At 40.3% G+C, this 144,179-nt stretch overlaps 11 protein-coding genes across 13 annotated transcripts in view; 5 read left to right on the top strand and 6 right to left on the bottom strand.

The window, feature by feature from the left end:
* The window catches only part of GCS1 (mannosyl-oligosaccharide glucosidase), a 24,718-nt gene extending 3,892 nt beyond the window's left edge, over positions 1-20,826 (bottom strand). The window contains exons 1-12 of the mRNA XM_088269778.1: positions 20,539-20,826; positions 18,738-18,962; positions 16,498-16,655; positions 14,811-14,982; positions 12,231-12,417; positions 11,127-11,272; positions 9,419-9,615; positions 7,249-7,404; positions 6,344-6,492; positions 3,058-3,230; positions 1,965-2,098; positions 451-656 (exon numbers count right to left, since the gene is read on the bottom strand). Of these exons, the coding sequence (XP_088125904.1) occupies positions 451-656; positions 1,965-2,098; positions 3,058-3,230; positions 6,344-6,492; positions 7,249-7,404; positions 9,419-9,615; positions 11,127-11,272; positions 12,231-12,417; positions 14,811-14,982; positions 16,498-16,655; positions 18,738-18,962 (1,903 nt within the window). The 5' untranslated portion in view covers positions 20,539-20,826. The remainder of the gene's footprint in view (positions 1-450; positions 657-1,964; positions 2,099-3,057; positions 3,231-6,343; positions 6,493-7,248; positions 7,405-9,418; positions 9,616-11,126; positions 11,273-12,230; positions 12,418-14,810; positions 14,983-16,497; positions 16,656-18,737; positions 18,963-20,538) is intronic.
* A 6,799-nt stretch (positions 20,827-27,625) lies between these two features.
* On the top strand, positions 27,626-44,351 carry LOC148303543 (uncharacterized). Its single transcript, XM_088269785.1, has 6 exons — positions 27,626-27,770; positions 34,856-36,921; positions 37,435-37,546; positions 39,136-39,379; positions 41,267-41,413; positions 42,028-44,351. Exons 1-6 carry the CDS (start codon positions 27,747-27,749, stop codon positions 44,202-44,204), a joined length of 4,770 nt encoding a protein of 1,589 aa, XP_088125911.1. The 5' UTR covers positions 27,626-27,746; the 3' UTR covers positions 44,205-44,351.
* Positions 44,352-49,349: 4,998 nt separating this feature from the next.
* LOC148303542 (cytoplasmic dynein 2 intermediate chain 2) lies at positions 49,350-70,029 on the bottom strand. 2 transcript variants are annotated; one of them, XM_088269811.1, is made up of 14 exons: positions 69,865-70,029; positions 69,214-69,298; positions 67,921-68,057; positions 65,136-65,274; positions 64,465-64,583; positions 63,285-63,397; positions 62,042-62,211; positions 60,651-60,733; positions 58,723-58,821; positions 57,828-57,901; positions 55,736-55,881; positions 52,859-52,984; positions 51,576-51,688; positions 49,350-49,595 (listed from the first exon to the last, which is right to left on the bottom strand). In XM_088269811.1, exons 1-14 carry the CDS (start codon positions 69,921-69,923, stop codon positions 49,508-49,510), a joined length of 1,551 nt encoding a protein of 516 aa, XP_088125937.1. In that variant the 5' UTR covers positions 69,924-70,029; the 3' UTR covers positions 49,350-49,507. The 2 variants fall into 2 exon arrangements, with proteins under 2 accessions (XP_088125937.1, XP_088125938.1); XM_088269812.1 differs by lacking the exon at positions 58,723-58,821.
* A 6,780-nt stretch (positions 70,030-76,809) lies between these two features.
* Positions 76,810-77,557, bottom strand: eIF1 (eukaryotic translation initiation factor eIF1). Its single transcript, XM_088269810.1, has one exon. The coding sequence runs from the start codon at positions 77,409-77,411 to the stop codon at positions 77,079-77,081; it is 333 nt and encodes a 110-aa protein (XP_088125936.1). The 5' UTR covers positions 77,412-77,557; the 3' UTR covers positions 76,810-77,078.
* A 2,468-nt stretch (positions 77,558-80,025) lies between these two features.
* LOC148303540 (histone H4-like) lies at positions 80,026-81,557 on the top strand. Its single transcript, XM_088269777.1, has one exon. The coding sequence runs from the start codon at positions 81,246-81,248 to the stop codon at positions 81,555-81,557; it is 312 nt and encodes a 103-aa protein (XP_088125903.1). The 5' UTR covers positions 80,026-81,245.
* Positions 81,558-87,701: 6,144 nt separating this feature from the next.
* On the bottom strand, positions 87,702-95,571 carry LOC148303539 (uncharacterized). Its single transcript, XM_088269792.1, has 5 exons — positions 95,242-95,571; positions 93,249-93,378; positions 92,073-92,238; positions 89,139-89,246; positions 87,702-88,359 (listed from the first exon to the last, which is right to left on the bottom strand). The coding sequence occupies exons 1-5, from the start codon at positions 95,482-95,484 to the stop codon at positions 87,840-87,842; spliced, it is 1,167 nt and encodes a 388-aa protein (XP_088125918.1). The 5' UTR covers positions 95,485-95,571; the 3' UTR covers positions 87,702-87,839.
* A 1,028-nt stretch (positions 95,572-96,599) lies between these two features.
* On the top strand, positions 96,600-108,115 carry LOC148303538 (uncharacterized). The gene is made up of 7 exons (XM_088269784.1): positions 96,600-96,910; positions 98,193-98,322; positions 99,236-99,437; positions 100,723-100,842; positions 103,516-103,758; positions 104,778-105,231; positions 107,597-108,115. Exons 1-6 carry the CDS (start codon positions 96,704-96,706, stop codon positions 105,226-105,228), a joined length of 1,353 nt encoding a protein of 450 aa, XP_088125910.1. The 5' UTR covers positions 96,600-96,703; the 3' UTR covers positions 105,229-105,231; positions 107,597-108,115.
* Positions 108,116-116,857: 8,742 nt separating this feature from the next.
* LOC148303537 (uncharacterized) lies at positions 116,858-122,275 on the top strand. Its single transcript, XM_088269776.1, has 2 exons — positions 116,858-117,058; positions 117,722-122,275. Exons 1-2 carry the CDS (start codon positions 116,858-116,860, stop codon positions 122,273-122,275), a joined length of 4,755 nt encoding a protein of 1,584 aa, XP_088125902.1.
* Positions 122,276-125,725: 3,450 nt separating this feature from the next.
* On the top strand, positions 125,726-129,415 carry LOC148303536 (tubulin alpha-1 chain). The gene is made up of 2 exons (XM_088269789.1): positions 125,726-125,826; positions 128,021-129,415. The coding sequence occupies exons 1-2, from the start codon at positions 125,824-125,826 to the stop codon at positions 129,368-129,370; spliced, it is 1,353 nt and encodes a 450-aa protein (XP_088125915.1). The 5' UTR covers positions 125,726-125,823; the 3' UTR covers positions 129,371-129,415.
* A 2,364-nt stretch (positions 129,416-131,779) lies between these two features.
* On the bottom strand, positions 131,780-135,436 carry LOC148303535 (peroxynitrite isomerase THAP4-like). 2 transcript variants are annotated; one of them, XM_088269791.1, is made up of 4 exons: positions 135,316-135,436; positions 134,761-134,890; positions 133,067-133,219; positions 131,780-132,484 (listed from the first exon to the last, which is right to left on the bottom strand). In XM_088269791.1, the coding sequence occupies exons 2-4, from the start codon at positions 134,888-134,890 to the stop codon at positions 132,285-132,287; spliced, it is 483 nt and encodes a 160-aa protein (XP_088125917.1). In that variant the 5' UTR covers positions 135,316-135,436; the 3' UTR covers positions 131,780-132,284. The 2 variants fall into 2 exon arrangements, with proteins under 2 accessions (XP_088125917.1, XP_088125916.1); XM_088269790.1 differs by having other exon boundaries at positions 135,399-135,426.
* A 903-nt stretch (positions 135,437-136,339) lies between these two features.
* On the bottom strand, positions 136,340-142,633 carry LOC148303534 (uncharacterized). Its single transcript, XM_088269788.1, has 2 exons — positions 142,514-142,633; positions 136,340-142,083 (listed from the first exon to the last, which is right to left on the bottom strand). The coding sequence occupies exon 2, from the start codon at positions 142,062-142,064 to the stop codon at positions 136,911-136,913; it is 5,154 nt and encodes a 1,717-aa protein (XP_088125914.1). The 5' UTR covers positions 142,065-142,083; positions 142,514-142,633; the 3' UTR covers positions 136,340-136,910.
* Positions 142,634-144,179: the final 1,546 nt, after the last annotated feature.

The following is a 144,179-nucleotide window of genomic DNA, read 5'->3' as shown; positions in this document are numbered from 1 at the left end:
TTGAATAAATATTATAGTGAAAAAATCACTTATACTTATTTTACCCCCCTTGGGAATCGAACCCGGGACCTCCAGAACGGTATTTAGTATAGAATTGCATTTATTTCAATAAAGGAACCAACTGTAGGTACATCATTTTGTTTTCATTCTGTGCACTTCTCCCTTACATTACCAAACACGATCGCCAACATTTGATCACTAAATGCGGCAACACGCCGCTCCCAAAATAGCTGTAGAAGTTGGCCAGCCATATTAGTATAGTCACCGTAGTCTGCGCTAAACAGCCATATTAGTATAGTCACCGTAGTCTGCGTTAAACAGCCATATTAGTATAGTCACCGTACTCTGCGTTAAACAGCCATATTAGTATAGTCACCGTAGTCTGCGTTTAACAGCCATATTAGTATAGTCACCGTAGTCTGCGTTAAACAGCCATATTAGTATAGTCACCGTAGTCTGCGAAGGAGTTGGTGTCCTCGGACCAGTGCAGCTCCGCGAGCGTCGCGGGGTCCTCGAGGACGGCAGCCGCGGCCTCGTAGCGCAGCTGCGAGTCGCCCCGGCCCAGCACGAGTGCCAGCCCGGCCATGGCCCGCGCGCCGAGCAGCATCCAGCAGCGGAGGTCCACGTGCCGCTCTATGGAGCTCGGGTGACTCGCCCTGGTATTAAATTTTTTAATAATATCAATACATTTTTAATTTGTTGCCGACGGATGTTACCGGTCAAAATAAAATATGGAACAAAGGCAAAATAAAGGAATGGGGAAATGATCAAGAGTTAATTCTATACTACTACTACCATCACGCCGTTTCCCCGCAGGGGTAAGCAGAGAGGATGGAACGCCACACTCTTCTGTCCTGACCCTCGCCTCCTTCACATCCATACATCTAGTCATACATGCCCTCCGATTACGCAGACTTTTGACACCGCCAGATATTAGGTTCTGATTGATCTGATCGTGCCAAGTCTTTTTCGGTCGTCCTCGTACTGTTTTCCCTCTCACATTCGCCACACATATATTTTCTTAGTCATTCTCTCGTTATCCATTCGCTCCACATGTCCATACCACCGCCAAGTTAATTTTATGAAAATTATAAAATTACATTCTTAATTTTTTTCTCTTTTTTTGTGTGTATATTAGGTTAAAATCGTTAAAAACAATAAAAAATGTATTAAAAAAGAACTCCACCGACAAGACATACAAGGTGGCTTGGTGGGTCTCTGCAAAAAAAAAAGTTCTAAATATGTATAAAATGTGATTTGAATAAATGTATACAAATAAAAAAATTAAATAAAATAAACATTGCTTGCTGGAAACGCTTTAAAGGGTCTTTTACATACAACATTTTGAGTGCGTCCAAATACTTGTTCACAAATCTGGATTATCTCCAATTAGGAGGTATTTTATATTGGTTGGAAATAGGAGTAAAGGAAGACCGAGTAAAACTTGGAGTGAGAACAATCGGCGGGTATGTATGAGGAGATGCGTGAATATGGAATGGGCGAAGGTTGTTTGCAAAGACTGAGTGGTGTGGCATTTCATCCTCTCTGCCTACCCCTGCGAAGAAATGGAGTTGTAGTAGTAGTAGTAGTATTAAGAGAAATCGCGGTAGGACTGATTGAATATTTGGCTGAAAAAAAGCAGGATCAGGTAAGGAGTTGAGGGGGCCGATATGCTTTTAACCGACTGCTATGCTGGTTGTTAATCAAAGGTAGAATTGGTGAATGCTACACGTGTGTAAAGTGATCACTTAAACCAGCCTATGAAGATCGTGAGTCTTTTACATCGGGAGTTGGAATAATCGGCGAGTATGTATGAGGATATATATGAGTGGTGTGGCGTTCTATCCTTATATGATAGCAGTAGTAGTATTTAGAGAAATCGCAGTAGGACTGATTGAATATTTGGCTGAAAAAAAGGCAGGATCAGGTAAGGAGTTGAGGGGGCCGATATGCTTTTAACCGACCTCGGATAGTCGTCCAGTCCGGAAGTGAGAGTCTTGGGGTTGAGTTCGGTGGCGATGTCGTCTCTGCGTCCTCGCCATCGGTACGACGTCGGTAGCTCTCCGGCTTGCGTCGTGTTGAACCAGTTATACCAGGCCTGGACAGACAAATTTATAACATGCAGGTTCATTCAAACAAAAAGGTTTAGGGCCATATTCAAGGCTTAGGACCATATTCAAGGCTTAGGACCATATTCAAGGCTTAGGACCATATTCAAGGTTTAGGACCATTTTCAAGGCTTAGGACCATATTCAAGGCTTAGGACCATATTCAAGGCTTAGGACCATATTCAAGGCCTAGGACCATATTCAAGGCTTAAGACCATATTCAAGGCTTAGGACCATATTCAAGGCTTATGACCATATTCAAGGCTTAGGACCATATTCAAGGCTTAGGACCATACTCAAGGCTTAGGACCATATTCAAGGCTTAGGACCATTTTCAAGGCTTAGGACCATATTCAAGGCTTAGGACCATATTCAAGGCTTAGGACCATATTGAAGGTTAAGGACCATATTCGAGGGTTAGGGCAATAGAAGATTAGTTGAGACTAGAGACTATGGTCAAGGCTTGTGATAATACATAAGGCTTAAGACCATAGTAAAGGCATAGGACCGTAGTGGAGGCTTAGAACTATAGTGCAGGCTGAGGACTATAGTTAGACCACAGTCAATGTTTATGATGATAAAAAAAGATTAAGACCATAGTCAAGGCTTAGGACCATAATCAAGGCTTATGGCCAAAGTTGAGACTTATTTAGAACCATAATCGAAACGACTATAGTTGAGGTAAAGGACTATAATCGAGGCTTTTGACCATAAGGCTTAGCACCATAAACGAGGCTTAAGACCATCTCTTTCTCGCTAGGACCATAGTTGAAGCTTAGACCATAGTTGAGGATTAGGACCAATGTCAAGGCTCGGCACTATTTGACTGATTCAATGACCACACACAAATTGTAATCGTATTGACCTGCAGACGCAAGCGGTAATAACTCGACATTGGCTAGAACACTCAAGAAGGATGAAAAGCCATTAAAAAGAAGAAGAAGAAGACCTGCAGGCGCGGGAACATCCTGTTCAAGATGTCGAACTCCTCGGAGTCCGGATCCATCTCCTCGGGGAACTCTCCGACCAGCTGCAGCAGCGTCAGGAAAAAGGTGGGCGGGTTGGCGTTGGTGTTCCACTGCGTCACAAACTCCTCGGGCACCCTGGCCTGCGCCTCCACGCCTGGAACGTCAGCTCCGTTAGGTTAGATTAGGCGCCGGTCTTAGAGGCGTTTGCGCCCGACTGCATCCAGTCCACTCTCATCCTTCTATACTTCACTTCCATACATTACGGTTGAATCTTTCCTGTACTGCCAGTTTAGTTAAGCTATACTAATAAAGAATCTTGATTTTTTACTCTTATAACACTGGCCTACAATTCACAACTTTCATTTTGTAACTGGCATGATAAGGAGATTGGCGGGAACAGTATGAAGCCGAGTGCGCGCGTACGCAAAGCACGGCACACACTAAAAAACGTTTGTGTATTGGTGATTCTATCCCCAACATTTTAAAAATTCATTTATTTTAACTAACTAACTAACCATCACGCCGCTTCCCCGCAGGGGTAGGCAGAGAGAATAGAGCGCCACACCACTCTGTCCTTGCAAACATTCTTCGCCTCTTCCACGTTCATGCATCTCCTCATACATACCCGCCGATTGTTACGACTCGTAACCTGACCACTTTCAAGTATTTGGCATACCTGATCGTGCCATGTTTTTCTCGGTCTTCCTCTGCATCTTTTCCCACTAACATTCGCCTCATAAATTTGTTTTACCGTTCTTTCCTCACTCATTCGTTCTACATGTCCAAACCATCTCAACACACCTTTCTTAATTTTATCGATAATGCTTTTCTCAGCTTTGCATTCCTTCCTTATTTTACTATTCGCACATCTATCATACATTGTTTTGTTGCACATTCTTCTGAGAGATCGCATTTCGACTGCATTCAGTCTACTTTCATCCTTCTTTTGCCATCTCCGTGTTTCACTTCCATACATTAGAGTCGGATCCGGGACTCCGTTGTGCACTGCCAGTTTAGCTTCCGCTGATAGGTTTTTATTTGCTATAACTATCATTTAGTTCCGTCGCTGCAAATGAATAACTTTATATTACAATACTTTCATGTATTACGTGATTATATTACGGAGGAATACTAAAATTGTGAGCCCGTATCTAACATATTTTATATTGATATTCCCATTCGAAAAGTGGAGTTGTAGTAAATACATATCAATATAAACACACAGAAGCTCTAAAGCTTAGCAAAAAACAAATAAGGACCCTAACCAGGACCTTGACAGGACACTGCAGACTGAGGAAACACATCGCTCACTCCTTTCAAGAACGTCATAAATCAAAAAACTTAATTTTTCAGGAGAACGTTGTCCGCCTCCGTAGTGTAATGGTGAGCACGCTCGGCTACCGTACTGGAGGTCCCGGGTTCGATTCCCAGGGAGGGTCAAATAAATATAAGCGATTTTTTTCACTCTAATATTTATTCAATATTACCCTGGACTGGTAGCTGAAGCGGAGGGCTGATCACCTTTCCTTCATGTGTTAATGATTAAGATAACACTGCGTTTATATGATGCAGTGCCCTATGCACCATTGGGGTGCGGATAAGGGTTTGATATATGATAAACATAAACGTTTTTAATGTTTAAAAATATAACACAATGTACTAAAAATAAATATCAAGCTACTTATTGAACTTGGACTGTGCAACAGATCTTTTTAGGTAAAACCTGAAGGTTTTTTCTCCATTTGAAAAATATTTAGTATATTTAAAAAAAATAATTATATCATACATTTTCTTCAAAATGCAAAAACAACACTTTCTGCCCTGTAGCGGGTAAATGTAAAGTTAAAAACATGACTCTTTTGCTGGGATAAAGTACATTTTCTGGGCATTCCGAAAACATGCACAACTGGAAATTGACGATTTTTGATTTATGACGTTCTTGAAAGGAGTGAGCGACATGACAAACTCTCACTTCACGACTCCCCAGTACGCAGATTTTGTATGTAGAATAGCGAAACGCCAAACCACATTCTTTGCAATTGTGACGCACTCGCTCGCAAACCAAGTCACATCTTTGGGGGACCTCTGCTGGACTCCGAGAAGGTGAAGCTCCTACCACCAAGACAGGTCGCGAGTTACATGACGCATTTATGTATTAATTTTAAATCAAACACAGATTTTTTGAGTCTACTAAGTTGTATTTTATTAACAAAATATAATAAAATAAAACCCTCATCCGCACCCAATGGTGCATAGGGCACTGCGTCATATAGACGCAGTGTTATCTTGATCGTTTACACATGAAGGAAAGGTGATCAGCCCTCCGCTTCAGGTACCAGTCCAGGGTAATATTAAATAAATATTACAGTGAAAAAATCACTTATATTTATTTTACCCCCCTTGGGAATCGAACCCGGGACCTCCAGAACGGTAGCCGAGCGCGCTGACCATTACACTACGGAGGTGGACAAAAAAGGTGGTTATTAACAAAAACACATAAAAAATTATACTGTGACAATTGTTTCGCCTTGTTAGGGCATTATCAAACGAATGTGAAGATCAAATGGACTACGGTCCTTATGTAGCTATACAATTCTAAGTGACAGTTTTTAACACGTGCAGCAATAATTTATGGGAGACAACAGTAGCTAATATAAGGCTACATACCTACATCCCCCATTAGCTAATATAAGGCTACATACCTACATCCCCCATTAGCTACTGTTGTCTCTCATAAATTATTGCTGCACGTGTTAAAAACTGTCACTTAGAATTGTATAGCTACATAAGGACCGTAGTCCATTTGATCTTCACATTCGTTTGATAATGCCCTAACAAGGCGAAACAATTGTCACAGTATAATTTTTTATGTGTTTTTGTTAATAAAATACAACTTAGTAGACTCAAAAAATCTGTGTTTGATTTAAAATTAATACATAAATTAAAATGGAGTTCTACAAATTAAACGCCAAATCAATAAATAAAAATAAAAAAAATACATGACTCATGTAGGTCTTGGCAGTGAGCTGTAATACACAGGGAAGTCACAATAGACCTGATATGGTCGCAGCGACAGAAGGGATGCAAGATCCCTTGACCCCCAAAGGAAAAAAATAAAATACATATCTCCACGAAGCTTAAAGCCTGGGTTTCTGATCACCCTTGACATTCCTTTCATATTTAACTCTGTCACACACGGAGGACCCATACATAAGACGTTGTTAGCGCTAGCGCTCTGCAGATGCCAGATTGGCAAGATGCGGTCACCTAGGATCTGCTCGCGAGGGATCCAGCCCTCCACGTTCATGAGGTCGAACCAGTGCGCCATGATGTCCAGGGCTATGGACCTGTCCCAGCGGGCTATCAGCAGGCAGTGGAAGCCCTCGTCCCACAGGAAGCCGCGCGGGAAGTGAGACCTGGAACACAGACACGTATACGCCGTCACTACGGCACACTGGCTATCCGGACCCATATATGTACAGGTGTATGTAGTAAGATACAACGTTTTGAGTGTGTCCAAATACTTGTTCACAAAATCTGGATTATCTCCAATTACAGGAGTATCTTTCATATTATTTTTTGACATCTCATCAAAGGTGAAGAGGAATATGGAAGTCTGGGCATTTACGGGGCTGATGACTTCTCCAGATTTGTGAACAAGTATTTAGACACACTCAAAATGTAAATAAAATATCTGGTCAAATTATAAGCTTACATGATAAAAATTAAAATTTTATTTTCTGGCGTTTCTCATGTGTGTGATTATAATCCAGGATTCGGACCTCACATACTAATAAAAGAGTTTCTGCTCAATAAAAAGCTTCTTTTCATCTCACCAATAGATGTCTCTAGTGAAGTTCTAGTGATTCAAGAACAATGTTTAAAAATTGGTTCATATATATATAGAACTTCCAAGAATTTGAGTAGTGTGGTTGTCAATAATGGGTAGAATTAGTGAATGTTACACGTGTGTAAAGTGATCACTTAAACTAGAAACTAGCCTATGACGGTCGTCAGCCCCGTAAACGCCAGACTTCCATATTCTTCTTCATCATTGATGAGATGTCAAAAAATAATATGAAAATAACTCCTGTAATTGGAGATAATCCAGTTTTGAGAACAAGTATCTGGACCAAAAACTTAGGCTGGAAGTATTTTGAGTGATTTTTTACCTCGACGGTACGGCCGTGTAGAGCGGCGCCTTCCAGTAGGGCACGGGTTCGCGAGTGTACGAGGAAAGTACCCTACTGGAACCGTGGAAGTATCCTATCCCCCCGATCAGGTTGCTGAAGGTGGCCCGCGCGAACTCCACGGCTGTAGTGTTGTACCTGGTAAAAACAAATCATATAGCCGCTTGTGCAATACCCGGCAGACCGGTTTTGAATATTAAATAAATATTAAGTTAAAAATATGCCGCTTTTGCTGGGATATAGTACATTTTCTGGGCATTCCGAAACGCAATTCCATGCACAACTGGAAATTGACGATTTTTTATATATCGTTGTTGAAAAGAGTGAAGCAAAGGAGCTGGCATCAACATCAACATTAACCGGATCCACGCGGCTCGCATAACCGTATGTGTTTTCATAAAACATGCCCCATACGCGGCTGACATAAGCGTATGTGTTTTTACTTTGCTCCAAGTTTCCAACCTCAGTTCAACTTGGAGGGATTTTTTCATGGTGTGGAACTTTGGATAAAATAATACGTCAGTCCTCGGCCTTATGACATCTGTTGAAATATCTGACTAATAATTTGTAACATCACAAGGATAAATAAAAGAACAGATCCGCGATTTTTCTTGCGGTCGGTAATTAGTCCGCGCCATAATCACGCCCTATATCTGTCTCACTCTCGACGCTACGCATCGCCAGTGGGTAAGAGTGACACACGATGCGTGCTTTGATTTATTTATGTTACGATCTTATTTGTTTATATTGCGATATATTTCAAGAATAATGTGACACACGTGTAAAATAGAGTACTAAAAAGGTACAATGAATCCCACTGAACGTTTTTGTTTAGGAAAATAAATCGTTTCTTAACTAAATACATGAAAAAGTCATCATTTAAAAAACGGCGAAATACCGCCGCGCACGGGCGTTTCTCAGGAACATAGTTGACGCGGTTAAAAGGTTAAGAAAACTAAGACCATGGTCATGGTAAAGCTAGATGGCAAAAACATTGAACGATGCACTTGCTACAAATACCTGGGATGTATAGTCAACGAAAAGTGGGACATGAGTCAAGAAGTCAGAAGCAGATGCAGAGGTACACCGACACAGATGATAAATAATAATAATAATAAAACCCTTATCCGCACATCAATGTTGCATAGGGCACTGCTTCATATAAACGCAGTGTTATCTTGATCGTTTACACATGAAGGAAAGGTGATCAGCCCTCCGCTTCAGGTACCAGTCCAGGGTAATATTGAATAAATATTACAGTGAAAAAATCACTTATATTTATTTGAACCCCCCTGGGAATCGAACCCGGGACCTCCAGAACCGTAGCCGAGCGTGCTGACCATTACACTACGGAGGCGGACAAAATATATATTATGTATTATATATTGTTGTATAAAATGTGAAATCAGTAAGTGGCCTCATTATCGGCTCATTACATTGTATATTTATACTATTTTTATAATGGCTGTTGATTTCCTATAAATAAATTAAATTAAATTAAACTATTCATCGCACTGTGAAGGGCAGAGTGAGCAAGTACTCGGTGCATCATATCGAGTGAACATTCTAATGAGTGCTCATCGAGTGAACATTCTAATGAGTGCTCATCGAGTGAACATTCTAATGAGTGCTCATCGAGTGAACATTCTAATGAGTGCTCATCGAGTGAACATTCTAATGAGTGCTCATCGAGTGAACATTCTAATGAGTGCTCATCGAGTGAACATTCTAATGAGTGCTCATCGAGCGAACATTCTAATGAGTGCTCATCGAGCGAACATTCTAATGAGTGCTCATCGAGTGAACATTCTAATGAGTGCTCATCGAGCGAACATTCTAATGAGTGCTCATCGAGCGAACATTCTAATGAGTGCTCATCGAGTAAACATTCTAATGAGTGCTCATCGAGTGAACATTCTAATGAGTGCTCATCGAGTGAACATTCTAATGAGTGCTCATCGAGCGAACATTCTAATGAGTGCTCATCGAGCGAACATTCTAATGAGTGCTCATCGAGTGAACATTCTAATGAGTGCTCATCGAGTGAACATTCTAGTGATTGCTCATCGAGTGAACATTCTAATGAGTGCTCATCGAGCGAACATTCTATTGAGTGCTCAGCGCATTACGATGCTTGCTCCGAGCTACGCACCCTCTATCCTTGAGCCGGAAGGTCTCCTCGAATCTCTGGTCGAACGTCTTCCTGCTCTCTTCCAGCTGCTCCGTATACGTGTCCCCGGAGAGCTCTTCGTCCCTCCGGGTGGAGGTGCTGGCCGACTCAAACACGACGTCGATCGTGCACGGCACCGACATCGTCAGCTGGGTCGCTATGAAGTTGGGCTCGGTCATCTGGGAAACAAACGAGGTTCCGCTGATTTTACTAATTTATTTACGGTGTAAAAACGATGAAAAACATATTACAGCAGACGAAATACAGTGCAATACGAATAGTTTTGATGTTTTGTATTTCATTTCAATTAGATGGGAACGCGACAAGCTTTCAGACCTCTTCTGCCGTATCTATCACACTAGATTTTGATAGTCTGTATTTCACACATAGGAATGTTGTCGTTGAATGTAACAAAATCTGGATTATCTCCAATTACAGGAGTTATTTTCATATTATTTTTTGACATCTCACCAAAGATGAAGAAGGATACGGAAGTCTAGGCATTTACGGGGCTGACGACCGTCTTAGGCTGGTTTAAGTGATCACTTTATATTTTATTTGCCTATGCATATTTATTTAATACTACCCTAAACTGGTTCCTGAAGCGCAAGAGCGATCACCTTGTCTTCGTGTAAGTAATGATCAAGATGACACTGCGTCGATCCAATGCAGTGCCCTATGCACCATTGGGCGCGGATAAGGGTTATAAGAAATAAGTAAGTGGTTGTCAATAATGGGTAGAATTGGTGAATGCTACACATGTGTAAAGTGATCACTTAAACCAGCCTATGACGGTCGTCAGCCCCGTAAATGCCCAGACATCCATATTCTTCTTCATCTTTGATGAGATGTCAAAAAATAATATGAAAATAACTCCTGTAATTGGAAATAATCCAGATTTTGTGAACAAGTATTTGGACACACTCAAAATGTTGTAAATTAATTATCTGGTCAAATTATAAGCTTAATAATAAAAATGAAAATTATATTTTCTGGCGTTTCTCATGTGTGTGATTATAATCCAGGATTCGGACCTCACATACTAATATAAGAGTTTATACTTAGTAAAAAGCTTCTTTACATCTCACCAATAGATGTCTCTAGTGAAGTTCTAGTGATTCAAGAACAAGGTTTCTGAATTGGTTCATATATATAGAACTTCCAAGAATTTGAGTGGTTGTCAATAATGGGTAGAATTGGTGAATGTTACACGTGTGTAAAGTGATCACTTAAACCAGCCTATGACGGTCGTCAGCCCCGTAAATGCCCAGACTTCCATATTCTTCTTCATCTTTGATGAGATGTCAAAAAATAATATGAATGTAACAAAATTGAGAATTTTTTTAAAAAATATAAATATGTCAAATATATATGGCATATGTCAAATATGTAGCATAATTCAAACGATGAATACGGTAAAATGGTGGACAGAAACGATCGATGCGATCTATTTTTGTATGAAATTAATTCGGGGTAGAAGAAATAAACGACACATCCGGGAAAATGATCATTCCAGGAACGATAGATAAATTTCACTGTGAATAAAATAAATAAATAATAAAAATAAATTGGCGAATAAGGATTCAGAAACACCTAAAATATCGGGAATTAATAAAAAAAATCTTAAAGCTTTCCCAAGCCGACCACAGGTGGCCGTCTTGAACTCGATCGTACAGAGAGAGCGGCCCACCTTGTCGGTGAGGTGTCCGGCCAGGCCTATCCACTGGCGGGGACTCTTGGAGTCCTGGATCAGCCGCAGGGAAGACACGACCGTCTCCCGGAAGAGGTGGGAGCCGAGAGCGGCCGTGCTGAGGAACGATTCATGGAGCACTTTACCTGAAAACATTAAAAAAACCATCAAACAACGGGACTTGTAAAGAATCTGGGTATGTTGGTGACTTGGCGGCGATGCGACATCCCAACTCCCAAGGAAGACGGCCGAAAAAGACGAAAAAGGCACGATCAGATCAATCAGAACCTAAAATCTGGCGTCAAAAGTCTGCGTAATCGGAGGACATGTATGACTATTATCCTCGGCTCTACCCGACCGAGTTCCTCCAGGGTATGCTCGGCTACAACAGTCTAGAGACTAGAAGGAATGTGTATTTGATTACGCATTTTTATCTATTTCGCAGTATGATGGATAATCCTGACACTATCCGGAGCATTGGTCTGTATGTTCCCGATAGTTACCTAAGACAGCGTCGGCATAGATTGTTTCACATTCCTATTCACAGGACCAACCTGCCGATGGTTATGCCTGTAGGAAGAGCTACCGCTATGTTGAACAATATCTCATTGGATATGGATCTGTTCCATGTGTCTGAAAGAGTTTCCCGAAGTTGGATTCTTCTACACCTTTAGCAATAGTATCCTTTCTATTTTTGTTAATGTATACTATTTAAATTTAAGTTTGTAATGTGTATATTATCTATAAATAAATTGAATTTGTCCGCCTCCATAGTGTAATGGTCAGCACGCTCGGCTACCATTCTGGAGGTCCCGGGTTCGATTCCCAGAAGGGGTCAAATAAATACAAGTGCTATTTCTGCTTGCTTATGCTTTTCACTCTAATATTTATTCAATATCACCCTGGACTGGTACCTACCTAAGGGGAGGGCTGATCACCTTTCCTTCATGTGTTAGCGATCAAGATAACACTGTTTATATGCAGTGCCCTATGCACCATTGGGTGCGGATAAGGGTTTTATTATTATTATTTTATATGTTTGCGCTACTAATATGGATAGTACCCATACCTACAATATCGTTGCGACAAGTTAAAGCTGCCTACCTTTGTGCGGGAGAATGTTGAGCTTGAAGTCTCCGAGGGTGGGGGTGAAGCCCCGGACCCCCGTGGCCCCCCGAGAGGCCTGGAAGGCCCGGATGTCCAGGCCGGGAACGCCCTCTCCGCTGGTGTACCATATAAGCGACACGGTGTCATCTACGGTAGAATTGGCACGCGAATTCTCTCGCTGCGTCTGTAATCATAAATTGTTGGGTAATATGTATACCCAAAATCAAACACGGTTATTGGATTGAATTCTACTTTTATTTACATATATCGCTCACTCCTTTCAACAACGTCATATTTCAAAAAACTAGATTTTTCAGGAGATCGTTTTTTAAGTTTAAAAATATAATAAAATTTATTCAAAATAAATATCAAGCCACTTATTGAACTTTTTACTGTGCAACAGATCTTTTTAGGTAAAACCTGAAGGTTTTTTCTCCATTTGAAAAATATTGAGTGTATTTAAAAAAACAATTAAACATTTTCTTCAAAATGCAAAAACCACACTTTCTGCCCTGTAGCGGGTAAATATTAAGTTAAAAATATGCCGCTTTTGCTGGGATATAGTACATTTTCTGGGCGTTCCGAAAAAATGCACAACTGAAAATTGACGATTTTCGATATTTGACATTGTTGAAAGGAGTGAGCAATATATATATGATAATATGTGACGCGTTTCCTCTTACGAAATTATCAAACACTGATGAAAAATATCATTTTCATTTTTAATATTTAAGCTTATAATTTGACCAGCTATCTATAAATCCTTGTTCATAATAGGCAAGGAGAAAGGCAACTAATAAATATATTTTTTTTGAAATCCTAGTTAAAAAAGAAGAGTTAAAGGTAAAAGAGGAAAAGTTACATTGAAAGCTGTCCCACCGCATTCCCAGACCTGATACAGAAGCATCTAGGCTTCCTGACAGACCTTCTCTATAATAATAAGCGAGGTACATTGAGAGCTGTCCCACCGCATTCCCAGACCTGATACAGAAGCATCTAGGCTTCCTGACAGACCTTCTCTATAATAATAAGCGAGGTACATTGAGAGCTGTCCCACCGCATTCCCAGACCTGATACAGAAGCATCTAGGCTTCCTGACAGACCTTCTCTATAATAATAAGCGAGGTACATTGAGAGCTGTCCCACCGCATTCCCAGACCTGATACAGAAGCATCTAGGCTTCCTGACAGACCTTCTCTATAATAATAAGCGAGGTACATTGAGAGCTGTCCCACCGCATTCCCAGACCTGATACAGAAGCATCTAGGCTTCCTGACAGACCTTCTCTATAATAATAAGCGAGGTACATTGAGAGCTGTCCCACCGCATTCCCAGACCTGATACAGAAGCATCTAGGCTTCCTGACAGACCTTCTCTATAATAATAAGCGAGGTACATTGAGAGCTGTCCCACCGCATTCCCAGACCTGATACAGAAGCATCTAGGCTTCCTGACAGACCTTCTCTATAATAATAAGCGAGGTACATTGAGAGCTGTCCCACCGCATTCCCAGACCTGATACAGAAGCATCTAGGCTTCCTGACAGACCTTCTCTATAATAATAAGCGAGGTACATTGAGAGCTGTCCCACCGCATTCCCAGACCTGATACAGAAGCATCTAGGCTTCCTGACAGACCTTCTCTATAATAATAAGCGAGGTACATTGAGAGCTGTCCCACCGCATTCCCAGACCTGATACAGAAGCATCTAGGCTTCCTGACAGACCTTCTCTATAATAATAAGCGAGGTACATTGAGAGCTGTCCCACCGCATTCCCAGACCTGATACAGAAGCATCTAGGCTTCCTGACAGACCTTCTCTATAATAATAAGCGAGGTACATTGAGAGCTGTCCCACCGCATTCCCAGACCTGATACAGAAGCATCTAGGCTTCCTGACAGACCTTCTCTATAATAATAAGCGAGGTACATTGAGAGCTGTCCCACCGCATTCCCAGACCTGATACAGAAGCATCTAGGCTTCCCGGCAGATCTGCTCTTGCTAAGCAATTTTTTTTTTTTGAACTAAGTTGCGAAATTTTTGTGAAACAATATAAAATTGTATCCCGATTTTACTGTGAATTTACATTTAAAAGCTTTCAATATACCTGTCACTGCCAATCTAAATAAATACAAGATTGTAAGTCCATCGCCAAATTTTCTACAAGTACCACAGTGTGGTCTCCGTTCTGGAGGTCTCGGGATCGATTCCCAAAAGGGGTAAAATAAATACAGGTGATTTTTTCACTGTAATATTTATTCAATATTACCATGGGCTGGTACCTGAAGCGGAGGGCTGATCGCCTTTCTTTCATGTGTAAACGATCAAGATAACACTGCGTTTATATGACACAGTGCCCTATGCACCATTCGGGTGCGGATAAGGGTTATTAAATTTATTCAATATTACCCTGGACTGGTACCTGAAGCTGATCGCCTTTCCTTCATGTGTAATCGATCAAGATAACACTGCGTTTATATGACACAGTGCCCTTTGCACCATTGGGGTGCGGATAAGGGTTTTATTATTATTATTTATTAGCCAAGTGTGAGGGGAAAAGTTACAGACGTCCTCACCACTTGGATCCTGGCGGTCCAGTCGCCGCCCTTGCCGCCATAGAGCGCCCCCTTCAGGAAGGAGGTTTGCAGCAGCCAGGGTCCGTCCAGGATCTCCTGCTCCCCGAACCCGACTCCGTCGTGGCGGATCCATCCGTAGCGGTCCAGCTCGTCAGACTGCGAGCACCAGTGCCTGGGTGAAGAGACTCAATCAGCATCCATCGTCCGCAAAGTCAATTAAATATTGTTGGGTAATATATCCAAAATAAAACAAGGCTTTTGTTGGATTGAATTCTATATTTATTTATGTATATCTTAATACGTGACGCTTTTCCTCTTCTTAGGACATTATCAAACACTGTTTGATAATGTCTAAGAACTGTATGTATCTAAGTGTGATAACTAACTAACTAACCATCACGCCGCTTCCCCGCAGGGGTAGGCAGAGAGAATAGAGCGCCACACCACTCTGTCCTTGCAAAAATTCTTCGCCTCTTCCGCGTTCATGCATCTCCTCATACACACCCGCCGATTGTTACGACTCCTAACCTGACTGAAGTATTTGGCATACCTGATCGTGCCATGTTTTTCTCGGTCTTCCTCTGCTTCTTTTCCCGCTAACATTCGCCTCATAAATTTGTTTTACCGTTCTTTCCTCACTCATTCGTTCTACATGTCCAAACCATCTCAACACACTTTTCTTAATTTTATCGATAATGCTTGTCTCAGCTTTGCATTCCTTTCTTATTTCACTATTCGAACATCTATCATACATCATTTTGTCGCACATTCTTCTGAGAGATCGCATTTCGACTGCATTCAGTCTACTTTCATCCTTCTTTTGCCAACTCCATGTTTCACTTCCATATATTAGAGTTGGAACCAGGACTCCGTTGTGCACTGCCAGTTTAGCTTCCGCTGATAGGTTTTTATTTGCTATAACTGATTTCAGTGCACCATTCACTTTGTTCCCAGCATTCACTCTCCTTTCTATGTCTTTATCAATCTTTCCATCCCTAGAAAACATACTACCCAAACTGTGATAACTGTGTTTAGTACCCAAACTATCCAAACTGTGATAACTGTGTTTAATAATGTTTTATTTGCTTTGATACTTTATTGGCCAATATTATTTTATCATATCAAGGACAGAGTGGTGTGGCGCTCTATTCTCTCTGCCTACCCCTGCGGGGAAGCGGCGTGATGGTTAGTTAGTTAGTTAGTTTTACTGGCCGGAAGATCGGGTGAAGTGTAACAGCAATAACTAATTTTAATTTTCTCGACTCCGCCTCCGTAGTGCAATGATCAGCACGCTCGGCTACCGTTCTGGAGGTACCGGGTTCGATTCCCAAGGGGTGTAAAATAAATATAAGTGATTTTTTCACTGTCATATTTATTCAATATTACCCTGGACTGGTACCTGAAGCGGAGGGCTGATCACCTTTCCTTCATGTGTAAAACGATCAATATAACACTGCGTTCATATGACGCAGTGCCCTATGCACCATTGGGGTGCGGATAAGGGTTTTTATTTATTTTATTATTTCATAAGAGTAAGTATAATATAGCGATAAAATAAATTTTAAATGCGTCATATTCTATACATCCAGTATAACAAATTTTCAGTATGGCGACATATTTTTTTGGTCCCGTGAAGTTCGTTACACCGAGATTTGACCTGTATTGTGAAATGCAAAAGAAGTCCTACCGGATTCCTTCGCCCCCCGGCCGGAGTCGCTGCGGGGAATACCACATGAGCCCCATCAGGAGGGAGTGGGCCTCCCGGGTCCTCATCCCGAAGTAGTTTCCGGGGCGATACGAGCCCCAGAATCTCTCCGGGATATCGAGCCCCGCCTTGGTGACGATCTGCAAAACACTACACATTAATCCTAACTAACTAACTAACCACCACGCCGCTTCCCCGCAGGGGAAGGCAGAGAGGATCCAACGCCACACCACTGTCTTTGCGAGCATTGTTTGCCTATTTATATAAATTATATTTATTTGCCTACGCATATTTATTTAATATTACCCTAAACTGGTTCCTGAAGCGCAAGAGCGATCACCTTGTCTTCGTGTAAGTAATGATCAAGATGACACTGCGTCGATCCAATGCAGTGCCCTATGCACCATTGGGTGCGGATAAGGGTTATAAGAAATAAGTGAGTGGTTGTCAATAATGGGTGGAATTGGTGAATGCTACACATGTGTAAAGCGATCACTTAAACCAGCCTATGGCGGTCGTCAGCCCCGTAAATGCCCAGACTTCCATATTCTTCTTCATCTTTGATGAGATGTCAAAAAATAATAAGAAAATAACTCCTGTAATTGGAGATAATCCAGATTTTGTGAACAAGTATTTGGACACACTCAAAATGTTGTATACAAATATTTGATTTTAACAGAAAATAAAGAATTACTACTCAAACTCTTGGAAGTTCTATATATATGAACCGATTTAGAAACATTGTTCTTGAATCACTAGAGCTTCACTAGAGACATCTATTGGTGAGATGAAAAGAAGCTTTTTACTGAGCAGAAACTCTTATATTAGTATGTGAGGTCCGAATCCTGGATTATAATAACATACATGAGAAACACCCCGTAAAAGTCCAGCCTTCCATATTCTTCTTCATCTTTGATGAGATGTCAAAAAATAATATGAAAATAACTCCTGTATTTGGAGATAATCCAGATTTTGTGAACAAGTATTTGGACTCAAAATGTTGTGAAGCTATATATCGGCCGTCCAAATTTAAAACACAGTAAGGGACATTTTTTTGAAGTAGGTTTTTTTGCATTTATGGACTAAGTAGAGTTTACTTAGTCCATAAATGCAAAAAAATTCTACTACGAAAAAAATTTCCCTTACTGTGTTTTAAATTTGGACAGCCGATATGGCATCAAACGTTTCGACCAATATATCACTATCATCCATATCACCAATGTCCGCCTCCATGGAGCAACGATCAGCGTGTTTAGCTACTGTGCTGGAGGTCCCGGATTCGATTCCCAGGGGGGGTGAAAATAAATATTACTGATTTAACACTGTAATATTTATTTAATATTACCCTGGACTGGTTCCTGAAGCGCAAGAGTGATCACCTTAGCGTCATGTAAGTAATGATCAAGATAACACTGCATTTATATGAAGCAGTGCCCTATGCACCATTGGGGTGCGGATAAGGGTTTTATTATTATTATTATTATTACATGAGAATCGCCAGGAAATATCATTTTTATTCTTATTATTTTAGCTTATAATTTGACTGGATAATTTATTTACGACATTTTGAGTGTGTCCAAATACTTGTTCACAAATCTGGAGATGTCATCAGCCCCGTAAATGCCCAGACTACCATATTCTTCTTCATCTTTGATGAGATGTCAAAAATAATATTTGCTATTTTATTATGATTTTATGTTATAAGACTTTTTGTTTCTCTATTAGTGTATTTTTATATAAGATACTGTATATATCGTTCACTCCTTTCAAGAACGTCATAAATCAAAAAACTTGATTTTTCAGGAGAACGTTTTTAAAGTTTAAAAATATAATACAATGTATTAAAAATAAATATCAAGTCACTTACTGAACTTTTTACTGTGCAACAGATCTTTTTAGGTAAAACCTGAAGTTTTTTTCTCCATTTGAAAAATATTTAGTATATTTAAAAAAATAATTAAACAATACCTTTTCTTCAAAATGCAAAAACAACACTTTCTGCCCTGTAGCGGGTAAATATTAAGTTAAAAATATGCCGCTTTTGCTGGGATATAGTAGATTTTCTGAGCATTCCGAAAACATGCACAACTGAAAATTGTCAATTTTTGATTTATGACGTTCTTGAAAGGAGTGAACGATATGTATTATCTTAAAAGCTTCAGCCGTTCAATAAATAAAAAAGATGATTATTTGCGTGATGACTATCTGTAAAATAGACTAGCCGTGTTCTTGTCGAATGGCGTGTTGACTCTGGTCTCCAGGTAGCCGAGGAAGCTGAAGTAGACGGCCAGCAGCAGACAGGCGCTGCCCAGCACCGTCATCCAGTACCGGGCCAGGGCGGAGCGGGGCGCCGCGGGCGGGGAGGTCTTGGAGCCCCCGCAGGCGCCCGCCTCCTTCTTGCCGCGGCCCGCGTCGGCGTGCGAGGCCAGCTTGCGCGGCCGCACCATCTGCAACCAATGGAATCTTAATGTCAGAAAAATAATATGATGACTCTAAGAAGCATAATTTTTTGTCCGCCTCAGTAGTGTAATAGTCAGCATGCTCGGCTACCGTTCTGGAGGTCCCGGGTTCGATTCCCAGGGGGGGTTAAATAAATATAAGTGATTTTTTCACTGTAATATTTATTCAATATTACCCTGGACTGGTACCTGAAGCGGAGGGCTGATCACCTTTCCTTCATGTGTAAACGATCGAGATAACACTGCGTTTATACGAAGCAGTGCCCTATGCACCATTGGGGTGCGGATAAGGGTTTTATTATTATTATTATTTAAGAAGCATATCAGGCTTTGAGATGGAATAGAATAAGAAAGGACAAAGAAAGATGTGGGGGAGTCTGGATGGTTCCATTCTCCTCGCACGCGCATACCATTGTCTCCTTCGTTGCCTTCCCCACCAAACGACATCTTCCATCTCGCATATTTCCCTGATCCTGGCGTTCCTTATTCTATCTCGAAGACTCTTGCCAGATATGCTTCTTAGATTCATATTAACTTCCTTTATCCAATTTTGATGTATTTCAACGCACTCTACATCATTATATAATTGCCGTAATAATGATCGAAACGCATGTAAATTTATTTATATATATATATATATATATATATATATATATATATATATATATATATATATATATATGTATATACATACCGTCCTGGAGGTCCCGGGTTCGATTTCCAGGGTATTAAATAAATAAAAGTGATTTTTTCACTCTAATATTTATTCAATATTACCCTAACTGAAGCGGAGAGCTGATCACCTTTCCTTCGTGTGTAAACGATCAAGATAACACTGCGTTTATAAGATGCAGGGTCCTATGCACCATTAGGATGCGGATAAAGGTTTGAAGAAGAAGAAGAAGAATATATATATATATATATATATATATATATATATATATATATATATATATATATATATATATATATATATATATATATATATATATATATATATACACATATATATATATATATATATATATATATATATATATATATATATATATATATATATATATATATATCTTCTTCTCTTCTCCGTCTTATTCCTCATTGCTGAGGGTTGTGACCCTTGCAGAAGCAATGACTCTTCTCCAGTTATCCCTTGACTGCGCTGCACGTAGCGCTCCAACCACCGAGGTGCCTGCTGCTGCCTTAATTTGATCGGTCCATCGTGTGGGGGATCTCCCTCTCCCTCTCTTTCACTCCAGGCTACCGATCACAACTAGTCGTTCCAGGCTATCCTCGTTGCCGCGCGCAACGTGTCCAAAGAACTGGAGAATCCGTCAAGTACAGATATTGGCCAGAGTCAAGCCATTTAAGCGTAGTTCCTGGCGAATGGACCCAATTTCGATAGCTGTTGTGAATAAACGTATGAGGAGACAAACAAAGAAGAGTTTTCTTGGCGGAATTGCATTTTGATTAACCCCAAAACTATAAACAATACATAATTTTAAACGGTAACCGAATTACACTATGTTGTGAAATAAGTAAAACAAGCATTAAAATTAAACTCTACCTTTTGGCGGTTAAAATCCAACTTGAAAATATTAGCCGGCTAAAGAATTCACTTAAAAAATCGCTTTAGAAATTCACACATCTTCATCACATGTAATATGTATAAAATTAATTTTAAACAGACTAGCAATGGTAATTTTATATCGACTGCTCATGTAAATTGAATACTTTTATTAGTGTTATTTATATATATATTTTTTTAATAATGTACAAACGGCTTATTGAATTATCGAATCGATAAAAATTTAAAATCGCTTTTGACGTATGCAAGAATGACGTTTAAAGTCATAGATGTCACATTTTTCTATGGCTTGTGAAATTGTTCAAACTTATTTTGAGGTAGGTACTGTATTTTTTTATATTTATTAGTTGCCTGAGAAAATTTTCCTTGCCTATTATGTACGAGGATTCATAGCATATTTAGTTCATATGTATCAAAATTGAAAGTGGATGTGTGTACTTCAAAATAAATTAATAAGGTTCATCCAATGATGACATTCAAAAATTTTAAGAACTGGTTCGCCCTTTAAGTATTACCCCAACCCCTCTCCTATAAAAAAATAGTTTTTAATTGTTTTTTACTCTGAACATAAACAGAACATTCAAATAACTACTGAGATTGATCCCATTATAATAGTACGTACAGATTTAAAAGTCAATTAAAAGTAATGGAACAATGTTGTAAAACTTTTATCATAATATATATAATATATATATATATATATATATATATATATATATATATATATATATATATATATATATATATATATATATATATATATATATATATATATATATATATATATATATATATATATATATATACATATATATATATATATATATATATATATATATATATATATATATATATATATATATATATATATATATATATATATATATATATATATATATATATATATTTATATATATATATATATATATATATATATATATATATATAACGTGGTAATATTTTCCTTTTGAAAATTAAGTGTAAATAATATGTAAAGTGGGTGTATAATAATAAAATAAACAATGTGTTGCTTTTTAATTAAAGTTTATAATTAAATTCTTAATTTATCTTTATAATATGTTTCTATCTATCTATCTATCTGATTCTGACAGTTAATAATATTATCGGAAGTCTTTTGTTTTCTTCTGAGTGACGCATGCGACATCTGTTGGTAGAACTGTTTTATGTAGGTACTGTTTGTAGGTACTTAATAAAATGTATAGGTAGGTACCTAGTTATTTTATTACATATATATATATATATATATATATATATATATATATATATATATATATATATATATATATATATTTATATATATATATATATATATATATATATATATATATATATATATATATATATATATATATATATATATATATATATATATATATATATATATATATATATATATATATATATATATTTATATATATATATATATATATATATATATATATATATATATATATATATATATATATATATATATATATATATATATATATATATATATATATATATATATATATACAAGCTCTGTAACAAAAATAGGTATCCAAATCCTTAATGGAATAATTTAAAAATTATTATGAACAGAAAACATAAAAGAAAATAACTAAAAAAAAAACAATTCAGTAATTTTTTAAAGACGTACTTTCAAATTGTCTTTTGGTTGTCGTCTACACGCTTTGATTTTGCTTTTTTAATCCTAGTGTCATCAGCTGTGTGGTCACAATTCCTTAACCAAGTTAATACTGATGGAACTGGGTCCCAGGTATCTAATGGGAGACCTATCAAATCAATCGTGATCCGGTACACGATATCAATTGGAATATTGTGTGACAACAAAGGGCTAAGGACCGGATCGATGAATTCTAAAAAATTTAAGCACCGGTTCTAGCGAACCGGTGTGAACCTGCTGAATGCTACCACTGGGTTCATTCCTAAAAACAATACAAAAGATAAAATCCCGATTATTAAAACTCGCAACCTTAGCACTTTATTCACTCAAATATTTTAAAATGCTAAGTTTTCGTCGGTCAAAAATTTGTTTTGTATTCTTTCTTCACCCATTCTTTCTTTAAGAAAATTTTCTTTTTCATATTTTAATCACCTAATGGTGCATTGGACACTGCATCGCATCGACATCTTGATCGTTTATTGCATAAAGGCAATCCTACTAATAATTAATATGGCCAATTTATATAGCACCGTTTTTATGAAAAATTACCTCAAGGGCTTTTTTTTCATCCGCCTCCGTAGTGTAATGGTCAGCACGCTCGGCTACCGTTCTGGAGGTCCCGGGTTCGATTCCCAGTGGGGGGTCTAATAAAAACAAAAAAAAAATTCACTCTAATATTTATAATATTACCCTGGTCTGGTCCTTGCAGCGGAAGGCTGATCACCTTTCCTTTGTGTGTTAACGATCAAGATAAGACTGCGTTTATATGATGCAGTGCCCTATGCACCATTGGGGTGCGGATAAGGGTTCGAAAAAATTAGTTTTCACTGAATTTATATTTAATAGTTCCTGATGGGACACGACTTTACACTTTGGAGTAACTGCGCTAAGCGCATCGACTCCATTTAGAAAATTGAATTTACTTAGATTCACTAACACTGTATGGAGAAAAGACATATCAAACACTCTTGAAGGGAAAGTGGCAAATTAAAAACCCTTCCGCGAAATCTAAAGGTGGAGACTGACTGAAGCATTTCGTCGTAACGTAACACGTTACGATGCGAGCATTCAGACAGTCAGTACAGCGAGCCGAGCGCTCCATCCATAGTTTCGGATGCCCGGGGGTGCTCGTTGCGAGCGATGTTACGACGTTATGTTACGACGAAATGCTACGGTTAGTACCTTAAGAGGAAAAACACTACGCGAAGTTAAGTTTTTCACACTTCACTATTATTATGCACTGCACTACACAAGGGCTTTGCATTCATGCGATTAGGTACATCGCTGGTTAAATGCCAAAGGACCAATTGTGGTCCTTTGGCATTTAAAATAAAGAGATTTTTTGTATTGACAAAAAATCTCTTTATTTTAACAGCCCCATAATTCTAGCGTTAAAATTTACATTTTATTTAGAATCAGTTATAGCAAATAAAAACCTATCAGCGGAAGCTAAACTGGCAGTGCACAACGGAGTCCTGGTTCCAACTCTAATGTATGGAAGTGAAACATGGAGTTGGCAAAAGAAGGATGAAAGTAGACTGAATGCAGTCGAAATGCGATCTCTCAGAAGAATGTGCGACAAAACGACGTAAGATAGATGTGCGAATAGTTAAATAAGGAAGGAATGCAAAGCTGAGATAAGCATTATCGATAAAATTAAGAAAGGTGTGTTAAGATGGTTTGGACATGTAGAACGAATGAGTGAGGAAAGAACGGTAAAACAAATTTATGAGGCGAATGTAAGTGGAAAAAAGAGCAGAGGAAGACCGAGAAAAACATGGCACGATCAGGTATGCCAAATACTTGAATGTGGTCAGGTTAGGAGTCGTAACAATCGGCGGTTATGTATGAGGAGATGCATGAACGTGGAAGAGGTGAAGAATGTTTGCAAAGACAGAGTGATGGTGGCGTTCTATTCTCTCTGCCTACCCCTGCAGGGAAGGCGCGTGATGGTTAGTTAGTTATTTAGAATCATGGGTGACTTTTTCGAATATTAAACGTTCACGATTTAGATACCATTTTTGGAATACAGAGTTTTTTGCGTTGTGGCCCTTTGGCATTTAACCAGCGATGTGTTATATTTTATTTTATTTTTGATGGGATTTGTATTTATTATTTACTTTGCTTATTTTGTAAAAGGTTGATCGAAGAGGATACATAGGTATTTTTATGTTTCTTCTATCTAAGAACATATTTTATTTTAATCTGTGTTGGGAACAAGAGGGATAATCTAGTGTGGGCCAATCGGGAATGCAATTAGAGATTCATATAAAGATAGATATTTTATTTATTGTTTCGGCATTAACTTTGTGGTAAGACATGTTACAATGATTAAAGAAAACACTTGTTTTTTACCACTTGAGTTTTATTATAGACTACATGTTTCAGAAGTTAAACTTCCATCATTCAGGTCTGTATAATAACTAAAAAATAAAATATAAAATTGTTCTATAAATAAGGAGAGGGGAAAGTAAGGGGAAGGGGTTAGTCAAGGGGCGGAGTTTGAAAATGAAATTTATGAAATTTCGTGTGGAGATTGTGATAAAAAATATACTGGCCAAACTGCGAGAAATTTAAAAATTAGAATTAAAGAACATCATAGCGGTCTTGTTAGTAATTATTTTTCGGAATTCGAAAATCACATAATAGATACTAATCACTCATTTCACTCTCATAAATTAAAATTATTACACCTTGTTCCATATAAAGGCCAAATTGTGAATTATCTTGAAAATTTAGAAATCCAAAAAAACCTAAATTCTAATTATAATTTATTAAATAATATATTGTTTCAAAATTTTTCACCTTTGCATTCCATTTTTCCTTTGTTTTCAAACTCCGCCCCTTGACTAACCCCTTCTCCTTACTTTCCCCTCTCCTTATTTATAGAACAATTTTATATTTTATTTTTTAGTTATTATACAGACCTGAATGATGGAAGTTTAACTTCTGAAACATGTAGTCTATAATAAAACTCAAGTGGTAAAAAACAAGTGTTTTCTTTAATCATTATAGATAGATAGTTACGCGATGCAATAAGTGTAAAATGTAAAAGTGAAAGTGAAAATTTATATTTACATCATATGGTAACCATGGATGAAAGATACGGAAAAGGTGGGACTCGAGTTTGTGTTGAAGGTCAGCAGAAATTAGCATAGATCCCAGATTCGAGGGTAAGTTGTTCCAAGCCGCAAAGGCCCTGTCGTATTGGGACAACGTTTGCGCTTGTTAATGGAAGGGTTGCCTGTCTTCCGTTGATTGTCTCATGATAGCAGAGCTCCGAGATATATTCCGGTGCCATTCCGTGAATCGCCCTTTACACTGCAAAGCTTGAAAGTTATTCTTTCTGAACACTTCAACCAGTGAAGTTTTGTCAGGTGTTCTAAGATGTATAAATATGTTGGTGTTCTGGCTATCAATCGTGATGCGGCATTGAAAGCTGATCATATCCGTCTGAAGAGTTTTTTTTTAAACAGGCATCGCCATGGATCTTCCTCGAAAGACATCTAGAGGAAGACCAAAAAATTCATGGACGCTACATAAAGTTAACATGATTCGAAGGCATGGCCTAGGTGACGTTGCCCAAGACAGAAGGACCTACAACCTGAGGATGAGGAGAGCTGGCCCCAACAGTCTATAAAGACGATAAGCTTGGATGGAGCCAGGAAGAAAAAGTCTAAAGAGTTTTTAGAACAGTCCGGGGTGATAGAAACCAATTAAGGCATCCAACATTCACGACACACTGACCACCCTTATCGATCACCGCTGCTGAATCATGCTGCGACTACAGGTATGCAACCCGGATTGCTTTATTCATTGCTGCTATTTCCCTCTTCCCTCGCAAACGATCTATTGTCCTTACATTCCTTTCTCAAACACCAGTAATGCCCTTCACCCTAAGATCTTTCTCGTACGTCATCTGCATCCCATCGAACAAATTCCACCGTAATATCCATGAATCTACTTAATAAAATGTAAATTTTGGCTGGTTCAAAATTTGAAATCTTCTTAAGTATTCACCGATTGCTTAGAAATTTTGACATAACCTGCGAAAGTAGTTTTTTCCTGAGACAAGTAAAAACTTGATAAACGTAACCTCAACACATGCAATACTAAATATTGCTCAGGCGGAGAGCGTGTTTCTTGACAGCTGCTTCAATTATTCCATACCTACCACCATTATGAAATTTAACATATTTGAAACGTGTGCTATCTCATATCCCTCTTTTCCATTCAACTATATTGAGCCAAGCTAAGCATAGCCGGGTACAGCTAGTTTGAAATAAATTCATAATCTAAAATGGCGTCCGACACGCGTTGAATATAGTTTAGTAATAATTTACATCTTTATCTTTATTCACATCTCGAATAAATAAAAAAATCCAAAAAATAAAAAGGCAGGAAAAAGTCAACAAAACCCCTGTATTTTTCACCGCGTCATATATATTATCTCTGAAATATTAGCTGAAGAGTACTACTAATCCCCTTGCCTTCGTGAGGATTATTGACCACCGATAAAACATTCAGAATTGTATAATGTAGTGCCCTATGCACCATTGAGTTTTGTATGCAACGTAAATATGAAAGATAGATTGACTTAAGCTACTATTTAGTACCTAAGGCGCAACCCTCAACGAGATTAATGATCAAGTTAACACCACATCATCTGGATGCTATGCCATATGAACCATTGGGTGCATGTAACGGTCAGAAGAAGAAAAATACCCTCCATACAATTAAAAATGTACAATATTTCTTAAAAACGAATTATAATGTTTAAAAATGGGAGTAATAAGTGAAAACCATTTTTTGTTCTGATTGTATTTCTTTTTAATAATTTCTTTTTTTATTAATTTTCTATCGACTACTTTCGTATTTATTCTTAACTTATAGCTTTAAATACAGTTTTAGATAATAAATGTAAAACTATAAATTATGTTTAACTATGACTACAGTTCGAGCGATGCTCAAAAAATAAATATTTTTAGATATACTTACAAAATCTTAGAAAGCGACGTTTAGAAATCTCTCTAGAAAGTCCCAGGTAATGATTAAACTTTGTAACATATATCGGAAAGGTTAATAGTTATTTTCGATTATAGCGAATTGCATGTACGTGCACATTGTGAACAAGTGTGCATTACAAGACAAAATGGCGTTTAACTTCAGGCTGTGCGTTATCTACTGTCGCTTGTTTTTAAATACGTTAAAATAAATCATTCAATATAATTTACAAATGCCAAAACCAAATTCTACCTTTTTTCACCCTTTTATTTAAAAAATTTAAATATAAAAAAGTACCTACCCGTAATATTTAATTACCCGAATTTTTCATGCTGGCATCCTTTTCATAATGCTATAGAACGTCATTTTTACTAGCTTCTCTGATTTTTACAGTATGTGCGCCATTTTGTAAGCGATCCCGAATTAGATTGATTTTTTATGTAATTTACCAATGGAACGTTTTTGATTTCGTGTTTTGATGTGATTTTATGTTTTGATGTGGAATTCAAACGGATCGAGGGTAAGTTTTAACGAAATTACAAACGTTTTTATCGAGTGACATGACGGTTTGATGACACGGGCAATCATTGACATGTGGAAATTTCAAACAATTTGATAACAAACGTATCAAATTTAACGTGCATTGAATTTTAAGAAAATTCTACGTATATTATTATACAATTCCTCTTGTATTTCTTATTTTTATAGTGAGAATAATGGATCTAAACGAATGTCTAAATGGCTGGTCAAAATTCTGAACGCATTTCTTCGTTTTCCGCTATAATTATGCACTAATTGATAATTTTATTGTCTTTTGTTTATACAATAGTGATGATTAATTGTATTTAATTCTTTAAATAACCATTTTATGTCGTATTTAAGTTGTATTTTAGAAAATTTCGATGTTGAAATCGATGCGTCTAAAAGTTCGGAGGAAGCCTTCCAGAAATTGGTCGCTAACTTCCTTCCAATAAATTTGATTTATTTTCAATTTCATATGAGAAGCTTCTCTTTGTACTCAACTGGGTTTTTTAAGCTTTTATTTTTACATATACGTTTTTCTCGACTGTCCATTTAGTACAATGATTAATGCGTTTGACAACAACGCAGCGCAACGCAAGCTTGGTTCAAATCTTACTGAAAAATCAACGCTTTAAGAAGTGTTTACATATCCATCAATAATTTCAAAGAAGTTTGACATTGATTTCGTATTATAAATGTAATTTACGTTCAATACAACACTGAATCAACCAGATGCAGTGCCCTACGCACCATTTAATACAAATAATAATAATAATAACCATATCCGCTCCCTAGGTGGAGCATATGGAGTCCACAAACTGTCTCCAGGCTTTTCTGTCGGCTGCCAGCTCCCTTGCATTCTCCCAAGTCAGATCCGCGTCCCGAAGTTCTGACGAGAACTGCCGACGAATTGTCAGCAGTGGTCGTCCTGGGCGGCGCGAACCTGATGCCTTGTAAAAGAGGCAAGCTTGATGGCGGCTCTCAGGAGGCATGCGGAGTACATGGCCAAGCCAACTGAATCGCCTTTTCTTGACGACAGTTGTGACCAAGATTAATACAAATAAAAATAATAATTAATACAAATAAAAATTAATACAAATAAAAAGAAAAAAATTGAATCAAATTTCATAACAATAAAAAAACTATATATTTTTATTATTATTTTATGTAACGTTAAAAATTTTGCCGCGTTAATTATTTTTGATGGATACTAATTTTCATCGTTAGCTTAAGTTTTTAACACCTGTACTGTGTTAAAACTGCAAAACTTTTTTGTAAGTTAGAGCATATGTATGCCTTTAATAAAATCAATATATATAAATATACATATATCGTATATGCATGACAATGTGATGTCTCGACGCATTTATTTGATCATTTGCTTTTATTTTGTTTTTGTATTTATAATATTATCAACAATCACAACACCCGATCCACTTCAAATCCACAGATATTCTAACCACAAAAGAAATTCTTTCTTCTATGGTCAAAATAAATCTTTGGTTATGTTTGGGTATTGTATATTTACCATCAGATGTTACAACCGCCGTGTATCTCGCTCTCGGGTCCGTGGCAATTACTCTTCAAGAATGGGCAGTGATGTAAATGCGTTATTGCATAGCTTAGTCAATGTTATCGCTCTGACTAATGACCGCGGGGAGCCGAGCTGTGAGGCTCTATTTTTGAGGGATTTTTGATAGTATGTTTGTGGCTTCCCTCCAATACGATTTAAATGGAAGTCTACGTTTTGTCCTTGAATTTTTTTCTATACTAGAAATCAGCATATTGAAATGAGTCTAATTAAAAAAAAGGATCTAAGCGACGGTGATAACCTGCTACTGTTTCTAAAAAATAATTAGGACGAAGATACGTTTATTTTTTTCATACAGTTTCGTTAAGTTAATTTTTTAATACGTATATTTTTATAGAAATGGACAAAAAACATTTTAAATTTTCATTTTGGACTATTAATAGTTTTTAGGGGATACAACGCCACACACAATTTTATCATCGGCTGACCGCCGTAGAGGTAACACGTCTTTCCACGCTCGATTTTTTTAAAGAATTTATATTGGATATAGTTTATAGAACATTTACATAAAAATAAAAATAAATTTAAGCTCTTAACCTTTCAATAACTCTTTTCTTTTGAAAACCAAGTAAATATTTTTAAGAAAAAACGCTGTTTTAAGACAAAAATATTATGTTTTATTTTACGACTTGCCTGTAATACTGTGCCTCAAGGTACACATGCTGCTAATTAAGCATGCTTAAGACAAGCATGCCCTCTAGCTGTATACATTTGCTTTAGATAAGCATGCTCGTTTGCATACATCGATACTAGCATGCTCATAAGCATACCCAATCAGACGAGCTCAAAGCACACCCCTCCCACCCGCGCACATGTAACATGCTTAAAAATGAAACGACTGTCTATTTTGAGCATGCTAATAAGTAGCAATGATTAAAGAAAACACTTCGTTTTTTACCACTTGAGTTTTATTATAGACTACATGTTTCAGAAGTTAAACTTCCATCATTCAGGTCTGTATAATAACTAAAATATAAAATATAAAATTGTTCTATAAATAAGGAGAGGGGAAAGTAAGGGGAAGGGGTTAGTCAAGGAACGGAGTTTGAAAACAATGGAAAAATGGAAAGCAATGGCGAAGAATTTTGAAACAATATATTATTTAATAAATTATTATTAGAATTCAGGTTTTTTTGTATTTCTAAATTTTCAAGATAATTCATAATTTGGCCTTTATATGGAACAAGGTGTAATAATTTTAATTTATGAGAGTGAAATGAGTGATTAGTATCTTTTATATGATTTGCAATTGCAAATTAGTATCTATTATAAGTAGCAATTGCTCAATAATATAATGTTTTTGTGCCAATAATGAGCATATGTATCAAGATCTGGGTTTGGGGTTGTACGCGGTACCAGATCATAGATAATACAAAATCATTCGTGTGACCATAGATGTTACGTGGATGTACCCCTCGATTCGTCGATGCACTGAACTTGATTATTAATATTTTTTACTTAGGACTTTTGAGGTTTCAGCTGCTACATTGACAAGATTAGTAACTATTGAATAAGCGAGTGTTTTTGCCTAGAATTGTCACTTATGAATTACATGAAATTATAGTCACTTCAAACATAAAGAGTATATCCACTCACGAGTAGGCGTAGGCTTGAAACTTAAAAAGTTGAAGCCTGAGTAGGGCCATGATAAGAGGTGTTGCATAAGCCGTAGCTAGATTTCAGAGTCACTTGGACGTTAGGTAATTTAAAATAAACTATTGAATAACTGTCAGTTTTCCCCTCTAGAACGCCCAACATACTGATAGAGTATGTTTGTCGTTTCGATTTGAAATCAGTCAAATATAAACTTTTTTAAAAGGAATAACTCGACTAGCCTTTACTTTTAGAGACTTATCTGCAGGTAGAATAGTAATGATAGGGAAGGAAAATGCAAAAATATAGAGAGAAATATTTGTGTTTTTATTATTTACAAAAATACCTTAATTTCATGCCATTTCTGTGAGGCTAAGGGGCCCATTATTAAAAATAGGTATCAAAAGATATTATTTGCATCTGGTTGAGGTTGTGTTTATACCGTCAACAACGATTATCAGCTTAGACCTAGTTCTCATTTTTCGTCTAATCCTTATCTGTACTCAATGGTGCACAGGGCACTGCATCTTGTAGAAGCAGTGCCCTTGATCGTTAGATACACGAAGGAAAGGTGATCAGCCTTCCGCTTCAGGTACCAGTCCAGGGTCATATTAAATAAATATAAGACTGAAAAATCCCATTCAGATCCAGTTACCTTTCTTAAACTATCACGCCGCTTGCCGCAGGGGTAGGCAGAGAGAATGGAACGCCACACCAATCTGTCTTTAATTTATTATTAGATTAAAACCAATATTTTTAGCATTTAATAATAAAGCTTTTAATAATAAATTAAAAATGCAATTCCATCACGAAGTGTCAGTGGATAATATAAATCTATTCAATCTGTCTTTGCCAAAAATTTCGCCTCTTCCACATTCATGCATGTCCTCACACATACCCGCCTATCGTTACGACTTCTGACGTGACCACTTTCATGTTGAATTTGAAAAACTCATCATGCCAAGTTTTCAAGCTCAAATTGAATAATAAAGGAAATACCCTTGCATTTCAATTAATTGGCGGTCATGTTGACGCTGCATCGATTCGGTGTAGCGCTCTGTATACCATTGGGGGAAGGAAGAGCTTCTGACAAGGGAGATAGCGATAAATAATTTTAGCATAACCTTTATTAAAAAGTTATTTGTCAAATTCTGGTAGTGGTATCATATTCGTCAACTAGAAATTGATTTTTTTCTAATGTCTTTTTATGAAGCGAATGTGGCTGTTAATAGAAGCAAAGGAAGACCGAATATAACTTGAAATGATCAAACATTTCAATCACTTGAAAGTGGCCAGGTCAGCAGTCGAAATAATCGGAGGGTATGTATGAAGATATGCGTGAATGTGAAAAGTCTAGGATTGTTGACAAAAACAGATTGGTGTGGCGTTCTATTCTCTCTGCCTACCCCTGCGGGGAAGCGGCGTGATGGTGCCTTTTCTCAAATTGACTGAACGAAATTCATTTTTCAAATTTTTACTATTAAAAAATATATTTTTTCTTTTGCAACCTTGAAATACTGAATAACTAATTTTCATATTCGCATCGTGAAACGTCAATATTTTGAAGTCCATAGAAACACTCGCTTCGCAGATGACGCATCGTGTATTCGATATTTTTCTACGGCTATGACGAAGGAACTTAATTTGTCTGTGGTGAATCCATAGATCACATTCTCCCGTTGGTTACGATTGTCTATAACCGTTGACATGTTTCTATATTGTACTCGTGAATGTATGGCTATTATTATGTAAAGTTTCACCAGGCGATCATAGCAATGCAATAAGATGGATATCCCGTTTTCACGAGATGCGACTGATAAGCTTGCTATTTTCAGTCTTCCTGTATACAGGTCCTATTAAGGCTATTTATTATTCTATCTTGGTTTTTCGTACGAAGTTTTCAGTTTTTCGTCTCTAACGGCTAATTTAACAAACATAAATTAATTCTTTCGTATTCTGCACAAGATTCTTCTCAATTAAATGCTATATAAATTAAAACTATTTCACTACAAAGTTTTTTAAAGTTTATTCTTACAACTAAAATTCGAACAATCTTTTAAAAATAAAAATAAAAGTTGACTCTCATTTTTACAAATATAATTTAATTGATAAAGTGACTTGTTTCACTTATGCTCCGCATCAAATCAGAACTGTCACTATTTAATGGCATGAACCCTGTGGTGCATAGGGCACTGCGTTCGGTTGATCCATCATCATCGTCGTCGTCAAATAAATGAATTATGTCCTCTCTCTGGCACCTATTCCAGTAATCGATTCGGTTATTTAAATAAATCCGTCTTATTTTTATGTAAGCCTGACCCGGTATGGGACCAAATCACTCAAATGCGTTAAACACTGTATTACTAGGAAATAGTATGTATGAAGAGATGCATGGATGTGAGAGGAGCGAAGATTGTTCGTTAAAGACAGATTGATGTGGCGTTTTATTATCTTTGCCTACCCTGCGGAGAAGTGGCGTGATTGTTTGTTAGTAAGTTGGCTTTATTCACGGAAATTTTTCGTTTACTTATTTGTGACTACAGTCTGAACAAGTTATTAGTTTTAACCATAATTTAGTCTCTGTTCAAAAAAAGTACTTTAGTAATATGTTATGTTTATTTTTATTACTTTATCCCGGTTTGAAATTCGAATTAAATTGTGTCGAAAGATTATCAATGTGTTTCAACCTCAACAAGAAATTGGTTTCAATCTGTATTTGGCCTTTAAAAAAGTTACTAACTGAAAAATGACTGTTTGAATGTGAATATGCATATGGATTTGGAAATGTTTATTCTCAATTCTAGCATTGTGTATATTCTTAATTCTAGCATGTTTTGCAAAATTGTGAACTAAAATTTTTTGTTTAATTTTTTTTTTACATTTTCCCGGTATTAAATTCGAATTCAATCACGTCGAAAGATTATCAATGTGTTACAACCTTAACAAGAAATTGGTTTCAACCTGTATTTCGCCTCTAGAAAAGTTACTAACTGCAAAATGGCTGTTTAAATGTGAATATACAGATAGATTTGCAAATGTGTACTCTTCATTCTTGCACTGTTAATTATAGTTTCTCAAAATTATCGACTATAATAATTTGTTTTTTTTTTTATTTTTTTTTTATTACCTTTTCCCGGTTTAAAATACGAATTTTATGACGAAAGATAATTAATTTGTTTCAACATTAACAAGAAATTGGTTTCAACCTGTATTTGGTATCTGTACAAAGAGTTACTAACTACAAAATGGCAGTTAGAGATGAATATACAGAATGAATTCGGAAAAAGGTATTTTTCAATCTGACTTTTGCCATTTATTTATGCAAAATTGTCAACTATAATAATTTATTTTATCAAAATTCATTATACTCTCCCGGTTTGAAATTCAAATTCAACTGTATCGGAAGATCATTAACGTGTTTCAAGCTTAACGAGAAATTGGTTTCAACCTTCGTTTGGTCTCTCGATAATTTCTGGGTTAGAACCCTTTGTATCGCAAGTTGATACTTGTTTTTAATAACGGGCCGCTTAGGCCTGCAAAAATTGCATGAAATTGAAATATTACTGTTTATATTATCGTGGGTGTACTGGCAAAAAACGCTAACTTGAAAATATGCAATTTTGACTTGATGATGCATATTATAAAGTTTTCAACGTTCTACAAACTGGCAAAGTAAACTAAGTAGTTTGAAATGTCATATATATGTGGTTTAAAAGTAAATTTAAACTTTATGTTTAATAATGGGTATTTCATTCAGGCTAAAAACTTTAAATAACAGGGAGTTAACATTTTTTATCAGTAAACCCACGAATAATAAGAACTTGTGGCATGTTATTAAGAGGGGTTTGCCTCCTACGATGTCGATGTATGTTGAAATATCAAAAAAATGTTTGTTTCAGAAAATGGAGTCCAAAGCAATCCAAGCGCAGTCAACTCCACAGCGACCCATCGTTTACAAAATCGTGCAGCCAAAAGACGTCGCCAAGGAAATTGGAAAAATCAACCCGCCCGCCGTACATCGCCCAAAAGGGTCTATCAACGTTCCTCCCAAGGGCTCGATCGACGCACCCGCCAAAGTAGTATCTTTGAGCGTTTCGCCCCTAAAGCCTCTTCATCTCAATCCCGTTCCCATTCCCAAGTTAGGCGGTATCGCCTCTTCAAAGGTGACTGTCAATCCGTCGTCAAAAGTGACTGTAAACTTACCATCCAAAAGCAAAATCAATTTCCCCCAAAAAAATTCTGCAAAAGGGGCTAACAATCTCCAATCCAAAGGCTCGACGAGCCTCCCGAATTTGAGCAACATAACGTGGATGTCGCCGAAGCCTTGGCCGAAGGATGGGCCCACTGTAGTCAAGAACCAGGTCGTTCATTACGATTTCGTGAAGCACAATCCTTCTAACGCGAGCACACCGCCTGCCAGTGAACAGAACAACTTTTCGTCGTGTAATAACTATCAAAGCGCCAGCAAACATGCTCTTAATATAGGCATACAGTATCCAGAGAACTCGATCAATAAGTTTTCCGGTACGTCCAATTGCCAGACGCCCAGTGATGCGCAGTTGAACAAGTCGCCGAAGAAACTGGTGACTGCGCAGCGGAACCATTCTCCGCCCAAAAAGTGCGTGTACGTCGAGCCGACAGAGGCGGCCAGCCGGGCTGAACCCACCCCGAAAACGCTGGGAATCGCGGTCGTGCGCAACCAGCTAGCGCACTACAACATAATAACCCACGGCCATCCCGACATGAAGCTGCCGTCTCTTAACACCCCGTCAACTTCTCAGCCGGCCGACTGCTCCGAGACCTCAGCCTCTGCGAAAAAAGATCAGAAAAACGGCCCGCAGAAGTCGTTTATAGGCTCTTCCGGCGCTGGCGCGTGGCCGAGCAAGCCGTTCGTTGAGACGGTCGATCCGTCGAGAAAGATCATGATGTCGCCGGAAGCGCTGACGACAAAGAACGTGTACGCGACGAATTTCACATCGCCCGATGCGAAAAGGCGGCACATTTTCTCCCCCCGGACGGAAAACGCGACACCGGAGTCGTCTCACTCCAATATGGAGTCAACAGAAGCGGCCAACATCTTGGTGCTGCTCTCAAACATGGACTCCGTGTCCGTGAACAGGCAAACGGTCACCTCCGGAGCATCGCGTACTTCGAACGAGCTGTCTAATTCGATAAACGGAAATTTTACGCCTTGTGGGTCTATTTTACAAGATAGATTAGTTTCTCCGACAGCGAAGGCTCAAGCTAGATCAGACAGCGAAGAGGATGTAGTGGTGGTCCCGCCTAAAGCGAACGAAATAGAGATTTACGAAGAAGACGACAAGGACTTGATAGAAATGTACGATTTGACAGAGTCGGTCAGCACCGCTGATACTCTAAAGAGCCTCATTGGCCCGAGTAATTACAGCATCCTCCTCTCGGCGCTGTGCGGCATCCGAGACCTGGAGACCAAGTCGCACGCCCTCGCCGCCTTCTTCTCGAACAGCAAGGAGTATCGTTCGACGCACACGCAGACAACCAGAGACAACGATTCGTCGCACGAACCACAGACGCAGTCAACGTCCAGCCAGACCCTGGTGTTCCGGAAGAGACGCACCATATTCACGCAGACGCCTGCGTCGGTGATGAGCGCGAAGCAAATAGTGACGCGGTGCACGCAGACCAACAAACTGCCAACTTTGGTCCAGAAACCTCCCACGATCTTCTCCAAGGCTCGGAACAAGGCGGCTAAAACGTCACCCGTTACCAGTCACAGTCCACAAGCCCGAGATCAGATTTCGTCACCGAAGCTGAATCAATCCTTCGATTCCCCATGTCCCGGCGTAAAGAGGATCAAAATCGTGACGGACAATGTTGAATCGGACTCCGAACGAGAAGCTGTCCTCAATGACGTCAACCTGTCTCCTGTGAAATTGCGAACGCCAGATCTAAGCAAGGTCCTCGAATATGACTCCAACGGATTACTGTAAGTGACTACTTTATATGAATTTGGTTAAGCGCATCATTCTCATTTTAGTTTAACACTTTTAAAGGTGTAAAACAGGGATGTGTAATGTCTTTTATATTAGAAAGCATAGAAATGCAAGGCTTCAAAGGAATCTGATTTCTAATAATAGTGAACGCTAGACGCCTCATCAATCATGTTTTTTTTGCTTAAATTTGTTAATTAATGACTTTATGTACGAGATGATACAGTGCCCTATGCGCCATGGGGTGCAGATAAAGATTTGAAAAAGAAAACAATCAAAGGCTGCATTCTAGTGACCCTTTTTAAGATCGCATTCTCTTTAAGTCTACACTCTAGTGGTCCTTTTTAAGACCGCACTCTATTTAAGGCCACACCCCAGTGGTCCTTTTTAAGACTGAACTCCAGTTGTTCTTTTAGGGACCTCGTCTCGAATGAGAGTGTAAATTCTAAACGATTGAATGGTATAATTGATACTGATTTCATTTTGTAAATGGTGTTGCCTTCTCGCAGGGAGATACACAGGGCCGTTCTGCTGCAAGATGTGGAAGCAGTGCGTCACTGCGCCGGAGCCTTGCGCAGCCTAGGACACTCAGTGGACCAGAGGTCGCATCCCGACGGCTATGTAAGTTACCCAACCATTAAAAACCGGAAGATAGAACGCCATATTATTTCATTCTCTTCATTCTATGTATTACAACAGCAACTATATAGCCTTTCCCACTTTTATTTTATTTGACCAGTGACCGGGTTTCGTCGTTACGCACATCATCAGACTGGTGGGAGGCTAAACAAAATTAGACAATAATTTTTCTCAAACTGACTAAAAAAGTTAATTTTTTAAAGATGTAGTATTTTTCGTTACATTTATTTTCTACTACAACCTTGAAATATCGAATAATCTAAATTCCATATTCGTAAACTGAAACGTCAATATTTTTTGAGGTCCATAGACAAACGCATTTTTCTCAAATTGACTTTAAGGGTAGAATTGGTGAATGTTACACGTGTGTAAAGTGATCACTTAAACCAGCCTATGACGGTCGTCAGCCCCTTAAATGCCTAGATTTCCATATTCTTCTTCACCTATGTTAATATTAGGCAATTAAAAGTTGAAACCAATTTCTTGTTAAGCTTGAAACACGCAAATGATGTTACACTTGTATAAAGGTGTCACTCAAAGTACTTAATGATAGGTTGTAAACCCTGTAAATATAATATATACCCAGACTTTCATATCCTTCTTCACCTTTGATAATATTAGACAAATAAAGGTTAAAACCAATTTCTTGTTAAGCTTGAAACACGTTAATGATGTTACACTTGTATAAAGTTATCACTCAAAGTACTTAATGATAGGTTGTAAACCCTGTAAATATAATATATACCCAGACTTTCACATTCTTCTTCACCTTTGATAATATTAGACAAATAAAGGTTGAAACCAATTTCTTGTTAAGCTTGAAACACGCAAATGATGTTACATATGTTTAAAGTTATCAATCAAAGTACTTCATGATAGATTGTAAACCCTGTAAATATAATATATACCCAGACTTTCATATTCTTCTTCACCTTTGATAATATTAGACAAATAAAGGTTGAAACCAATTTCTTGTTAAGCTTGACACACGTAAATGATGTTACGCTTGTATAAAGTTATCACTCAAAGTACTTAATGATAGGTTGTAAAACCTATAAACATAATCTATACCCAGATTTCCATATTCTTCTTCACCTTTGTTAATTTTAGGCAAATAAAGGTTAAAACAAACGGTCTATTATTATCGATATTATCGGTATTATCGATAAAATTAAGAAAGGTGTGTTGAGATGGTTTGGACATGTGGAACGTATGAGTGAGGAAAGAACGGTCAAACAAATTTATGAGGTGAATGCAGTTGGAAAAAGAAGCAGAGGAAGACCGAGGAAAACCTGGCATAATCAGGTATGTCAAATACTTGAAAGCGGCCGGGTCAGGAGTCGTAATAATCGTCGGGTATATATGAGGAGATGCATGAATGTAGAAGAGGCGAAGAATGTTTGCAAAGACAGAGTGGTGTGGCGTTCGATTCTCTCTGCCTACCCCTGCGGGGAAGCGGCGTGATGGTTAGTTAGTTAGTTTTACAGGTTGAAACCAATTTCTTGTCAAGCTTCATATTTGATGAATGTTTTCTATGCTTATAATTGATGAATGATGTTTGCATGTTCCAGACGGCTCTGCACCTGGCGCTCCTGCGAGGCTGCGGCGCCCCCATCCTGCGCGAGCTGCTGCTGCAGGGCGCCAGCGTGCGCACGGCCGACGGGCGCGGCCGGCCGCCGCTGCTGCTGGCCGTGCGCCCGCGCGCGCCCCGCCCGGGCGCCGCGCCCGCGCCGCCCGCCGCGCCGCTGCTGCCCGCGCTGCAGGCCGCGCGCCCCGACCTGCTCGAGCTGGCCTGCCGCCAGACGGACCTGCAAGGTGGGCCGGGCCTTACATACAGAGTCTTCTGTCATTCTGTGTCAACACCAATTCATACAAACATATCGCTCACTCCACTCACTCAAACAACGTCATACATCGAAGATCGTCAATTTTCAGTTGTGCATGTTTTCTGAATGCCCAGAAAATGTACTATATCCGAGCAAAAGCGGCATATTTTTAACTTAACATTTACCCGCTACGGGGAAGAATTTTGCATTTTGCAAAAGTATTGTTTTATTATTTTTTTTAATATACTTAATATTTTTCAAATGGAGAAAAAACATTCAAGTTTTACCTAAAAATATCTTTTGCACAGTAAAATATTCAATAAGTGGCTTTACCTTTAACAATGTCATATATCAAAAATCGTCAATTTTCAGTTGTGCATGTTTTCTGAATGCCCAGAAAATGTTCTATACCCCAGCAAAAGCGGGTATTTTTAATATAACATTTACCCGCTACAGGGCAGAAAGTGTTGTTTTTGCATTTTGAAGAAAACGTATTGTTTAATTATTTTTTTAATATACTAAATATTTTTCAAATGGTGAAAAAACATTCAGGTTTTACCTAAAAAGATCTGTTGCACAGTAAAAAGTTCAATAAGTGGCTTGATATATATTTTTAATCGAAACTTTTGTGCGACCCGTCATGATATATGGGATCCAATGCAAAGCGGACACCGCAGTAACAAAAAAACGCACTAAGAGTGTCAGAAATCAAGGCCCTAAGGAGCATATCTGTCAAGAGTCAATTTTTAATTTGATTTTAAATGTTCAAGTACTATCTACCCTCTGATTGCAATCTCTCAAAATTTTATATACCTCTCAGAACATGGTCTATCACTTGATTCTTCCCAAGAAAGGACACTTTCCATTCCTCGTCATAACACATCATTCTTCAGTAATTCCTTCTCTGTCCAAGCGGCCAGACTATGGAATGAATTACCTCTCCGCGTAAACAAACGCACCTTTTCTAATAACTTTCAAGAAACGTCCGAGACATTACTATCTATCATCAGGATCCTAACTGTCCATCAAACCTCCTCCCTCTACCTCCTTCCCTAAACTCCCTTCTTCCATTGCCCTCCTTATTATCATATTTTGTAATTTATGTTTTTTTTAAATGTTCAAGTACTATCTACCCTCTGATTGCAAACAGCTATATACGGTATCAAACGTTTTGACAAATATCACTAGACTATGTTTTTAGTTGGTTGGAAGATATTGCTTTTTAGCAATAAGCCCGCCAATGTACTTATTTCTTTTCTGTACATGAAGTTTATTTCCGTCCGCCTCCGTAGCGTAATGGTCAGCACGCTCGGCTACCGTACTGGAGGTCCCGGGTTCGATTCCCAGGGGGGGGTCAAATAAATATAAGTGATTTTTTCACTTTTATATTTGTTCAATATTACCTTGGACTGGTACCGGAAGCGGAGGGCTGATCACCTTTCCTTCATGTGTTAACGATCGAGATAACACTGCGTTTATATGATGCAGTGCCCTATGCATCATTGGGGTGCGGATAAGGGTTTGAATGAAAAACATGAAGTTTAACTAACTAACTAACTAACCATTACGCCGCTTCTCCGCAGGGGTAGGCAGAGAGAATAGAACGCCACACCACTCTGTCTTTGCAAACATTCTTCGCCTCTTCCACGTTCATGCATCTCCTCATACATACCCGCCGATTGTTACGACTCCTAACCTGACCACTTTCAAGTATTTGGCATACCTGATCGCGCCATGCTTTTCTCTGTCTTCCTCTGCTCCTCTTTCTACTTACATGAAGTTTAAATAAATAATTAGTGCTCATTTAGCGAGCGCGCCTCAGCCGCTGCGGGCGCGACGGCACAGGTCTCTAATGTGGTTTTTGTCGCCCGGGCAGGTTACACGGCGCTTATGTACTGCGCGCAGAACTGCTGGGCTGAGCAGCTCAAGCTGCTGCTGGAGTTCACCCCCGCCAAGGTGCTGGCCAAGAGGCACCGGGTCTCCGGGAAGACCGCCCTCGCCATGGCCCAGGACGCCTGCGCCGGTGAGTCGAGTATCCCATACTCATCTAGCTTGGTAGCACATCCTGCCGTCCTGAATCAATGTCGAATTAGATTCGGCATTGGACTGGTAAAGGTTAAACTATCCTATGACAGTCGTAAGCCCCGTAAATGCCCTAACTTACATATTCTTCTTCATCCATGTTGAAATGTCACAAAAAAATATGCTATACTTGTTGGGTAATACCATATATCCAAAATAAAACAAGGTTTTTTGGATTGAATTCTACATTTATTTATGTATATGTTAATGCGTGACGCGTTTCGTCTTCTTAGGACATTATCAAACACAAATCAAGAGTGTTTGATAATGTCCTAAGAAGACTCTTGATTTGTGTTTGATAATGTCCTAAGAAGACGAAACGCGTCACGTATTAACATATACATAATTAATGGAGAATTCAATCCAACAAACCTTGTTTTATTTTGGATATATTACCCAACGATTCAATATGGAATTCAACCAACTGTCTGCAGTTATAATAAATATGCTATACTTGTTGGTACCGCGTGCGTGACTGACATGGATCATGATTTCGGGACAATCTATTCCCGTGGTTAGTCAGTCAGTCAGTTTATGTATCTGTGCTTGTTCCAGACCAAGCTGGGCTGGGGGTGTCGGGCGACACGGCGTGGCAGTGCGTGGACATGCTCCGCAGGGCCATGAACCGGGCCGCGACACCTCGCAGGAGAGGCCGCCCGCCCGCGCGGCGGAAGGCAGGACCCCCGGAGCCCGCCCGGCGGCGGCCGGGGCCCCCGGAGCCCGCCCTGGCCAAGGACATCGCCATCGGGGACCAGGTCATGGGCCTGCCCGTCAAGAAGGTCACCCCCTGTAATCTCAAGATCGTGTTCGCCCCTCCTAACTCCAATGAGAAGGTTGAAGAGTGCCCTATCGACACACCCAAGCCTGCCAGGCAAGGGAGAATGTGTAATGCACCGGCTAGGCAAGAAAAAGCATCCAAAGATGACGCGGAGATCCTAAAAGCCACACTGAAATCAAGTAGACAAGCGAAGGTAGAAGAAAAAGCAGCCAAGAATGATGTAGAAACACATAAAGCCACACCGAAACCAGTTAGACAAGCCAAGGTAGAAGAAAAAGCAGCCAAGAATGATGTAGAAACACATAAAGCCACACTGAAACCCGTTAGACAAGCGAAGGCAGAGGAAAAAGCAACCGTAAATGATGTTGAAAATCCAAAAGCCACACCGAAACCCATTAGAGAAACGAAGATAGAAGAAAAACCACCCAAAAAAAAGGCAAAGCCGCCAAAAAAAGGGGCGAAACTGGCTAAACAAGCGGCAACCATCAAAAAAGATAACAGGAGTGCAAAAAAACCCAGCAACGCCATCAAGAAGGTCACGGACGAAGAGTTCAGGAAGGCGGTCGACGGTATGACGAAGGTTGCGACGCTGCAAGAGGTCAACGGGAGCAGAAAGACACCGGCGATTCAGCCGGGGAGAGTTGTCAAAAAGAATGGGCCGAAAGCAAAAGTTCCGGTCAGGAAAAGAACCAAGACCAAGCCCGTCAAGCTGGAGTTTCCGGAATACCAGGGGACCATAGGCATCATCACGCTGGGCGGACACATACAGCTGCCGGACAGCTCTGTCAGCCCGCCCGCGGAGAGAGTCCTGAGGGAAGTCAGCTCCAACAAGAACGACAGCCCGAAGAAAGAGGAGGATGTGAAACCACCGAGATTGGTGGAGAGTTTGGACCGGAACGAAGAACAGACTGGAGACAGCGTCTACGCAAGTCCACAGGCTGACGGCGGCTCTAAGGTCGACACTAAGAAGATCAAAAAAGTCGCAAAGACTATCAGAAAAAGCGGCGCTCCTAAAAGAATTGCAGCAAGTGCGATTAACGACGAAAATGTCGTCCCTAAACTTGCCGCAACCGACAGTAAACCCGCCGCCAAAGCCGACCCCAAGCCAGAGGCCAAAAAGCTGGGTTCGTCATGGGGAGACAAGGACAGCATCATCCACATCCACTTCCAGAACATGTTCTTCGCTAGCACGCTTGGAGAGATCGCAAGGGACAAGTACATACAGCCTAAGGTTGTCATCAGTAGGATGATCAGTCGATCGGTCAAAGACATCTTTCTTGGGCCGGATGAAGAGCCGATAGAAGCGGCGGAACCCTGCGATATCGTGGACCTGACGGAGTGCACCGGACAGTCTACAGACATCTCTTATCAAACGCCGAGCCCGGATTACCAATTCCACCTAGAAGACTCCCCGGTCAAGGTTACAAACTCCTCAGTAGGCGTCAAGAGAAAGAGATCCAAGATGAAGACGCCGAAGATCAAACTGAAGCTGTCGGCGAACGAGGTCAGGAAACTGCACAATAGTCCGTGTAAGATTAGCGCGCGGGGAGAAGCGTCGCATTCAGTAGAATGGGATTCGAACTTGAATTCACCGTTGCAATCTCAGAAAATTGTTCCCTTTGTCAGAGGGTACAATAAGCCGGCTTGTAGTCTTGGTCAATCCGTAACGATGGAAGATACAACAATGTCAAATGTTGCAGTTTCGATTCCCAGTCCCGGTTCGAACGTCCCGGTGGCCACGAGCATCCTGAGGAACTTCGCAGGCCCCGACTTCCCGAAGAGGAGCTCCGCGTCGCCGAGTCTGCCCTCCTCCTCGTCAGGCCGGCCGCGGGGCGCGGTGCGGAGCCGCCGGTATTCGCTGGGCAGCATCGAGCGGGACCTGGAGCTGATCAGCAAGGGTGGCGGGGTGCAGCCGCCTTCGGTCCTGTCGTACCTGTCCCTGTACCAGAACTGAGCCGGATCTGATAAGCGCCAGGCCAAAGAGAGACGAAGAAGACGGGAGAAGATTGTCTGACCCGGGAGCGATTGAAATACATCGGGAAGAAATGAATTGAGATATTAGAAATGTAGAGAATCATGTTATAGTATTAAGGTGGAGACTGACCGGAGCATTTGGTCGTAACGTAACGCGTTACGATGCGAGCATTCAGGCAGTCAGTACAGCGAGCCGAGCGCTCCATCCATAGTTTTGGATGCTCTGTCTTGCTCGCCGCAAGCGATGTTACTACGTTATGTTACGACGAAATGCTCCGGTCAGTCTCCACCTTTAGAGTAATGTGTGAGGGGGTTTGCTGGAATAGTGTGTGGGGGGGGGCGGTGTGCTGGAGTAATGTGTAGGGAGGCGTGTCGAGTGTAATTTGTGGGAAAATGGAGTATTCCAGATAATTCTGGAGTAATGTGCGGGGAAGTGTGTTGGAGTAATGTGTGGGGGATTTGCTGGGAGTCATGTGCGACTATGCAAACGCAATCGGATCCCAGAATGGGCACATTTGCTAGAAATATTCCTAAATAAAAAGCAATACTCCACTAGATGCCTTATTTTTACACGTGACTCGAGGCATGATTTTTCTCTGGACTGCCTATTGGCGCCCAAAATGATTTTTAGTTTATCCTTTGAACTATCCGCAGCTGTGAAAAGTAACTTTTCATACAGTAATATGACCTGATTGGGCTATGCTGACCTCAGACTAGACATATCTACATCTCACGATATTGGCTCGGAAAAAGAGAGAGACGCACAGTTAGTTTGGGAGTAATTACGATCTATAGTAAAAGAAAGTAAAATGAAAATATACAAAACATGTGTTGGACCAATAGCCACTTATGGGATTGAGGCAAGAGCAGATACTTCCAGAACAAAATCTCGGCTTGGAACCTCCAAGATGAAGACTCTCCGATCCATAACCGGAAACACATTGCGAGACCGAGTAAGGAATACCGACATCCGGAGCATGTGTAAGACGGAGGATATCGTGAGGTGGGGACGACAACGAAGCCGATACTGGAAGTAACATATAAACAGAATGTCAGAAGACAGACTTCCACGTATCGCCCTCCAAGGCAACCCTGAAGGACGCAGACCCCCAGACAGACCTCCGAAAAGATGGAAAGACAGCTGGGAGTCGACATCCCAAGAGCGACATGCGGAGACACAAACAGATCCCTAGGATTTGCTAAAAGAAGAAGAAGAAGTATATATATCATCTCCCTCAAAGCAATGGACATTATACTACCTAAATGGTTTATAACTTGCCCACATAACTGTAATCAACAATGAATGCTTCTGGTCAGACTAGTATGTATCAAGACAATGTCATGAGGCACTAAGGAATGCCTGTAGTTGCTGGAAGTCCATCCGACGCCAGCCGGAGAACTTCGAAGAGATCGAGGCCCGGAGAGAAGCTGCTTCTTCAAAATTCCCATAACAATTTTACACTGGGGCGCTGCTCAGAGCGGCTGCAGACTGACACGATGATTGGAGTACTCGGGCCGTTGTATGAGGGGAGAGAAATAGCGAGTAATAGGTATTATATTACAAGGCGGCGTGGAAGGTAAACGCAGCGTAGGAAGAAGGCGTATATCCTGGCTCCGCTGCAGCACTGGGGCGCTGCTCAGAGCGGCTGCAGACTGACACGATGATTGCCAACCTTCAGCGTGGAGTACTCGGGCCGTTGTATGAGGGGAGAGAAATAGCGAGTAATAGGTATTATATTACAAGGCGGCGTGGAAGGTAAACGCAGCGTAGGAAGAAGGCGTATATCCTGGCTCCGCTGCAGCACTGGGGCGCTGCTCAGAGCGGCTGCAGACTGACACGATGATTGCCAACCTTCAGCGTGGAGTACTCGGGCCGTTGTATGAGGGGAGAGAAATAGCGAGTAATAGGTATTATATTACAAGGCGGCGTGGAAGGTAAACGCAGCGTAGGAAGAAGGCGTATATCCTGGCTCCGCTGCAGCACTGGGGCGCTGCTCAGAGCGGCTGCAGACTGACACGATGATTGCCAACCTTCAGCGTGGAGTACTCGGGCCGTTGTATGAGGGGAGAGAAATAGCGAGTAATAGGTATTATATTACAAGGCGGCGTGGAAGGTAAACGCAGCGTAGGAAGAAGGCGTATATCCTGGCTCCGCTGCAGCACTGGGGCGCTGCTCAGAGCGGCTGCAGACTGACACGATGATTGCCAACCTTCAGCGTGGAGTACTCGGGCCGTTGTATGAGGGGAGAGAAATAGCGAGTAATAGGTATTATATTACAAGGCGGCGTGGAAGGTAAACGCAGCGTAGGAAGAAGGCGTATATCCTGGCTCCGCTGCAGCACTGGGGCGCTGCTCAGAGCGGCTGCAGACTGACACGATGATTGCCAACCTTCAGCGTGGAGTACTCGGGCCGTTGTATGAGGGGAGAGAAATAGCGAGTAATAGGTATTATATTACAAGGCGGCGTGGAAGGTAAACGCAGCGTAGGAAGAAGGCGTATATCCTGGCTCCGCTGCAGCACTGGGGCGCTGCTCAGAGCGGCTGCAGACTGACACGATGATTGCCAACCTTCAGCGTGGAGTACTCGGGCCGTTGTATGAGGGGAGAGAAATAGCGAGTAATAGGTATTATATTACAAGGCGGCGTGGAAGGTAAACGCAGCGTAGGAAGAAGGCGTATATCCTGGCTCCGCTGCAGCACTGGGGCGCTGCTCAGAGCGGCTGCAGACTGACACGATGATTGCCAACCTTCAGCGTGGAGTACTCGGGCCGTTGTATGAGGGGAGAGAAATAGCGAGTAATAGGTATTATATTACAAGGCGGCGTGGAAGGTAAACGCAGCGTAGGAAGAAGGCGTATATCCTGGCTCCGCTGCAGCACTGGGGCGCTGCTCAGAGCGGCTGCAGACTGACACGATGATTGCCAACCTTCAGCGTGGAGTACTCGGGCCGTTGTATGAGGGGAGAGAAATAGCGAGTAATAGGTATTATATTACAAGGCGGCGTGGAAGGTAAACGCAGCGTAGGAAGAAGGCGTATATCCTGGCTCCGCTGCAGCACTGGGGCGCTGCTCAGAGCGGCTGCAGACTGACACGATGATTGCCAACCTTCAGCGTGGAGTACTCGGGCCGTTGTATGAGGGGAGAGAAATAGCGAGTAATAGGTATTATATTACAAGGCGGCGTGGAAGGTAAACGCAGCGTAGGAAGAAGGCGTATATCCTGGCTCCGCTGCAGCACTGGGGCGCTGCTCAGAGCGGCTGCAGACTGACACGATGATTGCCAACCTTCAGCGTGGAGTACTCGGGCCGTTGTATGAGGGGAGAGAAATAGCGAGTAATAGGTATTATATTACAAGGCGGCGTGGAAGGTAAACGCAGCGTAGGAAGAAGGCGTATATCCTGGCTCCGCTGCAGCACTGGGGCGCTGCTCAGAGCGGCTGCAGACTGACACGATGATTGCCAACCTTCAGCGTGGAGTACTCGGGCCGTTGTATGAGGGGAGAGAAATAGCGAGTAATAGGTATTATATTACAAGGCGGCGTGGAAGGTAAACGCAGCGTAGGAAGAAGGCGTATATCCTGGCTCCGCTGCAGCACCGGGGCGCTGCTCAGAGCGGCTGCAGACTGACACGATGATTGCCAACCTTCAGCGTGGAGTACTCGGGCCGTTGTATGAGGGGAGAGAAATAGCGAGTGATAGGTATTATATTACAAGGCGGCGTGGAAGGTAAACGCAGCGTAGGAAGAAGGCGTATATCCTGGCTCCGCTGCAGCACCGGGGCGCTGCTCAGAGCGGCTGCAGACTGAGAGGAGACTGCTAGGATTGAAGGACTCCGATTGCGTTCTCAACACCCTGTACATATCTTCAAAATCACGTGCCATCTTCCGTTACCAACTTCAGCTCAGACGAGAATGAAATATTTTATCATGCTTCGAACTATTGTACATATTATAATGTATTAAAAATTTGGAATATTTGTAAAATTATAGTATAGAAATAAATATATTTTTATTTATTACCTCTCAACATATATATATATCTTCTTCCTGGCCCCATCCCAACTTTATCATCTTTGCGGACCATTGAGATCAGCTCTCCTCGGCTGTAGGTCCTTCTATCATGGACAACGTCGCCTAGGCCATGCCTTGGGATCATGTTATCTTTCTGCAGCATCCATGAATTCCTTGGTCTTCCTCTAGATGCCTTTCTATGGCGATTGCCTGGTTCACGATACGATCAGGTTCTCTGCGCCCTATGTGCCCATACCACCTCCAACTGCCTTTCCCCTACCTTACTATTGATGCCTGTTACAGCCAGGCTTCCACGAATCCGTCAACTCTTTATCTTGTCTCCAAGGGACACCCAGCTGAGCATCTGAGCATTCGCATTTCAGCAGTTTCTAGTTGCCTAGAGTAGGTGCTGTACATCGTCCAGCATTCGGAGCCATAGAAGAGTGTGGGGCTGACAATTGTTTGGCAGACTTTCCCTTTAGCTTGGCGGCCATTTTTGGATCACAAAGATTTTGAGTGTGTCCAAATACTTGTTCACAAGTCTGGGTTTCTCTGGGAGCTATTTTTTACATTTTTGGCATCTCAACAAAGATGAAGAATAATATGGAAGTCTGGATATTTACAGGGCCCTGTCGTGGGCTGGTTTAAGTGATCACTTTACACACGTGCAACATTTACCATTCCACCCATGATTGACAACCACACTACTCAAATTTTTTGAACTCCTAACTAACTAACCATCACGTCACTTTCCCGCAGGGGTAGGCAGAGAGAATAGAGCGCCACACCACTCTGTCCTTGCAAACAGTCTTCGCCTCTTCCACGTTCATGCATCTCCTCATACATACCCGCCGATTTTTACGACTCCTAACCTGACCACTTTCAAGTATTTGGAACTCCTACACATATGATTAATCTCATGACACGGTACATAAGTTCATAATAACCATTTATGGTTGGATTGAGGAAAGCTTTTATTTAGTAGAGACCTAACTAGATTATTATACATACAAGATGAAAAAAAAACCCGTTAATACCCAGACTTCCATTATCTTCTTCGTCTATGTTGAGATGTCAAAAATGCAATAAAAAAAAATTTAAATAAAAAAAAAACAATACAAGCATAAGGTTTATTTTTATTTTCACATGTGAGTCTGGGCGTTCTACATGTCATCGGCTGGTTTGAACAATCACCCTCAGCGCTGTAGCACGGGCCGTGCAGCTCATGGCGGGCATCGTTTGCTTGGCGTGGCGGAATGGTGCGTGTGGTTGAGTCAAGAGAGCGAAACTGGCATGTTGTTGAACGGAATGTGCCAAACGTGAATGTCCCCGGCCATATTGCCGCAAGCTACGATGTTGGAGCTGAAAAGAAAAACTATTTTTACGAAGCGGTCAAGTTTTTGATCAAGAGATTTTTCTTATATGTATATTAACTTACAACATTTTGAGTGTGTCCAAATACTTGTTCACAAAATCTGGATTATCTCCAATTACAGGAGTTATTTTCATATTATTTTTTGACATCTCATCAAAGATGAAGAAGAATATAGAAGTCTGGGCATTTACGGGGCTGACGACCGTCATCGGCTGGTTTAAGTGATCACTTTACACACGTGTAACATTCACCAATTCTACCCATTATTGACAACCACACTACTCAAATTCTCGGAAGTTCTATATATATGAACCAATTTAGAAACCTTGATCTTGAATCACTAGAACTTCACTAGAGACATCTATTGGTGAGATGTAAAGAAGCTTTTTATTAAGCAGAAACTCTTATATTAGTATGTGAGGTCCGAATCCTGGATTATAATCACACACATGAGAAACGCCAGAAAATACCATTTTCATTTTAATTATTAAGCTTATAATTTGACCAGATAATTTATTTACAACATTTTGAGTGTGTCCAAATACTTGTTCACAAAATCTGGATTATCTCCAATTACAGGAGTTATTTTCATATTATTATAATCCAGGATTCGGACCTCACATACTAATATAAGAGTTTCTGAACTTCCGATAATTTGAGTAGTGTGGTTGTCAATAATGGGTAGAATTGGTGAATGTTTCACGTGTGTAAAGTGATCACTTAAACCAGCCGATGACGGTCGTCAGCCCCGTAAATGCCCAGACTTCCATATTCTTCTTCATCTTTGATGAGATGTCAAAAAATAATATGTATATTAACTTGCGGGCCTGTGGTTGTGGCCGTCTGTGCCCGGCCAACGTCGAGTCTGAATTGGATCTAGCTGACTAACTGAACTAAACACTAATCCCTTTCACTGCCTACACCGGGGTACTTCTAGAAAATTTGGTGACGGACTTACAATCTTGTATTTATTTAGATTGGCAGTGACAGGTATATTGAAAGCTTTTAAATGTAAATTCACAGTAAAATCGGGATACAATTTTATATTGTTTCACATTTTCAATAAATTTCGCAACTTAGTTCAAAAAAAAAATTGCTTAGCAAGAGCAGATCTGTCAGGAAGCCTAGTTGCTTCTGCATCAGGTCTAGGCATGCGGTGGGACAGCTTTCAATAAAATATGTATACTAACTGGTTCGCTATCTGCAATTCCGTGCTCGCCAGGCTAGCCATACAAAATGAGCGCTCTTCTTTAAGCTTGACGCAAGCCAATATCAAAACCAATTAAAAGTTTAATAATAGAGAGTTATATATATATATATATATATATATATATATATATATATATATATATATATATATATATATATATATATATATATATATATATATATATATATATATATATATATATATATATATATATATATATATATATATATATATATATATTTATATATATTATGTTATACCCGGATGCCTCAGAAACTCGGAGTGGAGGAATAAACACACGAGAATAGAAAGTAAAATGAAAAAATACAAAAGATGTGTTGGACCAATAGCCACTTATGGGATTGAGGCAAGAGCAGATACTTCCAGAACAAAATCTCCACTTGGAACCTCCGAGATGAAGACTCTCCGATCCATAACCGGGACGACAACGAAGGCGATACTGGAAGGAACATATAAACAGAATGTCAGAAGACAGACTTCCGCGTATCGCCCTCCGAGGCAACCCTGAAGGACGCAGACCCCCAGGCAGACCTCCGAAAAGATGGAAAGACAGCTGAGAGTCGACATCCCAAGAGCTACATGCGGAGGCACAAACAGATCCCTATAATCTACAAAAAGAAGAAGAATATATATATATATATATATATATATATATATATATATATATATATATATATATATATATATATATATATATATATATATATAAACCCTTTCGATGTATAAAGGTTGTTACCTTTTGGTATTGAAGGCGAAAGAAGTGGACCCGTACGGGTCTGAATCCATTTCAGACAGCAGTTTGTCCATTCCGTCCAATTTCAGTTCCGCGCCGCTCGCCACGTCTACCACCTGCACAGCGAGTTGAAAAGAGGTAAGCCGAGGTATGAACACGTATCTTAGTTAGTTCGTAGGATGATGAAAAGCCCACAATGTCTTCGTCGATGGGACAAAAGTTCGACAACATGGTAGCCCAAGGTATTTGTAGAGACTCGAAGAGTGAGTGGGTTTTTCATTCATGGCATAGACATAATATATATAAGGACAAAAATATATAATATTTTTTTTTAAAACAATTACTCTATTTTAAACTATTTTCTAAAAGTACTCTTTGTTACAATTTTTATTGTCATACTATTTTCCTAAAATTAATCTATGTTACAATTTATATGGTCATACTATTTTCCTAAAATTACTCTATGTTATAATTGACATGGTCATACTATTTTCCTACAATTGACTTACAACAAGAGTACCTATCATCAAATAACCATCAACTACTACTGAAGTCTGCTATAAAACACATGATTCTGTTTCTTGGACGAAACCCATCAGCACAATACTACAAGGACGGAGGGCCAGGCTAACCACCAATGCAGAACACTCGTTTGCAGAGAGACGGCATGTTTATGCCAAACTACAAAGGCACCTACAAGTCATCCAGCTACAATGGGTAACTCAGTTCAGCGGACACAGAGGAAGGACGACCTACAAGTCATCCAGCTACAATTGGTAACTCAGTCCAGCAGACACAGAGGAAGGACGACCTACATAAGTCACACCAGCGACAACAGAGTCATCCAGCATCAGTTTTAAGAACAATAGTTCTTTAAAACTTAGAGGAGGGCTGTGTAGCCGTCCGGTCACGCTATTTGGTGTTGTCAGGTTGACAACACTGAATTATACTGCTATTGTCAGGTTGACAACACTGAGCGGATTCAACAAAAGCGGCCCACCGAGGCGCGGGAGCGAGAATCGCCTGCCATCGCTTGATAGTTAACGTATATTTTAGCTTCATGTTTCATTCAAAGTTCAATAATCAATTAGATAAATTACAATAAGTTAATATCAAGTCGTGTAAGAATTTTATATCAATAAACAAACTGTAAGTACGTATTTCTTTAAATGTCCTATTCTGGCATCCCGTCAATACTACACACACAGGGTCCACCATAATAGCATCTATGGTCAAATTTGGAATAGGTATGTGTATATGTATGTGTACAAGCAGTGAGTGCGTACCTGCAGCATGGGAGTGTTGGCACGCCTCGCCTCGCCCACGGCCGCCAACACGACAGTGCTGCTTCCCGGCAACCATTCTGCGTGGGACACTATGTGGTCCATGTACACCACTTGCAATGGGAACCCCTGAAATAACATATTTGAATCTATGTAAATTTATTGACGGCCCCTACGTAAAGTACTCTATCTGCAAATCTGTCACTTTATAGGAAAGATGATACCGAGGTAGATGAAAGTAGACTGAATGCAGTCGAAACGCGATCTCTAAGAAGAATGTGCGACAAAACGATGTATGATAGATGTTCGAATAGTGAAATAAGGAAGGAATGCAAAGCTGAGATAAGCATTATCCATAAAATTAAGAAAGGTGTGTTGAGATGGTTTGGACATGTGGAACGTACGAGTGAGGAAAGAACGGTAAAACAAATTTATGAGGCGAATGTAATTGGAAAGAGGAGCAGAGGAAGACCGAGAAACACATGGCACGATCAGGTATGCCAAATACTTGAAAGTGGCCGGGTCAGGAGTCGTAATAATCGTTGGGTATGTATGAGGAGATGCATGAACGTGGAAGAGGCGAAGAATGTTTGCAAAGACAGAGTGGTGTGGCGTTCGATTCTCTCTGCCTACCCCTGCGGAGAATCGGCGTGATGGTTAGTTAGTTAGTTACAACATGTCGGAAAAGAAGACCCTAAGGAGCATATCTGGGCAAGAGTCTTCGAGATAGAATAAGACGCCAGGATTAGGGAAACATACAAGATGGAAGATGTCGTTAGGTGGGGAAGGCAACGAAGGCAACATTCTTTCTTCACTCATACGTTCCACATGTCCAAACCATCTCAACACACCTTTCTTAACCGCTTCTGTGCCAAGAGCGAGAATATCTCGCATTCTCGGCCGTGCCCAGCAGGTCGGCCATAGAAAAATAGCGAGTTTTCTCGCTATTCTCCGAGTTATATTATACATATGTCCCGTTTTTTTATTAATTTCAAATATGGAACACACAGAGACATCTATTGGGATGATTTTGTAGTACTTCACTAAACAGACAAAATTATAGTTTTCTGATATTACCGATTTTACAGAGATCCACCCACGAGCTTCGTTTGACAGACAGCAGAGTCACTAAAATAGGGTTGTCAATTTTCGCGCGTATAATAATAATAATTTTGGATGATTTATATAGCGCGATTTTCGTAAAAAAACTACCTCAAGGGCGCTGATACAGGTATGGATTATGATATGAAAATGATAATGAGAGAAAATTAAAAAAATATATAAGTGAAAAATGACTTCGGCTGAGTCTGAAGGCAGGAAAGTGGAGTCGCCGTATTGTTGCGCTTTCTTCTCGGTCTCCTTGGGCTGGAGCATGACCAAGATGTTGGACAGGACGCCTCACTGTGTAACGGTAATGCCGGAGAGCAGCTTGTTAAGGTCCCGTCATTGTGGATATTCAACTGCAGATGGCGGAGGTAATGCCGGTCTTCTTGTTGGCACTGGAGGCATAGATGGGCATTGCCAACACCTTGGCAGCTAGGTACTCCATGAGGGCGGCAAGGTACGCGGGCGCACAAGCCCCAACTTCTCAACGTAGTAGATGCGAGCTAGCGTGTTTTGGGGTTTTAAAATTGCCTCTGTACTGTTGCCGATATCAGTCACGCGTCAATAATTTTATTATGATTTATTGATTTTTGTTGGTTTTTGATATTTGTGCGGAACAATTATCAATTTTTTAACTCGTTTGCGGTTTTCTGTGTAGTTTGTACATTTCTTTATTGTGTTTTTCGTGTTTCAACTCTGCTCTGAATAAATTTGGTCATTTAAATATCCTTTCGAGGTGTAATGTTTTCAATTTATAAAAATAAGATTCAAAAATGATTTATTTTAGTTAAAAATTCATGGCCCGCTGTGCACAGCTACACTCCTACATACTGGCATTCAAAAGGTTAATTTTATCGATAATGCTTATCTCGGCCTTACATTCTTTCCTTATTTCATCATTCGAACATCTATCAAACATCGTTTTGCCACAAATTGGTCTGAGGGATCGCATTCGCTTGTCTCAGCTTTGCATTCCTTCCTTATTACACTGTTCGAACATCTATCATACGTCGTTTTGTTGCACATTCTTCTGAGAGATGGCATTTTGACCGCATTCAGTCTGCTTTCATCCTTCTTTTGCCGACTCCATGCTTCGCTTCCATACATAAGGGTTGGAACCAGAACTCCATTGTGTACTGCCGGTTTAGCTCTCGCTGATAGATTTTTATTTGCTGAAACCGATTTAAGTGCACCATTCACTCTGTTCTCAGTATTCACTCTCCTTTCTATGTCTTTATCAATGTGACAACAACACTAAGATGAAGCTTGTCAGGAGCTTGGTCCACTCCATTTTTCACCTCTATGGTCCATGTTTCATGCTGCTGAAACATGGACCATAAAAGCAGCAGAAAGGAGAAAAATTGATGCCTTCCAAATGTGGTGTTGGAGGCGCATGCTCCGAATTCCATGGACAGCTAGACGCACCAATGAGTCCATTCGCCAGGAACTAAGCTTGGATGGCTTGACTCTGGCCAATACCTGTACCCGACGGATTCTCCAGTTCTTTGGACACGTTGCGCGTAGCAACGAGGATAGCCCGGAACGACTAGTTGTGATCGGTAGACTGCAGGGAAAAAGAGGGAGAGGAAGATCCCCCACGCGATGGACCGATCAAATTAAGGCAGCAGCAGGCACCTCGGTGGTTGGAGCGCTACGTGCAGCACAGGCAAGGGATAACTGGAGAAGAGTCATTGCTACTGCAAGGGTCACAACCCTCAGCAATGAGGAATAAGACGGAGAATAATCAATCTGACACATTGTTCTGTTATTTATTACCTCTGTTAGGGAATACGTCCTGATCTCCATGTCGGCTCCCAGCGTCAGGAGAGTAGAGCCGGGATCCCGGCTGCTGAAGGACAGGCACAACACCGCCGAATCGTGACCTTCCAGAGACGACACAAACGGGTTGAAGCTGCTAGAACCTGGAAAATATCATAAATATACATACACACGGTAAATCCCGTCTTTGCCCGGATCCTCGACTCCTTTCCTATTCCATGTCCTACTCCCCAAATACACCAAGAAACATCTAAACAGGTCTAAAAGATAATCTGTAATTAACCTGTTGTTATGTTACATGTAATCTATATAACATTTAAGCGATATTACGCATATTATCGATAATACGCGTAATTGATATAATATGTAATCAACATATTATGTCCGCTTCCGTAGTGTACCGTTCTGGAGGTCCCGGGTTCGATTCCCAAGGGGGGTAAAATAAATATATGAGATTTTTTCACTGCCATATTTATTCAATATTACCCCGGACTGGTACCTGAAGCGGAGGGCTGATCACCTTATCTTCATGTGTTAACGATCAAGATAACACTGCGTTTATATGACGCAGTGCCCTATGCACCATTGGGGTGCGGATAAGGGTTTTATTATATTATATACTATGTACTCAATATAAAATGCAGTCCATACAATATGTAATCAATATAACATGTAAGCGATATAATATGTAAACGATAAAACACATAATCGAAATAACCATGTAAACTTTAAAACATGTGAACTATATAACATGTAAACTTTATAACATGTGCACTATATAACATGTAAACTTTATAACATGTGAACTATATAAAATGTAAACTTTATAACATATGAACTATATAAAATGTAAACGTTATAACATGCAAACTTTCTAACATCAAACTTTATAACATGTAAACTTTATAACATGTGCACTATATAACATGTTAACTTTATAACATGTGAACTATATCAAATGTAAACTTTATAACATGTGAACTATATAAAATGTAATCGTTATTACATGCAAACTTTATAACATGTAAACTTTATAACATGTGAAATATATAAAATGTAAACGTTATAACATGCAAACTTTATAACATGTAAACTTTATAACATGTGCACTATATAACATTTAAACTTTATAACATGTGCAATATATAACATGTAAACTTTCTAACATGTGCACTATATAACATGTAAACTTTATAACATGTGAACTATATAAAATGTAAACGTTATAACATGTAAACTTTATAACATGTGCACTATATAACATGTAAACTTTATAACATGTGCACTTTATAACATGTAAACTTTATAACATGTGAACTATATAACACGTGAACTAAAAAAAATGTAAACGTTATAACATGCAAACTTTATAACACGTAAACTTTATAACATGTGCACTATATAACATGTAAACTTTATAACATGTGCACTATATAACATGTAACTTTATAACATGTGCACTATATAACATGTAACTTTATTACATGTGAAATATATAAAATGTAAACGTTATAACATGCAAACTTTATAACATGTTAACTTTATAACATGTGCACTATATAACATGTAACTTTATAACATGTGCACTATATAACATGTAACTTTATTACATGTGAAATATATAAAATGTAAACGTTATAACATGCAAACTTTATAACATGTAAACTTTATAACATGTGCACTATATAACATGTAAACTTTATAACATGTGCACTATATAACATGTAACTTTATAACATGTGAACTATATAAAATGTAAACGTTATAACATGCAAATTTTATAACATGTAAACTTTATAACATGTGAACTATATAACATGTAAACGATAAAACATGTAATCAATATAATGTGTAGTCAATATAACATATAAACCACATTATATGTAATCGATAAAACATGTAAATGATATAACAGGTAATCTATATAACACGTTATTGATAAAACATGCGAACTATATAACATGTAATCAATATAACATGTAATTTATATTACATGTAATCACTATAACATGTAACCAACTTAACATGTATTTGCTATGACTTGTTATCAATATAACCTGTTATTAATACAACATGAACCTAGGATTACCTGTAATTGGTTTGGCTGTGGAAGATCTGCAGATGAATATTTCGCCCGTCTTGCATCCGACAGCAAAGACGTCACTAAAAAACAAATACAACATTTTGAGTGTGTCCAAACACAAAATCTGGATTATCTCCAATTACAGGAGTTATTTTCATATTATTTTTTGACATCTCATCAAAGATGAAGAAGAATATGGAAGTCTGGGCATTTACGGGGCTGACGACCGTCATCGGCTGGTTTAAGTGTTCACTTTACACACGTGTAACATTCACCAATTCTACCCATTATTGACAACCACACTACTCAAATTCTAAGCTTAATAATAAAAATGAAAATGTTATTTTCTGGCGTTTCTCATGTGTGTGATTATAATCCAGGATTCGGACTTCACATACTAATATAAGAGTTTCTGCTAAGTAAAAAGCTTCTTTACATCTCACCAATAGATGTCTCTAGTGAAGTTCTAGTGATTCAAGAACAAGGTTTCTAAATTGGTTCATATATACAGAACTTCCAAGAACTTGAGTAGTGTGGTTGTCAATAATGGGTAGAATTGGTGAATGTCACACGTGTGTAAAGTGATCACTTAAACCAGCCTATGACGGTCGTCAGCCCCGTAAATACCCAGACTTCCATATTCTTCTTCATCTTTGATGAGATGTCAAAAAATAATATGAAAACTCATTAAAGTGGTATATGTATTCAAGTATTCAATTTTAATAAAATAATCATGTCCTTCTACAAAGTTGATGTCGAATTAAGAGTTAAAAAATTGGATCGTTTGCCCAAAAGTGAATTTACGGTTGGTTCGGGGTCTAAAGCAAAAAGTCTAAACATAAAGAAGATGCAGTTGAGTTGTTTGAAATTGTAAAGAAGCATAGCTTGTTCCACCTCTTACCTAGAGTTTTCCTCTTCTTTCTCGCCCCATGTTTTACGAAAGTCCACGCAATTTACGTCCGCGATCGCCGCCTTTCCGACACACGGGCTGACTTCGTAACTGTAATGTGAATGGACTTATCAATCCAAGCTGAATACATCTCTAAATGCTTGGCTACAATAGTTTAGAGACTAGAAGGAATGTGTGTTTGATTACGCATTTTTATCCACTGTTGCGCGGTATGATGGATAATCCTGAAATTATCCGGAGCATCGGTCTGTATGTTCCCGATAGTTACCTAAGACAGCGTCGGCATAGATTGTTTCACATTCCTATATATATATATTTCTGTCCGCCTCCGTAGTGTAATGGTCAGCACGCTCGGCTACCGTTCTGGAGGTCCCGGGTTCGATTCCCAAGGGGGGTAAGAATAAATAAAAGTGATTTTTTCACAGTATATTTATTCAATTTACCATGGACTGGTACCTAAAGCGGAGGGCTAATCACCTTTCCTTCAAAAGTAAAACTATCATGATAACACTGCGTTTATAAGACACAGTGCCCTATGCACCATTGGGGTGCGGATAAGGGTTTTATTATTATTATTATTATTATATACAGGACCAACCTGCCGATGGTTATGCCTGTGGGAAGAGCTACCGCTATGTTGAACAATATCACATTGGATATTGATCTGTTCCATGTGTCCGAAGGAGTTTTCCGAAGCTGGATTCTTCTACACCTTTAAGTCTTATTGCTGACTTTTATTATAATATATACGCCTTGAATATTGTTTGTTATGTATATATTATTTTTTTATTAAATAAATTGAATTGAAAATTGAATTGAAAATTGAATTGAAATTGAATTGAATTGAATCTCGATATAGACAAAGAAAAAAATTGGGTAGTGCGATTGTTTAATTATTTATTCTCAATATTATTAATATAATAGCCTCTACAATGAAGTAAGAGAGCAAGCAAATAAGGCCTCTGCTGCAGCTGGATGCTTAAAAAAATTTGTATGGAGAAACAAATACATGCTGAAAGAGAGTAAGGTGAGGATCTATAAAACCTGCGTAAGACCGATCCTGACATACGGCACGGCAACAAGAGCCGACACCGCGAGAACAAAAAGCCCTCTTAGGGCATCCGAAATGAAGACTCTGCGACCCATTGCAGGCCTGACACTTGGCGACAGAGTAAGAAACTCAGATATAAGACAAATCTGCGATGTTGAAGATGTTGTGCGATGGGGAAGAGAAAGAAGACGTTTCTGGAGAGATGTGAGAAGAGGGAGTTTGGATCGAGTGGTGAGGGTGGCAGCGGACAGCAGCATAGGCGGGATAAGACCCCCAGGAAGACCACCTAAACGATGGAAGGATAGCTGGTCTTCCACCTCCCAGGACCGACCCGAGAATGACAGGACCTAGTCCCAAAAGAAGAAGATGAAGAAGATTATTAATATTTAAATCATTTACTTTGTGGTTAGTCATTTTAACTTTTTTTTTTTTCACAAAAAAGTTAATAAAATTAGTATATAACCACCCACCGAGATTTTTATGTCTACCGGTTACGAGATGTACCCGTCTCTTCGTCAGGACAATCACTACTACTACAGCATGCAAAAAATACCACCCTTCACTACCATAGCACCATTTACACACTTAAAACTACAAAAAATGTTAAACACATGCGATTTTTGGTCGACCCGAAGACCAACATGCACTAAAGTTTTCACTTCAGCACAGACATGCGTTACGAGCCGAGGTTAAACATGCACTAGGATTAAACATATTAATGAAACAGCTTATATACTCGTGGGATGAAAGAAGTGGGCGGGGTTTGAATTGGATATTGACGAATCTTGCTTAGCCGATGTTGAATCAAATAATGGACTATAAGTAAAAATTTTAAAAATATTTTTAATTATAATTTATTAACACATACCAGAGGAGTTGACTGAAAGTGGAGGATGCCAGGTTCGTTTTCCAAACTACGATTCTTCCTTCGTACCCACAACTTATTAATATCTGAAATAAAGTGGAATCTCTTCTTAACACATTGTTTGCGGGAAACGCTTATAAGCGTATTTTCCATACCGTTGGTAGAGAGCGGGAGACGCTTGCGAGCGTTCTATTTGCTTACTTTAGGTAGAGCGCGAGAGACGCCTGCAAACATTGTACAGATGGGAATTGGGTGTTGCGGCTACTTGTGATTAGTATACTGAGGGTCGGGCGGCAGACTGCCAGAGTATAATTAGGGTCCTTTTCCATACTGTCGGTAGAGAGCGGGAGACGCTTGCGAGCGTTCTATTTGCTTACTTTAGGTAGAGCGCGAGAGACGCCTGCAAACATTGTACAGATGGGAATTGGGTGTTGCGGCTACTTGTGATTAGTATACTGAGGGTCGGGCGGCAGACTGCCAGAGTATAATTAGGGTCCTTTTCCATACTGTCGGTAGAGAGCGGGAGACGCTTGCGAGCGTTCTATTTGCTTACTTTAGGTAGAGCGCGAGAGACGCCTGCAAACATTGTACAGATGGGAATTGGGTGTTGCGGCTACTTGTGATTAGTATACTGAGGGTCGGGCGGCAGACTGCCAGAGTATAATTAGGGTCCTTTTCCATACTGTCGGTAGAGAGCGGGAGACGCTTGCGAGCGTTCTATTTGCTTACTTTAGGTAGAGCGCGAGAGACGCCTGCAAACATTGTACAGATGGGAATTGGGTGTTGCGGCTACTTGTGATTAGTATACTGAGGGTCGGGCGGCAGACTGCCAGAGTATAATTAGGGTCCTTTTCCATACTGTCGGTAGAGAGCGGGAGACGCTTGCGAGCGTTCTATTTGCTTACTTTAGGTAGAGCGCGAGAGACGCCTGCAAACATTGTACAGATGGGAATTGGGTGTTGCGGCTACTTGTGATTAGTATACTGAGGGTCGGGCGGCAGACTGCCAGAGTATAATTAGGGTCCTTTTCCATACTGTCGGTAGAGAGCGGGAGACGCTTGCGAGCGTTCTATTTGCTTACTTTAGGTAGAGCGCGAGAGACGCCTGCAAACATTGTACAGATGGGAATTGGGTGTTGCGGCTACTTGTGATTAGTATACTGAGGGTCGGGCGGCAGACTGCCAGAGTATAATTAGGGTCCTTTTCCATACTGTCGGTAGAGAGCGGGAGACGCTTGCGAGCGTTCTATTTGCTTACTTTAGGTAGAGCGCGAGAGACGCCTGCAAACATTGTACAGATGGGAATTGGGTGTTGCGGCTACTTGTGATTAGTATACTGAGGGTCGGGCGGCAGACTGCCAGAGTATAATTAGGGTCAGAGTATAATTTGGTTACCTGGTTTCCTGAGGAGTTCTGGTCTTCCGGCCTGAAGAACTTGTCAGCCTGCCGCTCCGACAGCCACAGCACTGCGGCCACTCTCCTGGAGAGATGCTGCGATGACGAGCTACCCAGTAGAGCGTCGCTTCCATCTCCCAGTCTCTGGAGGTTCCACACCAGAACCTCTCCTGAAAGTTGATTGACCATTGGCGACTTCAGGAGAGAAAGACCTAATTAATTAACTGATTATCACAACGCTGCACCGTAGGGGTAGGTAGAGAGAATAGAACGCCACACCAATCTGTCTTTGAAAATATTCATGCATCTCCTCATACATAAGCTTAGCGTGCGTCAAAGAGGTACTAGGCAAAAATCTGTCTTCTCAGTATTTGTACATAATGCAAACTATGCCATGTTCCTGGAGGAACTGGGTCGGGTAGAGGAGAGGATAATAGATACCAGTACTCTCACATAGTCTGGCAAGGGTATTCTAGAATATAATCTCCCCTTAAAAGCAATCACTCATTTAGAACTACCTAGTAACTTATGTATAGAATAAACCAAAGTCGATGAAGAAGAATATGGAAGTCTGGGCATTTACGGGGCTGACGACCGTCATAGGCTGGTTTAAGTTATCACTTTACACACGTATAACATTCACCAATTCTACCCATTATTGACAACCATAATAATAAAACCCTTATCCGCACCCCAATGGTGCATAGGGCACTGCGTCATATAAACGCAGTGTCATCTTGATGGTTTACACATGAAGGAAAGGTGATCAGCCCTCCGCTTCAGGTACCAGTCCAGGGTAGTATTGAATAAATATGACAGTAAAAAAATCACTTATATTTATTTTACCCCCCTTGGGGATCAAACCCGGGACCTCCAGAACGGTAGCCGAGCGTGCTGACCATTACACTACGGAGGCGGACAACCAAACCACTCAAATTCTTGGAAGTTCTATATATATGAACTAATTTAGAAACCTTGTTCTTGAATCACTAGAACTTCACTAGAGACATCTATTGGTGTGATGTAAAGAAGCTTTTTATTAAGCAGAAACTCTTATATTATTATTATTATATTCTTCTTCATCTTTGATGAGATGTCAAAAAATAATATGATAATAACTCCTGTAATTGGAGATAATCCAGATTTTGTGAACAAGTATTTGGACACACTCAAAATGTTGTAACTAGCAATATTTCACTGATAATCTTCGAAAACTATATCACATAACGAAAAGGCATATTACCAGAGACTGTCCCCACAGCTAGCAAGGCGGGTACGGCCGGGTGGAATGCGATGGCCGACCCACAGGACGCCAACTTTAGCTCCGCGTTGTGCTTCAACATTTCCGTCTGCCCGCTGAAAACCACGCAAACGCGTCAGTTACGCTGCTCAAATTTTCATCTTGAATAACAAACAAACATGGCTGTGGTATTGGAGATTTCCGGTGACATGACACAACCCTGTTTATACCGACGAACTGCTTTATTACTAATCCAAGTGTTGTAATAGTTATTTAACTTTTTTTTAAATACATAATTTTTTTTAAACAAACCAATTTATGAGGCGAATGTTAGTGGGAAAAGAAGCAGAGGAAGACCGAGAAAAATATGGCACGATCAGGCATGCCAAATACTTGAAAGTGGTCAGGTTAGGAGTCGTAAAAATCAGCGGGTATGTATGAGGAGATGCATGAACGTGAAAGAGGCGAAGAATGTTTGCAAGGACAGAGTGGTGTGGCGCTCTATTCTATCTGCCTACCCCTGCGGGGAGGCGGCGTGATGGTTAGTTAGTTTTTTTAAATACATAAACTGCATACATGTATTTTTTTTAAATTATTAAAATATTAAAAATATTAATAAAATATGAGACCCACCAAGCCACCTTGTGTGTCTTGTCGGTGGAGTTCTTTTTACATACATTTTTTTATTGATTTTATCTATTTTAACCTAAAATAATAAAATAAAGTAAAACCCCTATCCGCACCCCAATGATGCATAGGGCACTGCGTCATATAAACGCAGTGTTATCTTTATCGTTTACACATGAAGGAAAGGTGATCAGCCCTCCGCTTCAGGTACCAGTCCAGGGTAATATTGAATAAATATTAGAGTGAAAAAATCACTTGTATTTATTTGACCCCCCCCCCTGGGAATCGAACCCGGGACCTCCAGAACGGTGGACGAGTGTGCTGACCATTACACTACGGATTTTAACCTAAAATACACATAAATAAGTGAGAAAAATTTTTTAAACGAAAACTGTTTACAGTTTTCATAGAATGAACTCTTGATCATTTCCCCATTCCTTTATTTTGCCTTTGTTCCATATTTTATTTTGACCTCTAACCTCCGTCGGTAACTAATTAAAAAACATATTTTAATAGAATAACAAACACAAATACATGAACGTAATAAAATAAGTACCTTTTAATGAATATATCAACTTGGCTGTCGTGCTCACACCAGTCCTCGTGGGATAGCATGCCTCGCACCACGGCCAATGTGTTCCCAGCGCAACTCCACGTCAGTCCAGTCACGGGAAACTGCCAATGTGAGTACAATATTACCAACATTGTCCGTTAAAGCTGCTCAGAGCGGCTGCAGACTGACACGATGACTGCCAACCTTCAGCGTGGAGTACTCGGGCCGTTGTATGAGGGGAGAGAAATAGCGAGTAATAGGTATTATATTACAAGGCGGCGTGGAAGGTAAACGCAGCGTAGGAAGAAGGCGTATATCCTGGCTCCGCTGCAGCACTGGGGCGCTGCTCAGAGCGGCTGCAGACTGACACGATGATTGCCAACCTTCAGCGTGGAGTACTCGGGCCGTTGTATGAGGGGAGAGAAATAGCGAGTAATAGGTATTATATTACAAGGCGGCGTGGAAGGTAAACGCAGCGTAGGAAGAAGGCGTATATCCTGGCTCCGCTGCAGCACTGGGGCGCTGCTCAGAGCGGCTGCAGACTGACACGATGATTGCCAACCTTCAGCGTGGAGTACTCGGGCCGTTGTATGAGGGGAGAGAAATAGCGAGTAATAGGTATTATATTACAAGGCGGCGTGGAGAGACAAGCAACACATTTCAGACTTTGTCACCTTGCTCTGTTGTTCTCCGGCAGTATTCTGCATACTGTCATGTCTGTTAGCGGAATTGGCAGTATCTGCTCCGTACCGCAGTGTCTGCACCAACTTGGCCGTAGGGTCTGGCTTGCTGTCGTCTGAATAAGGGTCGTAACTGCAAAACACGGTAAATAAAAAATTATGTAGCATAAATAAAACATACTGTTGGCATACACCTCGAAATTTACGGAGAGGCGTTGAGTACCGTAGAACGGGGCTACTTGAACTTTGATGTGTTACTTGTACAGCCCAGTACAAAAAAATTAAATCTGTATTTGGTCTACAATGATGAACGTATGGACATGATTCCTCGTTTCCCTGACAGGTGACACTTATTGTTACGATACTTCGATCGATACCACGATCAATTTTTTTTTAGTACTGGGCTCAAGTAACACATCAAATTTCAAGCAGCCCCGTTCTACGGTACTTTTCTAGAAATCGCCAATACTGAAAGAAGAAGTCAGTGACTGGAATTGCCCATAGTTCATTTCACTTCAGAAATAGTAGTAGAGAGATGGCATCCCGACTGCATCCAGCCTCAGCCTTGCACCCTTTCCTTATATCACCATTGGAACATCTACCATACATGGTCTTGCCGCACTGAGAGATGGCATCCCGACTGCATCCAGTCTACTCTCATCCTTCCCAAACCATCCCAAGCCGCCTTCCTTAGTTTGCTGGATAGTGCTCATCTCAGCCTTGCACCCTTTCCTTATATCACCATTGGAACATCTACCATACATGGTCTTGCCGCACTGAGAGATGGCATCCCGACTGCATCCAGTCTACTCTCATCCTTCCCAAACCATCCCAAGCCGCCTTCCTTAGTTTGCTGGATAGTGCTCATCTCAGCCTTGCACCCTTTCCTTATATCACCATTGGAACATCTACCATACATGGTCTTGCCGCACTGAGAGATGGCATCCCGACTGCATCCAGTCTACTCTCATCCTTCCCAAACCATCCCAAGCCGCCTTCCTTAGTTTGCTGGATAGTGCCCATCTCAGCCTTGCACCCTTTCCTTATATCACCATTGGAACATCTACCATACATGGTCTTGCCGCACTGAGAGATGGCATCCCGACTGCATCCAGTCTACTCTCATCCTTCCCAAACCATCCCAAGCCGCCTTCCTTAGTTTGCTGGATAGTGCTCATCTCAGCCTTGCACCCTTTCCTTATATCACCATTGGAACATCTACCATACATGGTCTTGCCGCACTGAGAGATGGCATCCCGACTGCATCCAGTCTACTCTCATCCTTCCCAAACCATCCCAAGCCGCCTTCCTTAGTTTGCTGGATAGTGCTCATCTCAGCCTTGCACCCTTTCCTTATATCACCATTGGAACATCTACCATACATGGTCTTGCCGCACTGAGAGATGGCATCCCGACTGCATCCAGTCTACTCTCATCCTTCCCAAACCATCCCAAGCCGCCTTCCTTAGTTTGCTGGATAGTGCTCATCTCAGCCTTGCACCCTTTCCTTATATCACCATTGGAACATCTACCATACATGGTCTTGCCGCACTGAGAGATGGCATCCCGACTGCATCCAGTCTACTCTCATCCTTCCCAAACCATCCCAAGCCGCCTTCCTTAGTTTGCTGGATAGTGCTCATCTCAGCCTTGCACCCTTTCCTTATATCACCATTGGAACATCTACCATACATGGTCTTGCCGCACTGAGAGATGGCATCCCGACTGCATCCAGTCTACTCTCATCCTTCCCAAACCATCCCAAGCCGCCTTCCTTAGTTTGCTGGATAGTGCTCATCTCAGCCTTGCACCCTTTCCTTATATCACCATTGGAACATCTACCATACATGGTCTTGCCGCACTGAGAGATGGCATCCCGACTGCATCCAGTCTACTCTCATCCTTCCCAAACCATCCCAAGCCGCCTTCCTTAGTTTGCTGGATAGTGCTCATCTCAGCCTTGCACCCTTTCCTTATATCACCATTGGAACATCTACCATACATGGTCTTGCCGCACTGAGAGATGGCATCCCGACTGCATCCAGTCTACTCTCATCCTTCCCAAACCATCCCAAGCCGCCTTCCTTAGTTTGCTGGATAGTGCCCATCTCAGCCTTGCACCCTTTCCTTATATCACCATTGGAACATCTACCATACATGGTCTTGCCGCACTGAGAGATGGCATCCCGACTGCATCCAGTCTACTCTCATCCTTCCCAAACCATCCCAAGCCGCCTTCCTTAGTTTGCTGGATAGTGCTCATCTCAGCCTTGCACCCTTTCCTTATATCACCATTGGAACATCTACCATACATGGTCTTGCCGCACTGAGAGATGGCATCCCGACTGCATCCAGTCTACTCTCATCCTTCCCAAACCATCCCAACCCGCCTTCCTTAGTTTACTGGATAGTGCTCATCTCAGCCTTGCCCTTTCCTTATATCACCATTGGAACATCTACCATACATGGTCTTGCCGCACTGAGAGATGGCATCCCGACTGCATCCAGTCTACTCTCATCCTTCCCAAACCATCCCAAGCCGCCTTCCTTAGTTTGCTGGATAGTGCTCATCTCAGCCTTGCACCCTTTCCTTATATCACCATTGGAACATCTACCATACATGGTCTTGCCGCACTGAGAGACTGCATCCAGTCTACTTCCATCCTTCTATACTTCACTACCATACATCAGGGTTTACTCCGTTGTGAACTACCAGTTTTCACTGATTGGAAATATAGGGAATTAATATAGAAAAATTAGAAATTATGGATTGGATTACTTTTTGAAAACGTTACTGCGTTCATTGAGTCGGAGTTCCTTCAGCACCATGGGGGCTATATTCTCCAACCAGCTAGCCAATCCTGGAGGGGTGGTAGGCCTCCGGAGTACAGGGGCCCTAGGTGGCTCCGTCTGGATCTAAAAAAAATAAAAAAAATAACAAATGGCACCATTTGCATGCGTATGATCAATATTCACGCACCGCAAAAAATCTTCAGCTCATTTTTTTGTCATCTCAACATAGATGAAGAAGAATATGGAAACCTGGGCATTTACGGGGCTTACGACCGTTATTAATGAGGATTTAAGTGATCACTTTACACACGTGTAACATTCACCAATTCTACCCATTATTGACAACCACACTACTCAAATTCTTGGAACTTCTATAAATACATATATTGATCAAACTCGATAAAATAGTGCTTGAATTCACTAGAAACATAAATGTCAATATAAATGGTGGGATGAGAGAAGCAGAAATTCCTTCATTTTTATGTGAGGTCCGAATCCTGGATTATATTCACATACTCAGAAACGCTGGAAAATATCCTTTTCATTTGATTATTTTAGCTCTACATACCTATCCCAAATTTGACCATAGATGCCGCACAATACATCATACATCGGAGGTGTCTCAATCTGACGGTGTCTATTAATTTAACGCATTGTGAAATTAAAAGACACTTCACATTATTTTTTTCATAAAGATGAAGAAGAATATGGAAGTCTGGGCATTTACGGGGCTGACGACCGTCATAGGCTGGTTTAAGTGATCACTTTACACACGTGTAACATTCACCAATTCTACCCATTATTGACAACCACACTAGTCAAATTCTGAGAAGTTCTGTATATATGAACCAATTTAGAAACCTTGTTCTTGAATCACTAGAACTTCACTAGAGACATCTATTGGTGACCCGTAAATGCCCAGACTTCCATATTCTTCTTCATCTTTGATGAAATGTTAAAAAATAATATGAAAATAACTCCTGTAATTGGAGATAATCCAGATTTTGTGAACAAGTATTTGGACACACTCAAAATGTTGTAAAAAGAAAGATGTTTTATTTGAATCTGTGTTGGGAACAGGAGGGATAATCTAGTGTGGGCCAATCGGGAACTTGTCAGCATTTGCTCATTGCTGGGAGGAAACCACGTAGAGCTGCTCAGGAGAAGCCGCTCAGAGTCTGCTGGCTGTCCTCAGCAGGCCTCCCGTTCCACTAGAAGAGGGTTGGGCATTTTGTGTCCTAGCTTGGTTCATGGTAGCAATGTCCTTCAGTAAACTTACTGCCACGTTCTGAGAGGTATTGGACGCAGTGCCCACATCTGTGCTGGAACACTCGGTAGTCTGACTGGCTCCGTCCGTCACTGACCTAAAATAACATAAAAAACCATAGAAAAAAAAAATCAAAAATCGTGACATAAAACTGATTTTTTTTTTCATCAATTGATTTGTCCAAAAATCGTCAATTTTCAGTTGTGCATGTTTTCGGAATGCCCAGAAAATGTACTATATCCCGGCAAAAGCGGCATATTTTAAACTTAATATTTACCCGCTACAGGGCAGAAAGTGTTGTTTTTGCATTTTGAAGAAAATGTATTGTTTAATATTTTTTAAATACACTTATTATTTTTTAAATGGAGAAAAAACCTTCAGGTTTTACCTAAAAAGATCTGTTGCACAGTAAAAAGTTCAATAAGTGGCTTGATATTTATTTTTAATACATTTTATTATATTTTTAAACTCTTAAAACGATCTCCTGAAAAATCAAGTTCTTTTATATATGACGTTGTTAAAAGGAGTTAGCGATATGTGAACAAGTATTTGGACACATTCAAAATGTTTTTAATTAGTGTTGTTTAAGTTTTTATTGATTTTATTGACGCAAAATGCCGGTAAATTGATCAATTGTAAAAACAAGCACATTTAATAACTTACTTTTCCGTTTTCGAAATGGAATTGAATCCAACTACTTCGCTGTCATAATAACTGAACATTTTAACAGTTGGGAATTCAGCTAAAACAATCAGAAATACTAAATCTCGAATTAAAAACAACAAAACGTCAATATGACGTTTCTTCTGTCCTAACAAACTCAATTCCATAGATTTTGCTAGAATTTTGACAGCTGTCAAATTTGAATGCTGCCAGATGTAAAAATATTTCACATTTTATTTAACTACTCACGGCGGTGCATAGGTCACCGCATTTATTTTTTTCCCTGTGTGGTGCTCAAAGAAGAGATATGTCGTCATTCTGTGATGAATCATATATGCTTAAAGAACTCAAGAGACGATTTAAAGAAATATTATAATATTAAATAGGAGTTGGCAAAAGTAGTATGAAAGTAGACTGGATGCAGTGGGATGCCATCTCTCAGTGCGGCAAGACCATGTATTGTAGATGTTCCAATGGTGATATAAGGAAAGAGTGCAAGGCTGAGATGAGCACTGTCCAGCAAACTAAAGAAGGCGGCTTGGGATGGTTTGGGAAGGATGAGAGTAGACTGGATGCAGTCGGGATGCCATCTCTTAGTGCGGCAAGACCATGTATGGGAGATGTTCCAGTGGCGATATAAGGAAAGGATGCAAGGCTGAGATGAGCACTATCCAGCAAACTAAGGAAGGCGGGTTGGGATGGTTCGGGAAGGATGAGAGTAGACTGGATGCAGTCGGGATGCCATCTCTCAGTGCGGCAAGACCATGTATGGTAGATGTTCCAATGGTGATATAAGGAAAGGGTGCAAGGCTGAGATGAGCACTATCCAGCAAACTAAGGAAGGCGGCTTGGGATGGTTTGGGAAGGATGAGAGTAGACTGGATGCAGTCGGGATGCCATCTCTCAGTGCGGCAAGACCACGTATGGTAGATGTTCCAATGGTGATATAAGGAAAGGGTGCAAGGCTGAGATGAGCACTATCCAGCAAACTAAGGAAGGCGGCTTGGGATGGTTTGGGAAGGATGAGAGTAGACTGGATGCAGTCGGGATGCCATCTCTCAGTGCGGCAAGACCATGTATGGTAGATGTTCCAATGGTGATATAAGGAAAGGGTGCAAGGCTGAGATGAGCACTATCCAGCAAACTAAGGAAGGCGGCTTGGGATGGTTTGGGAAGGATGAGAGTAGACTGGATGCAGTCGGGATGCCATCTCTCAGTGCGGCAAGACCATGTATGGTAGATGTTCCAATGGTGATATAAGGAAAGGGTGCAAGGCTGAGATGAGCACTATCCAGCAAACTAAGGAAGGCGGCTTGGGATGGTTTGGGAAGGATGAGAGTAGACTGGATGCAGTCGGGATGCCATCTCTCAGTGCGGCAAGACCATGTATGGTAGATGTTCCAATGGTGATATAAGGAAAGGGTGCAAGGCTGAGATGAGCACTATCCAGCAAACTAAGGAAGGTGGCTTGGGATGATTTGGGCATGTGGATTGGGCACGAGTGAGGAAAGAACAGTAAAAAAAAATTAGGCAAATGTAGTTAAAAAAAGAAGTAGAGGAGGACCAAGGAAATTTTGGCATGACCGAGTATATCAGAGTGGTCAGGTCAGGAGTCAACCGGTGAGGTTTTCCATGTTCATGCATCTCCTCACATATACTTTCCGATCATGCCACCTCACCCAATTATTAGGGGGTTGAATTATATTTCAAGTACTTCACGCAAGTTTACATTTATTTTCCTCTGCTTACTTCTCCAAAAGCTTAATTATTTGCCTGATATATCGCTCACTCCTTTCAACAACGTCATAAATCAAAAAACTCGATTTTTCAGGAGATCGTTTTTAAAGTTTAAAAATATAATGAAATGTATTGAAAATAAATATCAAGCCACTTATTAAACTTTTTACTGTGCAACAGATCTTTTTAGGTAAAACCTGAAGGTTTTTTCTCCATTTAAAAAATATTTAGTATAATTTAAAAAATGACTAAACAATACCTTTTCTTCAAAATGCAAAAACAACACTTTCTCCCCTGTAGCGGGTAAATATAAAGTTAAAAATATGCCGCTTTTGCTGGGATATAGTACATTTTCTGGGCATTCGAAAACATGCACAACTGAAAATTGACAATTTTGATATATGACGTTTTTGAAAGGAGTGAGCGATATGTTCTTTCTTCACTCATAAGTTCTAAATACCCAAACCATTTTAACACACCCTTCTTATTTGATGGTAAAATGCTTATCTTAATCTTCCATTCATTTGTAACTCCACCATCCCAACATCTACCTACATTATTCTCCTAAGAGATAATATTTTTTGCATTGTTACCTATACATTACGGTTGACACTAGGACCCCATTATGCACTGTTAGTTTAGTCCCTTTAATTTGCTACAATTTTGTCCGCCTCCGTAGTGTAATGGTCAGCGAGCTCGCCTACCGTACCGGAGGTCCCGGATTCGATTCCCAGGTGGGGTCAAACACATATGTGATTTTTTCACTTTAATATTTTTTCAATATTACCCTGGACTGGTACCTGAAGCGGAGGGCTGATCACCTTTCCTTTGTGTGTTAACGATCAAGATAACACTGCATTTATATGATGCAGAGCCCTATGCACCATTGAGGTGCGGGATAATGGTTTGGAGAATTTGCTACAACAGGGCTGTGGAATCGGAATAAAAAAACCAGGACTCTGACTCCGATTCCTATGTTTACCAACAACCTGACTCCGAATCACAAAAGCTCAATTTTATCTGGTTGTTTCCTACCGTTGCGTACAGCCATTTTTTGTTATTACAAAGGAAACTTATCTCTGATCACTGCTATTACAAAAATTGATAAAGAAATTAAGAGAATTTTGTTTGTGTAATGCAATGATATCAACACGCAGCCATGACCAGGTGGCTGACAAAAAATGCTTGCAAATTGAGTGCAAACAAATGGTCTTTTTCTTTCAACATGAGAAAGTAGGAGACAAACACATTTTTGTAGACTTTATTCATTAAATTCTTTATTCATTCGTCCGCCTCTGTAGTGTAATGGTCAGCACGCTCGGCTACCGTTCCGGAGGTCCCGGGTTCGATTCCCAGGGGGGTCAAATAAATATAAGTGATTTTTTCACTGTAATATTTATTCAATATTACCCTGGACTGGTACCTGAAGCGGAGGGCTGATCACCTTTCCTTCGTGTGTAAACGATCAAGATAACACTGTGTTCATATGAAGCAGTGCCCTATGCACCATTGGGGTGCGGATAAGGGTTTTATTATTTATTATTATTCATTAAATGGATCTCGGTAATTCACCATATCGGCGCGACTTATTCCTGCAAGGTAAATATTTGTACACAACAGACGTTCATAATCTACTTCTTCTTTCTGTGCCACTTCTAACAAAGATCGGCGATCATCATGGCTATCTTCACTTTTGATGCTGCAGCTCGGTACAGAGATTCGGTGCTTCTGCCAAACCATTGTCGTAGGTTTTGTGCACAACAGACAACAACATTTGTGCACAACAGACGTTCATAATAATAATTTTAAAAATCAGTTGTAGTTAGTTCAAAAAGTAGTTGGAGTCGCTCATTTTTTTACGACTCCCACTTCGACTCCGGCCCAAACACCGCGACTCCGATTCCAACTCCACAGCCCTGGCGTCAACAGATTAAACTTTTTACTCTGTTCCCAGCATCTTCTTTTCAATTTATTTATTTCAATTAATAAATACATTACAAACTATAAAAAATTTTAATCGTATACATTAAAAATAAAATATATGCAAGAACTATTGGGTGTAGAAGAATCCCGCTTCGGAAAACTCCTTCAGACACATGGAACAGAACTATATCCAATGAGATATTGTTCAACATAGCGGTAGCTCTTCCTACAGGCATAACCATCGGCAGGTTGGTCCTGTGTATAGGAATGTGAAACAATCTATGTCGACGCTGTCTTAGGTAACTATCGGAACATACAGACCGATGCTCCGGATAATTTCAGGATTATCCATCATACCACGCAACAATGGATAAAAATGCGTAATCAAATACACATTCCTTCTAGTCTCTAGACTGCTGTAGCCGAGCATACCCTGGAGGAACTGGGTCGGGTAGAGCCGAGGATAATAGCCGTACTCTCTCATGTAGAGATACCTCAGAAACTTTTTATTTAGCCTTCTGTCTTCCACTGCTGGATATGGGCCTCTTCCATATCCTTCCATTTTTTTGTCTTGTTGCTTGCAGCCAATTTCTACCCCTCACAGCGGCCGTCGTCCTCAGATCATCTTTTATTCGGTCTTCCAATGCCTCTTTTATTCTCCCAAGATCTCAATCTAAATATTCCCAACACTCTCCTTTCCACCCCTAGGGAACACACTTCCCAGATATAAAAATCATCAAACCCTTATCCATACCCAATGGTGCATAGGGACTGCATCATACACAGTGTTATCCTGATCTTTAACATATGAAGGAAAGGTGATCAGCCCTCCGCTTCAGGTATCAGTACAGGGTAATTTTGAATAAACATTACAGTGAAAAAACCACTTATATTTAATTGTTGGGGAATATATCCAAAATTAAACAAGGTTTATTGAACTGAATTCTACATTTATTTATGTATATGTTAATACGTGACTCCTTTCGTCTTATTAAGACATTATCAAACACCAACAAGAAACATCATTATCTTACCTTAGAACCCTAACTGTCCATCTCCTCCTCCCCTGACCCCTTCTCTCTTCCTTAAACTTACTACCTGATTCTACCTTTTTATCATTAGAATCCTAGAATACTTTTTTGTTATTTTTTTTTCATTTTCATCTTTTTGTTTTTTAGTTTTTTGATAAAATCTATTACATCAGACAATAATATGTATTAACTTTTAAAAACGTCTGAGACATTACTATCTGTCATTAGAATCCTAACTGCCCATCAAACCTCCTCCCTCTACCTCATTCCCTAAACTCCCTTCTTCCTTTGCCCTCCTTATTATCGTCTTTTGTTAATTGGTAATTGGTATATTAATATGTAATTTATGTTTTTTTTTAAATGTCAATTTGTAATTTATGTTTTTTAAGTGTTCAAGTACTATCTACCCTCTGATTGCAAACGGCTATATATGGTATCAAACATTTTGATCAATATCACTAGTCCGTCTTTGGTCGGTTGGAAGATATTGCTTTTTAGCAATAAGCTGCCAATGTACTTTTTATTTTCTGTACATGAAGTTTAAAATAAATAAAAATAAAATAAAACAAGAGTGTTACTACATATTCATAAATAAATGTAGAATTCAATCCAATAAACCTTGTTTAATTTTGGATATATTACCCAACTATTCAATATGGAATTCTACCAACTGTCTGCAGTTACAATAAACCCTTATATTTATTTGACCCCCCCCCCCTTGGGAAAAGAATCCGGGACCTGTAGAACGGTAGCCGAGCGTGCTGACCATTACACTACGGAGGCAGACTAGAAATCATCTACCTTTTCCAAAATATCCTCATTTACCAATATTTTACATCCAGATCTACATACATATATCTCTTTCAAAAACTATATACTGCGGTTCGTCAAGGTTCTCCAACAAATCACTTTCCTTGCACACATTATACACCTACGGCAGGTGCCGTGGTGTGGTTGGGTAGACGCTCGACTGCGAAACTGGCTACGCGGGTTCGATTCCTGCCAATCGCAAAATAAATTCAAGAAAGATTTATTTTCAATTGGTCTGGTTACTAAGTAAAACTTAAATAAAAAATAAATAAAATTAGAATACATGTTTTTAATGTAAATATATATAATGATTAAAGAAAACACTTCGTTTTTTACCACTTGAGTTTTATTATGGACTACATGTTTCAGAAGTTAAACTTCCATCATTCAGGTCTGTATAATAACTTAATTGTTTTCTTTAATCATTGTAACATGTCTTACCACAAAGTTAATGCCGAAACAATAAATAAAATAAATATATATAGTTATTTTTTTTTAAAAGTACATAACTTAAGTGAACCAAAAGACAATTAAGTTAATTGCACTGTACACCGATACGATATATATATATATATATATATATATATATATATATATATATATATATATATATATATATATATATATATATATATATATATACATATATATATATATATATATACATATATATATATATATGTATATATGTATATATTGTCTGCCTCCGTAGTGAAATGGTCAGCACGCTCGGCTACCATTCTGGAGGTCCCGGGTTCGATTCCCAAGGGGGGTAAAATAAATATAAGTGATTTTTTCACTGTAATATTTATTCAATATTACCATGGACTGGTACCTGAAGCGGAGGACTGATCACCTTTCCTCCATGTGTAAACGATCAAGATAACACTGCGTTTATATGACACAGTGCCCTATGCATCATTGGGCTGCGGATAAGGGTTTTATTATATTTTTTTATTATTATAACTCATATAGATCGAATAGTTTATTTTATATTTTTCTTAATATCAGTAAATTACTGTAATTGTTTTTTTCTCCTATATCAATCCCCTCTTATATTCTTCATTTTTCATATATTGTTACTATAATGTATTTTGTTTGTTAAAGCCATAAAGAAATAATAATAAAAATGGGCATACTGGAAAACCACAGTATGAAGTTCACGCGAATACAAGTTTCGCAGGGATAAGCTTATAGCGTCACAAATTCCCCGCGTACGCTAGCATTGTGACAGCTCCCAAAATATCGTTCCCGACACTTTGGTATTTAAAAATAATAATAATAAAAATGCAAGCATTCGCATTGCGAAAAAACAACACATAGTTGCACTCTTATCCAAACAACGAATGGAAAACTTCCAAAGAATGTCAGATGATTCATCTGTCACCCGAACAAGATGGCGGACGCCCTCAATATGATGGTAGAATGTAAATAAAACAAGAACCAAGTTAAAAAACGATTTAATTTATTTTAAATACAGCAGGATGAGACATTTAACTGCGAGAGATTATCGTATATTAAAATTAAATTATATTTGTTCAGTAATCCGACGAGACGGAGCGCTCTGCTCGGGCGGTGGCGAGTAACGTCAAAGAATGTTTATGTATTTTGGTTTTTTTAATTTGAAAATCTCTCTGTACGCGTCGATGGATTCCAAATACATGGTTAGCGGAATGGATTCCCCGAGGACGGTAGTGTGATGGCGACATGCAGCTAGAACCCGTGGACTTTCAGCTGGTCCGACTTGGCCAGGCCGGACTTCGTCAGCCATTGGCAAATGTTCTCCCGCTGGTCCCCCTGGAGCTGCAAGACCTCTCCATACTCCGGGTGCTCCACGACGGTCCCGTTGCAAGCGAATTCCTTCTTGCACGCCCTGACTATCTTCTTCAGATCATAGTCCGCCGACAGGCCCTGCACCGTGGTGAGGGTCTTCCGCCCATTCCGCTGCTGGATCCTGATATGAACTAGTCCATCCTGAACGTCGTCGTCCGAGCCCTTGAACGCGTCGGCAAACGGGTCAAACTTGTTTAAATTCTGGATGGACATGCGATAAAAAAAATGGCAACTTCAAACAAAAATACTGCGATACGCAGGGCACTCGCGAATTTGGTGATTCGAACGGATGCGGTTTACGTTTGCTACACAGCGAACGGGCAAAATGGCGGCGGACACCACTAGACACCAGTTATGTCAAAACGCGTCACGCAGGAAACGGAAGTTCTATGGTTTGCGATGTTTTAGTGTGGCCATTGTAAAAAAATACTTAATAAAACGCTGAGTAGGTACCTTAATAATATCTCGCTTGGTTTTCGTAATCTAGTACAGGGGGTTTTATAAAAAAGGTTAAAATGTCGTCAAAACGTGACAAGTACTTTTTTAAATACAATAATGAGTAAAAAAATGGTAAAAACCTCAAAAAATCCGAAAACTTTAATGAAAATCGATAGTATTTTTTTTTATTTCATTTCACAAAAAAATGGTAATGGAAACTAAATGCAGGTATCAAACCCCGATTAATAATTATTATATGTGTTTGTGTGTGAGTGTATGCGTGTTTTATTAGATTGAGTTAAGTTATTATAATAGCCTACGAATTAAAAAGGGTAATTTTCTATCTTGTACTTGTTAAAAGAATTATGTTTAAAAAATAACCTAATTAAATGACCACTTCTTCAATAAAAGTCCTTGCTTAATGCCTTTTTTGGATTCGATCCCTGAAAAATGATCGCGCCAACAGTGCACAAATTTGGTTGCGTATTGGGTATTACTAGCTCCCCGGTACATTTCGCTCACTCCTTTCAAGAACGTCATAAATCAAAATACTTGATTTTTCAGGAGAACGTTTTTAAAGTTTATAAATATAAAACAATTTATTAAAAATAAATATCAAGCCACTCATTGAACTTTTTACTGTGCAACAGATCTTTTTAGGTAAAACCTGAAGGTTTTTTCTCCATTTGAAAAATATTAAGTATATTTAAAAAAATTATTAAACAATACCTTTTCTTCAAAATGTAAAAATAACACTTTCTGTCCTGTAGCGGGTAAATATTAAGTAAAAAATATGCCGCTTTTGCTGGGATATAGTACATTTTTTGGGCATTTAGAAAACACGCTCAACTGAAAATTGTCGATTTTTGATTTATGACGTTCTTGAAAGGAGTGAGCGATTTGACAATTGCCCACCAAAAACATAAACTGGAAACATAAACCGATAAGAGAGAAGAGTTTAGCTGATTAGTTAAACCTCTAGTAAATACTATTAGAAAGAGAGAGAAGTGAACCGAACATAAATGTGTTCGGTTCGCATCTCTCTCCCTTCTACGAACTCTTAACACACCAAACTTCACCCTAACTACAGAACGCACGAGTATTTTTCCCCAGAATGTTCACTCATGAATTACAAGAAATAAAATAAAAATAAAAATCCCTTATCCGCACCCAATGGTGCATAGGGCACTGCGTCATATAAACGCAGTGTTATCTTGATCGTTTACACATGAAGGAAAGGTGATCAACCTTCCGCTTCAGGTACCAGTCCAGGATAATATTGAATAAATATTACAGTGAAAAAATCACTTATATTTATTTTACCCCCCTTGGGAATCGAACCCGAGACCTCCAGAACGGTAGCCGAGCGTGCTGACCATTACACGGAGGTGGACAAGAAATAATGTAGAAATTATGTACAAGAAAATATCAGTTATGCCAAATACTTGAAAGCGGTTAGGTTAGGAGTCGTAATAATCTGTGGGTATGTATGAGGAGATGCATGAACGTGGAAGAGGCGAAGAATGTTTGCAAGGACAGAGTGGTGTGGCGCTCTATTCTCTCTGCCTACCCCTGCGGGGAAGCGGCGTGATGATTAGTTAGTTAGTTTTGATAACCTAGAGAGTGAGAAAAAATAACCCATTCACGAGTAGGTATTGGCTATAAAACGTATATAGTTGAACCCTAATTAGGGGAATGATAAACTGTGTTGCATAAGCCGTAGTTAGATTTCAGAATCACTTGGACGTTAGGTATTTTTTTTAAACTACCCAACTCACAAACAGGTTAAAACGTCTGACTTATACTAATTGACCTTTAAAACCTTTAAAATATAGAAAACACCGTCACGAATATAAATGATTGTAACAATAAACCATATTTTTTGATAAAACTTGATTATTTTTAGTAAGTTAATACTCAACGAACTAAAATTCCAAAAAAATAGTATAGAATAAAATTACTATAAAACTATTATTATTACAATTTTAAGCCATATCTAGCAACTGGCTAGTGCAATATTTTAGCCGCTTGTGCACTATACAGCATTTTATCGTCCGGCAGTCCGGTTTTGAAAATGAAAGCGACTACGACAGTTTAGCGTGATGAAATTTACGCGCAACGTGTTGACGCATCGATCAAGAGCTCCGATCCGAAGAAAGATGGACAAAAGCACAAGCCAATCATCGTTTTAAAATGCTAACTGACGTGCCGGACGGTAAAATTCCGTGTAGTGTACAAACGCCCTTTGGCTACCGTTCTCGAGGTTCCGGGTTAACTAAAAGGTCCTAGTAAAAAGGATCTAGTCCTGGTTATTAATTTTCTCCAACCCTAAAGTAAAGAATTAGCAAAAGAAGGATGGTAGTAGACTGGGTGCAGTCGGAATGCCATCTCTCAGTGCGGCAAGACCATGTATGGTAGATGTTCCAATGATGATATAAGGAAAGGGTGCAAGGCTGAGATGAGCACTATCCAGCAAACTAAGGAAGGCGGCTTGGGATGGTTTGGGAAGGATGAGAGTAGACTGGATGCAGTCGGGATGCCATCTCTCAGTGCGGCAAGACCATGTATGGTAGATGTTCCAATGGTGATATACGGAAAGGGTGCAAGGCTGAGATGAGCACTATCCAGCAAACTAAGGAAGGCGGCTTGGGATGGTTTGGGAAGGATGAGAGTAGACTGGATGCAGTCGGGATGCCATCTCTCAGTGCGGCAAGACCATGTATGGTAGATGTTCCAATGGTGATATAAGGAAAGGGTGCAAGGCTGAGATGAGCACTATCCAGCAAACTGAAGAAGGCGGGTTGGGATGGTTTGGGAAGGATGAGAGTAGACTGGATGCAGTCGGGATGCCATCTCTCAGTTTTGCAAGACCATGTATGGTAGATGTTCCAATGGTGATATAAGGAAAGGGTACAAGGCTGAGATGAGCACTATCCAGCTAACTAAAGAAGGCGGGTTGGGATGGTTTAGTCGTGTGGAACCAATGAGTGAAGAAAAAAATATATGAGGCGAACGTGGTTGGTAATAGAAACAGAGGAAGAGGAAACTTGGCATGATCAAGTGTAGAATACTAGAATGTGGTCAGGTCAAGAGTCGGAATAATCGGCGGGTATGTGTGAGGAGATATACGATGTGGAAGTGACAAAGATGTTTTAGAGAGATAGATTAATGTGGAGTTATACTCTCTCTGCCTACCCCTGCAGTGAAGCGAAGTAGTGGTTAGATATTTGAGGTATACACACTTTATATCGCGGGGAAACATCGTGATGGTTTGTTAGTTTAAAAAAATGTATTTAAGAAAAAAGTCGTTTTAGTACGAGTGCTGCAGTCTATATAAGACTGAAATTTTCAACTCAGTTTGGTGTGGTGTTATACTCTCTCTGCCTACCTCCGTGGAGAAAAGGCGTGATGGTTGGCAAGTTTTTTTTTTAAAGTTTTATTTATGAAGGGAAAATGGCGTTTTAGTTTGTAGCGAAGTCACCAGACGGCCGCAGTCTATATAAGGCTGAAATTTCACGTTTCTTCGCATTAAATTTCACGGAGCTCCATCGTGAGTTACAAGTTAGAAGATCACTGCAGTTCGTTTCTATTCACCCCCGAGACGTCGAGATGACCGGACGCGGCAAGGGAGGAAAAGGTTTGGGGAAAGGAGGCGCCAAGCGCCACAGGAAGGTGCTGCGAGACAACATCCAGGGCATCACCAAGCCGGCCATCCGGCGCCTGGCGCGGCGGGGCGGAGTCAAGCGTCTCTCCGGTCTCATCTACGAGGAGTGCCGCGGGGTTCTGAAGGTCTTCCTGGAGAACGTGATCAGGGACGCGGTCACTTACACGGAGCACGCCAAGAGGAAGACCGTCACGGCCATGGACATCGTGTACGCGCTCAAGCGACAAGGCAGAACGCTCTACGGATTCGGCGGATAGTAAAAATTGTTACATAAAGAGGCGGTGGGCGAGAAGAAGATGTTAGGACTAGTCATCTACAGAGAGTTCAGAGGCATGTGTACGCGCTACACAATTTGGCAGGTAGGATTCTTATTACAATGTTACAAAAAGAGGCGGCCGATGTCGAGAAGACATCACAGTTTATCTACAAAAAGTTCAGAGACGTCTGTACGCGGTAAAATACAATCTGGCTAGTAGGATTGTTACAATTATGTTACAAATAGAGGCGGTCGGTGTGAAGAAGATCTACAAAGAGTGCAGAAGTGCGTGTACGCGTTGAAAAAACATTTTTTCGGTTAGATTTCTACAATAATGCTACAAAAAGAAGCGGTCGGTTTCAAGAGGAGATAAGGCGAATCTGCAAAAAATTGAGAAGTGCGTGTACGCGTTGAAAACACAATTTGGTCGGTTGGATTGTTACAATAATGCTACAAAAAGAGGCGGTCGGTTTCAAGAAGAGATTACGGCGAATCTTCTGAGAATTCAAAGCCATGTGCACGCGTTGAAAATACAATATTGCAACAACAACGTTACAAAAAGAGGCGGTCGGTGCCAAGAAGATATTAGGGCTCATCTAAAAAGAATTCAGTGACGTGTGTGCGTACGCGGTAGAATACGATTTGGCTAGTTGGATTGTTACAATTATGTCACGAAAGAAGCGGTCGGTTTCAAGAAGCACGTGTACTAGCTGAAAACACAATTTGAGGAGTAGGATTCTTACAATAGTGTTACGAAAAGAGGCAGTCAGTGTAAACAAGATATTAGTTTATCTGCAAAGAGTGAAGAAGAGCGCGTACGAGCTGAAAACACAGTTTGGCAGGTGGGATTTTTACAATAATGTTACAAGAAGAGGCGGCAAACTTGAAGAAGATATTAGGGCTAATATTTGAAGAGCGTAGAGCTATATGTATGCGTTGAACAAAACAATATGGTAACAATTATGTTACAAAAAGAGGCGGCACGTGTGAAAGAGATATCAGGGCTCATTTACGAAGAATTGAAAGGCGTGTATACGCGCTAAATCCGATGTGACGGATCGGATAGTTAGTAGAAGGTTACAATACGACGCAGAGACGCGTATACGCGCTAGAACGAGGAAGAACGCTGCACGAATTTCTTCAGATAGACGCAAAATGTAACAATAATGGAACGCCAAATGTAACAAAACGTAGCAAAATGGCGGTCGTCGATTACGCGCAGGATGATGATGATGATGATAACGGTTGTATTTTTGGTGGAGGTGTATAAGCGCAAAGACATTTTTCGAGGAGTTTCGTGTATTTTTAAGTTTTCGACAAGAGTCCTTTTCAGGACTCGCAAATGTCTCATACCAATCGATTACAAGCAGCTCGCTCGAGTATTTTCACCAGTACTGCTACCTTCCCGCTCCTGCGGGGGTAGGCAGAGAGGATGGAACGCCACACTCGTCTGTCCTGAGGCTCGGGACTACACTCCTAGGTTCCTCTACTCCAGTGGTCACCCAACCCGACAAAGATCTAACTGACTAACTAATCAACACTTCGCTTCACAGCAGGGATAGGCAGAGAGAATAGATTCTTCGCCTATTCTAACTCATCCATGTCCTCATACATACTTGCCGATTATTTTGACTCCTAACCTGACCACTTCCAAGTAGTTGACACATACCTGATCGTGCCAAGTTTTCCTCTGTCTTCCTCTGCTCCCTTTTCCAACTATATTCGCCTCATAAATTTGCTTACCGTTCTTTCCCCATTCGTTCGTTCCACACGTCCAAACCGTCTCAACACACCTTTCTTAATTTTATCGATAATGCTCATCTCAGCTTTATATTTTATAAATATTTTTTTTTTAAATTCTTTTGCATTTCACAACATTTGGTAGTCATACAGGAGATAGTGACCAACTAACAAAACGTAGAATGTTCAGGAGGGCCATTTAAGTCACTTTTGCTTGGCAACAAAATAAACATCAATGCAGTTAGTCATTTTTACCAAGTCTACATATTATACTTCCAAGTTTAAAATCCTTTGGGATGTTTTCAGGGCAATATTAAGCTAGTAAGATATCAAATAGTCAATGATCACGTTTTTGTAAAAAATGCACTTGGTCACTTTCTCCTGTATGACTACAATATTATAATTACAATAAATAATAATAATAAAACCCTTATCCGCACCCCAATGGTGCATAGGGCACTGTGTCATATAAACGCAGTGTTATCTTGATCGTTTACACATGAAGGAAAGGTGATCAGCCCTCCGCTTCAGGTACCAGTCCATGGTAATATTGAATAAATATTACAGTGAAAAAAATCACTTAAATTTATTTTACCCCCCCTTGGGAATCGAACCCGGGACCTCCAGAACGGTAGCCGAGCGTGCTGACCATTACACTACGGAGGCGGACAAGTACAAAAAAAGCCATATTAATACTAAAAAATGCCACAAAGGCATGGACTGTGTGTGGATATATATTATGTTTTAGGTCATCATTCCTTCCTTATTTCACCATTCGAACATCTATCGCCAAAGATCTGAGTATAAATAATTCATATCTCCTTCCGGCTCCGTCCCAACTTATCGTCTTTGCAGACCATTGAGATCAGCTCTCCTCGTCCTCAGGCTGTAGGTCCTTCTGTCATATACAACGTCACCTAGGCCATGCCTTGGGATCATGTTACCTTCCTGCAGCATCCATAAATTCTTTGGCCTTCCTCTAGATGCCTTTCTATGGCGATTGCCTGGTTCACAATATGATCAGGTTCTCTGCGCCCTATGTGCCCATACCATCTCTACCTTACAATTCATATGTGATATCGCTCACTCCTTTCAACAACGTCATATATCAAAAACATGATTTTTCAGGAGATCGTTTCTAAAAACTAACTACCTAACTAACCATCACGCCGCTTCTCCGCAGGGGTAGGCAGAGAGAATCGAACGCCACACCACTCTGTCTTTGGAAACATTCTTCGCCTCTTCTACATTCATGCATCTCCTCATACATAACCGACGATTATTACGACTCCTGACTTGGCCGCTTTCAAGTATTTGACATACCTGATTGTGCCAAGTTTTCCTTGGTCGTCCTCTGCTTCTTTTTATAACTACATTCGCCTCATAAATTTGTTTAACCGTTCTTTCTTCACTCATACGCTCCACATGTCCAAACCATCTCAACACACCTTTCTTAATTTTATCGATAATGCTTATCTCAGCCTTACATTCTTTCCTTATTTCATCATTCGAACATCTATCAAACATCGTTTTGCCACACATTCGTCTGAGGGATCGCATTTTGACTGCATTCAGATCGTTTCTAAAGTTTAAAAATATAATAAAATGTATTAAAAATAAATTTCAAGCCACTTATTGAACTTTTTACTGTGCAACAGATCATTTTAGATAAAACCTGAAGGTTTTTTCTCCGTTTGAAAAATATTTAGTATATTTAAAAAAATAATTAAACAATACCTTTTCTTCAAAATGCAAAAACAACACTTTCTGCCCTGTAGCGGGTAAATATTAAGTTAAAAATATGCCGCTTTTGCTGGGATATAGTACATTTACATTGTTAACATCCAGCAAACTGAGGAAGGCAGCCTGGGATGGTTTGGGCATGTGATTCGAATGAGTGAAGAAAGAACAAAAAAAAACATGAGGCGGACGTGGTTGGTAATAGAAGCTGAGGAAAACAGAGGAAAACTTGGCATGATCAAGTATTTCTAATACTTGGGGTCAAGTCATGGTACTTTGATTCCATTAATTTGTTTCGGCGCAATAATTCTAGCAACATGAAGTATGACCCTGTGCGCCCGCTAGGGGCAGGGCGGGGTGTACGCGGGGAATGTGGCAGGGAAGACTGCACACACTAGTCATTGTACTGTCGTGGCGACCTGTTGAATAAACCGATTGCATCCTAATTAAAAACTAACTAACTAACTAACCATCACGCCGCTTCACCGCAGGGGTAGGCAGAGAGAATAGAGCGCCACACCACTCTGTCCTTGCAAACATTCTTCGCCTCTTCCGCGTTCATGCATCTCCTCATACATACCCGCCGATTGTTACGACTCCTAACCTGACCACTTTCAAGTATTTGCCATACCTGATCGTGCCATGTTTTTCTCGGTCTTCCTCTGCTTCTTTTCCCGCTAACATTCGCCTCATAAATTTGTTTTACCGTTCTTTCCTCACTCATTCGTTCTACATGTCCAAACCATCTCAACACACCTTTCTTAATTTTATTCTCAATTCTTAATTTTATCTCAGCATTGCATTCCTTCCTTATTTCACTATTCGTACATCTATCATACATCGTTTTGTCGCACATTCTTCTGAGAGATCGCATTTCGACTGCATTCAGTCTACTTTCATCCTTCTTTTGCCAACTCCATGTTTCACTTCCATACATTAAAGTTGGAACCGGGACTCCGTTGTGCACTGCCAGTTTAGCTTCCGCTGATAGGTTTTTATTTGCTATAACTGATTTCAGTGCACCATTCACTCTGTTCCCAGCATTCACTCTCCTTTCTATGTCTTTATCAATCTTTCCATCCCTAGAAAACATACTCTACCCAAATACACAAAATCATCTACCTGTTCCAAAATCTCTCCGTTTACCAATATTTCACATTCAGATCTGCATTCTTCTCTTTCAAAAACCGTAATCTTGGATTTGCTAACATTCATCAATAAGTCACTTTCCTTGCACACATTATACACTTTTGTCACCAACGCCTGCAGGTCTTCTCTGCTATCGGCAAGAAGAACAGCATCGTCAGCATACAAAAGGCAACAGACAGTCAAATTATTCATTCTAGCTCCAACATTTAAATCTTTCAGTTCTTTCATGCAATTATCTATGTATATATATATATATATATATATATATATATATATATATATATATATATATATATATATATATATATATATATATATATATATATATATATATATATATATATATATATATATATATATATATATATATATATATATATATATATATATATATATATATATATATATATATATATATATATATATATATATATATATATATATATATATATATATATATATATATATATATCTATAATAATCTCTCCGTTTACCAATATTTCACATTCAGATCTGCATTCTTCTCTTTCAAAAACCGTAATCTTGGATTTGCTAGCATTCATCAATAAATCACTTCATCCTAATTACTGAGTTATTATTACCTATACCCGAGCCCCGTAATAAATTTATTATGTTTTATAAAATAAAACAGGCACGTTGATTCCATTCATTTATTATGTACAAAAAACATGGAAATAAAGTTCTTTATACAAAAGTAATTTTCATGAGATTATTTTTAAAATACAGTACATATAAACAGTAAATTTAGAACTTCCAAATACATAATCAGTTTTGATAAAGAAGCGGTTAGCTTGGAAACCGGTAGACATTATAATTAAGTTATAATTAAATATTTATAGTGATTTTAAAACAAAGTTACATTTTACAACATTTTGAGTGTGTCCAAATACTTGTTCACAAAATCTGGATTATCTCCAATTACAGGAGTTATTTTCATATTATTTTTTGTCATCTCATCAAAGATGAAGAAGAATACGGAAGTCTGGGCATTTACGGGGCTGACGACCGTCATAGGCTGGTTTAAGTGATCCAAGATTTAATCCAGGATTCGGATCTCACATACTAATATAAGAGTTTCTGCTTAGTAAAAAGCTTCTTTTCATCTCACTAATAGATGTCTCTAGTGAAGTTCTAGTGATTCAAGAACAAGGTTTCTAAATTGGTTCATATATATGGAACTTCCAAGAATTTAAGTTGTGTGGTTGTCAATAATGGGTAGAATTGGTGAATGCTACACGTTGTGTAAAGTGATCACTTAAACCAGCCTATGACGGTCGTCAGCCCGGTAAATGCCCAGACTTCCATATTCTTCTTCATCTTTGATGAGATGTCAAAAAATAATATGAAAATAACTCCTGTAATTGGAGATAATCCAGATTTTGTGAACAAGTATTTGGACACACTCAAAATGTTGTAAGTAAATTTAGAACTTCCAAATATCGCTCATTACTTTCAACAACGTCATAAATCAAAAATCGTCAATTTTCAGTTGTGCATGTTTTTGTGATAAAGAAGCGGTTAGCTTGGAAACCGGTAGACATTATAATTAATTTATAATAAAATATTTACAGTGATTTTAAAACAAAGTTAAATTTTAATTATATGATACTGGATATGTTTGACGAATGCGTTCTTATCCCAAAATAAAAATGTCCGCATCAGTCTCCGTTGCGGCCATTTGAATATCAAACTTCTCCAAAACGTCGGCAGGGAAGTTGGCCCGCACGAGACTGACGACAGGAACGCGTGCCGAGAAATCGCTCATCTTGGCCCGTTGGTCTCTGGAATACGTCCGCGGGCCGGCCGAGTGAAGAGGGGGCGGGGCCGAAGAGCCGGGCCAGTGCAGAGGGGGCGGAGTCGAGGAGCTGGGCGGGTGGAGAGGGGGCGGGTGAAGAGGCTGCCGAGTGGAGGGGTTGCTGCAGAGGTGGCGCTCCAGCAGCTTGCGGCGGAAGAAGGTGGCGCGGCAGTGCGGGCAGGTGTGCGGGTGGCGCCGCATGTGCAGGTCGCGGACGTGCGCGCTGAGGCGCGGCGCGGCGGAGTAGCTGGAGCCGCACTCCTCGCACATGTACTGGGGCAGGCAGTGGCCGTGCGCGCAGCGCAGGTGCAGGCGCCGCGACTTGATGGATGGGAACGGGGCGAAGCACATCGGGCAGCTGCGGACACACAGAAAGGCATTCAATCAGTTACTTTAACCTTATTGCATAACCGTATGTGTTTTCACAAAACATGCCCCATACGCAGCTGACATAAGCGTATGTGTTTTTACTTTGCTCCAAGTTTCCAACCTCAGTTCAACTTGGAGGGATTTTTTCATGGTGTGGAACTTTGGATAAAATAATACGTCGATCCTTGGCCTTATGACATCTGTTGAAATATCTGACTAATAATTTGTAACATCACAAGGATAAATAAAATAACAGATCCCTGATTCTTCTCACGGTCGGTAATTAGTCCGCGCCATAATCATGCCCTATATCTGTCTCACTCTCGACGCTACGCATCGCCAGTGGGTAAGAGTGACACACGATGCGTGCTTGATTTATTTATGTTACGATCTAATTTGTTTATATTACGATATATTTCAAGAATAATGTGACACAAGTGTATTATAGAGTACCAAAAAGGCACAATGAATCCCATTGAACGTTTTTGTTTAGGAAAATAAATCGTTTCTTAACTAAATACATGATAAAAGTAATCATTTAAAAAATCGTAAAATACCAGTATCTGATATTGGTCCAACACATGTTTTGTATATTTTCATTTCTTTCACCACTCCCCTTCCGAAATTCCGAGGAAATTTATCGGCTCAGTAAACGAATGGGTAACTTCAAAGTGAGAACCTTAACCCAGCCAGTGACAGATCGCAGGCCCCGTAAACACCCAGACTTCCTCATCTATGTCGAGATGCCTAAAAGATAGAAGTACTCACTTGAAGCTCCCATTGGTCGGCTGCAATTCGTCCAAATATTTGCAGTAAGCGTTGTCGTGAATGGCGCTCGTATCAAACATCTTCAAATTCAATTTCCGCGTCAATAACCTGTAAACAAAAACTGAGTAACCATCACGTCGCTTCATTTATTCATTTTATTTGTTTGTTACATTTAAAAAGTATATCGCTCACTCCTTTCAAGAACGTCATAAATCAAAATACTTGATTTTTCAGGAGAATGTTTTTAAAGTTAAAAAATATAGTACAATGTATTAAAAATAAATATCAAGCCACTTACTGAACTTTTTACTGTACAACAGATCTTTTTAGTTAAAACCTGAAGGTTTTTTCTCCATTTGAAAAATATTTAGTATATTTAAAAAAATTATTATACAATACCTTTTCTTCAAAATGCAAAAAATAATACTTTCTGCCCTGTAGCGGGTAAATATTAAGTTAAAAATATGCCGCTTTTGCTGGGATATAGTACATTTTCTGGGCATTCCGAAAACATGCATAACTGAAAATTGACGATTTTTTATTTATGACGTTCTTGAAAGGAGTGAGCGATATATGTAATAAAAGATAGTTACATTAGCAATAGTTATATTAATTTACAACATTTTGAGTGTGTCCAAATACTTGTTCACAAAATCTGGATTATCTCCAATTATCTGGTCAAATTATAAGCTTAATAATAAAAATGAAAATGGTATTTTCTGGCGTTTCTCATGTGTGTGATTATAATCCAGGATTCGGACCTCACATACTAATATAAGAGTTTCTGCTTAGTAAAAAGCTTCTTTACATCTCACCAATAGATGTCTCTAGTGAAGTTCTAGTGATTCATGAACAAGGTTTCTAAATTGGTTCATATATATATAGAACTTCCAAGAATTTGAGTAGTGTGGTTGTCAATAATGGGTAGAATTGGTGAATGTTACACGTGTGTAAAGTGATCACTCAAACCAGCCTATGACGGTCGTAAGCCCCGTAAATGCCCAGACTTCCATATTCTTCTTCATCTTTGATGAGATGTCAAAAAATAATAGTTACATTAATAGTGCGTATAAGCGTAGTATAAGCGTGCTATGGAGAGATCCATACTCGGAGTGTCGCTAAAAGTATCCGAAACGAGGAAATACGCAGGAGAACTCGAGTAGTGGATGCTACCCGACGAATAGGCACACTCGAGTGGCAATGGGCAGGACATATCCGTCGAAGAGACGACGGTCGATGGGGAAGAAAAGTATTGGAATGGCGCCCGAGAACTGGCAAACGAGGCATCGGCCGACCCCCTACAAGATGGTAGAAGAAGAATAGCGGGAGTGACCTGGATGCAGAAGGCGGAGGATCCAAGAGGATGGAGACTCATGCGGGAGGCCTACGTTCAACAGTGGACGGACACAGGTTGATGATGATGATGATGACATTAATAGTTAGTTATTAGTCATATATGTGGCGAATGTGAGAGGGAAAACAGAACGTGGACGACCGAAAAAGACTTGGCACGATCAGATCAATCAGAACCTAAAATCTGGCGGTGTCAAAAGTCTGCGTAATCGGAGGGCATGTATGACTAGATGTATGGATGTGAAGGAGGCGAGGAGTGTATGTCAGGACAGAAGAGTGTGGCGTTCCATCCTGCGGGGAAACGGCGTGATGGTAGTAGTAGTAGTAGTAAATTACATGTTCACTTCCATAGTGCAATGGTCAGCACGCTCGGCTACCGTTCTGCAGGTCCCAGGTTCAATTCCCAAGGGGGGTAAAATAAATGTAAGTGATTTTTTTCACTGTCATATTTATTCAATATTACCCTGGACTGGTACCTGAAGCGGACTGCTGATCACCTTTCCTTCATGTGTTAACGATCAAGATAACACTGCGTTTATACGACACAGTGCCCTATGCACCATTGGGGTGCGGATAGGGGGTTTATATTTTTATAATTAATATAAATTACATTGACACCTCCGTAGCGCAGTGGTCAGCGCGTTTGGCTACAGTGCTGGAGGTCCCGGGTTCGATTCCCAGCGGAGTTGAAAATAAATATTAGTGATTTTACACTCCAATATTTATTCAATATTACCCCGGACTGGTGTCTGAAGCGCAGAAGTGATCACCTTGCCTTCGTGTGAGTAACGATCAAGATAACACTGCGTCAATATGATTTAAATTTTCAATTTTAATTTTTTGAATTTATTCAACAAAAAAATAATATATACATAACAAACAATATTCAAGGCGTATATATTAAAAGTAAGCGAGAAGACTTAAAGGTGTAGAAGAATCCCGCTTCGGAAAACTCCTTCGGACACATGGAACAGATCAATATGATGATGCAGTGCCCTATGCACCACTAAGGGTTAGAAGAAGAGGAAAGTTGAAAAACGACAATGCATGCGATCCGCAGTCAACGGTACTTCTATAAAAAACGACAATAGATGCGATCCGCAGCTTACGGGTTGAAGGTTAAAATTTTCAAGTATTCTTTACCAAATAATTGAAAAATAATTTATACTGTGGGAGTCCAACTGAAATACATATCGCTCACTCCTTTCAAGAACGTCATAAATCAAAAAACTTTATTTTTCAGAACGTTTTTAAAGTTTAAAAATATAACACAATGTATTAAAAATAAATATCAAGCCACTTATTGAACTTTTAACTGTGCAACAGATCTTTTTAGGTAAAACCTGAAGGTTTTTTCTCCATTTGAAAAATATTTAGTTTATTTAAAAAAATAATTAAACAATACCTTTTCTTCAAAATGCAAAAACAACACTTTCTGTCCTGTAGCGGGTAAATATTAAGTTAAAAATATGAATCTTTTGCTGGGATATAGTACATTTTCTGGGCATTCTGAAAACATGCACAACTGAAAATTGACAATTTTTGATTTATGACGTTCTTGAAAGGAGTGAGCGATATTACCTTTTTTGGTTGTTTTTAGAGATAGGTTTATTTCCGTCTTGGCCTTCCTCCACTATGCATACGTCGTCATCTGATGCGGGCTGACTATAATTGGTCGCCGCAAACGTCGGTTGGACTTGGTTGATGGGTCTCGGTTGGTCGGGAGTCTTCGGAGTGGATTCATCGGCTGCAACGAAGAAAAAAAACATCAAATCAGAAACCTGCCAATACTACTACTACTACTACTACCATCACGCTGTTTTCCACAGGGGTAGGCAGAGAGGATGGAATGCCACACTCTTCTGTCCTGACATACACTCCTCGCATCCTTCACATCCATACATCTAGTCATACATGCCCTCCGATTACGCAGACTTTTGACACCGCCAGATTTTAGGTTCTGCTTGATCTGATCGTGCCAAGTCTTTTTCGGCGGCCCTCGTTCTGTTTTCCTTCTCACATTTGCCACATATATTTTCTTAGTCATTCTCTCGTTATCCATTCGCTCCACTTGTCCATACCACTGTAAAGAATTCTTCCTAATCTTTTTAATTATTCCTCGTACAGCCTTACTTTCCTTCCTTATATTTTCGTTTTTAATTCTGTCATACAATGATTTTCCACACATTCGTCTGAGGGAGCGCATTTCAACAGCGTTCACTCTGCTTTCATCCTTTCTTTGCCAGTTCCATGTTTCGCTTCCATACATTAGTGTCGGTACCAGCACACCGTACATACCAATATATTTATTACATATCGCTCACTCCTTTCAACGTCACATATCAAAAAACTTCATTTTTCAAGAGATCGTTTTTAAAGTTTAAAAATATAATAAAATGTATAAAAAATAAATATCAAGCTACTTATTGAACTTTTTACTGTGCAACAGATCTTTTTAGGTAAAACCTGAATGTTTTTTCTACATTTGAAAAATATGTAGTATATTTAAAAAAATAATTAAACAATACCTTTTCTTCAAAATGCAAAAACGACACTTTCTGCCCTGTAGCGGGTAAATATTAAGTTAAAAATATGCCGCTTTTGCCGGGATATAGTACATTTTATGGGCATTCCGAAAACATGCACAGCTGGAAATTGAGGATTCTTGATGTATGACGTTGTTGAAAGGAGTGAGCGGTATACGACCATACTCCTGGACAGGTAGAGAAACAGGCGATATGTCGGCTCGGTACTCACGGAATAGTTTTTCGAAAAATTGTTTGGCAACTTCCAATTGCCTTCTAAATTTAACAGCGTCTTGCAATTTGTGTACGCAATCGGAACATATAAAATACACACGATGGGGTCTACTGTCGTCTGGAGTGACCTAGAAACAAAATTCATATTTCTATTTATTTTTATTTTATTTTATTTTATGTATTCGGGAATCGTACAGCTTACATAAAAAAAATATATATATAATAAACAATAATAATAAGCTTCTTTACATCTCACCAATAGATGTCTCTAGTGAAGTTCTAGTGATTCAAGAACAAAGTTTCTAAATTGGTTCATATATATAGAACTTCCAAGAATTTGAGTAGTGTGGTCGTCAATAATGGGTAGAATTGGTGAATGTTACACGTGTGTAAAGTGATCACTTAAACCAGCCTATGACGGTCGTAAGCCCCGTAAATGCCCAGACTTCCATATTCTTCTTCATCTTTGATGAGATGTCAAAAAATAATATAATAAACAATAGTTACATTAGTAACGTATAGTAGTTTATAATAAACAATAGTTAGTCCGCCTCCGTAGTGTAATGGTCAGCACGCTCGGCTACCGTTCTGGAGGTCCCGAGTTCGATTCCCAGAGGGGGGTCTAATAAATATAAGTGATTTTTTCACTGTAATATTTATTCCATATTACCCTGAACTGGTACCTGAAGCGGAGGGCTGATCACCTTTCCTTCGTGTGTTAACGATCAAGATAACACTGCGTTTATATGATGCAGTGCCCTTTGCACCATTGGGGTGCGGATAAGGGTTAGAAGAACATAATATAAAAATATAGAGAAATATTTTTGTTTTTATTTTTACACAAATATTTAAATTTCATACTATTTCTGTGAGCCTAAGCAACTCATTATTAGAAATAGATGTCAAATTGTGGCAGAGTGGGTTCGAACTGGGAAACTCTGACTCGAGAGTCCGCGACACTAACCACGGGACCACAACCCGACACAAAAAATAAATATACAGGATATTTTTTTTAACATCTCAACATAGATGAAGAAGAATGTCCAAGTCTGGACATTTAAGTGGCTAACGACCGTCATAGGCTGGTTTATGTGATCACTTTACACATGTCACTCACTCCTTTCAAGAACGTCAAAAATCGTCAATTTTAAGTTGTGCATGTTTTCGGAATGCCCAGAAAATGTACTATATCCCAGCAAAAGCGGCATATTTTTAACTTAATATTTACCCGCTACAGGGCAGAAAGTGTTGTTTTTGCATTTTGAAGAAAAGGTATTGTTTGATTATTTTTAAAAATAAATTAAATATTTTTCAAATGTAGAAAAAACTTTCAGGTTTTACCTAAAAAGATCTGTTGCACAGTAAAAAGTTCAATAAGTGGCTTGATATTTATTTTTAATACATTGTATTATATTTTTAAACTTTAAAATCGTTGTCCTGAAAAATCAAGTATTTTGATTTATGACGTTCTTGAAAGGAGTGAGCGATGTGTGACATTCACCAATTCTACCCATTATTGACATCCACACTACTTAAATTCTTAACTTTCAAGAATTAGAATCCTAACTGTCCATCAAACCTCCTCCCTCTACCTCCTTCCCTAAACTCCCTTCTTCCTTTGCCTTCCTTATTATCATCAATTCGTAATGTTTGTTTTTTAAATGTTCAAGTACTATCTACCCTCTGATTGCAAACAGCTATATATGGTATCAAACGTTTTGACCAATATCACTAGTCTGTTTTTAGTTGGTCGGATGATATTACTTTTTAGCAACAAGCCCATTGATATGTACTTATTTACTTTCTGTACATGAAGTTTTAATAGATAAATAATAAATATGTTGGGAGAATGGCAAAAATTTATTTTGTTAGTGCTCGGATAAATGCCTTTTACATTACATTACTTCAGTACTGCATGCAAATTAGTTAGTCTTTGCTGTACTGTATTTCAAAGTCTCACTAGATTGACCGTAACACGCAAGCAAGCTCACCTGTATGGAAAAGCAATAAGTTACAAGGTCGGCGTAAGTGTCGCCGTGCTCATTAAAAGGCACGAACATTTCCTTCAACTCCCCGTCCTCCAGGCAGCCCCAACAAACGCGATCGTTCTCATCCCCGGCCTCTTGGACTGACTTTTCTTCTGCTCTATTTTCGCTCACCGCGTCGCCTTTCGGCACCGGAATGTCGCATCTGTGAAGTCTCAACTCCAATGTCAAGAATTTAATTTCGTCCATCGCGACGCAGATTCAAAAGAAAAATATAAACAAGGAGGCGAACGCGGTGGAGGAAAGGCGATTTTGACAGTTCGAGGAACACGGATATCTGGGCAGAATCATGGCGGCAAAATATCAAAATTCCATAGAAAAAATTGTAAAGTCGAACTAGGATTGGTGGTTGATAAATAAAACATTTTTTGAAAATTGTTCACTATTTTAGTTGTAACGTTTACTATTTTGACCGACATATTTTGAATTTATAGGTAAAATATTTGCAAAAAAGAACTCCTGGCTTAAGGCAGAAATAAATATTTGATTTTTTTGCTAAGCACAATTTAATATTGAAGCTATTTGTCAATCTAGAATAATAACAACGATTACTTCTGAATGTATTCGTCGTTCCTTGATTTTTTCGATTATCAAGACTTTTCCTTATCCGAAATGCTTTCATCTTCAAAATATTATACTGTATTATATATGTATATCACATTCTCTACGTATATCTTCTTCTGTAGTCTCAATATTGTGGATTGATTTGCAGCAACAAATGATACCTCCTTCACCATTCCGGTACACAATGCGTCATCCTCTTCAGCTCGTTGTACGTTGAACAGCCTATATTCTCGTACAAGTCGCAAAGATATTTGCGGCGTAGGAGTCCTCTGGCGTTTGTTCCCTCTATCACCGGGTGCAAAAAACCCTCCTGTCGAAAAACATGACCGATCCTCTTCTTTCTTCAACTGTTCATAGAACCACATCATATTATCTTTCCAGGATATCCCTAGCATTCTCCTATAGGTATCAGCCTATCTTTATATATTTCAGATAAGCACCATGTCTCTCAGCCATACAGTAACACACTCCATACATATGTTTTGACAAGAAGTTTGCGTAATTTCAGATCTATGTTATTAGATTGGAACGTCATTGATTTTCTTTCAAATACAAGTCATAAGTTACGTATTTATGTGTATATAAATATATATTTATTTAATTGACGTCAAAATTTGAAAATTTTCCATTAACCCCATTTTTATGTCAGTACCTACGTGACTAATTTGAAAAATGATCTGTCAAGTGTACACTCTGCAGCCTTAAATATTACATAGAAAAAAAGTAGCTGTCAAAAAAATACAATACGATATTCCGTACGCGTTTTTTGTTACTTTTTACATCTGATTTCAATTTAAATTCCCGATTCATCGCTCTATATGTTCGTTGGATATATCGTCAAAGCATGGAGGTGGAACAGTCGGTCGCCGAGGAAGAGAGAGTGTTGGAGAAGTACGAGGGCGAAAGTGCTATGATCAAGGAAGAGCTGAATTCCGGAACGTGTTGGGCTTGTATGGGAGAGGAGAACCTTAAGGACATGAATGTGACATATTATTTTAAAGGCAAGGCGGAAGTGTACAGTGAATTGATATCCTATTGTTTTTCTATACAGGTATGTTATATATAATAACCAACAAAATTTCGAAAGACTTACCTTAAAAACTAAGCAAATTTGTACTAATAGCAAAAAGTACAAGCAATTAACAAATACGTTCATAATTTCGATACCAATAGTTATATTATTATGATTTTTATTATATTAACTACCGTACTATATCACCATCTATTTCAAATTTTAACTATTAATTTAAAAAGGATATTTACTTTCATTCATGTGTTAACGATCAAGATAACACTGCGTTTATATGATGCAGTGCCCTATGCACCATCGGGGTGCGGTAATGGGGTAATCGGCGGGTATGTACGAGGAGATGCATGAATGTGGATTTTGTTTTTTTTTTTTTTAAACAGAAATATTTGTGTTTTTATTATTTACACAAATATTTCAATTTCATACTATTTCTGTGAGCCTCAGCGGCTCATTATTAGAAATAGGTATCAAATTGTGGTAGAGTGGGTTCCAACCGAGAAACTCTGACTCAAGAGTCCGCGACACTAACCACGGGACCACAACCCGACTAGGTGACTGATGAGGTGAAGATTGTTAGCAAAGACAGATTGGTGTTGCATTTTGTTCTCTCTGCCTACCCTTGCAGTAATCGGCGTGACAGTTAATTAGTTAGTTGGATATATATTTTTTTTAAGTATATATATTTAACCTTTTAACCGCGTTCACTTTGTTCCTGAGAGACGCCCGTGCGCGGCGGTATTTTGCCGTTTTTTAAATGATTACTTTTATCATGTATTTAATTAAGAAAGGATTTATTTTCCTAAACAAAAACGTTCAATGGGATTCATTGTGCCTTTTTGGTACTCTATAATACACTCGTGTCACATTATTCTTGAAATATATCGTAATATATGCAAATAAGATCGTAAGATAGATAAATCAAAGCGCGCATCGTGTGTCACTCTTACCCACTGGAGATGCGTAGCGTCGAGAGTGAGACAGATATAGGGCATGATTATGGCGCGGACTAATTACCGACCGCAAGAAAAATCAGGGATCTGTTCTTTTATTTATCCTTGTGATGTTACAAATTATTAGTCAGATATTTCAACAGATGTCATAAGGCCGAGGATTGACGTAGTATTTTATCCTAAGTTCCACACCATGAAAAAATCCCTCCAAGTTGAACTGAGGTTCGAAACTTGGAGTAAAGTAAAAACACAAACGGTTATGTCAGCCGCGTACGGGGAATGTTTTGTGAAAACACATACGGTTATGCGAGCTACGTGGATCCGGTTAAAGGCCTTTTTTTAATATTTTGCAGGTTGGGGAAGATAATGACAACTCTGAAAAAATGTATTCTATATGTGCCGCGTGTATCAACAGGCTAAGGGACACGGCCAACTTCCGCACACAGATAGAGATCACTAGAAATACCTTGAAAAACCTCATCGGTAAGTTTTACATCACTAGAAATACCTTGAAAAACATCATGGATAAGTTTTACATCACTAGAAATACCTTGAAAAACATCATGGATAAGTTTTACATCACTAGAAATACCTTGAAAAACATCATGGATAAGTTTTACATCACTAGAAATACCTTGAAAAACATCATGGATAAGTTTTACATCACTAGAAATACCTTGAAAAACATCATGGATAAGTTTTACATCACTAGAAATACCTTGAATAACCTCATCGGTAAGTTTTACATCACTAGAAATACCTTGAAAAACCTCATCTGTATATTTTACATCACTAGAAAAACTTACCTTAAAAAAACTTATTTATATGTTTAGCATCACTAGAAATACCTTTACCTTTAAGTGGTATTACACATTCATAAAGCAGTGTTTTTAAGTGGTATTACACAAAGTCATGAAGTAATGTTTTTAAGTGGTAATACACATTTATGATATATCGTTTTTAAGTGGTTCTACACAAAGTGAACGATGAATGATAAGTAGAGTGATAGAATTTGATTTTATAATTAAAATGTAACTTTGTTTTAAAATCAAAATAAATATTTTATTATAACTTAATTATAATGCCTACTTTTGATTAGTTGCTGGCGGAGGTTAGAGGTCAAAATAAAATATGGAACAAAGGCAAAATAAAGGACTCTTTTTTGTGTGTATATTAGGTTAAAATGGATAAAACTAATGAAAAATATATGTAAAAAGAACTCCACCGACAAGACACACAAGATGGCTTGGTGGGTGTCTGTAAAAAAATGTTTTTATTATGTTTATAATTGTCCTTTTAAATAAATGTATACATTTTATGTAAATAAAAATAAAAAATGGTTTCGAAGCTAACCGCTTCTTTTTCAAGACTGATTGATAATTTGATTTGGTTGTAGAGGAGAAGCCTTTGGTTTTGAACGACTACCTGAGTCTGCCGGCCGAGACGGCCGAGGACTGGCTGCAGGAGGACCACATCAAGGATGAAGGGGAGCTCCCGGAGGACGAGGAGCCGCTCCGGACCCGCGGGCGCCGACTCCCCACCTCCTCCCGGGGCAGGGGAACCCTCAAAAGAAAGGCCAAAGATAAGAGTAAAAAGAAGTAAGTTAACAAAACTGTTTTTATTCAATATTACTATTATTTATTATTTCAGACACTGCATTATTCACCCTACGGATGATATTTCAATACTGAAAGCTGTCCCACCGCATTCCCAGACCTGATACAGAAGCATCTAGGCTTCCTGACAGACCTTCTCTATAATAATAAGCGAGGTACATTGAGAGCTGTCCCACCGCATTCCCAGACCTGATACAGAAGCATCTAGGCTTCCTGACAGACCTTCTCTATAATAATAAGCGAGGTACATTGAGAGCTGTCGCACCGCATTCCCAGACCTGATACAGAAGCATCTAGGCTTCCTGACAGACCTTCTCTATAATAATAAGCGAGGTACATTGAGAGCTGTCCCACCGCATTCCCAGACCTGATACAGAAGCATCTAGGCTTCCTGACAGACCTTCTCTATAATAATAAGCGAGGTACATTGAGAGCTGTCCCACCGCATTCCCAGACCTGATACAGAAGCATCTAGGCTTCCTGACAGACCTTCTCTATAATAATAAGCGAGGTACATTGAGAGCTGTCCCACCGCATTCCCAGACCTGATACAGAAGCATCTAGGCTTCCTGACAGACCTTCTCTATAATAATAAGCGAGGTACATTGAGAGCTGTCCCACCGCATTCCCAGACCTGATACAGAAGCATCTAGGCTTCCTGACAGACCTTCTCTATAATAATAAGCGAGGTACATTGAGGCTGTCCCACCGCATTCCCAGACCTGATACAGAAGCATCTAGGCTTCCTGACAGACCTTCTCTATAATAATAAGCGAGGTACATTGAGAGCTGTCCCACCGCATTCCCAGACCTGATACAGAAGCATCTAGGCTTCCTGACAGACCTTCTCTATAATAATAAGCGAGGTACATTGAGAGCTGTCCCACCGCATTCCCAGACCTGATACAGAAGCATCTAGGCTTCCTGACAGACCTTCTCTATAATAATAAGCGAGGTACATTGAGAGCTGTCCCACCGCATTCCCAGACCTGATACAGAAGCATCTAGGCTTCCTGACAGACCTTCTCTATAATAATAAGCGAGGTACATTGAGAGCTGTCCCACCGCATTCCCAGACCTGATACAGAAGCATCTTGGCTTCCTGACAGACCAAATAAAATTGTATCCCGATTTTACTGTGAATTTACATTTAAAAGCTTTCAATATCCCTGTCACTGCCAATCTAAATAAATACAAGTTTTTAAAACCACCACCAAAAGGAAATCAGGCCCACATTCATAATTATACAGGTTTTTTACTGATGCAGGGTTATATTGAAGAAAGAAGAGACGGAAGATGAATGCGACACAAAGAAGTCCGGCTTCCGGAAGTACAAGAGGAAAGAACAACTCCCTTACAAGCTGGAGAAGACCGACCTTCAATGCAAGTTAGTATACTTCTTCTTCTAACCCTTATCCGCACCCAATGGTGCATAGGGCACTGCGTCATTAAACGCAGTGTTATCTTAATCGTTGACACATGAAGGAAAGGTAATCAGCCCTGCGCTTCTTGTACCAGTCCAGGGTGATATTAAATAAGTATGAGAGCGAAAATTGGCCATATTTATTTTGACCCCCCTGGGAATCGAACTCGGGACCTCCAGCACGGATCCATTCAAGAACGTCATAAATCAAAAAGTGCCCAGAAAATGTACTATATCCCAGCAAAAGCGGCATATTAAGTTAATATTTACCCGCTACCGGGCAGAAAGTGTTATTTTTGCATTTTGAAGAAAAGGTATTGTTTAATTATTTTTTTTAAATATACTAAATATTTTTCAAATGGAGAAAAAACCTTCAGGTTTTACCTAAAAAGGTCTGTTGCACAGTAAAAAGTTCAATAAGTCGCCTGATATTTATATTTAATACATTGTATTATATTTTTAAGCTTTTAAAATGTTCTCCTGAAAAATCAAGTTTTTTTTATTTATAACGTTCTTGAAAAGAGTGAGCGATATTATATCTATCACTCTAATAAATGTGGTATTACCACAAGGCGAGAGCGAGACAATTAGATTACTACGTTTTCGTTAGATTCGATTTCTGGCCTCTCGCTCAGTCAGCGCTCGGCTGCCGGTTGGAAAGGACGTGGAATCTGTGACTCGGCTCGATAACGAGCTGCGTGCTAGGATTTCCACACAAATGTGGTAACACTGTTGGGTTGTCGCGCTGACGTAAGCAGTATAGAGGCGTTTCGATACGAACTAAACAGAATTATTTTTTGACATCTCATCAAAGATGAAGAAGAATATGGAAGTCTGGGCATTTACGGGGCTTACGACCGTCATAGGCTGGTTTGAGTGATCACTTTACACACGTGTAACATTCACCAATTCTACCCATTATTGACAACCACACTACTCAAATTCTTGGAAGCTCTATATATATGAACCAATTTAGAAACTTTGTTCTTGAATCACTAGAACTTCACTAGAGACATCTATTGGTGAGATGTAAAGAAGCTTTTTTTATTAAGCAGAAACTCTTATATTAGTATGTGAGATCCGAATCCTGGATTATAATCACACACATGAGAAACGCCAGAAAATACCATTTTCATTTTTATTAAGCTTATAATTTGACCAGATAATTTATTTACAACATTTTGAGTGTGTCCAAATACTTGTTCACAAAATCTGGATTATCTCCAATTACAGGAGTTATTTTCATATTATTTTTTGACATCTCATCAAAGATGAAGAAGAATATGGAAGTCTCACATCTTACATCTCACCAATAGATGTCTCTAGTGAAGTTCTAGTGATTCAAGAACAAAGTTTCTAAATTGGTTCATATATATAGAGCTTCCAAGAATTTGAGTAGTGTGGTTGTCAATAATGGGTAGAATTGGTGAATGTTACACGTGTGTAAAGTGATCACTCAAACCAGCCTATGACGGTCGTAAGCCCCGTAAATGCCCAGACTTCCATATTCTTCTTCATCTTTGATGAGATGTCAAAAAATAATATGAAAATAACTCCTGTAATTGGAGATAATCCAGATTTTGTGAACAAGTATTTGGACACACTCAAAATGTTGTAACTAAACAGAAGATTTCCGAGCGGACCTGACTCTGAAGCGAGAGAGCTAAAAAGCCGCGAGAACTGCTTGGGTTGTTGAAGCAAATAGACGTTTTATTTAGATCTTCACTTTACTTCTTGATACTATATATTGTAAATTATTTGTCATTATTTGATTCCAGTATTTAGTATAGAATCGCATTTATTTCAATAAAGGTTAAACAAATTTATGGGGCGAATGTAATCGGAAAAAGAAGCAGAGGACGACCGTGGAAAACTTGGCACAATCAGGTATGTCAAATACTTGAAAGCGGCCGGGTCAGGAGTCGTAATAATCATCGGGTATGTTTGAGTTAGTCATACATACCCGACGTCATTAGTCTCGGCTGATCGGAGATTATGTTACTAACTATTTTATCAATATTTGCGAGGGGATTCATAAAATAGAGGTACCGGGTTCGATTCCCAAGAGGGTCAAAATAAATATTAGTGATTTTAGTCTAATATTTATTTAATATGAACCTGGACTGGCACCCGAAGCGGAAGGCTGATCACCTTTCCTTCATGTATTTAACGATCAAGATAACACTGCTTCTATACGATGCAGTGCCCTATGCACCACTGGGTGCGGATAAGGGTTAGTAGTATTAATGTATGAGGAGATGCATGAATGTAGAAGAGGCAAAGAATGTTTGCAAAGACAGAGTGGTGTGGCGTTCGATTCTCTCTGCCTACCCCTGCGGAGAAGCGGCGTGATGGTTAGTTAGTTAGTTAGTTTTAAGGAACCAACTGTAAGTACGTCATTTTGTTTTCATTCTGTGCACTTCTCCCTCACATTAACAAACACGATCAGCAACACGTGATCGCAAAACGCGGCAAAACGCTGCTCCCAAAATAGCTGTTTCCGAAACCGATAGCTATAAAAAATGGCCAAAACAACCATACAAATATGAACTTGGGTGTTTAGGTGACCCGTGTAATTTTCGGACGATCAGTACGGAGAAGGTTAAGGGTTCCTGTAACGAGTCGGTGTTCCCTCAGGATCTGCTCGGAGACGTTCCCGGTGCACAAGGGCCTGCAGATGCACATGCCGGTGCACTTCCCGAACCACATCTGCGAGCAGTGCGGGCGCTGGTTCGCCACGCGGGCGCAGCTCACGTGCCACACGGCCAGCCACACCACGGCCGTGGAGGCGTGCCCCATCTGCCCCGACCGCGTCTTCAAGGCCACCGGCTCGCTCAAGGCGCACATGAGGAGGCACGCCGGGCAGACCGACGTCTACAAGTGAGATATTACGCAATTATTCTAGCCAACATATTTTTTAACAACATTTTGAGTGTGTCCAAATACTTGTGAACAAGTATTTGGACACACTCAAAATGTTTTACACACTTGTTCATTTGTACACTCAAAATGTTGTAAATAAATTGTCTGGTCAAATTATAAGCTTAAGTAATAAAAATGAAAATGGTATTTTCTGGCGTTTCTCATGTGTGTGATTGAAATCCAGGTTTTGGACCTCACATACTAATATAAGAGTTTCTGCTTAGTAAAGAGCTTCTTTACATCTCACCAATAGATGTCTCTAGTGAAGTTCTAGTGATTCAAGAACAAGGTTTCAACATTCACCAATTCTACCCATTATTGACAACCACACTACTCAAATTCTTGGAAGTTCTATATATATGAACCAATTTAGAAACCTTGTTCTTGAATCACTACAACTTCGCTAGAGACATCTATTGGTGAGATGATTGACAACCGCACTACTCAAATTCTTGGAACTCCTAGATATATTGGTCAGTCTTGTGATGCTTTATGATGTTGAAAAATGACAATCTTCGTGTTAGCCTGCACCGGCCCTGATTTCTAGCAATCGTCGTGTCAGCCTCCACCGGCCCTGATTTCTAGCAATCGTCGTGTCAGCCTCCACCGGCCCTGATTTCTAACAATTGTCGTGTCAGCCTCCACCGGCCCTGATTTCTAGCAATCGTCGTGTCAGCCTCCACCGGCCCTGATTTCTAGCAATCGTCGTGTCAGCCTCCACCGGCCCTGATTTCTAACAATTGTCGTGTCAGCCTCCACCGGCCCTGATTTCTAGCAATCGTCGTGTCAGCCTCCACCGGCCCTGATTTCTAGCAATCGTCGTGTCAGCCTCCACCGGCCCTGATTTCTAGCAATCGTCGTATCAGCCCGCACGGGCCCTGATTTCCAGCAATCGTCGTGTCAGCCCGCACCGGCCCTGATTTCTAGCAATCGCTGTGTCAGCCCGCACCGGCCCTGATTTTTTCTCTCCGTTCTAGATGCTCGGTGTGCACGGACCGCTTCTCGTCGTACAACGCGCGACGCCGCCACCTGGTGGCCGTGCACGGGGAGGAGAACAAGAAGTACGCGTGCAAGCACTGCCCGAAGCGGTTCTGCCTGCAGAGCCACCTGTCGGTGCACGTGCGCAGCATCCACCTGCAGGAGCGCAAGCACGCGTGCGCCGAGTGCGAGTCGAGCTTCTTCTCGAGCCGCGGGCTGCGCTTCCACATGCTCAAGCACACGGGCGAGCGGCGCTACGAGTGCCCCGTGTGCAGCAAGCGCTACGGCCGCAAGTACACGCTCAAGGAGCACCTCAAGATACACTCGGGCGAGCGCGCGCACGTGTGCTACGTGTGCGGGAAGGCCTTCACGCAGCGGTGCACGCTCAAGGGGCACATGGCAGTCCACGAGAAGGAGATCAATGTCCAAACCAAATTCGAAGACGTCTGAACTGTAAGTGATTTTGAAACACTCTAGGTGGATTTGGATAGGAGTTACGTTTATTATTCACCTTGCTTATTATGTATTTATTGTCTGCCTCCGTAGTGTAATGGTCAGCACGCTCGGCTACCGTTCTGTAGGTCCCGGGTTCGATTCCCAGGGGGGTTCAAATAAATATAAGTGATTTTCCACTGCAATATTTATTCAAAATTACCCTGGACTGGTACCTGAAGCGGAGGGCTGATCACCTTTCCTTCATGTGTAAAAACGATCAAGATAACACTGCGTTATATGACGCAGTGCCCTATGCACCATTTGGGTGCGGATAAGGGTTTTATTATTTATTATTATATTATGTATTTACAAGGTTTATAGAGCATCAAGTGGATTTTTCTTTCTTCTAGCTTTATAAACAAGATTTATTTATTTGATTTATTTATTTATAATAAAAAAAAACCCTAGCATTAAGTGGTTAACCTTTTAACCGCGTCAACTTTGTTCCTGAGAGACGCCCGTACGCGGCGGTATTTCACCGTTTTTAAAATGATTACTTTTATCATGTATTTAGTTAAGAAACCATTTATTTTCCTAAACAAAAACGTTCAGTGGGATTCATTGTGCCTTTTTGGTACTCTATAATACACTTGTGTCACATTATTCTTGAAATATATCGTAATATAAACAAATAAGATCGTAACATAAATAAATCAAAGCACGCATCGTGTGTCACTCTTACCCACTGGCGATGCGTAGCGTCGAGAGTGAGACAGATATAGGGCATGATTATGGCGCGGACTAATTACCGACCGCAAGAAAAATCAGGGATCTGTTCTTTTATTTATCCTTGTGATGTTACAAATTATTAGTCAGATATTTCAACAGATGTCATAAGGCCAAGGATTGACGTATTATTTTATCCAAAGTTCCACACCATGAAAAAATCCCTCCAAGTTGAACTGAGGTTTGAAACTTGAAGCAATGTAAAAACACAAACGGTTATGTCAGCCGCATATGGGGCATGTTTTATGAAAACACATACGGTTATGCAAGCCGCGTGGATCCGGTTAAAGTCTCTTTAAGACCTTAGAATAAGCTTGTAATTGTATTATTTGGAGGTATCCTCCCTCCCGGCTTGACTCTGGCCAATATCTGTACCCGACGGATTCTCCAGTTCTTTGGACACGTTGCGCGTGGCAACGAGGATAGCCTGGAACGACTAGTTGTGATCGGTAGCCTGGAGGGAAAGAGAGGGAGAGGAAGATCCCCACACGATGGACCGATGGAGTTAAGGTGGTTGGAGCGCTACGTGCAGCGCAGTCAAGGGATAACTGGAGAAGAGCCATTGCTTCTGCAAGGGTCACAACCCTCAGCAATGAGGAATAAGACGGAGAAGAAGAATCCTCCCTTACAGTCTCTTTAAGAGTTAGTACCTACTTAGAATTAGTTATGTGATGTAACGTCAAGTTAGATTAAGTTCAGCGAGTCCAAGTTGAGTAAAGGTAGTTTAGGTTAAAAAATCGTACCATAAAAAAAAAAAAAAAAACATAAAAGAAAGAGGTGAATTTTCAATCAACTCTTTTAGAGGTATCCTCTCTTAAAGTCTCTTTAAGAGTTTCGAAGAAGCTCGTAATTGTAATTAAACAAGAGAGAACACTCTCCATTCCTTGCCACAACACAGCATTCCTCAGTAATTCCTTTACTGGCCAAGCGGCTAGACTCTGGAATGAACTACCTCTACACGTAAAAAATGCACCTTCTATTTTAACCTTCAAAAAACGCCTGAAACATCATTATCTTACCTTAGAACCCTAACTGTCCATCTCCTCCACCCCTGACCCCTCCTCTCTTCCTTAAACTTGCTACCTGATTCTACCTATTTATCATTAGAATCCTAGAATACTTTTTTGTTATTATTTTTTTTTTTTCTCTTTCATTTTCATATTTTTGTTTTTTTGTTTTTTGATAAAATCTATTACATCAGACAATAATATGTATTAACTTTTAAAAACGTCTGAGACATTACTATTTGTCATTAGTACCCTAACTGCCCATCAAACCTCCTCCCTCTACCTCCTTCCCTAAACTCCCTTCTTCCTTTGCCCTCCTTATTATCGTCTTTTGTTAATTTATGTTTTTTTTTAATGTTAATTTGTAATTTATGTTTTTTAAATGTTCACTATCTGCCCTCTGATTGCAAACGGCTATATATGGTATCAAACGTTTTGATCAATATCACTAGTCCGTCTTTGGTCGGTTGGAAGATATTGCTTTTTAGCAATAAGCCCGCCAATGTACTTTTTATTTTCTGTACATGAAGTTTAAATAAAAAAAAATTTAAAAAAAAATTATTTTAAATTATTGTATTATTCATTTACAGATGTCTGAGCTGCGAGCACCGCTTTCCCAGCTTCAGCCGGCGCCGGCTCCACCGGGCGGAGACGAGGAGATGCTGGCCTTCCCCTGCAGGCCGCGCCCCGAGCCTTCCCTGCCAAGGAGCGCGTGGAGACGCTCAGGAGAGGGCGCTCACCGGCGAGACACTCACGGCGGGAACGGGCTCACTCGGAGCGCATGGCCGCTTACAAGAAGGGGACTTCTCTGCCCGAGGAGAATCACATAGTCCTGCCGCGAATCAGCAGAATGGCGCGTAGGGCACTGGACTGAATCGACGAATCATCGACATGATCACTGATCTCGCAAAGGCGTTGAATTATTTCCGGTTTTTATTCAAATTGTACTTGGTGATAAATGGCTCCATCGGTTAAAATCTATTTCGACCAGTCAATTTTTTTTAAACATCGTATAATATGTAACAATTGAAACTGTTAGAACCACAGCAGGATGGATACAGTCCCCGATGAACTCCCTGTGAATCATATATATATATATATATATATATATATATATATATATATATATATATATATATATATATATATATATATATATATAAATTAACCCTTATCCGCTCCCGATGGTGCATAGGGCACTGCATCGTAGAAAAGCAGTGTTTTTTTGTTGTTGTGAGGTCAAGGGATCTTGCATCTCCTATGTCACTGCGACCATATTAGGTCTATTGTGGCCTCAGTGTTGTCAATGCAGTGTTGTCTTGATCTCTAATTGCAAAGGCAAGGTGATCAGCTTGTATTTTTTTCACAACATCATGAATTTTTCTAAATTTTTCTTCACTAATTCAGGATTTTTTGCGTCTTATTTATTCATATCAAGATTTTTTATTATGAAGGAGAATGTGGAATTTACCGTCTGAGTCTTGACAGGGCAAAATCCATATGTGAACAAAAATTCGTCTCAAAATATTGTGATTGTAAAAAACTAATGAATTATTTCAATAAAATCATGTATCGTATTTTAAATTCAGTATTATTTTTAATCAATTTTGGGCCAGTGTCATATGAGTATTAAAATCATCTTTGGGCCAGTGTCACACAAGTATTTTATATCATCTTTGGGCCAGTGTCACACAAGTATTTTATATCATCTTTGGGCCATATCACATAAGTATTTTATATCATCTTTAGGCCAGTGTCATATGAGTATTATAATCATCTTTGGGTCAGTGTCACACGAGTATTTCAAATCATCTTTGGTCTCGTGTCACATGAGTATTATAATCATCTTTGGGCCAGTGTCACACGAGTATTTCTAATCATCTTTGGTCCCGTGTCACATGAGTATTATAATCATCTTTGGGCCAGTGTCACACGAGTATTTCTAATCATCTTTGGTCCCGTGTCACATGAGTATTATAATCATCTTTGGGCCAGTGTCACACGAGTATTTCTAATCATCTTTGGTCCCGTGTCACATGAGTATTATAATCATCTTTGGGCCAGTGTCACACGAGTATTTCTAATCATCTTTGGTCCCGTGTCACATGAGTATTATAATCAATCTTCTTGGGTCAATATCATATGAGTATTTTAAGCCATCATATTTGGGCCAGTGTTAACGAAGTAACTATGAACATAATAAGTAAATTATGGAATTAAAATGAGATCTCTTAGATGAGCCGTTAGGATGTTGGCAGATCTTGGAAGACCAGCTAGTAACTAACCTAACCTAACCTAACCTAACCTTTTTTTTTTTGTTTTGCGTGGGAAGAGAAAAATCTTTTATAAGACGTCAGGTGACATCCGGGTCACAAGACTGGCAGTGTGGAAATCTTCCTGCTGAGGGCCTACCCACTAAAAACCTCTCCCGTGCAAGCATCTACCGCACTTCGGAACCGCCGTTAGGCATTACTTCAGAGTTAACCTAACCTAACCTAACCTAACCTAGCCTAACCAAATTCAACCATAGGTGGTGCTGATATCATCTTTATTGAAGATGGTGTTAATTGAATCATATATACAACTTTCGAAAATTGAGTAGCGTGCTTGGCAATCATGGGTAGAATGGTGAATCTTACTCCCATATAAAGCAATAATTCATACCAGCCCATGGTTTGAATTAGAAATTGTTAAAAAGAATTTGGACACACTCAAAATATTGTGGATATATATATATATATATATATATATATATATATATATATATATATATATATATATATATATATATATATATATATATATATATATATATATATATATATATATATATATATATATATATATATATATATATATATATATATATATATATATATATATATATATATATATATATATATATATATATATATATATATATATATATATATATATATATATATATATATATATATATCCACAATATTTTGAGTGTGTCCAAATTCTTTTTAACAATTTCTAATTCAAACAATTTCTAATTCAAATATATATATATATATATATATATATATATATATATATATATATATATATATATATATATATATATATATATATATATATATATATATATATATATATATTATATATATATATATATATATATATATATATATATATATATATATATATATATATATATATATATATATAATAATAATAAAAAAACCCTTATCCGCACCCCAATGGTGCACAGGGCACTGCGTCATATCAACGCAGTGTTATCTTGATCGTTTACACATGAAGGAAAGGTGATCAGCCCTCCGCTTCAGGTACCAGTCCAGGGTAATAATATTGAATAAATATTCCAGTGAATAAATCACTTAAATTTATTTTACCCCCCTTGGAAATCGAACCGGGGACCTCCAGAACGGTAGCCGAGCGCGCTGACCATTACACTACGGAGGCGGACAAAATGTGGATATATATTTGTATGTAAATAAATAAGTGACCAATAGCAGAGAAAAAGGTGTAAAACGGGAGAATGAAATGAAAAGTAGTAGTAGAGTAATGTATGTACAGTGAAACCTCTATCTATCGTTCCTGGAATAATCGTTTTCCCGGATGTGTCGTTTATTTCTTCTACCCCAAATTCATTTCATACAAAAATAGATCTAAAAAGTTTCTTTACATCTCACCAATAGATGTCTCTAGTGAAGTTCTAGTGATTCAAGAACAAGGTTTCTAAATTGGTTCATATATATATAGAACTTCCTAGAATTTGAGTAGTGTGGTTGTCAATAATGGGTAGAATTGGTGAATGTTACACGTGTGTAAAGTGATCACTTAAACCAGCCTTTGACGGTCGTCAGCCCCGTAAATGCCCAGACTTCCATATTCTTCTTCATCTTTGATGAGATGTCAAAAAATAATATAAAAATAGATCGCATCCAACGTTTCTCTATCACCATGTGCCTCATTCATCATTTGTATTATGCTGCATATTCAATATATCGCTCACTCCTTTCAACAACGTCATATATCAATAATCGTCAATTTTCAGTTGTGCATGTTTTCGGAATGCCCATAAAATGTACTATATCCCAGCAAAAGCGGCATATTTTTAACTTAATATTTACCCGCTACAGGGCAGAAAGTGTTCGGCTGTCCAAATTTAAAACACAGTAAGGGACATTTTTTTTGCAGCAGGTTTTTTTTTGCATTTATGGACTAAGTAGACTCTACTTAGAAAAAAAACCTACTACAAAAAAAATGTCCCTTACTGTGTTTTAAATTTGGACAGCCGTGTTGTTTTTGCATTTTGAAGAAAAAGTATTTTTTTAAACTTTTCAAATGTACTAAATATTTTTCAAATGGAGAAAAAATCTTCGGGTTTTACCTAAAAAGATCTGTTGCACAGTAAAAAGTTCAATAAGTGGCTTGATATTTATTTTTAATATATTTTATTATATTCTTAAACTTTAAAAATTATGTATATGACGTTGTTGAAAGGAGTGAGCGAAATGTCAATCAATAATTATTTAATTTTTTAAATATATAATTTAAAAAGAGAAATATTTTAGTTTTTATTATTAACACAAGTATTTCAATTTCATATTATTTCTGTGAGCCTTAGCGGCTCAGTATTAGAAATAGGTATCAAATTGTGGCAGAGTGGGTTCGAACCAACCACGAGAAACCACGGGACCACAACCCGACAATTCAATAATTCAATAAACTCGAATGTTTTTTTTGGTCTGTTCAGCTTTGTATTATTTTTAATAAATATATTTATATACATCTAAACTTTGTATTCTTCTTACAATTGTAACCTAGTAATGGTTGTGCGGATTGGGAGGATGGTACCTTTACTGGATGGTATCTCCTTGTGTATTGACTCCATAATCCCGCATTCATAGTTTATTTCAATAGGTCCCTTTAAAAACGATAGATAGAGGTTTTACTGTATACAGAAAAAAAGGACAATGAATTAGGCTAGAAATTTTAATTTAATTTGTACAAATATATCAAATTTAAAAGTGTTCAAAATAAATTTACCATATACATGTTGGTTTTATTTCATTTTATTTATTATTGTACCTGTCCGAGCATCGCTGTGGCTCAGTCTGAGTAAATGGAAAAGTAAGAAAAGAGAAAGCACACGTTTCTAATGTGTTCAAACACACTAAACATCACGCCGCTTCAGTTATAGCAAATAAAAGTCTAACAGCCAAAGCTAAAGTGGCAGTACACAACTAAGTCAACCCGAATGTATGTGTGTGGTATAGAAGGATGAGAGTAGACTGGATGCAGTCGGGATGCCATCTCTCAGTGCGGCATGACCTTTCAAATAGAAGCTTTCGATACCCTCTAAGGGTCGCCTCTTCAATGTATCCCTCAGGAGCTAAAAACCTTTCAAATATAAGCTTTGAATACCTCCTCTAAGGGTCCCCCCTTCAATTTATCCCTCAGAAAGGAGCTGAAAACCATTCAAATAGAAGCTTTCAATACCTCTTCTAAGAGTCCCCCCTTCAATTTATCCCTCAGATAGGAGAAAACCTTTTAAAAAAAGCTTTCAATACCTCTTCTAAGGGTCCCCCCTTCAATTTATCCCTCAGAGAGGAACCGAAAACCTCTCAAATAGAAGCTTTGTATACCTCCTCTAAGGGTCCCCCCTTCAATTTATCCCTCACAGAGGAGCTGAAAACCTCTCAAATAGAAGCTTTCTGTACCTCCTTTAAGGGTCCCCCCTTCAATTTAATCCCTCAGATAGAAGCCGAAAACCTCTCAAATAGAAGCTTTCTATATCTCCTCTAAGGGTCCCCCCTTTAATTTATCCCTCAGAGAGGAGCCGAAAACCTCTCAAATAGAAGATTTCTATACCTCCTCTAAGGGTCGCCTCTTCAATTTCTCAGACAGGAGCCGAAAACCTCTCAAATAGAAGCTTTCTATACCTCCTCTAAGGGTCCCCCCTTCAATTTTTTCCTCAGATAGGAGCCAAAAACCTTCGAAGTAATATAGAAAATACACATAATCGGGCGTGAAGTGACGACCGGCTCTCAGCGCAGCGGACGCTCGATGAATTATATTATTGCGAGTATGGCCTTAAGCATGCTGTTAGTAACATGTGTGTATGTACCTGTACAGAGACGGGGGCGCGCCCACTGTGTCGAGACCGCCAGTACTAGTTGTATGAGTCACCGACATAACCAGCCGATCGTTACGGGAAACCATGGATCGCCAACCATTCAAAATGGCTGAAGAATGCATTATTTTTGACATCTCAAAATAGATGAAGAAGAAAATTGAAGTCTGGGCATTTCACTCACTCCTTTTTAGAACGTCATAAATCAAAAATCGACAATTTTCAGCCGTGCATGTTTTCAGAATGCCCAGAAAATGTACTATATCCCAGCAAAAAAGGCATATTTTTAACTCAATATTTACCCGCTACAGGGCAGAAAGTGTTGTTTTTGCATTTTGAAGAAAAAGTATTGTTTAATTATTTTTTTAAATTTACGAAATATTTTTCAAATGGAGAAAAAACCTTCAAGTTTTACCTAAAAAGATCTGTTGCACAGTAAAAAGTTCAAAAAGTGACTTGATTTTTATTTATAATACATTATATTATATTTTTAAACAAAAACGTTATCCTGAAAATCTAGTTTTTTGATTTATGACGTTCTTGAAAGGAGTGAGTGATATGTTATATTAACCAACAAACTTTTGAAAGACTTTGCTTAAAAACTAAGCAAATTTGTACTAATAGCAAAAAAAATACAAGCAATTAACGAATACGTTCATAGTTTCGATACCAATAGTTTTATTACTATTATTTTTATTATATTAACTACCATACTATATTATTTTTAGACATCTCATCAAAGATGAAGAAGAATATTGAAGTCTGGGCATTTGCGGGGCTTACGACCTTCATCGGCTAGTTTAAATGATCACTCCACAAACGTGTAATATTTACCAATTCTACCCATGATTGACAACAAGACTACTAAAATTTTCGGAAGTTCTATATAAGTACATATAAACTAATTTAGAAACATTGTTCTTGAATCACTAGAACTTCACTAGAGACTTCGGCTGTCCAAATTTAAAACACAGTAAGGGACATTTTTTCGCAGTACGTTTCTTTTTTGTATTTTTGGACTAAGTAGATTCTACTTAGTCAAAAATGCAAAAAAATAAACCTACTACAAAAAAATGTCCCTTTCTGTGTTTTGAGTTTGCACAGCCGTATTGGTGAGATGTAAAGAAGCTCTTTATTAACCATACATAAATTTGAAATTTTGTAAAGGCTTAAATAATCCAGGTATATTTTACATATTATTGAAGGTAATATACATGATATTAGATGTCAATAGAAAACTTAAAGTATTTATGTAAAATAAATATAATAATCCAAAAGATTTCAGAGTATTCAAAAAAATAATGGGTGGCCCTAATTCATTGAGTAGATACTGTATATGAACCAATTTTAAAACATTGTTCTTGAATCACTAGAACATCTATTGGTGAGATGAAAGGAAGCATTAGAGTTGGAACCAGGACTCCTTTGTGTACTGCCAGTTTAGCTTTCGCTGATAGGTTTTTATTTGCCATAACTGATTTCAGAAGTAGATGCGTTGTATTATTCATTGATTCGGCATCAACGTTATGGAATATTGGGACGATTTGAACATATAAATTTTTCGTGTGATCTGCTATAATGGATAAATCAGTTTCTTTGAGTCTGGTGTGTGCTAACGCGCGATTGAATATCTAGGTAGGTGCACATATGGTAAATGCCTACCTACATATCGCTCACTACTTGCAACAACGTAATATATCAAAAATCGTCAGTTTTCAGTCAAATCAAAAGTAGGAATAGAGCAATATATGTACAGTGAAACTTCTATCTATCGTACCTGGAATAATCGTTTTCCCGGATGTGTCGTTTATTTCTTCTACCCCAATTCATTTCATACAAAAAAAGATGGCATCCAACGTTTCTCTATCACCATATCACCGTTTGTATTATGCTGCATATTTGATATATCGCTCACTCCTTTCAACAACGTCATGTATCAAAAATCGTCAATTTTCAGTTGTGCGTACATATATCCCAGCAAAAGCGGTATATTTTTAACTTAATATTTACCCGCTACAGGGCAGAAAGTGATGTTTTTGCATATTGAAGAAAAGGTATTGTTTAATTATTTTTTTTAAATATACAATTTATTTCAAATGGAGAAAAAACTGTTAAGTTTTACCTAAAATAATCTGTTGCACAGTAAAAAGTTCAATAAGTGGCTTGATATTTATTTTTAATACATTTTATTATATTTTTAAACTTTAAAAACGATCTCCTGAAAAATCTTTTTTTTTTATATGTGACGTTGTTGAAAGGAGGAGCGGTATGGTAAATGTCTACCTACATAAGCGCTGCAGTCGAATCATGCCCATCTATAGCACTTGTCGACTTGACGGTAAGCGCTGGCCCGTAAATGGACCGCTATCGCAGACACACTTGTCCCAGGGATCGCAAACCATCGAAATATAATCTAGAAAAATCATTTCAATACTTAAAACTAACTAAACATCACGCCGCTTCCTTTTTTATATGGTTTAGGCAGAAAGAATAGAACGCCACAACAGTTCAATTAAAATCAAATTCTTTCATAACTAACCCTTGAAAACTAAACTATATTTATAGATACATAGTAACCAAATTCGTCAGGCGGACTACGTAATTCAAATCGTGAAAATTATCAAAAGTATTTATTAACAATAGTAACTGGTTACATGACATTTACAACATTTTGAGTGTGTCCAAATGCTTGTTCACAAAATCTGGATTATCTCCAATTACAGGAGTTATTTTCATATTATTTTTTGACATCTCATCAAAGAGGAAGATCTTCATCTTTGATGAGATGTCAAAAAATAATATGAAAATAACTCCTGTAATTGGAGATAATCTAGATTTTTTGAACAAGTATTTGGACACACTCAAAATGTTGTAAATAAATTATCTGGTCAAATTATAACTGTTACGGACGGATCGCACACCCCGTACGGCGGCCCTGAAAAAGAATTCCAGGCGCCTGGCGGCGAGCGAAACGGTCGCCCGTCGGAATGCGACCCGAAGAAGGGCCTCTATGGATTCTACCGATTTCTCATGTATTTACAGAATGTATTAGATGTAAGAAAGAATAAGACAATGTTAATATTAAATGCGCCTAGATGTTAAGTTGTATAAATAGATTACTGATAAAATAAACTTGTAAATTGTAATGTAATAACGAACTGTTGGAACGGCACCGGTACGGTATGAAAGTGTAGCCCGTCCGGTGCCCATTAGAGAGAGACAGAGATATGGCTGTCTCTCTCCCCCGGCCGCTGATTGGCTGTACTTTCCCACTGTCGGGCGGTACGCGATCACGGCCGGGTATATAGAGGGCGCATTTTTTGGTAATAAACCAGTTCTGGTGTGACTGTTGAAACCTGTGTTTCATTTCTCCGCTCCCGCTCCTTGGACGACTCGCCGCGCCGCCAGCCTGGACCGCTTCGCCTCATTATACCGATTCACGGACCAGTTTCGGAAAGCCCTTATCAGGGCTATTGAGGTTGACTTGTCGGTTCAGTGCCCGCTCTTCCCGGCTCATACATCCATTCACCTCCGTCCGTATCCAGCTTACTCGGTAACTCGGTACGGCGGGGCCGTCTGGAACGTCACCCCTTACAACGGTGGCATAGTTGGGAGATTCCGAAGAAGGCCAGGCGTGTACATTTTTGAGAGTCATCGCACGTAACCCACGCCGGTTACATTTTGGTCCTTCGAGCCGGATCCTTCAACGCAGTCTCCAGCTACGATGCCTGCATCCCTGAGGTCGGGACGCAACGTCGCCATGGAGCCCGAAGAGCAGCGCCGTGAGGAGGATCGGGACTCTGTCAGTTCAGTCCGGACTGATACGAGTAGCGACTTGCGCCGCCAGATGGCGGAGCTAGCCGCCAGCAACGAGAGGCAGTTCCAGCAACTCCGTGAGCTGTTGTCGAAGTGCACAGCAGCTAACGTAAGCTCCCCAGGGGGGGAGGTTATCGCGGGTGTCGAACAATCCACCCACCTACGAACGCGGCAGGACGACGCCGCCAATCAGCCCAGAACGGGATTCAGGACATCGGCCGCAGCTCTACCGGTTCCGGTGTTGGATCCGGAACCTACGCGATTCGCTGGGGAATCGCGGGACGAACTGACCGGCCACAGAGGAGAAGCGCCCGGGGGACATGGCCCGGCGCCTACTGGCAACGCGGAGCCGAGGCGTATGGAAACCTCTGGCTTGCGTTGGCGCGCACCGGACGAACGCGATCGCTACCCGGTACGCGAATGGGTCGACAGAGCTCGACCGGACGAACGGCACCGCAGAGATGACGGAAGAGCAATCTACGCGGAGCCCTCACCCCGAGGCGGGGACTACTTTCGATGGTCGGGGCAGCCGCCGGAGTTGCCCAAGTTCAGCGGAGACCCGAGGGAATGGCGCCGCTTCAACGCGGCATATCTCCAATCTACTGAGAGATGGGGGATAGGGGACGCTGACAACATCGGAAGATTGGCGCGCGCACTGGAAGGGCGTGCGCGTCACATGGTAGCAGGCCTGCTACTGTATCCGCGCAACGTGTCGGAAATATTGCGGACGCTGGAGGACGCCTTCGGCAGCCCGACACTCATCATCGCGCAGATACTGGAAGACGCCCGGAGGATGCCGAGTCTCGCCGACCACCCCGCGGATGAAGCAGTCGTGGATTTTGCGGTTTCGATACGCAACGTCATCACCACCGTGGACGGGATGGACGCTTGCTATCTCGACAACCCGCAGCTGCTAGCGGAGATGGTTGCCAAGATGCCGACGCAACTCCGGTGGGATTGGTTCCGCGATCGCCGCCTAGAAACGAGGAGCAGTATCTACGATCTCGCCGCTTGGCTTGACGAGATCACCGCCGGCATCACGCGCCACGGAGGTCTGTTCAGAATGGTGGCGAGGAACAGAGACAAGGAGCGCGCGGGTCAGCGCGACAAGTGCGCCGAGCCCGCCCGCCGCGAGAACGCTCGACGCGTCGAGCCAAGGAGTCACGTGTTTGCGACGCGCGACACGACGAGTGACAAGGAATGCGTATTTTGTAAGGCCAGCGGGCATAACTTACGCCGATGCAAACGGTTCGAGAAGAAGACCGTGGACGACCGCTGGGAATTTGTGCGGCTGTCCAAACTGTGTTTCCAGTGTTTGGAATCAGGGCACAGGGTGCCCGAGTGTGAAGCAAGAAAGTGTGAAATCTGCCGGAGACACCACAATAGAATCCTGCACTACCGCACGGATGGTGCCGCGGAAGCCGTGAAAAGTGAGGAAGTTGTGGACAATGCGCAGGTGCTGTGGACAAATGACTGTGAGGTCCCGGTCACATTCAAAGTGCTGCCGGTTACTTTGAAGGGACCGCGGGGGACCGCAAAAGTGTTCGCCTTGTTGGACGAGGCTGCGTCTGTGACCCTCCTCGAGGAGGGTGTCGCCCGCGCGATAGGTGCTACGGGGATAGCAAGGAATCTGACGATAAAAGGTGCGACTGGACAAAGCAACACACACAGGTCGCAGCGTGTAACGGTGACCTTGATAAGTGATCACAACGGGGAATTCGAGATCGGGGCGAGGACCATCAAGGACTTGGACCTTGTACACAAAAGTGGCGCGCCCGCGCGGACTGGAGCTCGCGTCATCAGACCGCAGATGCTGATCGGCCTCGATAACGCGTCTCTCATGTTCCCGATCGACACTCCAGTGCTTCGGGAGGATGGTCAGCTGACCATAGTGACCACACTGGGGCCAGTAACGTACGGGGGTACCGTACACCCCAACTTCAATCTGCCAAACAACCGGGTCGAGCAAGGGTTGGACGAGCTATTGAAGAGAAACTTCGCCGTGGAGTCATTGGGCGTCTCCACCGCCGAAAGGAATCGCGCAACCGATAAGCGCGCATTGGAACTCTTGAAGAATACTACAAGACAGCTCCCGTCAGGCCAATGGGAGACCGGGCTATTATGGGCTCGGGACGGAGACGTACTGCCGTGCAATCGCCAGGCAGCCTTGAACAGGCTTCACTCTCTAGAAAGGAAGCTAGGACGTGACGCGGCATTGGCAGCGGCTTACAAGGCCAAGATAAGTGAATATATTGGAAAAGGATATGCTGTGAAGCTCGACCCCGCAGAAGAGAATGTGCACCACCCGAGGGAGTGGTATTTACCTCACTTCGCTGTGAGTAACCCGAACAAGCCGGGTAAGATAAGAGTGGTATTTGACGCTGCCGCCCAGCACCGGGGGACGTCATTGAATGACCACTTACTGACAGGACCAGACCTCCTGTCCTCGCTGTTGGGGAACCTCCTTCGATTCAGGGAAGGGGCCGTGGCGGTAGCCGCAGACATCAAGGAGATGTTTCTGCGAATTAGGATCAATGAAGCTGACCAGCCATCGCAAAGGTTCCTGTGGCGAACGAATAGCCGGGATGAACCCGAAACGTACATGTTGACATCGATGATGTTCGGCGCGAAATGCTCGCCCAGTAGTGCCCAGTTTGTCCGCGACAAGGTCGCCCAAACGTACGCACACGAATTTCCGGCCGCCGCGGCGGCCATACAAGGACGAATGTATATGGATGACTATTTGGATGCGACCGACAGCGAAGAAGCGGCCGCATCCCTCATACATGGCCTGAGGCAGGTGCTCCTAAGGGGAGGCTTTGAGCTCACGAGGTGGGCGTCTAATAAGCCAGGAGTCCTGAAAGGCATTGCGGAAAAGGAAAAGGCGGAAAATGCCATCAGAATAGGAGAAGCAAATACAACGGAAAGAGTCCTGGGTTTAATGTGGAACCCCAGGAGCGACACGTTTCTCTTCGAATATGGGACCGAGATGGCCTCGATCCCCGAGAACCCCACCAAGCGCCAAATGCTGAGCGCGACGATGAGTATTTTTGACCCGGTCGGCTTTATTACGTGCCTCACCGTGCGGTCAAAAATTATCCTACAGGCCGTCTGGCGATCAAAGACGGGCTGGGATGAGACGCTGTTGCCGGAGCACTCTGAGAGATGGTCAGAGTGGCGCCGGCTGATGGAGAACAACGAATGCAGAATACCAAGATGTGTGCTACAGTCTAAAGGGCGACTCGTGACGCTGCACATCTTCTGCGACGCATCTGAACAGGCTTGTTGTGCGATAGCCTACTTTGTGAACGCCGGCGACGCGGCGTTCGTGATGGCCAAATCGAAAGTGGCCCCCCTGAAGCCGCTCTCCATACCGCGCCTAGAGCTACAGGCGGCACTGATGGCGGCACGGATGGCTGCCACCATCAAAAGGGAGAGTCAGGCGAGGATAGTAAGAACGATCTACTGGACGGACTCCAGCACGGTGCTGTGTTGGATACGCAATGATCCTTTGAAATATGCAACGTTCGTGGCCAATCGATTGGGAGAGATCGATGAGTTGACCACGCGTGAAGAATGGAAATGGGTCCCCACAAAGGAAAACCCGGCGGACATTGGAACCCGCGACAAGGGGACCCCTGACCTCTCAAGAGACGGACTGTGGTTTGGGGGCCCGCGTTTCTTGAGGGAGGAAGAGACAGAATGGCCCACAGAGAAAGTTGGGCGAACGAGACCAAGCGCAGAAGCGCTCGAAGAAAAACCGGTTCGACAGTTTGTCGGACACACAAGGAACGAGGAGGCCCTCCCGCAGGTGGAGCGGTTCTCCTCCTGGACCCGGCTGGTGCGCACGACCGCCTGGGTACTACGATTCATCTCCAGATGCCGGCGGCACTCGGTCACAGGACAACCCGGAGGGGGGTTTGAGTTGCGCGCCGCGGAGATGCAGGACGCTGAAAACATGTGGATTAGGAGGTCACAAGAAAGCTCATTTCAAGACGAGCTGCAAATGCTGCGGGAGGGAAAGGGAAGCCCGCCCGGAAGCCGTCTGTACGCCGCGACGCCGTACTTGGACAGCAATGGAATAATACGAATGGGTACACGCCTTAAGGCCGCGTCCGAATTCGCGGCAGGCCTCACTGCCCCACCCGTCCTCGACGGAGCATGCCGATATGTGCGGCTATTGATTGAACATGTCCACAAGAAAGGTGGACATCCAGGAACAGAAAGAACTGTAGCAGACCTACGAACGAAGTATCATATCCTGCGGCTGAGGGACGCCGCTAAGAAAATATCACGGGAATGTCAGACATGTGAGACAGCTCGGAGCAGACCAAGGATCCCACTGATGGGACAGTTGCCCGCATCCCGGCTTGCGTACGGCGCACCGCCCTTTGCGCACTGCGGAGTAGATTTCTTCGGGCCGATAGCCGTGACTGTCGGCCGAAGACGGGAAAAACGTTATGGCGTTCTTTTTACGTGTATGGTTACACGCGCCATCCACCTAGAACTCGCGTCCTCACTGCAAGCGGACTCCACGATAATGGCAGTGAGGCGGATGATTTCCCGGAGAGGGTGCCCCATCGCCCTGTACTCCGACAACGGGACCAATTTCCACGGCGCCGACAAAGAGATGCGCGACGCCGTGACGGAACTACGGAAGGATGGAAAATTGTTGGCGGAGCTGACAATTCGGAACATAAGATGGGAATACATACCGCCATCTTCCCCACACATGGGTGGGGCATGGGAGAGGCTCGTTAGGTCGGTAAAACGAGCTCTCAAGGCGACTTTAAACGAACAGGCTCCGAAGGAGGAGACCCTGAAAACGATACTGGCCGAGGCAGAGTATTCAGTTAACAACCGTCCACTTACACAGGTGACTCTGCAGCCCGAGGAAGCTATACCCCTCACCCCGAACCACCTGCTCATCGGAACCGCTAATGCGCACCCCACGCTGGCGCATTACGACGAAGACGACGAAGGAGCCTGCCTTCGCAAACAGTGGCGGATCGCCCAGAGATCCGCGGATATGTTCTGGCGGCGCTGGCTGCGGGAATATCTCCCAACGTTGGCCCAACGGAAGAAATGGCGCGATCCCGCGCCTCCGATCCAGAAGGACGACATGGTCGTAATTGTCGACCCGAACCTGCCGAGGAACTGTTGGCCGCGGGGAATAGTGACCCGAGCCGACCAAGCAGCAGACGGCCAAGTACGAGTCGTGGAGGTAAAGACCCCTAGGGGGGTCTACACCAGGCCGGCCGCAAAGATCGCGGTAATAAGAAGAGAAGGCGCGCGACCCGTCCCCGAGAATTCAGGTGCAGACTAGCTGCACGGGGGGAGTGTTACGGACGGATCGCACACCCCGTACGGCGGCCCTGAAAAAGAATTCCAGGCGCCTGGCGGCGAGCGAAACGGTCGCCCGTCGGAATGCGACCCGAAGAAGGGCCTCTATGGATTCTACCGATTTCTCATGTATTTACAGAATGTATTAGATGTAAGAAAGAATAAGACAATGTTAATATTAAATGCGCCTAGATGTTAAGTTGTATAAATAGATTACTGATAAAATAAACTTGTAAATTGTAATGTAATAACGAACTGTTGGAACGGCACCGGTACGGTATGAAAGTGTAGCCCGTCCGGTGCCCATTAGAGAGAGACAGAGATATGGCTGTCTCTCTCCCCCGGCCGCTGATTGGCTGTACTTTCCCACTGTCGGGCGGTACGCGATCACGGCCGGGTATATAGAGGGCGCATTTTTTGGTAATAAACCAGTTCTGGTGTGACTGTTGAAACCTGTGTTTCATTTCTCCGCTCCCGCTCCTTGGACGACTCGCCGCGCCGCCAGCCTGGACCGCTTCGCCTCATTATACCGATTCACGGACCAGTTTCGGAAAGCCCTTATCAGGGCTATTGAGGTTGACTTGTCGGTTCAGTGCCCGCTCTTCCCGGCTCATACATCCATTCACCTCCGTCCGTATCCAGCTTACTCGGTAACTCGGTACGGCGGGGCCGTCTGGAACGTCACCCCTTACAACGGTGGCATAGTTGGGAGATTCCGAAGAAGGCCAGGCGTGTACATTTTTGAGAGTCATCGCACGTAACCCACGCCGGTTACAATAACCTTAAATAATAAAAATGAAAACGGTATTTTCTGGCGTTTCTCATGTGTGTGATTATAATCCAGGATTCGGATTTCACATACTAATATAAGAGTTTCTGCTTAGTAAAAAGCTTCTTTACATCTCACCAATAGATGTCTCTAGTGAAGTTCTAGTGATTCAAGAACAAGGTTTCTAAATTGGTTCATATATATATAGAGCTTTCAAGAATTTGAGTAGTGCGGTCGTCAATAATGGATAGAATTGGTGAATGTTACACGTGTGTAAAGTGATCACTTAAACAAATCAATGACGGTCGTCAGCCCCGTAAATGCCCAGACTTCCATATTCTTCTTCATCTTTGATGAGATGTCAAAAAAATAACATGACATTTAAGTTTGATTTAGTAGTCCTGCTGCTGCCGTGGAATGGAATTTGATCGGTCCATCGTGTGGGGATCTTCCTCTTCCTCTCTTCCCCTCCAGGCTACCAATCACAACCAGTCATTCTAGGCTATCCTCGTTGCCACGCGCAACGTGCCCAAAGAACTGGAGAATTCGTCGGGTACAGACATTGGCCAGAGTCAAGCCATCCAAGCTTAGTTCTTGTTTAAACTGAAAATAAACGATATTAAAATAATAAAAATATAGAAATACGACCTCAAACTGTCGCAAAATCGTGACTGAAATCTGTCACGCACATGGTACCAACAAGTACAGCATTATCCAATCAATAATGGCCAACTATACCACACTTGTGACAGAAAAGGTTCCCGTTTTTAAATTAAGTTTTACTTTCAGCATTTTGAGTGTGTCCAAATACTTGTTCACAAAATCTGGATTATCTCCAATTACAGGAGTTATTTTCATATGATTTTTTTTACATCTCATCAAAGATGAAGAAGAATATGGAAGTCGGGGCATTTACGGGGCTGACGACGATCATAGGCTACTTTAAGTGATCACTTTACGCACGTGTAACATTCACCAATTCTACCCATTATTGAGAACCATGTTTTATTTTATTCGGGTATTTCAAAGAGCAATTAAACTAACTAACTAACGAGCCATTACGCACAGGGGTAGGCAGAGATAATAGAACGCCAGATCTGTATTTGCAAACATTCTTCATTCCTCCTCCACGTTCATGCATCTCCTCATACATCCCTGACGATTATTTCGACTCCTAACCTAGGGTGATTATTTTTGCGCTACCCTGTAAAATAAAAAGAAGAGGAAGGTGTGTGAATCACCCTGTATAGCGCCTCTGTGCCGTAGGTTGTAAGGAAATCAATATGTCTGGTATATAAAATGTGTGATACCTCTTGTATCCATACCCGAATCAAATCATTTCTTCAAAGATGGCTGTCAAATAGCAAAAACAAAATAGTTTATTTTTTGACATCTCATCAAAGATGAAGAAGAATATGGAAGTCTGGGCATTTACGGGGCTGACAACCGTCATAGGTATCTAAGTTATCACTTTACGCGCGTGTAGCATTCACCAATTCTACCCATTATTGACAACCACACTACTCAAATTCTTGGAAGTTCTATATATATCAACCAATTTCGAAACGTTGTTCTTGAATCACTAAAACTTCACTGGAGACATCTATTGGTGAGATGAAAAGAAGCTTTTTATCGAGCAGAAACTCTTTTATTAGTATGTGAGGTCCAAATACTGGATTATAATCACACACATGAGAAACGCCAGAAAATATCATTTTAATTTTTATTATTTAAGCTTATAATTTGACCGGTTCATTTCTTTACAACATTTTGAGTGTGTCCAAATACTTGTTCACTAATCTGGGTAATTTCCATTTATGGGAATCATTTTCATATTTTAATATTTTCATATTACTATTTGTCAAAAAAATAATATGAAAATGACTCATATAATTGGAGACAATCCAGATTCGTGAACAAGTATTTGGACACACTTAAAATGTTAAAAAAATATTATAAATAAGTATAATAATTTTATGTAGGTAGCTGTAAATGTATTCTTCAGTTTTGTGTGTTTAAAAAAATATGTTTTCCTACAAATGTATTTCATACAAATTTTGTATGAAATGCATAAACCGATAAAAAGTAAGGAATATTATCATAAACGAACCATAATTTTAAACTTCGACTTGATACTAAAAGATAGATAACTTGATCACTGTGCGAGTCTTAGCACAATGATCAACTTATCACCTCGCGATAAAGATTTTTGTATGACACTATCAATATTTTTATTCAAACTGTTATAAAAAATAAAAACTTTAATAGAGTTCTATCCTCTGTAGACCGCAGACAGTTTGCCGGCATGTTTTCGGTCAAATTCATATTAGATTTCTGCATTTATGGCCTTATGGTAACGAGGACATATATGCACCATGATGTCACCAATGTATTTTTTACATGAAATGAATCGAGTCAATGAAAATCTCCATAAATTTAAATCACAAATCAAGATATAATTTTTCTCTCATCCCACATTCAATCCCGTTCATCGTAGGCGCCATTACGGAGGCCGCAAGGCGAGTCCTAATGCGGGAACACACCGCCCCCTGATTGGACGAAATCACTATGCGGCAGATCGACGACCAATCGGAAGCCGCGATTTTGGGCGGAGAGTGTGACGTCACGGATCCTATAAATGTTTGGCGTGCGCCTTGCAGCGTCACTGTTAGTTTGGTCGTCCGCCTTATTGGTCAGCTAAACGGCTCCACATTTCCTACATTTTTTTCGTGTTGCAATTTTGATACAAACCCTCATTTAAAATGGTAAGTTCACACCCGAATTGTTACTAATTAGTTTATTTCCTCTAGATATTTAGTTTTTCACCTGTTTTATGTCCTAAAATGAGAAAAGCCGGCGACGCCATTTTGAGTCATGCTTTTTCTAGCGGAATTTTGCCTTGTTCCATGCATTATTATCGACATATTCCTCAATAATTCGACATATAGTAATATTTATTAAGGTTCATCATAAAGTAGCCTTGATTTTTCTTAAAACCAGAAATTCGTTACTGTCTTCCGCTACCTCCTACCGCATTTCGGCACTTTGCGAGCACGTTTTATCTCAAACTATGAATCAAAATGCCGGTTACACATTAAAAACATAATAAACTCCCTATTTAAAACAATATTCTCTGATTTTATCTAAAGATTCATAAGTTTTTGTGTATTTATCTCGCAGGAAGGGCGTCACTTGTGTGAGTCATCAATTCACATACCGGTGACGCCATTTTGACTCATGGATTTTCAAACGCGCTTTTATCTCGATTCAAGCATTTATATCGTCAAATTTATGAAATATTCTTATCATTTCTACAGTAAATATGCTTTGTGAAGAATTAAACTCGATATATTTAAGTAATTTTGCGCAAATATCTCAGTTTTATTGCCGGCTGCACGGAAGGTCATGGCCTCGCGATACTTTCAAAATTTTCTCTCGTATTTTTACCCACGCTTTCTTATTTTACTATTAAAAACAATATAAAATCATTTTAAATATACAAAAATATCTATATTTTTCCCTTTGAAATTTAGTATCGGATTCTACTTTTAAAATAAAAACACGTTTTTCCATAATAATTTTACATAAAAATTGTAACATTTTTTTACATCAAATAATTAATATCAAATATATATTTGGAACAATTATTTTTCCATATTTAGAACATATGGCATGACGCCATCTTGTTTTAACGGTTTTTTTTTCTTCGGGCGTGTCAACGGTTTTCTTATTTTAGGATATATATGTGTATAATAGCATATATGTTTTAGTTTATTTTCAAATTATATTTTTAATTGTTTTTTGACGCCATGGCAACGCCTAAATTATTTAGTTATCGTTAAACGTTATCGTACTAAAAATTGTTTTTTTCTAATTTTGAAAAGTAACGAATTTAGTTTAGAATATTTATCAAATTTTTAAAAATAATATTGCTAGTTTGTGGACTCCATATGCTCTACATGGGGAGCGGATATGGATTAAAAATTAATATTTATTAAACATATTTGGAATTATAGTTTGCGGACTCCATATGCTCTAACATAGGGAGAAGAAATGGATTAAAAATATTCATTTATTTGGCGTATTTGGAATTCAAGTTTGTGGACTACATATGCTCTACATGGGGAGCGGATATGGATTAAAAATTAATATTTATTGGACGTATTTGGAATTGGTGTTGAAGATTGTGGGTTCAATTCCCTCGGCACGTTCGGCCACCGTACTGGAGGTCCCGGGTTCGATTCCCAGAGGGGGGTTCAAAAATATATAAGTGATTTTTCACTATTTATTCAATATTACCTTGAACTGGCACCTGAAGCGGAGGGCTGATCAACGTTTGCTTCATGTGTTGACGATCAAGATAACACTGCGTTTATATGATGCAGTGCCCTATGCACCATTTGATGCGGATAATGGTTAGAATAAGCATTAATATAAATTACAAGTTTCATTCTTCTAACCCTTATTCGCACCCGATGGTGCATAGGGCACTGCATCATATAAACGCAGTGTTATCTAAGATAGTTAACACATGAAGGAAAGGTGATCAGCAATCGGCTTCAGGTACCAGTCCAGGGTAATATTGAATAAATATTAGAGTGAAAAAATTACTTATATTTATTCGATCCCCCCCTGGGAATAGAACCCGGGACCTCCAGTATGTTAACCAAACGTGCTGACTATTGCACGACAAAAACAAATTACAAGTAAAATACAAAGTACAAATAATGTAAAGACTTGGGCAACCGCATCGAAAGAATGACAGAAAAAAGTTGCTGTATTTTTGTATTGTAGTGACATCTATACGGCTGTCCGTCCAAACTCAAAACACAGTAAGGGACATTTTTTTGTAGTACGTTTTTTTTCTTTGCATTTTTCGACTAAGTAGTCCAAAAATGCAAAAAAAGGCGAAGGGTTAATGCCGAATCGATGAATAATGTGATCGTCTTGTGTCCGCAGCGTGAGTGCATCTCTATCCACGTGGGGCAGGCCGGAGTCCAGATCGGCAACGCGTGTTGGGAGCTGTACTGCCTGGAGCACGGCATCCAGCCCGACGGGCAGATGCCCTCGGACAAGAGCATCGGCGGCGGCGACGACTCCTTCAACACCTTCTTCAGCGAGACGGGCGCCGGCAAGCACGTGCCGCGCGCCGTGTTCGTGGACCTGGAGCCCACCGTGGTGGACGAGGTGCGCACGGGCACCTACCGCCAGCTCTTTCATCCGGAGCAGCTCATCACGGGCAAGGAGGACGCCGCCAATAACTACGCGCGCGGCCACTACACCATCGGCAAGGAGATAGTGGACCTCGTGCTGGACCGCATCCGCAAGCTGGCGGACCAGTGCACCGGCCTGCAGGGCTTCCTCATCTTCCACTCGTTCGGCGGCGGCACCGGCTCCGGCTTCACGTCGCTGCTCATGGAGCGCCTCTCCGTGGACTACGGCAAGAAGTCCAAGCTGGAGTTCGCCATATACCCGGCGCCCCAGGTGTCCACGGCCGTCGTGGAGCCCTACAACTCCATCCTCACCACCCACACGACGCTGGAGCACTCCGACTGCGCCTTCATGGTAGATAACGAGGCTATATACGACATCTGCCGCCGCAACCTGGACATCGAGCGGCCGACGTACACCAACCTGAACAGGCTGATCGGGCAGATCGTGTCGTCGATCACGGCCTCGCTGCGCTTCGACGGCGCGCTGAACGTGGACCTGACGGAGTTCCAGACCAACCTGGTGCCCTACCCGCGCATCCACTTCCCGCTGGTGACGTACGCGCCGGTCATCTCGGCCGAGAAGGCGTACCACGAGCAGCTGTCGGTGGCGGAGATCACGAACGCGTGCTTCGAGCCCGCCAACCAGATGGTGAAGTGCGACCCGCGGCACGGCAAGTACATGGCGTGCTGCATGCTGTACCGCGGCGACGTGGTGCCCAAGGACGTGAACGCGGCCATCGCCACGATCAAGACGAAGCGCACGATCCAGTTCGTGGACTGGTGCCCGACGGGCTTCAAGGTGGGCATCAACTACCAGCCGCCCACGGTGGTGCCGGGCGGCGACCTGGCCAAGGTGCAGCGCGCCGTGTGCATGCTGTCCAACACGACGGCCATCGCGGAGGCGTGGGCGCGGCTGGACCACAAGTTCGACCTGATGTACGCCAAGCGCGCCTTCGTGCACTGGTACGTGGGCGAGGGCATGGAGGAGGGCGAGTTCAGCGAGGCGCGCGAGGACCTGGCGGCGCTCGAGAAGGACTACGAGGAGGTGGGCATGGACTCTGGCGAGGGCGAGGGCGAGGGGGCCGAGGAGTACTAGTTCTCCGCACCACCCCCCAATCCCCAATAAAGCGATGCAACTGAATTATAGCGAGTCTCATTTACCTAGAGTTGTCCTTATCCACAGTATCGAAAGTATATGAAATGTCAATATATCTATTGACATTTCCCGTTCAAAACCGGAAGTTTCCCAAAATGGATTCTTACGGAATTTTATTTTTGAATCACATAAAAAAATCTTTTTATTTTTCTGGGCTATCAATATTTTCATAAATTCTGAAATTATCCGAAAAGGAATCTTTGACCAGAACAGTTATTTTAACCTTTTAATAATTTACCGCTACCGTAAGGCCATTTCGGCTGTCCAAACTTAAGGGAGATTTAACGCAGTAAGGGACGTTTTTTTTTGCATTTTTGGTCTAAGTAGGTTCTACTTGGTTCAAAAATGTCCCTTACTGTGTTTTGAGTTTGGACAGCCGATTTGCTGCGACTATAATTTTCTCCAATGCTATTTTGCGATTGATTTTACCGCAGCGAGGATCTGACCGTTGTCTACAGTACTACCGTAAGTATGGGTTATGAAGGTCGTTAGATTCGCGTATTTTTATCTAGAATTTTCACTCGTGAATTACTTAAATTTTAGTAACTGAAAATGACAATATAAATTATCCAAATTTATTATTACAAAACTTCTTAAAGTTGTAGCCATGAAATGCGGTGTCGCATAAGCCGTAGCTAGATTTTAAATGGGTAATTTAAATAAATCTAACAATTTTGACATTTAAGTACGGATAAAAAGGTCATTGAATTCGCGTGTCTACAAAATAAGAAGGCAGATTAACTTTAAACATAGACTAAATCCACTCACGAGTAGCCATAGGCTATGAAACTTACAAAGTTGAAGCCTGAGTAGGGACATGATAAACGGTGTTGCATAAGCCGTAGCTAGATTTCAGAGTCACTTGGACGTTAGGTAATTTAAAAAAAAGAGTCATCACATTGTACAAGGCAAGAAAAAGGTCAGGTATTTCAGAAGCCAACTGGCGTCTTAAAATTTCGCAGAATAAATTAAAATGATTTTTTTATGAAATTTTCTGCAATGTAAAATTAGGACCATTTTATTCTATTATTGTTTCGGCATTTACTTTGTGGTAAGACATGTTGAAACACTTGTTTTTATACCACTTGAGTTTATTAATGACTACTAATTTCGGGAGCTAAACTTCCATCGCCAGGTCTGCATAATAATAATTTAAAAGATATTTTTTTTCATAATAGGTCTGACATTTTTAAATGCCCAGAAAGTAGCATAAATCACATTTGATCTATATACTATATCAGCCCCAATTCAATTTATTCAACAAAAAATAATACATACATAAACAATATTCAAGGCGTATATATTAAAAGTAAAAGAAGACTTATTACAACAGACAAATTAAAAAGTAAGCAAGAAGACTCTTGTTAAATGTGTAGAAGAATCCCGCGTCGGAAAACTCCTTCGGACACATGGAACAGATCAATATCCAATGAGATATTGTTCAACATAGCGGTAGCTCTTCCTACAGGCATAACCATGGGCAGGTTAGTCCTGTGTACAGGAATGTGAAACAATCTATGCCGACGCTGTCTTAGGTAACTATCCAATGATGCATAGGGCAATGTGATGGAATGTAGGATATAGATTGTTGCAACATTGTGGTTAAACAATTTAATTAACTGTCACCTTGCTCACCGCCGGGGTAGGCAGAGAGAATAGAATGCCGCATCACTCTGTTTTTGCAAATCTCAGGCTCACATTCATTCATCTCCTTATACCTGCCGATTATTTTCACTCCCAAGCATTTCGAATACTTGATCATGCCAAGATTTATTCGGTGTTCCTCTGCTCCTATTTCCGACCACATTCACCTGGTACATTTGATTTAGGTACTGTTCTTTCTTTACTCATTTCAAATCTTCTCAACACACTATCCAACCATTAAGCCACTTATCTACAGAGGTAGGTAGAGAGAATAGGATGCCAAACCATCCCGTCTTTCCAAACAATCTTCGCCTCTTCTACACTTGTGCATTCCCTTTATAAAAAAATTATTTCAGTCTAATAATAATAAAACCCTTATCCGCACCCCAATGATGCATAGGGCACTGCGTCATATAAACGCAGTGTTTTCTTGATCGTTTACACATGAAAGAAAGGTGATCAGCCCTCCGCTTCAGGTACCAGTCCAGGGTAATAATATTGAATAAATATTACAGTGAAAAAATCACTTATATTTATTTTACCCCCCTTGGGAATCGAACCCAAGACCTCCAGAACGGTAGCCGAGCGTGCTGACCATTACACTACGGAGGCGGACAAAAAGTCTTATTTCAGTCTACTTTCATAATTCTTTTGCCAACTCCATGCTTCACTACTGAGGGTTGTTTAAATAAATAACAATAAATATATGTGTATTTAATATATACAATTTATTAAGAATATTATTTTTTTGTATGTACATATAAAAAAAACTTTCTCATATTATATATATCGCTCACTCCTTTCAAGAACGTCATAAATAAAAAATCGTATTTTTTCAGTTGTGTATGTTTTCGGAATGCCCAGAAAAAAGTACTATATCCCAGCAAAAGCGGCATATTTTTAACTTAATATTTACCCGCTACAGGGCAGAAAGTGTTGTTTTTGCATTTTGAAGAAAATGTATTGTTTAATTATTTTTTTAAAAGTACTAAATATTTTTCAAACGGAGAAAAAACATTCAGGTTTTACCTAAAACGATCTGTTGCACAGTAAAAAGTTCAATAAGTGGCTTGATATTTATTTTTAATATGTTTTATTATATTTTTAAACGTTAAAAACGATCTCCTGAAAAATCAAGTTTTTTGGTACATGACGTTGTTGAAAGGAGTGGGCGATTTGTAAAACAAGTATTTGGGCCGACTCGGAAGTATTATTCTTTCCTATAGACGGCTCGCAAGTGCTGAGTGAGTGGGGTGTTGTCTGTCTCCATGGAGGTTAGGACTTCCAGCGTGTCCGGGGCAACTAATTTTATATGCCGGTCTACTCTTCTCACGGAGGGTTGCTTGGCGCCCGTCATTCTACTGATTTCCACGGATTTCAGCATAATTTCTTTATCGTCATTGTAGACACCTGGAAAACATACATGAATTGAATGGAAGTTACGTTGTGATAATACCAATCCATTTTAAATTTGAATTTTACTCACACAAGTTTAATGTAACATTCAGTATTCTAGTATTTGATTAACACTTTCTATCACAAGAGAATTTCATCAAACATATGCAAGATTCTTCTCTAATTATTTTACAATCAAAGCATATCGCTCACTCCTTTCAACAACGTCATATATCAAAGAATATAATAAAATGTATTAAAAATAAATATCAAGCCACTTATTGAACTTTTTACTGTGCAACAGATCTTTTTAGGTAAAACCTGAATGTTTTTTCTCCATTTGAAATACATTTGGTGTATTTAAAAAAATAGTTAAACAATACCTTTTCTTCAAAATGCAAAAACAACATTTTCTGCCCTGTAGCGGGTAAATATTAAGTTAAAAATATGCCGCTTTTGCTGGGATATAGTACATTTTCTGGGCATTCCGAAAACATGCAGAACTGAAAATTGAAGATTTTTGATATATGACGTTGAAAGGAGTGAGCGATATGTTGAATTGTCAATCAAATTTAAAGTGGCGATGTTATAGTTCACCTTCTTCGAGAGAAGTCAGGCCGAAGTTGTGGGAGGCCATCAGGGAGACTCCGCGGGCGTCGGGCCGGAGCCTCAGGAAGCCCCGCTCCTTGTGCATAGGGGCCCCGCTCTGCGGGTGCCAGGAGTCAGAGTTAAACACAAACACCACCGGCCCTAGAATCAATTACACACACACACATATACACGGGTCACATCACTCCGCTACTTCACCAACTGCACTGGGCACGCTTTCCCCAAAGGGTACAGTATAAACTCTGTCTGCTCGTGTTAAACCAATGCATAATATGGTTATTATGTAGCAGTATATACACGGGTCTACCAAACAGTAGAGTGACTGACTCCGCTACTTCACCAACTGCACTGGGCACGCTTTCCCCAAAGGGTACAGTATAAACTCTGTCTGCTCATGTGTATGTAAAACATATTTTATTTTTTGGTAAAACGGGAAGGGGTAATATTTTAACACATTGTTTGCTGGAAACATTTCTACATACTGTTGGAATGGGAATTGGGTGTTGCGGCTACTTGTGATTAGTATACTGAGGGTCGGGCGGCAGACTGCCAGAGTATAATTAGGGTCCTTTTCCATACTGTCGGTAGAGAGCGGGAGGCGCTTGCGAGCGTTCTATTTGCTTACTTTAGGTAGAGCGCGAGAGACGCCTGCAAACATTGTACAGATGGGAATTGGGTGTTGCGGCTACTTGTGATTAGTATACTGAGGGTCGGGCGGCAGACTGCCAGAGTATAATTAGGGTCCTTTTCCATACTGTCGGTAGAGAGCGGGAGGCGCTTGCGAGCGTTCTATTTGCTTACTTTAGGTAGAGCGCGAGAGACGCCTGCAAACATTGTACAGATGGGAATTGGGTGTTGCGGCTACTTGTGATTAGTATACTGAGGGTCGGGCGGCAGACTGCCAGAGTATAATTAGGGTCCTTTTCCATACTGTCGGTAGAGAGCGGGAGGCGCTTGCGAGCGTTCTATTTGCTTACTTTAGGTAGAGCGCGAGAGACGCCTGCAAACATTGTACAGATGGGAATTGGGTGTTGCGGCTACTTGTGATTAGTATACTGAGGGTCGGGCGGCAGACTGCCAGAGTATAATTAGGGTCCTTTTCCATACTGTCGGTAGAGAGCGGGAGACGCTTGCGAGCGTTCTATTTGCTTACTTTAGGTAGAGCGCGAGAGACGCCTGCAAACATTGTACAGATGGGAATTGGGTGTTGCGGCTACTTGTGATTAGTATACTGAGGGTCGGGCGGCAGACTGCCAGAGTATAATTAGGGTCCTTTTCCATACTGTCGGTAGAGAGCGGGAGACGCTTGCGAGCGTTCTATTTGCTTACTTTAGGTAGAGCGCGAGAGACGCCTGCAAACATTGTACAGATGGGAATCGGGTGTTGCGGCTACTTGTGATTAGTACACTGAGGGTCACGCGGCAGACTGCCAGAGTATAATTAGGGTCCTTTTCCATACTGTTGGAAGAGAGCGGGAGACGCTTGCGAGCGTTCTATTTGCTTACTTTAGGTAGAGCGCGAGAGACGCCTGCAAACATTGTACAGATGGGAATTGGGTGTTGCGGCTACTTGTGATTAGTATACTGAGGGTCGGGCGGCAGACTGCCAGAGTATAATTATGGGCGGGGTCCATGAACCGAACCGCCCGACGACAATGTATGTGGTCGATATGAGGTACTTACCGCTGCGTTCAAAAGTCAATCTTTCCTCGTATGTGAATGGTTTTATGGTCGGATACTCCCCTCTTCCCTCCTTGGTCAGCCAGGACCCTTCCAGCCAGGATATAGGGGATGGCATCAGCTTCAAACTCATCTGTAATATGTTATTTACTGTTTCGGTATTCATGTATATACAGTGAAACCTCTATCATTTTTAAAGGGACCTATTAAAATAAACTATGAATGCGGGAAAACAATGAATGCGGGATTAAGAGGTCAATACGCAAGTAGATACGACCGAGTAAAGATACCGTCCTCCCAATCTGCATAACCATCCGTAGGCTAAAATTCTAAGAAGAATACATGCTTCTTTAACAAGACTAATTAATAAGTTATAATAAAATATTTATAGTGATTTTAAAACAACGTAACATTTTAATTATAAAATGGAAAATCACAAAGTTAGTGCTTTAAATATAAATTAAAATTAACTTTTTTTTTCAATTCATCGTTTGAATGGTTAGAAATGTATTTAAATTACAAGTTTCACGTATTTTTTCATCCAATACCAATACATACCTTATATAGTCTTATTATTCAGGTGAAAAACTACTCATTGATAGGTTCAAAGACCAACTACATAATAATTCATAATAGGTTACCTCTCTCATCCGTTTCGTATTTTGACAGCATCTGTCACATGATTATTTTTTCTATGCGTTATGGGAAGATCTTGCCAGTATAGAAAATATTTTTCTTGTATGCCTTCTATACCACAGGTTCCTACCGATATAAATCAACGTTTCTGCATATCGCTCACTCCTTTCAACAACGCCATAAATCAAAAAACTTGATTTTTCAGATTTTTTTATAGATTAAGATTTTTTTAGCTAACAAGTTCCCGATTGGCCACACTAGAATATCCCTCCTGTTCCCAACACAGATTCAAATAAAAACATGTTAATTCAGTTAGAAGAAACAAAAATCCACTAAATAATCTGTAAACCTTGTACATAATAAGCAAGATAAATAATAAATGCCATTTCCATCTAAAAAAAGCTGTATGCTCTTGCATTGATTGATTCCATCTGAATTATTTCACATACCGCTCACTCCTTTCAAGAACGTCATAAATAAAAATAAACTTGATTTTTCAGGAGAACGTTTTTAAAGTTCAAAAATATAATACAATGTTTAAAAAATAAATATCAAGCCACTTATTGAACTTTTTACTGTGCAACAGATCTTTTTAGGTAAAACCTGAAGGTTTTTTCTCCATTTAAATAATATTTAGTAAATTTAACAAAAATAATTATATGGTACCTTTTCTTCAAAATGCAAAAATAACACTTTCTACCCTGTAGCGGGTAAATATTAATTAAAAAATATGCCGCTTTTACTGGGATATAGTACATTTTCTTGGCATTCCGAAAACACGCACAACTGAAAATTGACGATTTTTGATATATGACGTTGTTGAAAGGAGTGAGCGATTTGTGATTAAAGTACAGTAGGACTTAGATATAGCGGACTAATAAGGGACAGGAGTTATCCGCAAAGTCCAATAAAATAAATAAATAAAAACAGGTTTAAAAATATAAACAGTATTTTAATATAAATAAATAATACAAAACGCAAACAATATTGTATTTATTGTTTTGAGACACTTGTAGTGAAGTGACGTTGCTGTTTGATATTGACTCGCTTGCTTTTGGTAATCCTGCTTTGGAAAAGGAATCACGTTTTTTTATGTATTCATTTTAAATCAAACACAGATTTGTCACAGACATTCGTTTGATAATGCCCTAACAAGGGGAAATAATTGTCACAACATTAATTTTTTATGTTTTTGTTGAAAAAATACAACTTTGTAGACTCAAAAAATCTGCGTTTGATTTAAAATAAATAAATAAATAAAATGAATCACGTTTTGTTTGCACTTTTGAAGTTTGCTGATGTCCCTGATAGCTCAGTTAGTTGCAGTTTACGAGCAGATCAGCATTATTTCAAAAACAACACTTTCTACCCTTTAGCGGGTAAATATAAAGTTAAAAATGTGCCGCTTTTGCTGGGATATGGTACATTTTCTGGGCATTCCGAAAACATGCACAACTGAAAATTGACGATTTTTGATATATGACGTTGTTGAAAGGAATAAGCGACATGTACTGCTTCTATTGGTCGTTCGATATTACAGAACGCGTCCTCAAGATAGCTTTCATTATGTTCTTATCAGTTACGACGGGGTGATCATCGCTATCAACATCTGTGGCAAAAGTGCTCAAAAAATTGATAAAGTATCCTATTTTAGTTGTAGCTAAATTGACGGGTGATGAAGCTTCGTCGTCCTCGACGCTGTGCATAGCCCCCTTCACCAACAGGACCTTTGTGATGTTTGAACCCGGGTTTTTCATCGGCTCGAGTGAGGGTTTACCTTCTTCGAAATCTAACGGGACACCATCTGGGTCTTCGTTGTCCCTGATATTGACGAGACACAGAAATATGGTGAAGGCCGAAATAGCCAAATCGAGTAGGGCGTCAGTGTCCACAGAAGATACTGGGCGAATTTCGCAGAGGAGATCTTCATGTTTGACTATCTGTAACACATCGTCCACCAATATTAGTTTGGCGGCTATTGGATCGAGAAAAGCGCACACGGCTGGGGCATCGTTTACATTAGCTCCAAGGAACATCAGATGAGCTTCGGGAGTATAGTTTATTGGATGTCGACCAAATTTATCCACGGCGTTCGAATCGGCTACATTGCGCGTCAAGTATCTCATCATATCTCCGTTATCGAAATCGTATCGGTCGTGAAGTGTTTGATCATCTGACGTTCCTTCTAAACACCCGACAGTTTTTGCGTTGTTATAAATATAATGTAAAGCTGTACGCCCGGCAGAATCTGTGTCATCAATGCCAATACCTCGACTCAGGAAATAATCAATTATATGCTTTTGCCCGGCGCAAGCAGCTTTATGGACGAGAAGACGGCCTAGTTTATCACCTTCCTGAAACAAATATTTCACAGCGTCTAAATTGCCGGTATATATTGCGAAATCGAGCAAATAACAGCGGTCGACATTCGGCCCCGCGTAGAGATACAGTAAATCCAAGATGTCCTTTTTTCCCAGTCTGATAGCCATTTCGATCGGGGTTAGAGCGTGATCGACATTCTTCCTCAGCAGGGCTTCTATTACTTTTATGTTTCCGCCACACACCGCGTTTTGGAGGACGGACAGTCGCTGCGGGCTGACAAAGTTTACATCCGCGTCGTATTTTAGAAGTTCGTTTACGCATTCCGCGTGGCCTTTCCTCGCTGCTAAGCTTAAAGCTGTTACGCCAGCTGCATTCGTATCATGGACCGATGCTCGTTTGGCCAACAGGTACTTGCAGATGATCCAATTGCCCTTATACGCGGCTATATGCAGGAGACTGTTGCCAAACTTATCTTTTATAGACACGTCGATTTTGTCGTCGCGCAGTAATAGCTTGGTAGTGTCGATTTTTTCTGTTTCTACAGCGACCAGCAAAGGACTGCCGATATTAACGTCAACCGGGACGCGAGGGTGGTTAGCTCGAATGAGGTCTCTGAGAATGTTCTTTTGGTTGGATCTCGCTGCGTAGCACAGCGCCGATAGCCCGCCCGTGTCCAGCGCGTTGACATCTGCGCGTCTGGCCAGCAGCAGACCGACCGTCTTGTCATGACGTCCCATCACCGCCAAGTGTAGAGCACTTTCTCTTTCTTTCGACAGCGCGTCGATCTGGGCGTTGTTGTCTAGCAACATTTCCGCTATTTCCGTATGACCCTTTTGGGCGGCGTTGTGCAGCGGCGTGTAGCCGTGAGCGTCTCTGGCGTCGATGCAAAATTGGTATTCCTCCTTTAAGAACGCCTTCACGACGCTTCTTCTGCCAAGCAAGCAAGCCAAATGGAGCGGTGTTGACGTGTTGGATTCCAAGTTGGCCACGAGGTTATTGGTTAGGAGTATCTCGGCTATGTCCTCCAATCCCTCCGCCGCGCTGAGGTGCAACGGCGTCCAGCCGAACATGTCTTTGGCCTCGATGTGGGCTCCGGCCTCCAAAAGAGCGTTTACGACTTCGCGGTTGTCGCGCATAGCGGCTAGATGGAGCGGCGTACGTTTCTGGGCGTCTCTAGAATCGATCGCATGCACCCCTTTCACTAAAAGCTTTACAATATCGTAGAACCCGTTCTCAGCGCTGACATGTAGCGCCGATACTTTTCCTAAATTCACATCCGCTCCTTTGGAAATGAGCAGTTTCACAATATCCGCGTGTCCGTTCTTCGCGGCGAAGTAAAGAGGCGTAGCTCTAGACTTTGTAAAGGGAGAGACATCGGCCCCGCGCTCGATCAACAGTTCAACTACTCTTCGCAGACCTTTAGCGGCAGCTCTATGCAGGGGCGTTCTTTGCAAAGAGTCGACCGAATCAACGGGAGAACAGCTGTTCAAAAGGCGTATAACGCTTTCTTCGCACCCTGATTCTATGGAAATGTGCAGCGCGGTCAAGCCCGAACGCGATGTTTTCAAATCAGCGAGGGCGGCATTTGCCAAAAGATGCTCGGACATCTCGGGGAAAGCGTAGAGAGAAGCTAAATGCAACGGCTGCCATCCTTTGCGGTTTCGTACATTCACGTTAGCATATTGCGGTCTCAAATATTCGGCTAGTTCGACAAAGCCGTATCTGGCAGCGATATGGAGCGGCGTTTCCCCGAAAGGATTTTTCTCTTCCGTGACTCTTGAAGATTGTTCGATGATAGTTTTCGCAGCCTCCAGACATTTGTTGAAGACCGCGTAATGCAGCGGCGTCTCTCCGAGACCGTCTTGCGCCGAGACGTTCGCCCCAGCCGCCAGTAGCGCGTGGACCGCTTCCGCGGAGCCGCCCATGGCCGCCAGGTGCAGAGGCGTCATGCAATGGATGTCGGAGGATTCTGAACTCGAACCAACCTCGCAAATAAGGTACCGAACGATATCGGCGCTTCCGTGTTTAGCCGCTATATGCAATGCCGTTTGATGGAAAATATTCAAAGCGTGCGGGTTTATTTTGATATCGTTTACTAAATACCGGACCATTTCTATATCGCCTCCTTTCGCCGCGTAATGCAACGCGGTCCATAGATTCCCGTCTCTGAATCTGAAGTCGCATCCTCTCGAGACGCAGTCTAGTAACGCCATCATGTCGCCTCGTTCCAGAGCGTCGATTATCCTCTCGCGGGAAGCTATGAGGAGCAGTCCTCGACTCGGCTCGCTCACGGGTGGGATCGAGTCTGGACGTACGCTCGTTTTGAGAAAAGGGTCTACGAGAAAACGCGCATTCGCAAAAATCGTAAGAAACACGTCGGGCAATAATATGTCGATCAGGGGAAATCCGTGCGCTAAATAATTTCGAAGGTTTTTCGACGTCAAAATAGGGGCTCGATGGTCTAAAAATAGGACGTTCTCTGGCAACCCACTAATGTCCGACATAATATCTAGTACCAACATCTCCAGCATCATTCTCAGCCTTTTACTGTTCATAAATGACTCTAGACTATATTCCTCCAAATAACGTTGCAGTTCTAGCCTCTTATCGTCGGGAGCAATGTGATCTTCGGTCAAATTTTTCTCCTTTCTAGTTTGTTCCAGATATTCGGCCAGCCACATAATATTCCGGTTATAGATGAAAGTTTTCCTATAAAACTCTTCCCATTTTGTCGAGACATTGCGAAAACAGAAATCTCTCGGCATCTTGGTAGGACGCGCGAGTACTTGTAACGCCTTAGAGTACAGTTCCGAAAGTCCCTCTAGGACACCAAATTCTGATATCAAAAATGTGGTGTTGACCTTTTGCAGGATGCTCTTGCAAACGTCTTTCTCGTGGGATTCTCGCTTCTCGCACAGTCGGTTGAAGATCAAGTCTAGATATATGAAATAGAAGGACCCTTCGTGGATGATGCCCCTGTTTTTGCAGAAGTAAAGTTTCAAGGAGTCGAAGATCGTCTTCAACAGGCGTTCTTTATACCCGTCACTCTCCCACATTCCTCGGAATTGATCCAGTTTTTTAATGAACTTTTCAATTTCCACGTTGTCAGACTCCCTGACTGATAGATCCGTCGCGCGCGCGAGGCGCCCGAGGCTGACGTATCGAAACGCGTTCAGAAGTCCGTCGGTTTCGGCGGTATCCTTGCAGTTGATAATTTTCCTCAGAAGCGTTCTGGTGGTCTTTTGTTTCTCGCGGGAAAGGGTTTCCTCGACCACCATTCCGAGTTTTCTAATATCATTCTGGATGAATACATATAGCTTTTGATTCACGTCATCCACCATGGAAACTTTTGAAAGGGAATTCCTCAAATCCTTCAGTATTTTTTTAGTTTCCGGTAAGATTGAAGAGAACAGAAGGCTGCTGATGGTTTCGGAAAGGCAGGGAGAATCGATCGTGTCTTTTAACAGCTCTCCGACTACTTGGAGAGCTCTCTTCACGACCAGCTGGCCGGGTCTAGTCTCGCAGTCGACTCGGACAGCTTCGTCGATGTACCATTTCATTTTATCCAAAGAGTAAACGTCTCTTATCCTTCTATGAACGTCGCACAGCTCGGCGAGTGAAGGATATCGCTCTACGACAGCGGCGACTGCTTCTTTTCTAGAAAGATTATTGTGCCTACCGAGACTGGCGATATAATGATGGACCTCATCTTGATTCGTGATTTCTTTCAACAGCTCTTCGATGGGAATCCGAAACTGTTGCAATAATCGTGTAATTTTGTTATCTCTGAACACGGATAAGTAAAACAGGTTGACATCGCTGCGCTCAGATTGGCTAGCTACGAATGCGATCAAGCAAAATTCCATTTCACACCAGGGGACCCTTCCACTTGTCGCCTTGAGTTGTCTCTTCAGCAGATGAATATCTTTAGCTAAGAACTTTGCTATGTGCAGAGCGCTCGCATCGTGAGCGGAGTTCACAAACGACTCTATGTTCCGCAGCAAGATCTGCAGCCTCTCGACGGTGCTGGCTGGAGTGACGTCAGCGGGCGTCAGCTTGGAATAAAAGCGTTGTTTGACTAGAACCCTTTGGATCAGGAGATGCGTTTCTTTCGGAAGGAAAATATTGTTCAATTCCACTTGTTCATAAGCATCCTCAAGGCTGGAAGCTGTACAGCCGCACGCGGTCATCAGCTCCAGTACTTCTAAGCTACCCCTACTAATAGCATAGTACAGATCCTTGGAGGTTATACGGACATTATTTCTGGATAATTGTTCTCTCAATGCGTCCAAGTCTCCACTTTCGACTGATTTTCTAATGACTTCTATTATTTCCACACTTTCCTCCATTTCTTCGCTAGCAAGCTTCCTGGAAATAATTAATAATTAGTAATGCATCAAAAATTAGTTTACTACCTCTCTCTCACACACACACGCACACACATATTATATGTATATATATATATATTTTTGTTTCAATATTTGTCCGCCTCCGTAGTGTAATGGTCAGCATGCTCGCCTACCGTTCCGGAGGTCCCGGGTTCGATTCCCAGGGGGGTTTAATAGATATAAGTGATTTTTTCACTCTAATATTTATTCAATATTACACTGGACTGGTACCTGAAGTGGAGGGCTGATCACCTTTCCTTCATGTGTAATCGATCGAGATAACACTGCGTTTATATGAAGCAGTGCCCTATGCACCATTGGGTGCGGATAAGGGTTAGAAGAAGATATATATGTACATATTTAATATTATATAAAAATAATGATAGTAATTGAAAATTTATATCATTTACCTGTAATGTACGTAGCCCGAGAATCCTGAGATGAGTATGACAGTAATTTTTGATGAACCAGAGTCAATAAACGCTTATCTTATCGATATTCCCAGTAATCCGTAAGTAAGTGACGGTGAACATCAAAACCAGGCTACGTCTCAAATTCAAGATAACGATCTAACACCATTTTTTATAAATTTATAAAACCTACGTCGGCTCTATAGTGATACATACATTCGAAACACGGGCGCAAACAAAGCAACGATCCTTACGTACTCATTAAAAAAAACCGTACGTCATGGAACAAAATAAACATTACCCATAATGCACTACACGAGAAAACACAGGAAAACCACAACATCAATTATATAAATCAAATTTAGCTAAGTCTAATATTTATTTTATTTTATGAGTACTTCACGCTATATCCAAATACTTGTATGTGATTATAATACAGGATTCGGACCTCATATACTAATAAAAGAGTTTCTGCTCAATAAAAAGCTTCATTTCATCTCACCAATACGGCTGTCCAAACTCAAAACACAGTAAGGGACATTTTTTTGTGGTAAGTTTTTTTTGGATTTTTGGACTTGTTTTTTTTTTGCATTTTAGAAGTAGATTCTACTTGGCCCAAAAATGTAAAATAAAACGTTCTAATTTTTTTTCCCCTTACTGTGTTTTAAGTTTGGACAGCCGAATAGATGTCTCTAGTGAAGTTCTAGTGATTCAAGAACAATGTATCGAAATTGGATTATATATATATATATATATATATATAACGTGGTAATATTTTCCTTTTGAAAATTAAGTGTAAATAATATGTAAAGTGGGTGTATAATAATAAAATAAACAATGTGTTGCTTTGTAATTAAAGTTTATTCTTAATTTATCTTTATAATAATTTTTATATCTATCTATCTATCTATGTGATTCTGACAGTTAAAAATATTATCGGAAGTCTTTTGTTTTATTCTGAGCGACGCATGCGGCATCTGGTGGTAGAACTGTTTTACGTAGGTACTTTTTGTAAGTACTTAATAAAATGTATAGGTAGGTACCTAGTTATTTTATTACATCTCCCCCCTTGGGGAAGAAAATTCATAGTAAAATTTTCACTCGTCCTCCGGATCATCTCCTTGTAGTGAAGGGACTGGTATAATTTTAGTGATGTGATAAAGTTTTTTTTTTTTTTTTTCTTTCTTTCTTTTTTCCTTCTTTTTTTTCTTGTTTTTTTTTCCTTTCTTTCTTTTTTTTTTCTTTTTTCCGTTCTTTTTTTTCTTTCTTTTTTTTTGTATTTTTTTTTTTCTTGACCCTTTTAAAGTAGACACAGTTTTTTTCAATCCATTTGTTTTTTTCTTTTGAATTCCTTCATTTTTATTCAGATCTCTTAAAGTATCTTCTAATATAACCAAATGTACAACTTTTAATTGTTCATCTGCATTTTCATTCGATTCTAAAACTGGATTCCTGCTTAGACAATCTACTTCTAAATTCTTCTTTCCTGGAGTATATTTTGTTTTATCTTTCGTAGAAGTTTTTTCTACTTTATTTTTATTTTCAATTTTCAAGCACTGTTTCTGTGTTATTTGTATATCTTCATTTTTATTCTGATCTTTTAAAATATCTTCTAATTTAACCAAATTTACAACTTTTAATTGTTCATTTGCATTTTCCTTCGATT

The sequence above is a fragment of the Brachycentrus maculatus genome, unplaced genomic scaffold (genome assembly GCF_059751285.1).
Source record: "Brachycentrus maculatus isolate JH-2025_06_01 unplaced genomic scaffold, ASM5975128v1 h1tg000363l, whole genome shotgun sequence".
Lineage (NCBI taxonomy): Eukaryota > Metazoa > Arthropoda > Insecta > Trichoptera > Brachycentridae > Brachycentrus > Brachycentrus maculatus.
This window is presented reverse-complemented; position numbering and strand designations above follow the sequence as displayed.

Excerpts from the sequence above, each read along its gene's own strand:
- LOC148303540 (XM_088269777.1), top strand. The coding sequence starts at position 81,246 with ATGACCGGACGCGGCAAGGGAGGAAAAGGTTTGGGGAAAGGAGGCGCC.
- LOC148303543 (XM_088269785.1), top strand. The coding sequence starts at position 27,747 with ATGTGGAATTCAAACGGATCGAGG. Across the intron at positions 36,922-37,434 it reads TATGACTCCAACGGATTACT|GGAGATACACAGGGCCGTTC; the intron begins GTAAGTGACTAC and ends GCCTTCTCGCAG. Across the intron at positions 39,380-41,266 it reads CCGCCAGACGGACCTGCAAG|GTTACACGGCGCTTATGTAC; the intron begins GTGGGCCGGGCC and ends TCGCCCGGGCAG.
- LOC148303539 (XM_088269792.1), bottom strand. The coding sequence starts at position 95,484 with ATGGACGAAATTAAATTCTTGACATTGGAGTTGAGACTTCACAGATGC. Across the intron at positions 93,379-95,241 it reads CTTATTGCTTTTCCATACAG|GTCACTCCAGACGACAGTAG; the intron begins GTGAGCTTGCTT and ends TTTTGTTTCTAG. Across the intron at positions 89,247-92,072 it reads TCTAAAAACAACCAAAAAAG|GTTATTGACGCGGAAATTGA; the intron begins GTAATATCGCTC and ends TTTTGTTTACAG.
- LOC148303535 (XM_088269790.1), bottom strand. Across the intron at positions 133,220-134,760 it reads ATTGACTTTTGAACGCAGCG|GGCCGGTGGTGTTTGTGTTT; the intron begins GTAAGTACCTCA and ends AATTGATTCTAG. Across the intron at positions 132,485-133,066 it reads CCTGACTTCTCTCGAAGAAG|GTGTCTACAATGACGATAAA; the intron begins GTGAACTATAAC and ends TATGTTTTCCAG.
- eIF1 (XM_088269810.1), bottom strand. The coding sequence starts at position 77,411 with ATGTCCATCCAGAATTTAAACAAGTTTGACCCGTTTGCCGACGCGTTC.
- LOC148303534 (XM_088269788.1), bottom strand. The coding sequence starts at position 142,064 with ATGGAGGAAAGTGTGGAAATAATAGAAGTCATTAGAAAATCAGTCGAA.
- LOC148303538 (XM_088269784.1), top strand. The coding sequence starts at position 96,704 with ATGGAGGTGGAACAGTCGGTCGCCGAGGAAGAGAGAGTGTTGGAGAAG. Across the intron at positions 96,911-98,192 it reads CCTATTGTTTTTCTATACAG|GTTGGGGAAGATAATGACAA; the intron begins GTATGTTATATA and ends AATATTTTGCAG. Across the intron at positions 98,323-99,235 it reads TACCTTGAAAAACCTCATCG|AGGAGAAGCCTTTGGTTTTG; the intron begins GTAAGTTTTACA and ends ATTTGGTTGTAG.
- LOC148303537 (XM_088269776.1), top strand. The coding sequence starts at position 116,858 with ATGCCTGCATCCCTGAGGTCGGGACGCAACGTCGCCATGGAGCCCGAA. Across the intron at positions 117,059-117,721 it reads CGAAGTGCACAGCAGCTAAC|ATACTGGAAGACGCCCGGAG; the intron begins GTAAGCTCCCCA and ends ATCATCGCGCAG.
- LOC148303542 (XM_088269811.1), bottom strand. The coding sequence starts at position 69,923 with ATGTTCAGTTATTATGACAGCGAAGTAGTTGGATTCAATTCCATTTCG. Across the intron at positions 55,882-57,827 it reads CACAGCCAAACCAATTACAG|GTTCTAGCAGCTTCAACCCG; the intron begins GTAATCCTAGGT and ends GATATTTTCCAG. Across the intron at positions 49,596-51,575 it reads TTCGCCTTCAATACCAAAAG|CTCCAACATCGTAGCTTGCG; the intron begins GTAACAACCTTT and ends TTTTCTTTTCAG.